Raw genomic sequence first — 144,179 nt, forward strand, 5'->3', positions numbered from 1 at the left:
CAGTTGGGGAGAATGCCTTTGCCACCTGGGACCCAAGAAGGGTCAATTGGGGCTGACCAGTGCTTCAGCCTGAGGCAAAGCAGCATGTCTCTGCCATGAGACTGGGCTGGAAGGAACATGTTTCTGCGAGGCACCAGTGGACGCACTGGTGCAAGAGAAGGCCTGTGTGTTGTTTCAGAACTCTGTGTTTTGGATTTTGTTCTGTATCTGCTCTGAAAAGGGAAGAGAGAAAGCCCACTGGCAGGCAACAAAGACCAGGGTTACAGGCACCTACAGTCCTCAGCCTAGCTGGCTTAGACCCAGACCAGACTGTCACAGAGCTTCAGAAACTCTCCCACTCCCCTCGGAGAGGCCCTGGCCAGAGATCTAAAATCATTCACCAAGAAGGAAACTGGACGACTTTGGACTAATTTGCTACCGCTGGCACTACTTAGAATTAGGAATGCCGCCAAAGTCTTTAGGAGACTCCCTCCCATCCCCAATAGATAAAGGGGGGAGATGTAGCAGGAGACCTGTTTAGACAAGCCCAGACAAGTCAGAGGGACTCAGTCCGTTTGCTGAGCCACTAAGATAAGGAGGGGTAAACAACTAAGTAACTAAGAAGTAAGAACAAAAGAACATTATATGACCCTATCAGCAGCCCTGCTTTCTTGCTTCTGTAAACCTGCTTAGCTGTATGCTGCTGCTGTGTGGACACTACAGCAGTCACGTTCTCTGTGTTACTGGTTCTGATAGGAATGGCTCTGGTTTTGAAGGTCATGAACTGAGGTCCAAGGCTGACCATCTGATTTATAGGGTGTTTGCAAGGTCTAAGCTTCAGAAAGGTGAAAAATGTCCCTGCGAATCTAGGGACATTTAGCTGCCAGATACTGAGTTTAAGTACAGTCCTTCCCAGTGTGGGAAAAGAACAGGGATTAAAAGAGAATTATGGATAAATCTGAATAAGTAAAAAGGCTATAGAAGGTTTGTGAATATTGCAGAAAGTCTGTGGGAAGTTAGAAAAATAAATGGAAATGTGAAAGTTTTGGAAAGAAATTATGTGGTGTTAGTAATAGAAGGTATAAGGCATGGAGATGCATCTTGATGGGCATTAGAAGGAGAAAGATTTTCCTTCAAGCTTTGTGTTTTTCTCCCTACCTGATCCCTCCAGAATTTGGCATTCTGAAGGAATGAATGATGATGCAAGGTTTCTTTGCATAAAACCAATAAGACCAGTCATTAATAGTGGTTTTGTTAACCAGGACTTCAATTGGAATGTCACGCCTGAAGGAGGCATGTATGGGTTCTGGTTGTAACCAGAAAGCTCAGAGGAACTGGGATTGACTTGCGAAGCTAGCAAAAGCCCACGAGGAAAACCTGGTACTTTGGTTGGTTGTGTGGTTCCAGCCAGCCTTTCCAGGGAAGGAACGAAGGTTGCTTTCCTGAAAGATGGCTAAAAGGAACCTGTAGGCACAATGGAGGCTCAAGGATTTGAGTGAAATGACTGGTACAGGCGAAGCCAGATGGCAGATGTGTGGCTCTGCTTCTGTGCACTGAGGGGCAGACTGAGAAGTCAATCTGAAGGTTCCCTGTGTGAGTTCCAGCAAAGCGCACTTAAAGATCATAAGCGATCCAGGCTGCTCTTAGTGTGTTTATGCAAATGAACAGTCAAAATCAAAAGTGGGACCCAAAGTAGTCCCTGTAATAACAGTAAGGGTGATCTTAAGGAGAAAAATTATAGTTCAAGGAAAATCACTATGCTCAGTATTGGATATCAGAATGGCACAGCTAACTGTCTTAAAACTGTCTTATTTTCATTTAAGAGTTGAAACCAGGTTCGTGATGTCACCAAAGATGTACAATTTACAGATGCAAAGGACCTGTCAAATTGCCACTGTTAAATGTCATTTCAGGAAGGACCTGGCAATGGAATGTCATCCCAAAAGACAGTCTCACAGGATAGCGACTGGTTTGGGGATTATCGTGTGAATTAACCTATGTGTTCTGTTTTCATAGGGTGTATGCCTATGACCTGCCTATGACTATAGATGATTAGTTGCAATATAGGCCTTACTTAAGGAGCCCATCTTCGTTATCACCCCCCTGAGACTCAACGGTTTGATTGAACTAAGTAGTTAGGTTGATAAACAGTTGGGGTGGTCTGTGGACTTCCCTTTAGAACTGATTTTCCCTTTTCTGTCTTGATAACTTGGAAAGAAAGGGCTCAGAAATCTGAAAGGAGGGAAATCTTAATGTATTCCCCTCAGTCCAAGTGAAGTATAACAGGCCACAAGAGTCTTGGATAGGTGTAGCATGCCTTGTACACCTTCCTCCAGATAAGCCATTCTTTACTGAAGTCCCTGCCTTTGTCATTTAATAGTTATAATTTAATTGTGCTTCCAATTTCTTGCCTAATCTTTCACCTCCAGAATATGACCTGACCAGAAGGCCAACAGTCCAGTAATACCAGCCTTTGGGCACCAAGCCTGCAACTTCCTGGTGACAGCCAACTGACCAGGACCCTGTAAGGTCCTTCCCCTTGCAGGAAGGACTCCCTCCGTGCTGCACCTCCCTCCTCCTCTTTCAGGGTACCTCTGACCCAAGGGTAGGTAAGACGATGTCCATGTCTAGCTGGAAGTAGTTATAAGAAGATGAGACCTTCGTCCATTGTCCTTTATGTGATTCCAGAAGGATAAAGGAATCTCAGAACCCCTCCCTAATAGTAAATCACAGGAGGAGAAAAATGATGAGGAAAGAAACCTCATTAATGCTCTGAATCCAGGAAAAGGGGGGGGACCTGTATATTCCTAGGAGAGAAATGTTGCTACTATGTAAACCAGTCAGGAATTATTGCAAAAAGGTTGGAGAAATCCAAGAGAACATAAACCGCCGTACTAAAGAAGCAGGTGGAGAGGGGTGGCAGAGCTGGGGAATAAACCCTCAAGCCTGGCTCCAGTGGTTGCTCCCCTTCCTGGGACCCCTAATCATCATTTTCTTAGGCCTGACTTTTGGCCCTTGTATACTATGGACCAGAGTCTAGAGGCCACAGTGACCTGCAGGACAACCACCAAGATCCTGTCCCTTTAGAGGCATCATTATCAGAAGATACCCCAAGATTTATAGGCCAGCCTTATACTGGCCTTATAGTGATGCTAGACCAGCTAATAGTGCTGTCAAGCATCAAAGGGAAGAATGATACGGAAAACCTTTGTTCACCCGACCCCCAAGCACCCCAGGGAAGAGCTAGCTGGGCGTTTGAGAAAGCAAATAACAGGATGTTCCCAAGGATTAAGATAAGCCCCGTAGCCAGAACTAACTTCTGCATTCCGCTTCTGTATCCTGCTTTGCCACGTAGACAGGAAGCTGCAGACTATATAAACCCCAAGAACCCTTTGTTCAGGGCTCAGAATTTGGAGACTGACTCCTCTGGGCCCGTGCACGTAATAAACTTATCGTGTTTTCTGCTATCTCCTCTCGGTGTGAGTTTCTTCCCTCAACAAACTTGGTATAGTCAGGCGGTTTTATTTTCTTACATATGGTATGCCTTTTTGTATTCTCTAATAAGATGTCATTAAACATAATTCACTGTGTTTCTGTTAACTGGAGAAATTTTTAAAAGTAATCTTTTTTATGTCAATAAAAACATAAATGAAAATAATGTTAAATATAAGTGTGTAAGAACCTAGAACAAACTTTTTTCCCATGCTCCCACACATACACTCATAGCAATATCAAAGTAGAATACTGACTTATGAACTAGCTGTAAAGAACGTCCTAGGGTTCAGAGCTATCTTAATGGGAGGAGCATTTATTTCAGAGTTTTAGTAGGTGGTAACTTAATTTCACTCCAGGGAAAAGGCCGTCAAACATAATCTTTTTGCCCAATTGCATTACATGATATATAAGTACGGTCTGAAGGAATGGAAATAATGTTCTGTCTTGTTGCTACATGATGAATTCTTGTGTCATTTTAGTGAAAGTGAATGATAGATGGAAGAATAGATTTTGTAAATTGCTGCAGCAGAAATGGCATTAGTACATCTGATTTTGGATGCAGCAGGGATCCTGAAGCAAGATTTAACAGTCTGGGAGCCCGTTGAATTGCCAGTGTTTTCCTTTGAGTTCTGTGTTATCGATCTCCCTTTCTCTCTCAAGAAGTAAAACTTAAGACAATTTTACTTCCCCACCACTCCTTCCCATCAGCAGCACCAAAGTACATATAAGGCTGTGGTCCACTCAAAATATGTCTGTTTTCAGAATTATTATTTATTTATGGAGGAGAGCTGGTTAGATTTCTGTGGTAATTATAAATTTTGCCTTTTCTTCTGTAAACTCCTTGAGGAAAAGAACTACATCTTATCTATTCTTGTTATTACTTTTTATCTACAAACATACATACACATTGATTTACACACAGCAGACAGTCAATAAATGAACAGCAAATGTGTGATTTCTAGGTTTTCTTCCTGGCTTGCGGCAGGCCTAGATACAGACAGAAGAGCCTTCAATGAGAATTGAAGTTGTGTCCTGGCTGGTGTGGCTCAGTGGATTGAATGCCAGCCTGCAAACCAAAGGATCATGGGTTCGATCCCCAGTCAGGGCATATGCCTGCGATGCAGGCCAGGTCCCCGGTAGGGTGCTCATGAGAGACAATCACACATTGATGTTTCTCTCCATCCTTCTCACTTCCTTCCCTCTGTCTAAAAACAAATAAATAAAATATTTTTTAAAAAAGAGTTGAACTTGTTTCATCAATAGCACCTTCTAACTTGGCTCATTATGACAGTACTAAAAATCCTAATTAGCTTCTTAGTTTCAGTGTATATTGAGACAGCTGGTAATGAAATATAAATTTAAAAGTGTGGTTATTTCTGTGACTTCACAAAACTCAGCATGTCTTACAGGAAAGCATTAGTTGAGCTAGTCAGATTTTTTTTGACTGCATTGTAATTTATGCCAAGCAAAAATTTGCATTAACACAGTGAGCTACTGCTAAGTTCTAAGGTCAGTTTTCACACTTCAGCTGCAATGAAAGAATTTTATTGCTTTTCATAGTCATGCTGTAGTGGAAAGGTTTCTTTATGATGCCACAGACAATTAATTGAGGTACATTGCCTAGAAATTTAAAAAGGTCATACATGGAAGATAATCGACACCTCATAACCCCTATTACTGATTACTAAAATGCAAATTAGTGCTCTTCAGTTTCCTTTGAGTAGCATAACTCTTTTGGATTTGAATTACATTTTTATTTGCTTACACTCTTAAAACTTAAATGCTTAATTTACTCTTTTTGAGTGATGTCAATCCAACTTTAAAAACTGCATCTGCATCTATAAAAGAATTCCTTTAGGTTGCAATTATATTTGTGTAATGCACAAAAATATTACAATTTGTAACAATATCTTCTTTCATGAATTTGTTCCCTTGTTTCGCTTACATGTAATCATGCATTTCAATATAGGTAGGACTCTCCTATAAAGGGAAGGAAAGTACACCAAAGGCCAAGTTTTGAAATAGGTGCAATGAGGTAAGGTCCAAGATACATATTATAAATAATGTTATTTTGAACCACAAGGTCACAGTTCGATTCCCAGTCAGGGCATATGCTTGGGTTGTGGGCCAGGTCCCCAGGCAACCACACATTGAAGTTTCTCTCCCTCTCTTTTTCCTTCCCTTACCCTCTGTCTAAAGATAAAGAAATAAAACCTGTAAAAGAAAAAATAACATTATTTGATATTGTCAACAAATCTCCTTATTGTAAATACATAATTTATAAATTTTTGAAATATCAGACCAATTATTTCACTTTCAAAATATGTGAGTTGCAGGGTGGAATTACTTATATCTCCTTTGCAAACATGCAATGGTAGCAAAGAGTGTAGAGCAACACTGTCACAGCATGTCACCTGAGAAAGGCAGAATTGCCTGATTCTGGCCCTACTCACTTTAGTAGGATTGCACACAAATGCACTTCTACCTGCATGGAATCCAAAGTGGCTCATCTGGGAATCCAAAGCTGTCGCAGTCGTGGAATACCACAATGCAGTTTGAAGAATTCTGCGAGTCTCTTTTCAAAGGTACTTAGAGGAAACTTTTGGCTGAAAAACAGAAAGTCATTTAAATGCATGCAGGAGATAAATAAGGTAGGCAGCCACCATTTAGAGATCTAGAGTTTGCATTCAGGAAGGATGGATTTTGCTTGTACAGTGAGGCATTAGGTTTGTTATCATTTCCTGGGAAACAAAGATTGACATTCTTTCTTAGTTGTAAATAGCAAAATCTTCTCAGTTTTTCAGTGTTTTCCAACATTTAAAGTGCTTATGAAACACCTGGAGTCTTGTATTTTTTTAATAACTAAATCTATTTCTACATAGTGCTTCTACAATGTTAAATTTTCTTATTTAAAAATTGATTATTTTGATTGATTTGTAACAACACTTATTTTACTGGTTTGAAATTATCTTTCAATTTTTTTTTCTTTTTTATTGAACTTATTGGGGTGACCCTGGTGAACAAAATTATACAGGTTTCAGGTGCACAATTCTACAACACACCCGCCGTACTGTGTGGTCAGCGCCCCAAGTCAAGTCTCCTTTCGACACCCTTTATCCCCTCTTTACCCTCTTTCACCTCCCCAAGTTTTTTCTTTTTCTTTTCTATTTTGCTCAATCTCCATATCCTGCCCAGCACCTCCCAACCCCAACAACATAGATGTCAGCCTGCTCTCCATCTATGAGTCTGTCCTCATTTTCCTTATTAGTTCAGTCTGTTCATTAGATTCCACATATGAGTGAGATCAGAGGGTACTGGTCTTTCTCTGAAGGACTTATTTCACTTAGTATAATGTTCTCCAGGTCCATCCATACTGTCACAAAGGGTAAGATTTCTTTGCTTTTTACAGCCAAGTAAATGTATGACATTTTTATCCACTCTTCTCCTGATGGGCACTTGGGCTGCTTGTACCTCTTGGCGATGGTAAGCACCACTGCCCTGAACATGGGGGCACTTATGTTCTTTCCGTTTAGTGTTTTGCTCTTACTGTGCCCACTTAGGTTCAGGCCTTCTTCATCCGAATTTCCACGGGCAGTGGCTGCACATCTCTATTGTAAAGAAGCTCCCCAATCAAGTTATTTTGTGGTTTCTAGGCCAGAGGTTGCCTATTATATATATTTTCATTAGAAATGTATATTAATAATTGACATATGTAATTTTATGCAACATGGCTCAACATGTATTGCTCAAAAATGACAATAATCGGAATGAAATAATCTTAGCACAATAGCCAAACTCCATGTATACCCAAGTTCTGTTCCCTTACAGATTCTGTGTACCTGTAGGGTGAGGAAGCATGGTCAGTGGAGGAGTGGGTAGTGCACATATTGAAACATTGATTCCTGCTCTAGGATATGACTGAAAAATCTTCTATAAGATGACACACTCTGAAAACAAGTAAGAGCACTTCTAAGCAATAAAGGCAACATCCCCTTTTTCTGTAAACTTGGCATTATAAAACTCTATCAAGGTTTTGAGTTGTGAGAATACCTTCCCAGTCAGAAACTCATCTTGAAGCATCAGCAAAACACTTGAAACATTTGAAATCCAATGATGAAAGGTTTGGGATGAAGAAAAGGTCATACCGCTATTTCTGAAAAGATTTTATTTGAAATGGCTAGGGACAGCGAGCAAAATATTCTGATAGCAAAGAGTGAGGTCTGTCATAAAAGCAACTGATAGCTGAGGTTGTGGTTCGGTATTATTGCTATATCAAATAAAGGTAACTCTGCACACCCAACTGCATGAGAAAAATATGAAGATGTTAAATGTGAAACAAATGACATGAAATACACATAGTCAGATGTTAACTGTTTACATTTTCAGGAAGAGTTCCAAAATATTCCTACACATGTATAAATTTATATTGAATTAGCAAATTAGATTAAAAAAAATCTACCATGTATCTGAAGGTATTTTTCAGCCTGGTACTTTGTATTTGCATTTTATATAATTTATGTGAGGTATCTGAATTGGGTTTCTGGCCAGGCTACTATTTGTCACATTCTTTATAAGTCAAAGCAAAACTGGTTCTCCTTTCAGGAATTATTGCTCCATTGCAGATCAAGACCTCAAATACATACCCTATGTTTTCCCAAATTCTCTACCACAAACACTGTTATAGTCAGTTCTACTTTGTTGCTGCACTAAAGTCTTGCTAGATTATTAGTCAACTGTTGGCTATAACAGTAGAAGGAATTGGAGTTATACATGCCTACTCCTCTTCAAATTCCAAATCACACCACGGCTGTAACTGTTACCAAACTTCTGATAAAATGCACTCAGAGGGCTAAATGCATACAAATGGCAATGTTTCATTCTTAATCCCATTTTCAGCAGTGATTGGACATCTTTAATAGCAGTGATGTCACGTGCTATCCGTAGTGCCCATCTAACTCTGTGCAGGAGCAAGCTTGCACTAGCCTCTGAGAGCTGATGGTGCACATCTCTTCCCAACTCTGCATTTAGAGACACAATCTTGATAACTTGAAATTGGCCATAGTGGGAATATTGAAGTATTTCCAAGCACAGCACCGAGCCCTCCTATGTATTAGGCACTGTGCTAGAGAATTTATTCAAATTCATTGTGTGATTTCATCTTAACAACTCTGTGAAGAGAATATTTTTTTCCATTTTACAAACATGTAAACTGAAGCTGAGAGATGTTAAATAACTTGTTCAATATCACACATAACTAGTAAGTGACAACCACGGATAGACACAAAATGCCTGCTTCCAAAACTCATCATTTTGTTCTGCTATATCACACATAGCAACTACTGTGGGTTGATCAACACTATAGTAAGCACCATGGATATTTTCACATAAGATGGTCCTTAACTAGGTCCTAGTAGCTCATAATATTTATTACAGATAAAATCCAGTTAATACTTACCAATATTTATAGTAACAAGAAAAACATCTGTCAATGTAACAGGCCATAAATTGAACAGTATTTTAAATAGCAGACTTCTCATTCATTTTTAAATGTCAGAAGATATTGTATCATATTTTATTGAGAAAACATAAGAATATACAAAACTTTCTTAACTTTTGAGGGGATAATTGAGATAATTTGTGCAAAATACCTAGTACAGTGCTTGGCATATAGTAGGCACTAGACAAATGGAATTATGGTGATTGCTCAACAGCTATTTTCCTTGACAGCATTGTTGGGTGAAAATATTCATTTGTTGAAAAAATATTCACCATGGCTGGGAAGAGGCTATAACTGTCATAGGTGGAAATTGGCCCTTCCATGGGATGACAAAAAAAGCATTTCAAGCTCCGGAGATCGTGGTGAGTCATGGTTTATTTGTATAGAGATTGAAGCTATCCCTGGGTTTCTAATGCTCCATCACACCATGGAAATGGTCCAACAGTGTCTTAAGCAAGACCAAGACAAAAGCCAGTGTCCAGAGCTTTTGTTTCATATTACAGTTCAGTCCTACGGAGGCAGCAGGTGGCTGCTCAGCGGTCTTGGTCCCCATCCATGTAGCAGAGCTTATTCCAACGATTGTTCCATCAGGCTCTTTCCTGGAGACTGTGTGTGGAGCCCACACGGCCCTGGGCCCTGCAGGTGCTAGAGCCACGTGGTCTGGTGAGTGCACCACGCCAGTGCACGTCACAAATGAGGGCGCCTCTTAGTTCTTTTGGAGCCCGTGCCATCTGTTGTGGGCTTGGTAAGTGCTAGACTGCATGTGCTTGGTCACGTGCCACCATGAATGATGCAGTGAGTGCAAGTCATCAAGGCAAGAGAGAGATCATCCCCTGGGATCACATGAGCTTGACTATGGGACAGAACAAGTGCTCTCTCAAAGTGACCAACCAACTTCCCAAACTTTTTTGTGCTTCAGGGGGGTCCAACTCCCAACCCATCCCTTCTTAACCTGACTGGACTGGCAAGCCTGTCTGGTCCAGCACCTCCCCCTGTGCCATTCTGACTTCTATGGCAGATGTGCCTGCCTCCCACCCCCCAACCCCCGTGGTGCTGGAGGAGCAGTTAATTTTGGCAGAGAAATGCTCTAATCCCCTGGAGTGTGAAGCTTGCAGCTTCCTCGGCTAGCAAACAAACTGGTTTAAGCTTCCCAGTTTATTAAGATTCATGTCTAGTTCTCTCTGCTGTCTTTCCTAGCTAAATACCATCAGCAACATTATCAATGGAATGAAATTGGGTGGACAATATCTAATGTCAGTGTAAATTTGCTGTCCATATTAAGATATACTTGCTTTATGGAATGAAATATTTTTCTTACTCCGCAAAGAGTTAAACTCAAACATTGTTTTGGGAAGCTTCTCAAGACCAAGTATAAATAACTACTGATGATTTCTTTGATAAGGGTAGAAATGCTAATTGTTTCTTTGTGATGTCTTTTAAAGAGAAACTTTTCATAGTGGATTGAAAGTGTAATTCTGAGCAAATACGAGGTAGCACTCAGTGTATAGGTAAGATGATCCTCTACTTTGCTGCTTTATTTTTTCCTAAATTGCTATAGGCTCTTGGTTATGGATCATCCATGTAATTGCCAACTTCAGCAAACTACTTCTGGCATAGTATGTTTTACAAGAAACACCTCACTTCTAAAAGGTGGGATTAGCTGATGTTAAAATATGCTAAAATGAGCATCTGTGCCTACCAATGCAATTCCTTTTACAGTGTAAGATTAACATCTTTATCAAAGAATACAAGAGGAAATTTGAAGGACTTTGGTTGGCATTTGATATTTTCAAAGATTTTATTCATTTATTTTTAGAGAGTGGAAAGGAGAAAGAGAGGGAGGAAGAGAAACATCAATGTGTGGTTGCCTTTCACAGGGCCCCCACTGGGGACCTGGCCTACAACTCAGGTGTGTGCGCTGATTGGGAGTCGAACTAGCGACCCCTTGGTTCACAGGCTGGCACTCAGTCACTGAGCCACACCAGCCAGGACAGCATTTGGTATTTTCAAATAGCATATATTGAGTCAGTGAAAATGACATTTTATTCTATTTAACATTAAAGTCATTTCTCAATGTTGGAAAAATATCTTCACCATAAACCTTCCTGCCTATACAATTGTCAGGAAACAAATCACCTAGATATATAATATTTTAATACATATTTTAAGAATTTGTTTATTCATAGAGAAAGGGGAGAGAAGGGAGAAAAAGTGGGAGAGAAATTTATATGTGCAAAAGACACGGTTGTCTCTCGTGCGCTTCAAGCCAGGGACCTGTCCCAGTACCCAGGCATGTGCCCTGACTGGGATTCAAATGGGTGACCATTTGGTTTGCAGGCTGGCGCTCCATCCAGTAAGCCACACCAGCCAGGGCTGTTTGAATATTTTTGATTCACCTTTTGCCTTTCAATTCTGAGGTTTGTTTTTCAGAAAGTATCTGGTGTAAAAAATTATGTATTTGTTAAGAACTGTCACTAGTATTTTTAAATCTAATTCTGAGTTACCATTTTGATGAAGTCCATCCAACACTAACAGAGTAGCTTAATGAACAACTTGCTCTATTTTAACTCCCTTTGCTACTTGATGATCATTAGTGCATCATCCTGACCTACTTGAGGAGTATTGCACCTAGGCTATCTATTCTATCTAGTAGAAAATTTACGATTGTGAAGTTCTGAAATGATTTGTGGATTTATGTACCTATCAAAGTAGACCTTCAAAGTCTGGGTTATTTAGAGTGTAAATCATCTTTGATTGGCCCAAACCATTCAGATACTCTATCATTCATCTTCAGGCCTGCAGCTACCCTTCCCTGAAACAGGCCAGAACAACCACAACATAGCATTTCAAATATCTAATACAATGCATGGGCTATTGATTTTTTCCTTTCTCATTCATTCTTTTGTTTACCTCACTGTTTTATTGATCAAGTGAAGAATGCTGTGTGAATTATAAAATTAACATTTTCTGTATGGAATGTAATTGATAATGGGATGGAAAATAGGTGTCTAGTGAAAAGACTAAATTACCATAATGTCATATTTTCTAATTCTATCAGTAGATGGCATAAGGAGCTAGAATTATACCTGAGAATAAATCCAATAAGATTTTGACTTGAGTCACCAAAATTAATTGCCTTGACACTAATAAAATCATATATTATTTTTGATGTACTATGCCTACTGTCTTCCAGGTAGAAATCAAGCCAAGAATGATATGTTAATGGATTTTAGAAAAAATTATAATCATATTTAATTTCCAATTATGGGATACCAAGGAGAAGACATATTTAATTTTGGTCTTAAATCATTAGGCTTGTTACCATTTAACTTGTCCCACTGATTTCAAATTAAGACTTCAAATGAAAATGAACCTTTTTTTTACCTTTAATGGAACAAAATGGAAACTTTTAATGAGGAAGGAATTAATAAATTAAAATAAGAACAAACTGACACTTGTTGTGCTAAGCAGATACAAAATTGTGTTTGCAGCCAGGACATCTAGTTATAACCTGCTATGCTGGTGAGAACTGTGATCCTGCTTGTTTTCCTGCATTAATGTGAGGAATTATCTCAGTTCCAATAAAAACTGGGATGGACATCAATTTCTAAAGTCTCTTAGAAAAGAGAAATGAAGACTCATTGGAAATATTAGATCCTCTGTAAAAGTGTAACTCCAAAAAATGGAAAACCAGATAGTGATTTTAGGTTAAAATAAACTTGAAGAAATGTCACCTTTGAAAAATCCAATTTGAACTGTGACCGTTCATTCTTTTACAAGGTCAATAACTTCATACCCTTAGCCTGATAGCCTTATTACTTGATTATCATTTTCTCTATTTTAAATCAATTTTATATATTTCAATTTTAAGAGATATGGGCATGTAATGTTTTGTACCTTGGTCAAAGTTATGTATATTGTGACACTTTTTCTCAGGTCTAACAATGTTCTTGAAGTCTATGAGACAGTCTTTATCAGAGTAATTATATATCGTAAGTAAATTTCTCTAAAAGGACCTAGTCTTTGAAAAAACAAGTGCCCGTGAAACATTTATTCTCAAAAGTACACTGAATTTACACGGTAGATTTGCTCTAAATTTTGACATTTTTCCAAAATATATGAAGTTAGATTAATTGCAAATATTTATTGAATTGTTGTTTTCAAAATAACCACAAGTTTATATCTGAATGTTTCAGAGCTTTACATAGCTATTTTTCAATTCTTTTTTATAAATCTATCTTCGTACCTGTTAGAAAAAATGACTTACTATGGTGCTGAATTTCTTATTATCCTTAGTTATTAGGTCAGATTAAAGTATCTGAGGAAGAAAGAGTTGTTTAATCTTTACAAGAGAAAGTAGCGATTTTTTTTATCACAATGCATTAACACATTCTGTTTAAAATGATATTCTGACATTTTAGTCCATCTGCTATGTCATTGTTTATCCACAGGGTATTTAGTGGGTTACTATCTTCAGTAATGCCATAGGCTTATGAGTTTGGGAGTGAATCCTAATGTTTGATGAATTTATGCGCATTTTCTAGCTTCAGTGAGAGGTATACTCTTCAGAGTGTCAATTAGCCAAAATCTATTTAATCCAACTACAAGTTTAAGAGGAGAACTATTTTCTTTATAAAAATCTTTATCAGGAAATCTGATTAAGAGTATCTACCATTTCACATGTAAGGGTCCAAAATTGCAAACTCCAGGATGATATGTTTGTTGAAGAAGGCACTTTTATAGTTCAATGGAGGAACAAAATTGAATACAGTTATGAAAGGGAATTTGATAGCTGATATAAAAAATGCCGGGACAGTAATTGGAAAATTGAATCCTTACCAGCACTCACTCTAAAGAGAGTAAAATTTGGCATGCATGAAATGAGATGCTACTTTACTCATAATTTATCACTCAAAGTTAGTCTGTTTCAGTCCATTTAATTTCACTTTATGGGGGCCTCCCCTTTCTCCTTTTCACTCACCCTAATCTTGAAGCTACAGACACACTCACTTATTTTTGCTTTATCCATTCTATTTTTCTTCAGTTTCTCGTACTTTAAATCAGTCTACTATTACCATCACTATTAACACATTTTTTTAAAGTTTGATAAAGTAAGATAGATTTGTTTCATAGCAAAAGGTAGAAAGAAAAGTTATCACCTGCCATCATTTTGCAAAGGATAACCATTGTTAATATTTTTTCATGTTTTCTTTGATGCACAAATATTTACAAAGCTGAGGTCATACTGTGTGTCTAATTCCAAGTCTTGATGGTTTCATTTCACATTATATGGCAAACATTTTCCATGCCATAGTCTTAATATTTTCATTTGAATTGCTGAATAATATTCTGCTGTATGAATGCAACCCAGTTTGTTCTATCAGTCACCTATTTAAATTATTTCCTTTTTTGTATTGTTAAAAATAACATTGCAGTGAATGTAATTATTTGCATACATCTGATTCTTTACTTAGAAATGGATTCTTTGAAGGCGATTGCTGAGCAAACATTTTGTAAAGGTTCTTGGTATTTTACTAGATTACCTTCCAGAAAAGAAGTACCAATTTACACTGTCTTCAGCAAAATGTAAGGCTTCTATTATCTTTTTGATAAATTAATTTACTTTAGGATGTTGGGTTGAACTAAATGTATAGCACCATGATATTAATGCTGGGTATGAGGAATTAATTATATGAAATATCCTTCTATCTTGTTTTTTGGTAAATATTAAATTACAGTATCTTAAAACCTTTTTTGCTTATATTTTCATTTTAATGCAAACATGAGTGTCTGCATAAACCTTAAAGAGCTCTTTCAATAAGTATAAAATTACTGTTATAAATTATAAAACGCCATGTTGTAGTTTATTTGGCAGTACTTCTTTATCAGAGGTACATAAAATCATGGTGCATCTTAAAGTCAATAGCTTCTTAGATGCCATGAAACATGGAGGCCACTTGTTTATCTGGTTAACCCACTAAATCTCAACTCTAATTAAGGTCCCTCTTTGTGTATTGCCCCAGCTGAGCTGAAAGTTTCTCCCACTGAGACTATAAGAAGGTTCCAGAATAGAAAGATGAGTATAATAGAAGAACTTCAATACTCAGCGCCCACCAGTGTTGACTTTCCCTTGAGCCCTTAGCTTGAAGCATATTCTTTTTGTCTGTTATGATGTTGCTTTTTGTGGTTAAAGTGAAATCTTGCCACATAGATATACAACCTGTACAAAACTCACTTACTTACAAGTAAGTGAGTAAGTAAGTAAGTAAGTAAGTAAGTAAGTACGTCTGTTGTTGCAAATTTCATAAATGAGCATTAATAGCTACCTAGGTAACCCAGGGTCTTTCTGCACTCTCCAAATCTGCCCTGGTTATGCTTGAAATCTGGAACCACTGCGGGGTGGTCGTCTACTCTGTTAATTTTTCAGCATTAATGAGATATAAAGGGCACATAACATAGTATAGGTTTCAGGTATACAATGAGATGACTCAATACACGTATATGTTGCATGGAATTGTTTGCCACAGCAGATTAAGTAATACATCAGTGACCTCACATAATTTTTTTGTGGTGAGATCATTTAAGATTTAATCTCTAAAGCAACTTTCAATGATATAAACACAGTATTGTTATCTATAGTCAACACACTATACTTTGAATCTCTAGAATTGATTGGTGTTATATCTGGAAGTTGTACCCTTTGAGATGTATCACCTCATTTACTCAACTTTCTAGTCTCTTTTCAACTCCACATGGAAGCGAGATCATACAGTATTTGCCTTCTGTATCTGGCTTATTTCACTCAGCATAATGCCCTCAAGATCCAACCATGTTATCACAAAGGACAAAATTTCTCTCCCCCCAAATTTCTTCCTTTCATATGGCTGAATAATATTTCATTTCATATACCTATGTACCACATTTTATTTATCCATCATCTGTTGCTGGACACTTAGGTTGGTTTTCATACCTCAGCTATTGTGAAAAAAGCTGCAGTAAACATGAGGGTGCAGATACTGCTTTTGAGATAGTGATTTTATTTGCTTCACATATATATCCATTAGCAGGATTGCTGGATCATAGCTAGTTCCATTTTTCATTTTCAGGAAACTTTATGGTGGGTATTTTTTTTATAGTGGCTGTATCACTATGCAGCACACCAGTAACACAGAAGAGTTGCCTTTTTCACAACCTCGACAATGCCTATTCTTGTCTCTTTTTTTGGTATGTTTATTTATTTATTTTACTTAATTATTGTCCAAGTACAGTTTTCTGTCTTCTACTCCCATCCCAACCATCCCACCCCCCAGGTCTACCCACCTACCTCCCATTTCCACCCCCCCACCTTAGTTATTGTCCATGTGTCCTTTATACTTGTTCCTCTGAATACTTCCCCTTTTCCTCTGTGATTCTCTCCACTCTCCCCTCTGGTCACTGTCAGCCTATACTGTATTTCAGTGTCTTTGATCATATTTTGCTTGGTTGTTTATTTTGTTGTTTAGGTTCCTGTTAAAGGTGAGATGATATGGTATTTGTCTTTCACTGCCTGGCTAATTTCACTCAGCATAATGCTTTCCAGTTCCATCCATGATGTTGCAAAGGGTAGGAGCTCCTTCTTCCTTTCTGCGGCATAGAATTCCATTGTGTAAGTGTACCATAGTGTTTTGATCCATTCATTTACCGATGGGCATCTAGGTTGCTTTCAACTCTTGGCTATCGTAAATTGTGCTGCTATGAACATTGGGGTGCATAGGTTCTTTTGCATAGGTGCTTCAGGGCTCTTAGGATATACTCCTAAGAGTGGAATTGCTGGGTCAAAAGGCACATTCACTTTTAGTTTTCATAGAAAATTCCATACTGTTTTCCATAGTGGTTGTACCAGTCTGCAATCCCACCAACAGTGAACTAGGATCCCCTTTTCCCCACAATCTCTCCAACACTTGTTGTTTGTTTCTTTGTTTATGATAGCTATTCTGACTGGTGTAAAGTGGTATCTCATTGTGGTTTTAATTTGCATCTCTCTGATAGCTACCGATACCGAAAATCTTTTCATGTGTTTCTGGATCCTCTATATGTCCTCCTTGGAGAAATGTCTGTTCAAGTCCTTTGCCCATTTTTTAATCAGGTTGCTCATCTTCTCTGAGTGGAGTCGTGTGAGTTCTTTGTATATTTTGGAGATTAAACTTTTGTCTGAGATATCATTGGCAAGTAAGTTTTCCCAAACTATTGCTTCTCTTTTTATCTTGATGCTGTTTTCCTTAGCCATGCAGAAGCTTTTAATTTTGATGAGATCCCATTTGTTTATTTTTTTCCTTTATTTTCCTTGCTCTAGGGGACGTATCAGTAAAAATCTTGCTGCATGGAATATCTGAGATTTTCCTGCCAATGCTCTTCTCTAGGGCTTTAATGGATTCACGACTTATATTTAAGTCTTTTATCCACCTTGAATTTATTTTGGTGTATGGTGCAAGTTGGTGCTCGAGTTTCATTTTTTTTGCATGTAGCTGTCCAGTTCTCCCAGCACCATTTGTTGAAGAGGCTATCTTTACTCCATTTTATGTTACTGCCACCTTTGTTGAATATTAATTGATGGTAGAGAGTTGGGTTTATTTCTGCGCTATCTGTTCTATTCCATTGGTCTATGTGCCTGTTTTTATGCCAGTACCAGGCTATTTTGATTACAGTGGCCTTGTAATACAGTTTGATATCAGGTATTGTGATCCCTCCTACTTTGTTCTTCTTTCTTAACATTGTGGCTGCTATTCAGGGTCTTTTATGATTCAATATAAATTTTTGAAGTGATTGTTCTATGTCTGTGATATATGCCATTGGTACTTTAATAGGTATTGCATTGAATCTGTAAATTGCTTTGGGTAGTATGGACATTTTAATGATGTTAATTCTTCTAATCCATGAACACGGTATATGTTTCCATTTGTTTGTGTCTTCCTTGATTTCTTTCTTCGGTGTTGTATAGTTTTCTGCATACAGGTCTTTTACCTTCTTGGTTAGGTTTATTCCCAGATACCTTATTTTTATATTTGCTATATTGAATGGGATTTTTTTCTTGATTTCTGCTTCTGCTGATTCATTGTTAGTATACAAAAATGCCTTTGATTTATGGATATCGACTTTGTAACCCGCTGTTTTGCCAGATTCATTTATTAGTTCGAGCAGTTTTTTGGTAGGATCTATAGGATTTTCCATCTACACTATCATGTCATCTGCAAACAATGCCAGTTTTGTTTCCTCCTTTCCAATTTGGATGCCTTTTATTTCCTTTTCTTGTCTGATCGCTGTGTCTAAAATTTCCAATACTATATTGAATAGAAGTGGTGAAAGTGGACAACCTTGTCTTGTTCCTGATCTTAGTGCAAAAGCTTTTAGTTTTTGCCCATTGAGTATGATGTTGGCTGTAGGTCTTTCATACATGGCCTTTATTATATTGAGGAATGTTCCCTGTATTCCCACTTTTCTGAGTGCCTTTATCATAAATGGGTATTGTACCTTATCAAAAGCTTTTTCCGCGTCTATTGATATGATCATGTGTTTTTTGTCTTTGATTTTGTTTATGAGATATATTACATTTACTGATTTGCCAATATTGAACCATTCTTGCATCCCTGGGATGAATCCCACTTGGTCATGGTGAATGATCTTTTTAATGCATTGTTGGATGCGATTTGCCAATATTTTATTGAGGATTTTAGTGTCTATGTTCATCAGCTATATTGGCCTGTAGTATTCTTTCTTTGTTTTGTCTCTATCTGGTTTTGGAATTAGGATGATGCTGGCTTCATAAAAAGAGTTTGGGAGTTTTCCCTCCTTTTGGATTTTTTGGAATAGTCTGTGAAGAACAGGGCTTAGCTCTTCCTTAAATGTTTTGTAGAATTCTCCTGAGAAACCATCTGTCCAGGGCTTTTTTGTGACGAGAGTTTTTTGATTACTGCTTCAATTTCACCTGCTGTTATTGGTCTGTTCAGGTTTTCTGGTTCTTTTTCATTGAGTTTTGGAAGATTATATTTTTCTAGAAATTTGTCCATTTCACCTAGGTTTTCAAATTTCTTGGCATACAGTTCTTCATAGTAGTTTTTCACTATCCTTTCTATTTCTGTGGTATGAGTTGTAATCTCTCCTCTTTCATTTCTGACTGTGTTTATTTGAGTCCTCTCTCTTTTTTTCTTGATGAGCCTACTTAAAGGCTTGTCTATTTTGTTTATATTTCCAAAAAACCAACTCCTGGATTCACTGATCCTTAGAATTGTGCTTTTAGTTTCTATGTCATTTAATTCTGCTCTGATCTTGGTTATTTCCTTCCTTCTACTTGCTGTGGGCTGTCTTTGTTGTTGATCCGAGAGTTATTGCAGGTGAAGGGTTAGGTTGTCTGTTTGAAATGTTTCTGTCTTCTTTAGGTAAGCCTATATTGCTATGAAGTTCCCTCTCAGGACTGCCTTTGCTGTGTCCCATAAGTTTTGGGTTATTGTAAGTTCATTTTCATTTGTTTCCAGAAAACTTTTGATTTCTTCCCTAATTTTAATCTTGACCCATTCTTTGTTTAATAGCATACCATTCAGTCTCCATGGTTTTGGGTTTTTTCCTGTGGGGTTCGCTTCCAATTTCAGTCCCTTGTTGGCAGAAAAAATGCTTGGTATGATTTCAATTTTCTTCAATTTGTTGAGACTAGTTTTGTGTCCTATCATGTGGTCTATCTTTGAAAATGTTCCATGTGCATTTGAAAAGATTGTGTATTTAGCTTCTTTGATATGAAGGGCTATATATATATATACCAGTAAGGTCTATTTCATCTACGGTGTTGTTTAGTGCCACAATATCTTTGTTGATATTTTGTTTGGAAGATCTGTCCATTTTTGACAGTGGGGTGTTAAAATGCCCTACTATAATTGTGTTGCTGTCAATATCTTTCTTTAGGTCCTCTAAGATTTTCTTTATATATTTGGGTGCTCCCATGTTGAGTATATATATATTTACAATGTTAATGTCTTCTTCGTGAATTCTTCCCTTGAGTATTATGAAGTGACCTTCTGGGTCTCTCTTTATGGCCCCTTTTTTGAAGTCTATTTTGTCTGATATTAGAATTGATACCCCGGCTTTTTTTTTTCTTGTCTGTTTGCTTGGAAAATTTGTTTTCATCCTTTCACTTTTAGTCTGTGATGGTTTTTTGACCTGAGGTGGGTCTTCTGTAGGCAGCATATGTGTGGGTCATGCTTTCTTATCCATTCAGCTATTCTATGTCTTTTGATTGGAGCATTTAATCCATTTACATTTAAAGTTATCATTGATAGGTACTTATTCATTGTCATGTATGTACCTGAGTTCCTCTCTGTCTCTCTCTTTTCCTTCCTTTCCTTAAAGCAGTCCTTTTAGTATTTCTTATAGAGCTGGTTTTGTGGAGGCGTATTCTTTTAGACTTCTTTTGTCTTGGAAGCTTTTTATTTGGCCTTCTATCTTGATTGAGAGCCTTGCTGGGTAAAGTAGCCTTGGTTGTAGGCCTCTGGTTTTCATTACTTGGAATATTTCTTGCCATTCTCTTCTTGTTTGGAGTGTTTCCATGGAGAAGTTGGTAGCCAACCTTAATTGGGACCCCCCTTGTATGTTACTTCCTTTTTCTCCCTTGCTGCCTTTAAGATGCTCTCTTTGTCTTGGAATTTTGCCATTTTAATGATGATGATATGTCTTGAAGTGGGACTCTTTGGGTTCCTCTTGAATGGGACTCTCTGTGATTCCTGGATTCGTGTGACTTTTTCTCTCATCAATAGGGAAATTTTCCATCATTACTCTTTCAAATAGGTTTTCTATCCCTTGTTTTTCTTCTTCTCCTACTGGTATTTCTATTATTCGGATATGATTACGTTTCATATTTTCTTGTATTTCTCTTAATCCCTCTTCATTCTTTCTGAGCTTCTTTTCCTTTTCTTGCTCTTTCTGGGAGTTTCTTTCTACTGTGTCCTCCAACTTGCTAATCCGATCTTCTGCCTCATTGATCCTGCTTTTCATTCCTTCTACTGTGTTCTTCAGTTCCGAAATTGTATTCTTCATTTCCTGTTGGCCTTTCCTTATAGTTTCTATTTCCTTTTTCATGTTTCTATAGTTTGTGGAGAGTTCATTGTTGCTCCCCTGTAGTTTCTGGTAGCTCATGTTGAGCTCTTTGAATTTCCTGATAACCAGTACTTTGAATTCAATATCTGATAGTTGACTTGCCTCTATTTCATCTAATATTCTTTCTGAGACTCTCACCTTTTCTTACTTTTGGGTATTGTTTCTTTGTCTTCATATTGTTTATGAGACTCTTCTTGTTAGCCTCAGCTTCTTAAATTGATCTGTTCTTACTCCCTGGGTTTATTGTGTGAACTTCTGTGGTTAGTCGGAGGGGGAGGCAAAATGGTTTATGACAGCAGAAGAGTATTTTATGTTATTTGCAGTCACAGTCGGTAGAGAAGAGATAGAAAATCTTTAGGCTATATATAGTGTTAACCGTAATCTTCAACCCAGCTTGCCACTCTTAAGAAAGAATGGACAAAAGATCAGTCTCTTGTTGGAGAGGGATGGCTTTTGAGTTGGATCTAGAAAGCAGTGAGGTTGCGGGTGGTCTGATTTTGAGGTAAGGTGAGAGTAAAGAATAGTAACTAGGTGTAGCGTGTGAGCAAATAGAGTTAATCACTACAGTAATAGAATTCAGGAACCTGTAATGTGGGCTAGGATCCGAGAGATGTGTTGTGAAGTATTTACAGTTGTATAGAACAGCTATTATTTACAATAATATTAGAGCAACAATCATATGATAGACTATATGTGATCTGTATGAATTGGGGGTATAGAGCTTTGGGTAGTATTCCAAAGTAAAACAAGTGGCGTGAAGTATAGAAAATAAGTAATACACTGTGGAGTAAAGAACAGGGGAAACCTCCCAAATAATACAATACAACCAACCAAGCCTAAGAAACCTATACAGAAAGAGGAGGAATACAAAGATAGTATTAAAATATAAAAGAAGTGCCCTAGCTGCCGTAGCTCAGTGGATTGAGCATGGGCCTGCGAACAAGAGGATCGCGGTTCGATTCCTAGTCAGGACACATGCCTGGGTTGCAGGCCAGTTCCTTGCAGGCCAACTCCCAGCAGGGGACACACAAAAGGCAACCATACATTGATGTTTCTCTCTCTCTCTCCTTCCCCTTTAAAGGTAAATATATAAATAAAATCTTTAAAAAAGTAAAATAAAATAAAATAAAATAAAATATAAAAGAAGTGAGAATAGTGAAAAATAATACATCTCTGCAGCAACTTGAGGCTTCTCTGCTAGAGCAAAGTGAAATTTTTCTGTCTGTCTCTATTGTTGATATGCCCCCTGTTTGGGTCCCACTCTGGTCCTTTCGCAGTTCACAGTTGTTTGTGTCTGTTTTGGGTAAAAGAAAACAATACAAGAAACAAACAAACCAACACACACAAAAAAAGGCAGGAGAAAGGAGGAATAAGTGATAGGTTTGGGAAGAAAGAAGAAGGACTAAAGCAGGAAAAAAGAAAGGAGAGAAAGAAAGTATAGAAAGATAAAGCAATAATAAAATAAAAAAATACAAGATTACTTTTAAACAGTTGCTAAAAAACAAAAACAAAACAAACAAACAAACAAAAAAACCTTCCCTTGTTGGTCTCAAACTGTCCAAACCAGTTTATGTGGTTGCAGCAGGACCTCTCTATGCGCATGCATGGGAGCCAGCCGGGCTACCAGACTGGGATGCAGGTGCCCGCACACCCAACAGGCTGCCTGGGTCTCACAGGATCTGGCACAGTCCTTCCCAGTCCTGTGGCGGGACTCAAGTGCTTCTGCCCCTCCTCTGGATGGCTGCCAGTCTGGGTGGGAAGCAAGGCAAGCTGCCGTCGCAGGAGAACACCTCAGTTCACTTTCCAATAAAAACTTCTCCACAAAGCCTGCCTCTCAGCTCTGCCCAATTCCCAGAAGACCAGTGACGACAATGCTGTTCTCAATTCTCCCGGGCTGGCGGGCTGGTGGGCTGGGGGGCTGGCAACCACAGAGTCTGCAGTTAACACAGCCCTCTGTTCTTGTTACTCTTTATGTAAACTTAAGCAGACAGGTCTCTGCCCGGTATTGCCCAGCCTTGCTTAGAGGGGGAAGGAAGGGGTCAGTTCTCTCCCACGGACCCTGTAGCAGGCCCAAGGCTCCCACAGAGTCTGCTGTAGAACTGCTAGGTGCCGGGCTTCCAAATCGCCTTTCGTAGCAGGCGCCCCCTGCGCTGGTCCCAGACTGAAGCCTCTGTACCCTTGCCTTGGCGCCGGCCCGGAGGCTGTTAGGCACTGGCCAAGGGCACCAGGCCCTGCTGCTGCCACCGCTTTTGTCTTTACTCACGTCCCGAAGTCCCCACTGACCTATAGCTGTCTGGTCCCTCTGTCACACTCTCTGGTCTCTTATTTTCATACATGCTGGGGAAGTGTTGGTTGATTGCGCAGTTCCTCAGTAGATCCCCCAGGACCCCCTCCCAGGGGTACGGGAACTGGAATCGCTTGGTCCTACTCCGTCGCCATCTTCCTGCTCCTTCTTGTCTTTTTTATATTAAGCATTCTAGCATGTGTGAAGTAGGGTCTCATTGTGGTTTTGATGTGCAATTTCCTGATAATTGGTGACATTAAGCATCCTTTTATGTACCTGTTGGCCATTTGTATGTCTTTTTTGGAAAAATATCTATCTAGGTCCCTTTCCCATTTTTCATGATTTTTACTATTTCTTGCTATTAAGTTATATTAATCCCTTATATGTATTTGATATTAACCCCTTATCAGACAGTTTGGAAATATTTTTTCCTGTTCTGTAGGTTGCCATTTTGTTTTGTTGTTTGTCTGTTTGTTTGGTTAGTTATTTATTGGCTCTGAAGAAGCTTTTATGAGGCAGTCCTGCTTGTTTATTTGTGCTTTTATCACTTGTGCTTTTAATATCACACCCAAAATGTCATCACCAAGGCCAGTGTCAGTGAGCTTCCCCTCTATGTTTTCTTCTAGGTGTTTTATAGTTTCTGGTGTTATGAAGTCCTTGACCCATTTAGAATTAATTGGTGAGTGGTCTAAGATGATGCTACTGTTTCATTCTGTTTCATGTGAATATCCAGTTTTCCTAGTACCATTTATTGAAGAAACTATCCCCATTTCCCCATTCAGTATCATTGGCTTCCTTATCCAATATGGTATTCCCACAAAAGTTGATATTAGATCATTCTTAACCCATAGAAGTTTCTAAAGAAATCTTCTGAAATTAATGCCCATCTTTATAAGTTTCCCAAATGCAAGACTGCTTCTAGTCCAGGAGGTGCATTTCCATGGGTTGGAAATAGGTGGTGTCCCCTTTGCAATTACCACTTGCTGAGGGGTCTGAGTGGACTTCAGTCCTCACTTGCACCTTCAAATGGGCCCCCTGGAAAGTCCACCCATGAATTTCTTGCCCGAATCTGCAAGATTAAAAATGGCATATAAATCTAGAACATCTTCAATCATTACATTTTTTATTTCTGTTTTTTTTTTAAGTAGCCCCGGGAATCACAAAATATAAAAATCTAGCCTTTCTGTTTTCTTTAGAACTGTGATTTCCAGTTTTTAATGGCTTTGAAAAGTTTGGTGGTGTTGAACACTGTGAAGTTTTATTCTGACCTATCTGCGTTTATGGAGCTTCTCTGCTCTACTGGGCTTCCCTAGTCCAAGGAATGCTAGCCCTCAGGGAATGGAAGTGAGCGTAAACCTGACAGATTTGGCTCATCACACTGAGAATTCAAATGGATTTTTAAAGTCTGTAACTATAAAATATTTGGAAGAACTGTAAGTTCATGAAACAATGGATGGGTTGTATTTTTACCCACAGAAATAAGCTTTTTCCCCATATCTGATAAAGGTTCTCATTTAATGCAAAACTGGAATTCCCTGCAATGCGAAGCTTTTAGAAGTGTTTTCCTCTCGTTTTATTCCAGTACAGTCCTTGATCAAAACCAGTGCACAGAAGACATTTTAAATTGGAGGGAATTTTGAAATAGGTGGCAATCAGATCAGAATCAAACACATTAGTAGTTTATATACATCTTAATGTATGCTTTACCAGACGGTATACTAAGTGCCAGACTAATGTTCTCTTTCAAGTTAAACTTCATTCAAGTACTTGCACATGACAATTTCTACATTGACAGATGAATAGTTATGGCCTATGGTACGGGTGCTGTTGAAAACCTTTGAGAATGCTCCCACAGACTAAATGTCAATTCTTCAGATGTCAATGGCTACTGAACTACAGCAAGGAAATAAATCAATTACACAAATAAATAAAGCCAAGCAATATCTGACTTCTCTTGGTGTCGATAAAATTAAAGTTAGCTTTCCCCAGCCCTTATGATAAATCCATCCTTGGATTATTGTCTTTCTGCTACATATTACTCACCTATGTTGGACTCTCTCCTACCAAACTGGTCTTCCCAGAGCATTATTTTTTTTGCCTGCTATGGCTGTTTTGTATGCCTATTATTTAAGAACCCTAATGCAAGATGTTTATTTTCCTTCTTCTTTTAAAAAATTCCCCACATTCTTCTGAATGCAGAGCAAGACAGAAAAGGATCTCAATGATTGAACATTGTAATTATGTGGATTCCAAGTGATTATTCTGCTGTCCTAGCTCTTTGTATGCTCTATTACCCTAATTCCACTTATTTGTTTCATACCTGTCAAAGCATTGCCATGCTATCAAAAATAGGTCTGGAAAGGATGCCGTTTCATTCCAGCTCTATCCTTAGGTATGTTCCAGAGACTTACAAGGAGCTGCCTAGTAGAGCATGATCAGGTCACCAGCAGAGGGGGATGAATGACTACATGCTCCCTCTGTCAACCTGGAAGCACGTTACTGCTCATCAAGTGAGTCAATGAAGTTTGAGAATTGGCTACTCACATCCACTTATAGCATCTGTCTGTGCCTACCCTAGCACTATTTTCTGTACCTGTCTAGTACTAGGACATGCCACTCTTATGGCAGTATAATCCTGAATAGAAGAATTTCAAAGACACAAGGGGTCCATTAGCATTACATTCTATAGAATTTCATTTGAATAGATCCAATTATAATTGTTAATGAGAATACTAAATTTTAATGTCCTCTTTAATGAGCAGTAAAACAGACTCCAAAACAAACTGAACAAGTCTTTCTGCCCCAGAGGTCTTTAGGGGATTAATGCGGTTAATTGACTGATGTAGAAAATAAGACCAGATGTGTATTATTCATCTATTTCTAGGTTACTTCTGAAGCAAGTTAATGTTGAGGAGAGAGTGGAAAGTATTGCCTATCATCTGGGAGGGCTAGAGGATATGAGGAAATAAGGATATTCATCATATCCATTTAGGATATGGCAGGCATGTGTGTGAGGGCACACTGTCAGATGGCAAACATATGAGTGTTTTTAAGTGGGCCTGGTTGGAGCATGGCACTACTATAGAGTGAATCATATGATTTCTTAACATTTTGATTTGTCATCAAGAGCCAAATACAAGCACTGGCTGGTGTGGCTCAGTGAACTGAGCGCAGGCTTGTGAACCAAAGGGTCTCTGGTTTCATTCCCAGTCAGGGCATAGGCCTGGTTTGCAGGCCAGCTCCCCAATAGGGGGCACGCAAGAGGCAACCACACATTGAAGTTTCTCTCCTTCCATTTTTCCCTCCCTTCCCCTCTCTCTAAAAGTAGATTCATAAAATCTTTTTTAAAAAAGACCCAAATATGCATTTTTGTTTTATTTAATGTTTTCTGGGAAAAGTGAAATGATAACAGATTAGTTATAAACTAAGTTATTTCTTTTTAGGGAAAAATGGAATTTAGTTATTTCAGTCAGCTCATACTTGAGCTGCCCATAGGGAAATGTCACCAAACAAAAAGATAATATCTTGAAAACATGTTTAAATAGCTATGCTATGAGGGTATTAGCTAGAGATTGGATTACTATATGAAGTAATTGAGATGGGTTTTTTTTTGGTGTATTATGGTATCATTGTAAATTTTTCATATATTGAAGTTATTGCTCATTTTAATCCTTAACAAGTGCCCTGGGTTTTAACAGCTTTGCTAGAGTTAATAAAAAAACTTTTAACTTTCTATTATATAATCTAATTTAGGAGTGTTTTTAAGGAAGTAACCCAAGTGAATTCATGTAACAATCATTTCTTCATTTTCTGTACTATATACCACATGGCAGTTAATAACAGTCTCTGTGTGCATGTATTCTATAAGACAAAAGGGTATTTAAATAACAATATGAACATGATTTAATTAGCTATCTGAACATGAGTGTTGTGATATACTGAGTCTACTCCTTTGGGATAGTTTGGAATGAATAACACAGCATTAGCTGTTAAAGTATATTGAGTTTATTTGAAATGCAATTTCTCAAAAAATCATAAATAAGTTAGAAGTTAATATAATATGTAGTTATCACAACTTTCCATTTCAAAAGTCAAACTTTACTGACTATTTTATAATTCCAGGAAGTCATGGTTTTTTATACAGTGTGATATGTGAGAATCTTGCCAGAGAAATTAGAATAAAATAGTGAGATTATGTTTCCTCTTCTATATTTAATGATATTAGTTTAAGTTGCTGTTTTAGTGGACCTTATTAGTGCTGATTGTGAGCTAGTATATCGTAATGTCATCAAAATGAGGCAGAAAAAAACAAAAAATTAGATACCATAGGTATTTTTTAAATTCTAAAACCAGTGTACATACAAGCCTTGTCCAGAAGAGCACCATTGATGTAATGGTTACCTGAAGGTGCCAACTGCTGGGATAGACTAGAAATAATTCATAAAGTTAGTTTGCCATCACTATGTTTGCTAATATCAAGTTGAGAGAGGGGGAAAGGGACAGCATACTATAAATTTGTTTGTAATTTCTCCACTGAGTTTATCTTTTTAACCCCACTTTTTAAACTAACTTATTGCAGATTAATTTTGCTTCACAAAGCGGGAGAATTGTTTTCTCTGACTCATCACATTGCAATGCATATAAATGTCAAATTAACATGTTGTACATCAGAGACTATAATATTGTATGCTAAATATACTGTGATGAAAATTATTGAAAAAGTAAATGGCAGACTGTGAACCAAAAGGTCACAGGTTCGATTCCCACTCAGGGCACATGCCTGGGTTGCCTCCAGGTCCCCAGTGTGGAGCACGTGACAGGCAACCACACATTGATGTTTCTCTCCCTCTCTTTCTCCTGCCCTTCCCCTCTCTGTAAAAATAAACAAATAACATCTTTAAAAAAAGTAAATGGCAGTGAAGAAAGTGATAGCAAGTGTCATTGCTCTTTGAATTTGGGGTTTTCCTTCAAGACTGGACTGTAGTCAAGTCTTTGGTTAGATTTCCCTTGATTCAAATGAGTCATTATTTGCACCACTTCATCATTAACATTCAGGGTAATTAACACTCAGTACAGCCTGAGGACCAACTACTGGGAACAGATTCTGTAAATAACCTACGCTGGTACCGGGGAGTTCTGAGGGAAAATCATGCTCACCAGACACTATTAAGAAGCCTTTTGGAGACAGTCTGATGGCAACACATTAAACCTTTCCCATTCTAGTCTCTCCTCTCTATAGACTCTTTGTCTTTTTGTGTTATCAATCGCTTATTTCCCTTCAAAATCCTGGCCCTCTGTTCATTCACATTACAAGTGTTTTGCCTCAGTCCAAATGCCTCTTGGGTAGACAGCCAATTGTGTCTAACACAGGAACTGTGAGAGAATGCGGACACACACACACACACACACACACACACTTTTATCCACTTGCTTTAGTATTTCCTTTCTATTCTGAGAAACTTTTCAAAGCCTTTGAATCATTAGGTATAGACAAAAATGGTGGCTAAGCAAATATCTGCTAAATGAGTTTAAGGGAAATTCATGAATTGTCATTCTACTCCCAGTTGTCTTTTCATTTCTTAGCATTCTCGAACAACTTATGCTAGATGTTGTTTCGGTAGTAACAAAGATAATGAGATATGTTTATGGTTTCTTTGGTACTATCTGCATAAATATAGTCTTTTAAAAAATTTGCTTAAAATATAAGTGTTACAGACTTTCTTCAAAAAGAATATTTCTCTTTCTCTAGAATGTGATACTTTTTTCAAAAGGTTGGAAGGGGTTTCAGTTGATGTTAGAAACCTCCCCTCCACTCCAGTATTTTTTAAAATTTATTTATTTACTTTTAGAGAGAGGGGAAGGGGGAGAGAAAGAGAGAGAAACATCAGTGTGTGGTCGCCTCTCACACACCCCCAACTGGGCACCTGGCCCTTAACCCATTGATGTGACTTGGCTGGGAATCGAACCAGCGACCCTTTGGTTCACAGGCCAGCACTCAATCCACTAAGCAACACCAGTCAGGGCTGTTTCTCGTATCTTGTATCTTCTTCAATAAATGTCTCTATTTTTCATATTACATGGCTGGACACTTTCAATATATGAGGCCAGACCTCATGTACCATCTAACCACTGGATTGTATGCCTGAAACTAAAATAATATTATCTTTTAACTGTAATTGAAAAGTAAAAATATTTAAAGTAAAAAATAAGAAATTCCAAAAATAATAAAAATAGAGTGGGAAGTGACATGTTGCTATAAGAATGATTATTACCTAGTGAATGAAAAATCTTAGTGTTACACACAAAATTTTTGTATAGGTATTTTAATTTTGTTTTGATATAAATATATATCTATCTGGATATTCAGATAGATATGTGCACAATGGAAAAAAATGTCTGACATGAGGCTGTAGAAGAACTGACTGATTTGCCTAGCCTTTGCAGGAGTACAATTTATTTATCAACAGTCAATCAGCTATATAATTTAAAAACAATGAGAATAAAATACTTGGTTATATAGCCCTGGCTGGTGTAGCTCAGTGGATTGAACGTGAGCCTGTGAACCACACGATCACGGTTTGATTCCCAGTTGGGGCACATGCCTGGGTTGCAGGCCAGTTCCCAGCAGGGGACTCAAGAGAGGCAACCACACATTGATATTTCTCTCCTTCTCTCCTTCCCTTCCCCTCTAAGGATAAATAAATAAAATATTTTAAAAAATAAAATAAAATAAAATACTTGGTTATATGAACAAAGATGACTGACTTCCATCACAGATGGATTTCCACAGTTGAAGTTTGCACACAGAGGAAAACGTATGAAAAACATCCTGCATGAAGGCTGTTAAAAGATTTTGGTTTTGTTTCCATAGAGAACTGCTTTTCTTTATGATTATTACGGCCCTTTAGACACATTTCACCACAGACATCACATTGCTTTTCATCAATCATCTTTGACTGCAATACTTGAGTCAACTAAAACTGTCACTAAGTCTGTCACTTGGAGAATGTATGAGTATTTTGTTGGTACTGTTGATGTTTTTATTTTTCAATCATGCTAGTTTTTACTCTTTACTTCCTGGAGCTTTTCCTAGCAGATCCAGAAGGACTGCTAGTGCGTGACCTTAAACGACAGATGTGAAATAACTCCCATGAGGTTGTGGTGTAAGTAGAGGGTTAAACAGTGTCAGAAGAGTTGAACAATTTGGAATATTTCATCAGCTTCTGTGAGCCAGCTATGCTTCTTCATTCACAAGGATTCAAATACATACTGACAAATCATGGTCATTTTTCTCCCTCTCTTTTGTGCAAACATAGCTTATACTTCAAAGTGGAATCATATGTCAGAGACTTGGTCTTTGTGTCTCCCTCTCTTTCTCCCTCCCGTCCACTCTCTCTAAAAATGAAAATACAGTCTTTAAAAAAAACAAAGAAAATTGCTATTTAAACATATATAATTTTTATGTTGTGAACTCAGTTATAGATGGCATACAATTCATCTGCTTTATAAAAGAGAAAAAGCTCATGGACATGGACAGCAGTGTGGTGATGGCTGGGGGAGAGTATGGAGGGAGGTGGAGAAGGGTAAGTGTGGAATGAACAGTGATGGTGGGAGACTTGGGGTGGTGAACACACCATGCAGTGCACAGAGGATGAACTGTAGAATTATGCACCTGAAACCTATATAGTTTTGTCAACCAGTGTCACCTCAATACAGTCAACCAAAGGAAAAATAAAAAGTTGTAGAAATTCAGAATTTATTTTTTTCCTGATTTGTTTTATTTTATTTTTTAATTGATGTTCAACTACAGTTGTCTCCATTTTCCTTCCACTGCAGCCCCCCACCTCACCCATCCCTGCCTCCCACCTTTAGTCCTACCCCCCTTTGGCTTTGTCCAAGGGTCCTTTATACATGTTCCTTGATGAACCTTCCCCTATTTTTCATTATCCCTCTCCCCACTTCCCTCTGGTTACTGTCAGTTTGTTCTTTACCTCCATGTCTCTGGTTCTATTTTGCGTGTTTTGTTGATTAGATTCGATGTATAGGTCATATGGTATTTGTCTTTCATTGCCTGGCTTATTTCACTTAGCATAATGCTCTCCATTACCATCCATGCTCCAAGGGTAGGGACTCCTTCTTTCTTTGTGCTGTGTAGCATTCCATTGTGTAAATGTAGCACAGTTTTTTTTTTTTTTTGATCCACTCATTTACTGACAGGTGCTTAGGTTGCTTCCAGCACTTGGCTATTGTAAATGGTGCTGCTATGAACATTGGGGTGCATAGGGTCTTGTGGATTGCTATTTCAGAATTCTTCGGGTATAATCCCAGCAGTGGAATTGCCAGGTCAAAAGCACATGAGTGTCCTTGTAGTCTGATATTTTAAATGTTTTCTGAGATAGTTTTTAAGGCACTGGAGTATTGCTGTTTATTAACTGTACCTTTGGAGAAAACATTGAGACAGCACTCAAGTAACCCTCTCTGACATCCATGGTTAGAAGGTGACCTCTCTGCCACGAACATATAGTCATCTACAAGTTGCCTATGAGGTTACATGGAAATGTTAGCTGCTGTGCAACAGAGGAATTGTATATTTGGGGGGTGGTGTACTAGAGAGGAATTCAGTTTTCAGTGCTGCCCTTGGGATCTGAAACATTTTAAGGTAGTCACAATTTTTGAAGACATTCCTCAAACCTAATGGCTACAAGAAATATATCATGTGTCCCTAGACACTGAATTTGTGATAGGTTGTCAGGGGAAGCACAGACACTACTGTGCAGACTTTCAGAGATGAAGAGTGGGACAATTTTTACAGGCTTTTAAACATTCTAGAAAGACAGGCTGTTAGAAAAGTACACACATGGATACAGAGGATTGACTGGAAATTAGACCTAACACACAGAAGAGAACTAATTCTCGAATTTCCTCTTTTTTGCTGTTTGGATACAGAATTTGATGTAAAAATGAAGTGAAACCGTACACTTGGTTCAATTTCCAAAGATGATAGGCACTTTTGAGCAAAAAACTATGTAATGCTTCCTTGTGCTGTCAAATATCCTTCATCAAACCACTTGCACACGTGGTGTTTTAATTGTTTGGAAAATAATAGGAAAGAGGGAAGAGAAAATAACAAATTCACTGAAGTTCATTATTTATACTTTTCTCATTAAGAATAACCCTGCATTTAATCAATATTAATTAACAAAAATGTAGACATGAGACAGCAGGTTTTCATGAGTAGTAAGGGGTGTTCAGTCTTATTAATGTCATTGTGGAATTTTCTTTGCTCACACCCCAAGTGGTGTGGTTCTAGGCAGTTCAAAGTTCCTATGAAGGAGCCTGCAACATATGCCAAATAGAAAAAATATACGTGTCATGAAGTTTAAGAGTAGGAATGAGGCTATTTGTAGAGTCTGTTGAATTTGTAATTGCTTCAGTAAAAAGGCATCATGAGTATTATTTAGCTGAGAATAGGTCCTTCCCAGGGCAAGTTCTATGAAAATCCGGTGGTGGTGGGAGTGGAAGTAGTGGGAGTACCTGTAAAAATAACTGTGTTTCAGCACTTGCTGTAACTTATGCATTGTGTGACACCCTTTGCTTTACATGCGAAGTCTCACTGAACCAGTACAACAAAATATTATAAGGGCCCTGGCTGGTGTAGCTCAGTGGGTTTAGCATGGGCCTGTGAACCAGAGGATCACGATTTGATTCCCAGTCAGGGCACTTGCCTCTGTTGTGACTCAGGTCCTCAGTTGAGGGCGTGCAAGAGGCAACCACACATTGATGTTTCTTTCTCGCTTTCTCCTTCCCTTCCCCTCTCTCTAAAAATAAATAAAATCTTAAAAAAAGAATACTATAAGGTAGGTTGGTGTTATTTTCAGTATCCATATTTTAAAGACACAGAAACCGAGGCTTCATGAGAGTTAGTGACTGGCGAAGTTGATAAAAGTGTTAAGTGACAGAACTAGAATTTGAAATCAGGTTTAACCCATACTTAACCTTCATAACTTTAATGCTTGTTTCTCAGGCTCTAACTCATTCATTTATTCATTTCATTCATTCTTTTGTTTCATAAATTGTGTAATGCCAGCTATGCACCAGTAATCAGTACAGGGAGAGCAGGATTAATCACCTGTTCCTGAGACACGGGCCATTTCCTCTCAAATCTGGAAGTTGTAGCAGCGGAGTAGTATCCTAGTTGTATCTGTAGAGCAGAGCCTTCTCCCGCGGATGCATTTGTACCACAGTCAGGCATGTCCCATTAGTCTTTCAGTCTCAGGTCTTTTCTTTTCTTTCCCTAAATTACTACCTGGAGGGCAGCTGTCTAGGACTTAGTGAAAGAAAACTATGCTTGGTGAAGCTTCACTTATGCCAAGATGGTTGTCTATTGGTTACCACAGGATCAGGCTGTCCTAAATAATACAGAAATGAGGAAGACCTCAAATCTGAGTTCTCCAGGGGTCTTTTAAACTGAGCAGCATAGCACACAGCATGGTCAGTGTGCTTTGTTAAGTTGCTGGTGGCCAGGTGGCCCTTTATCATTGTCACGCTGTCCAGTGCAATTGGGAAAACATCCTAAATTATGGACACAGCCACTCATGTCAGCAGCTACCGGCCTGCATATATCTGTCAAATAGATTAATCGTATTTGTGTTGTGTAATCTATCCAATATAGTCCCTCTTTCTAGTCTTTCAAGTTCACCCAGAAAGGCATGGAATTACATGGGCTTACAATAGCAATTCACATTTATTGAACATGTAGCATGTTTAGTGTTTGCACTGTGCCCATGATGTATGTTATTCCATGTAATGATACATACTCTTAGTTTGCAGACACTGCTATTACAGTTAATTAAATTGAAGCTTAATTGTATTAAATATGTTGTCCAAAGTCTCACACAGAAGAAGTGGTCTAGTTTGTTTAAAACCTCAGCCTTTGTTTGACTTTATGTAGAGACCTAGAACCCCCATATATTGAAAAAAGGGGAGCTTTATACCTATATATTTTATGGATGCTTATGTATGGTGCTAAAGATGATCTGGTGGTATGTTCTATGAAAATTATTATTATTGAGATACAATTCACATGGTAAGCATCCACCATTACAAACTCTGTATTCTTGAGTATTTAGTATAGTCACTAGATTGTAAAAACATCACCACTATTTAATTCCAGAACACCTTATCACTTCAAAAAGAAACTCCATACATGAGAGCAGACACTCCCAATTCCCTCCTCTCTCCTTACTTGGGCAAACATCTATTTTCTGTCTAAATGGATTTTCATATTCTGGACATTTAATATAGATGAAATCATACAGCATTTGGCTTCTCATACCTGGCTTATTTTAATTTACATAATGTTTTCAAGATTTGAATAGGCTTAGTGAATCCAGGCCCTTGACTGTCCCAGCAGCTGTCAGATCCCGTTGTCCCAAACAGCTCCCAAAGTCCCAGGTGGCATCCTGGGCATCGGCTACTGATGGAGTTCTGTCACCTCAGGCCCTTGTGTAGCCCTGGCACCTGACTGATCCATTTTGATCCCATGTGGTTCCCACAAAATGAAAGGCAATCTGCAGAATTGTAAAAAAGGTTAGCAAACTGTATGTCAGATAAGAGGTTCATATCCAAAATATATAAAGAACTTATTGTGGATGAAAAAGGTCCACATACCCAATCTGACAAGCTCAGGAGAGGCCTCTATGGTGGCCTTACAAACTCAGAGACCTAAAGTAGCCACATAGGATGGTCAGAAATTAGAATTTATTAACTAAAAGTAAGTCATGACAGGTAGTCATGTCCTAGGCTGGTATTTTTCTCCTAACAAAGGTCAACATTCACCTTAACTGAGCCTGCCTGTTGACTTTTCACATCTACCATGACATGCCTTTGGGGTGTCAAATTTCCTTTTTCAGACCCCTCAAGGCACAGGCACCTCACCAGGGGGAGACCACTAATCCACTCATTGTTATTGTCTTTGTGTTAATTCTTGTCTGTTAACTCTCCTGTGCCCACCAATCCCTGTTTTGCTTCCTCCCACCTCCCTAATCTATCACCGAGGGGTTGCCTGTAACCCCATCATGTCTTATCTTTTGATTATGACAAGTAAAATAAGGTGCAAAACTGCTATTTTTCAGAGCATTTTCTCAATCCTTTGAGATTTTACTTCCCGGCAGTTGCTACCAGTCTGGCTCGAAGAAACTTGAAAAGTCTTGCAGGTTTGGATGTTTCTTACATTCACATTATAAAACTCAGTAACATAAAAATGCAAATTGTGTGATTTAAAGTGGGTAGAGGAACTCAATAGACATTTTTCCAAAGAAGATATCCAAATGGCCAACAGGTATGCGGGAAAAAAATACAACAACACTAATGATAAGGGAAGTTGAAACCACAATGCAGTACCACCACACCCCTGGCAGAATGGCCATCACCAATATGACAAATAATAACAAGTGCTGTTGAGGATGTGGAGATAAGACAACCCTTGTGCACAGTTGGTGGGAATGCAGACTGTTGCAACCATTGAAAAAAACAGCATGCAGATTCCTCAAAAAATGAGAAACAGAACTACCATGTAATCCAGCAATGCCACTTCTGGGTATTTATCCAAAGAAAGGAAAACACTAATTGAAAAGATATATGAATTTTCATGTTTATTGCAACATTATCCATATACCCAAGATATAGAAACAACCTAAATGTTCATCGGTGGGTGGGTGGATAAAGAAGATGTGGTATGTATGTGTATATATATAAGAATATTATTTGGCCATAGACAAGAAAAAAGTTGCCATTTATAACAACATGGATGGATCTTGAGGACATCATGTATAGTAAAATTAGTCAGAAAAAGAAAGGACAATATCATATGATCTCAGTTATATGTAGAATCTAAAAACTAAACAAACAAACAAACAAATAACATATAACCTGAGCTTTTAGATGCAGAGAACACATTGGTGGTTGTCAGAGGTGTTGAGTTGAGGGTGAGCAAAAAGAGGGAAGGGAATCAAAAGGTACAAACTTCCAGTTAAAAAATCAGTATCTTGCTGGGGCTAGTGTGGCTCAGTGGATTGAGTGCCAGCTTGTGAACCAGAGGGTCACTGGTTTGATTCCCAGTCAGGGCACATGCCCAGTGGGGGCTGTGCAAGAGGCAGCAACACATTGATGTTTCTCTCCCTTTTTCCTGTCTCTCTAAAAATAAATAAAATATTTTAAAAATTGATATGTTATGGGTATGTAATGTACACCATGGCAACAATTGTTAACGGTACTGTATTGCATATTTGAAAGTTTGTAAGAGAGAATATAAACTCATCAAAAGAGATACAACATTTTTGTTACTATGTAAGATGGTGGATGTTAACTAAATTTGCATGATGATCATTTTGCAATGTATACACATGTCAACATTATGTTGTACATCTAAAAGTAATATTATATAATATGTCACTTGTACCTCAATTTTAAATAAGTTTTAAAAAAATGAATAAACAAGCCACGGGCTGAAAAGGTATTGCAAAATATATATCTGACAAAGAATTTATTCCAAATATGTAAGGAATCCATGCAGCTTGATAATAACAACAACAAAAAAGATGGTTAAAAGTCTGAATAGAAGTTCTAAAAATAAGATATCAAACTGTCATCAAATACACAAAAATGTGCACAATATTATTATTAGGCAGCTAAATGCAAATTAAAACCAATGTGGGAGATGTCGTATGTACTAAAATGTCTAAAGTTAAAAGGTGAGCAAATGCCAAATATTTTATGAAGATGTCGATGAAATGTATTGCTGGTAGGTGTGGAAAATTTCATTCAGCCCTGGCTGGTGTAGCTCAGTGGATTGAGCGTGAGCCTGCGAAACCAGATGATCGCGGTTTGATTCCCAGTCAGGGCACATGTCTGGGTTGCAGGCCAGTTCCCGGCAGGGGACACACCAGAGGCAACCATTCGTTGATATTTCTCTCCTTCTCTCCTTCCCTTCCCCTCTAAAGATAAATAAATAAAATATTTTTTAAAAAAGAAAATTTCATTCACTTTGAAAAAGGTTTTAGTAATTATTTTTAAATTTAAGCATGTGCCTACCCTGTGGCCTGTCATTCTAATCCTAGATGATTTACTCAGGACAATGTATAAACAGATCATCAATTTTCATACAATGGATTACTTCCCCTCAAAAAAGAGTAAAATGAGAAGGATAGATATCAAAACATGGATGAGTATAAAGCATTATGCTGAATGAAAGAAACCATAGACAAAATTGCATGTATGTGGTATAATTTCCCTCTTGTGAAGCTGGAATCTGTAAAACCTACCCTTGCTCTTAAAAGCAAAGTGATTGCCTGTGGTTTTGTGATGGACCAGAAGCTCCTGGGGAGATGGAAATGTCCCAGTTTGACTAGGGTCACTTTAGCATTTGAGAAAAAAACTAACCAACTTCTACATTTAAACATGCATTTCCATGTGTTCAAATCCTAAGAGAGAAAAAGATAAATTTTTTTATCAGTGATGGAAGCAACAGTTTAGCCTCGATAGGCTCTTTCCTTCTTAAATGTACTCCTATATCACTTGTTCTGTAAACTCCATGACTGTAGGAAACGCATTGGATTAGGTTCAGATAATGGGCGTTTCATCCTACGTTCATCGCTTACTAGCTTGGTGATCTTGGGGAAACTTCAAAGTATTAATATCATAGATCTACAGACTATTGAACTGAGGAAAAGTGTAAAGTGCATGAGAAGTAGTGAACTGAATGAGAAAATTCCTGTATAAAGTGTCCTTTCTGAAGTGGAATTGAAACATTTTAAATCCCTTAATAGTGCAAATTGGAAGTTTAAACTCACTTTGAATGTCAGCGGAACTTAGAGCAAATTACCCGGAGTCTTAGGAAAGCTTTCCTTTCTCTTGGGTTATACCGAAGGCTAATTGACTGGGACTTTTGGATTGGTGCATCCTTTAGAGATACAATCTAACTCACTTTCCCCTTTCCTCTTGATAAAAACACTCAATCTGTAAGAAAAGATTGGATGATAATATTAGAAGAAGAAAAACATCATTCACATTTGGAGGTTTGATTCTTTCATGGGTAAAATGATATCACTCTATAGAAACATCTGCTCCTTCCTTAAAGTAGTATAGTTAGCAATAGCCCTGAATAGGATTCGACAGTAAACAAAATCTTCTTGGGAAATTGCACTGAAGTAACAAACAAGTTCATGTGACTATAGCCATTCATTTTTGAAGAAGGAAACTTTTCCCTCTTCAATGTCCCTTTCATAGAGTCTTTGGAAAACCTATTTTATTCAATCACATTCAAGAACACCTCTGGCTGTTGATAAATTTTTGAGCATCTTCTGGATATAAGAAGGCCTTTGTGAACTGATGCAGCATAATATTCAGACAGACTAGTAGTTTTCCACATGGAAAGAAATGTCTTTATCGTCAGTTCCCTTGTTAAATCAAACACAATAACTGTGCTTGAGTCTTGCCATTCCACCTGCTCAGCACTTAAATCATTTATAGAGATATTAACACTTTGGCTATATATTGTTACGATTGTCTATCCTGCATTTATTGGATTTATAAAATTGTGTTATAAAGGACATGGAGATCCTCATATGAGAGAACGAGGAATGACATGCAAAAACACTTTTTACCTGAAGATAGTCAGGTAAGAAATTCTAAGGAGAAGGGGAAAAAAAAGCCCCACAATCAATCTCAGCATTAGAACTTCTCCTCTTTGAAATAATCCAGATAATCTCAGATTACTTTCTTTTGGGGGTCCTTTGAACCCTTCCACATTACTTTGTTTAACACATTTTAATATTTCTATTTCCATATTTCTTTTTATCTCACCTCTAATTTCCCTTGACCATCATTTAGACTGGCATCTGCATCTCAAATGGATACTTGTCAGAAGCACTTTGATCATCAATAGTCTCACACGTGGTCCCAGGTCCGCTGTCCAACAGTATTATTATCTGTAGAACAGTTTGCTTTTAAAGTGGCATCACAATTTAACTCAATAAAAAGGAAGGACAGTGTATTTTGAGAATGCTTTCTTAGGCATCTTCTTTATAATTATTTTTCTTTAGTCAACTTTCAGTTTTGTTACTCTTTCCCTCAATAATTCTTTCCAATTAAAGTAAAATCTAGCAGTGAAAAAATACCCACTTCCTGATTAAACTATTTTCTCCTCACTTGTTCCTTAGAGCTAAGGTTCACTACTATTATATTCTCCACTTATCTTTAGCACTGTTAACACACACACAGAGACTTGAAGATACACACCTAAAAAAATCCAATAATAGTCATGGCAATATTTACTATTTATCATAACAGTGAACACTTATTGAGAGCTCTCTATGTGTCAGGAATCTCATGAGGTTAAAATTTTGTAGTGAATGTGATTCATTTCAACAGTTAGTGGTAGCAAAATTCAAATCCAGGCTCATCTCACTCCAGCACATGTCTGTTTCATTTACTACTGTATCTCAGTGTTTCACAGGCACCATGCCTGGTGAATAGTGGGTATTTGGTATTGATGAATGAATGAATGATATATAATTTTATTAACCATTAGCACCCTGATGAGTCTAATTCAAAATCATATATTTTATTGGGAGAGAGATGTCATGCTTAATATATAATCAATGAAAAGTTGTATAAGAAATCAGTTAAATAACATACTTTATTTGGAAATTATATTTTAAGAGATTCTTAAAATTTAAATTTTTGTGAAGCGTTCCACTGTGTTTATTTGGTAGGAAAAAAGAGCAGTTGATAAATGAAGTTTTCCACGGGCTTGAAATAACTCTAGTCCTCATTAGAAGATGATAGCCAAATAGGGAGGAAAGAAACATGGAAATAGAACAGGTCTGCATAAGAGCTCTTCTAAGAGATATAAACAAAATGAAAAGCAAGGAATCTAATACCCTTCATCATGCTATTTTTTCTTTCTTTTTATTTATATATTTGAGAGAGAGAGAAACATCAGTTTGCTGTCCCACTTATTTATGCATTCATTGCTTGATTCTTCCAGATGCCTTGATCAGGGATCGAACCTGCAACATTGGTGTATTCGGACAATGCTCTAACCAACTGAGCTACCCAGCCAGTGCCACTTTCGTCATTTTAAAGTTTTTCTAGTATTGTGTCTAATTCAGTAAGTGGAATTATATTTGGTGTATATTGTACTGTTAATTCTAGTTTTGTTTATACTAGAGCTACACTGTTCACTCTTTCCAAGCCTTAGAAGTGTTCCTAAAGCTTGCTTTTCTGAGTCATAAACCAATCATTGAGATATTAGGTTTCTGAAATATATTTCCTCTCTGTATAATACATAATGCCTCTCAGACAACCTGTGCACAGTTTTAACCTGAGATTTGGTCTAAGTTGTTTCCAATTCTGTTAAAATATTTGATGATTAAACAAGAGATTTCTGTGCATAAGAGTTAGTGTGACTACAAAATTTGGTGCAGGAAAATTATTTTTAGTAATTTTCTTTTACTTAAATTCATAATGGAAAAATCAGCTATAGAGGAAAAGGGCTTTTTATTTTAAATATTTTATTTATTTATTTTTAGGGAGAGAAGAAGGGAGGGAGAAAGAGAAGGGTTGAAACATGAATGTGTGGTTGCCCCTCACGTGTCCCCCACTGGGAACTGGCCTACAACCCAGGCATGTGTCCTGACTGGGAATTGAACTAACGACCCTTTGGTTCACAGGCCAGCACTCAGTCCACTGAACTACACCAGCCAGAGCAAGGTGAAGGGCTTTTTAAAGCAAAAATGTACAAGAAAATTTTTTACAATTTTTTTTCTAAATTGAGGCCAGTGTCCTTATCGTTTATGCTTTATAGCTTTTTGCATGACAGTCAAACTTTGATGATTATAATTACAATTGAATAAGTGAAAATAATACAAACCATATAAAGACAAAGGTCATGATGAAGGGATATCAATATACAACATGTTACAGAAAAAATATTATTTTAAAAAAGAAAAGTCCTGGATGATATGATTAGTTGGTTGGAGTGTCATCCCATAAACCAAAAAGTCATGGATTTAATTCCCTATCAGGGCACATGCCTTGGTTGTGAGTTTGGTCTCTGGTTGGAGCACATGCTAGAGGCAACTGATCAATGTTTCCTCAAGGGTGTTTCTCTCCTTCTCTCTCCCACTCCCTCCCCTTCTCTCTAAAATCAATAAGGATGTCCTTTGGTAAGGGTGAAAAAACAGAAAGGAAAAATAAAGAATGAAATACCCAGGCCATGTAAATTGATGAAGACAGACTAATTGGTTGAAGAACTGATTTCATGAGGTATGTGTTTGTTTTAATTTTTTTTAGTGTAAGAACAATAAAAATTTAAATGATAGCTTTGCTGGATAGAGCAATCTTGGATGTAGGTTCTTGCCTTTTATTACTTCCAACACTTTTTTCCAGCCCCTTCTTGCCTGTAAGGTCTCTTTTGAGAAATCCATGACAGTCTGATGGGAACTCCTTTGTAGGTGACTGTCCCTTTATCTCTTGCTGCTTCTAGGATTCTCTCCTTCATTTTAATCTTGGCTAGTGTAATTATGATGTGCCTTGGTGTGTTCCTTCTTGGGTCCAACTTCTTTGGGACTCTCTGAGCTTCCTGGATTTCCTGGAAGTCTATTTCCTTTGCCAGATTGGGGAAGTTCTCCTTTATTATTTGGTCAAATAAGTTTTCCACTTGTTGTTCTTCCTCTTCCCCCCTCTGGTACTCCTATAATTCAGATGTTGGAATGTTTAAAGATGTCCTGGAGGTTCCTAAGCCTCTCCTCATGATTTTGAATTCTTGTTTCTTCATTCTGTTCTGGTTGAATATTTATTTCTTGTTTTCAAGTTTTGTTTCTAGTTGTTATAATTTGTTCAAAGCTCGAAAAGCTAAATGTGTTTGGTCTTTCCTTTATTGTACATTAAACAATTTCAAAAACTTTGGATAAAATTCAACCAAATTTAAATAACTCATGTACGAAATGTAATTAATTACAATTATAAGACAGGTTAATTTCTAAAATAGTTATCCAAAGGCTTAAACATTTCTAAACTCTAATTGATGATGGGCAGCAAAACAGGAAAGCAGATAATTAGAAGTGAAGGAAAATTTTTTTCAACACAAACTTTACACAAAAAATATAGTTCTATCAATATTCTTGTCTATACAAATATTGATAACTATGGTTTCTACATTTATTGGTATACTATTAAGGCATTTTAGGATGCAATTATGAATTATATGTGTACCCCAAATAATCCCAAGTAAAATTCTTGGAAGGTTTTTTAATTTTAATAAGAAAATGTTTAATATGAAGCTTTGCTTCAGTAATATTTGGATTCATACGAAGATTATGAAAATAATCTTATCTCCAGATTAAACTTTTAAACTGAATTTAAAATAGCTTTCCCAATAATTTCACATGTTTGGCAGAATACTCTTCTAAAGGCTTTATATTGATTCTATCAATTGCATGAAAAAAATTTACAAAACTGCAAAAATAACATTTTTTATTTGAAGCATTTGATGTCATTGATCTAAACTTGCCTTCGCATAACTGTGACTTTATTCTGTTAATGGAGCCAGCTCATTAACTTGTCACTTCACTTTTTGTTTATGCATGTGAAAGGCTAGAGCCAAATATGAGAAATTAATTTACAATAAGTCATTTGATCTAAATGAACAACACATTTTGTACAAGTTCCATATTTGTCATGAAGTTCTTGAGAAATGAAGTTATATTACTTATTTTTCATTAAACACACTTTTTAACATTTATTCCCGAATATGCTTTTTACAAACATAAGTTCTGTCAAACAATAGAGTTCATAAATAGTTACAAGACATATAGCAAAACCACTGTAGGAAGAATGCTAGGCTATGACAGAATACAGAAAACAGATCTGTGGTACAACTGTTCCTCCTGGGCCGGCATGTATTTCATTCCCATTTAACCCCTGATTTTTCACATTTCCAACTAGTTGGGAGACTGGTGGCTTTGTACATGTGGCAGGCTACCACATGTCCTTAAGGACAGAAGTGGTAGCAGTCCCTAGCTGCTTATGTCCCAATTTACATTCTTTTTATGACTAAGAATTCCTCATGTTGATTTTAAAAGGGAGATGTTGATAATGTTATGTCTGGTTAAGGCCTTTCAGATTTACCCAAATGATAAAGTGAGACTTTGCTCACTACACATATTTGTATGTGTCATACACTATTAAGCAAGAAAGTGGCAGAAGCTGCAAGTACAAACGGAAGGCTAACTGAACCTCCAAGCTAATTTTAATATACCTGTTAATAATACAATTATTACAATGAAGCATCTGAGAAAAAAACTAAACCAGACAAGGACCACTTTTTCAGTGGACGGCTATAAGGCCTGCCACAGTCCCTTGTCCTCAGTTAGTGTTAACGTGCGTATTTTTTTTTTAGGTAAAATGTGAGTCATTGTCCCTCTTCCTGTTTCCACCCTTGGAAAAGTTCCAAGTTCTATGAGCCTCTTTAGGGTCTCACAAATCATGTCAAACGTAAAAGTGATACAAAAATAAAAATAGCCTAACTCCCCTCCCACTGTATTTTCTGAAAGGGATACAATACACCCTTTAGTCACCAAATTACTATTTGCCGGCTTAATTTGACTATTTCTGAACTGAAGATGTAAAACACGGAAATTTTCTACCTCAGATCTGTACACAATATATTTCTCATTTCAGTTGGGTTCTCTGGAATGAATTTGTTTACATTCCAGTGCCTGTATTGTTATGGGAATCTGTTTTGGTTGTCTTCATGCCACTGGTAGGTAATGTCTAGATTCAGTTTAGAATATCAAAGTTTAAAAAAAAATTCTTCAGCGTCAACTGTGTTAGCTTTTGAAAATCAAGTACCATCACCAAAATCATAAAACAGCCTTTAAAGCTTCAAAGTGTTCATCTGCTTTGACTTTCATCTGCACCTGAGAGCAATCAACCTCTGACTGTTTGTAGAAGTACTTCTTTGGTCGACTATAGAAAAAATACCATTTAGTATTTTCAAAGTTTTTCTGAATTTCTCTCAAAATCTGAGGTTTGTGTGATGACAGGTTAGTGCTTGTTCCATTTCTGAAACAAATATCAGCAACCACAGTACGCTGGTGGCGATGATAATGTCTTATTCTCATATTTGTAAACATTAATACAAATATTACAAAATTGGACAGTGTTTACAAATTCAGAATAAGAAGTATTTTAAAGATTATCACAACCACAACATTCACTCTGGCCCCTGGATCACTTTAGGAGTTAGCTATTTCTAGATTTCTTTTTATGAGATACATTGAAAATTCCTACTTAAGCCATTTATTGAATTTTTCTATTGCTTGCAGCTGACATTTTCCCGACCTACACACACATAAACTTACCTTTTAAATGTATCTTTTAAGTTAATATAAAATTATCTTTTGGTTTATATATTTGAAGATTTGTCATTTAACATTGTTGTCCCTTTTCCGTTTGCTTCATGGAAAACATTTTCCTAACCGAACAGGCTGCTTTGTAGAAATTTTCATGATGCCAGACCACTGAGAACATTGTCCAGAGTTGAAGATACTGTGCCTGTCCAAAAGTGCCTGCCCGCCAACCAGTCACCACTAGCTTCCCTGGGAGGCGGCAGCAGCACTCTACCTGGTCTGAGTAAGTGTCCCCTTCTCTTCCAAGTCATGCTGTAATGGCCACGTAGAATGAGAAGTCAGTCCCAACTAGAACCTTGGAGGCTTAGCGATCTTATCATTAACAAGTGTATTCATACCCTCAAACTCATTTTTTCTTCATCTAAACTTTCTTAACTTAGGTATCCAAAGGAAAGGAGAAAATGAACTTTAGCCCTTTAAAAGACCATCTGAACTTGGCCTCACTGCTTAGTAAAAGTGAAAAAGTTAACTTATTTTGTCTACACAGTGTCAGTCTGTTCTTCTTTGTTTATCAGCTACTCATCTTGAGGTCTCAGATCATTATTTTTAGGGTAGCCTTCGCTTTAATCGGATCAGACTGCATGCTTATGTACTCTCATAACACTACCTGATTTCCTTCATTGCACTTATACTTTGCTATAGGACATTTATTTGTGTTAAATTTTCATTCACTGTATCTTTTTTTAACTATGCTGTGAGGTCCATAATATATTTTGCTTCCCTAGCTACCCTAGTACATTGCACTGTGCTTGGAACTTACTGGGATCTGCAATACCCAGAGTCTGTCAGACTGTGATTTTATTTGGGGCCACACTCCCCTGCTCACCATGTTCCCTGAGTGGTTTCTACTGATTTCTGTTGCTTGAAATTTGTTGTGTTTAGATATTTCCCATCATTCAGCTGTAAGCTTAAATATTACCTCCTCAGAGAGGCCCTCCTCACCAATCCTAAGAATCTTCTCTCTATTACAAGTCACATTATACAGTTTTATTTTTTGTGTGTGTGTTTGTTTTTCAGGGTAATCATTGCCTTCTGAAATGTGTTTATTTCCTTTAAAACATTTATCTCCCAAATAGCATGTAGCTTCATGGGGGCAAAGGAGCTCACTTTGCCTCATTTCTCAGAATACTACCTAGCACATGCTAGCTTTCAATACATTTTGAATGGATTACTTGTGTCCCACAAATATGTGTATGAGTTGAGTGAAGTTATCAGTTGTCTATGTAATGGGGAGCCCCCATCTGAGCAAAAAGCACCTTACCCTGAGATCGGGGTACATCTTAGCAATGTTTAGAGAAGTAATGATAGGTGTCCATTGAGAATTAGAGAAAGGGATTTAAGCTGCTATTGGGAAAGATTTCATTCTAATAACAGAGCAGATTAGGAACCTAATGTGATTCTAGGAAAATAGGCAGTTCAAAATCAAGAGCGACTCGGAGTAGTCCTGTATGGCATGTGTCCCTCAGATTGTTTCCTGAGTCTCAAGAGGAGAGTGCAGTGACAAATGGCAGCTAAACATGAGAAGAGTAGAAAAATTGGCAGTCCAAAAGCCCTAGTATTGGCAGTGCAGTTTCTAGCAATTTTGGCAATGAGAGATGACGTCCTCAACACTGACGTCAGGACCCTAGATATTAGGCATTTGGCACCTCATACTGGGTATCAATGGGCATTGGCAACAGAACCTCTACCCTCGACGAATACCAGCACTGCTGTTGAAGAATTCTTGGGAAATGATGGTGTAGCTACTATTTTGAGCACTAGCAGCAACAATGAAGTCAAAGTGGATACATGGAGAAACAGAGGGCTACAGATGACTTAGTGTGGGAAACCACTCCTCTCTGCTTCCACCTGGTGACTCCAGACAATTTAAGGGTTTTTTTTGTTGTCGTTTTTTAATTTTCAGAGAGAAGGGAAGAGAGGAAGAGAGTGAGAGAAGCATCGATGTGTGGTTGCCTCTTGCACGCCCACTACTGGGGACCTGGCCCACAACCCAGGCATGTGCCCTGCCTGACTGCGAGTTGAACCAGCAACCCTTTGGTTCACAGGCCAGCACTCAACCCACTGAGACACACCAGCCAAGGCAAACGATTTTAAAACAGACTATATTTCTGTACAGTAGATTTTTTTTAACTTTGGCACTATGACATTTTTGGATGTATAGTCCTTCGTTATGGGGATACATACTGAGTAATTGTAGGATCTTTAGCAGCATCCCCGATTTCTACCTCCTACTTTCTAGTTGTACTCATCAGCTGTGACAAACAGAAATGTCTCCAGACATTACCCAGTGGTCCCTGGGTAGACAAAATTGGTCCCAGATAAGAAATTCTGCTGGAAGTGAGAAAGCAAAGTCAGAGAAACCTTGCTTGTGATTGTTACTGTCATTTAAGTTTTCCCTCCAAGAGAAAAAACCCTGGCTACATAGGCAAATGAAGATATACCTAGATGTTTTCTGAAGTGTAATCTGTGTGTTGCACCTCTCCAGAAGATCAGAATCAGGGCTGTGTCTGTACTCTTTGGCTAATACCTTCACCTTCTTTTATCCAATCCCCGTCCCTTCCCCTCTGATGAGTAATTCCTTAAGACAGAAATTTTAGCTCTGCGAAACAAAGGGCTTCCTTCAGTTCTAACCTTTATCCATAGCATTACACAAATAAACTGAAGGCAAATCAGCACAGTGGCAAAAGCACAAGCACTAGAGTGAGACAGACCTGGGATTGACTCCAGCTCCAGGTCCTTGACTCCAGCTTCCGTCCATTGACTTTGTAAGCTTGCTGCAAAGCCTTTACCTCTCCAAGATAGGACTTAGCCTACAATAGTTATCTCTTACTGGCTGCTTCCTTTTTGTTCTTTATTTTTTTACATTTGTTATTGTTGTTTAATTACAGTTGTCCCCCCTTTTCCCCATTACTCTTCCCTGCCTGCTCCCCCCCACCCCCACATTCAATCCTCTGCCCTGCTGTGTTATCCGTGTCCCTGGGTCTTTTATACATGTTTCTTGATTTGCCCCTTCCCCTTCTTTCCCCTGTTATCCCTCACCCCTCCCCTCTGCTTACTGTCAATTTGTTCTTTATTTCCATGTCTCTGGTTCTATTTTTCTTGCTTGTTTATTATGTTGATTAGGTTCCAGTTAAAGGTGAGATCATATGGTATTTGTCCCTCATAGCCTGGATTATTTCACTTAGCATAATGCTCTCCAGTTCCATCCATGCTGTAGCAAAGGGTAGGAGCTCCTTCTTTCTTCCCGCTGTGTAGTATTTCATTGTTTAAATGTAGCAGGTTTTTGATGCATTAATTTACTGATGGACACTTAGGCTGTTTCTAGCACTTGGCTATTGTGCCTACTGTGGGAGATTTAAATACCAGAAAGTAAGGAGTGCTACTGAAACTCACAAGACAGACATCTAACCCAGGCACAGAGGACATCTAGCCCAGGGAAAGACTGGAGTTAGTGCTTTCTTTTTGTTCTTTTCACCAATCATTTTCTACAATCTTCAAGTAATGTTCAGAGGCCTTCACTATCACCGTTTCTATTTTATACATAAAGAAATTAGCACTTGGAAACATTATGAAAAATTTTAAGCCATCATTTGCACCCAGACTGCTTGATATCAGAACCCAAACTCTTAACTGCTATGCCTTTGGCTAGAACAAGTATGTAGATGTGAGACTGGCAGCTGATAGGCAGCAGGCAGCAGCCCAAATACAGTTCACTCTCTTTTTGCATGGCCCAAGAGCCACAAATGTCCTTTTTTACATTTTAAGATGTGAAAGACAATCAAAAGAAGACTACCATTTTGTGACATGTAAAAACTGTTGAAATTGAAATGTCAGTGTCCACAGATAAAATCATATTGGGACAGAGCCACACATTTATTGACCTGTTGTCTGTGGTTGCTTTCCTGTCACAACAGTGTAGTTGTACAGTTACTGCAGTGAAAGTATGGCCAGTTCAACGTAAAATATTTGCCATCTAGCCCTTTATAGAAAATATATGCCAACTCCTGATCTAGCTATCTGTTCTCCTCGCTTTGGACAAAATCTCCATTTTATTTATGCATCTTGAGTACCTCTTGAGAAAGTAGCATCTGTGAGACTGAGAAAATGGAAATTTATCCAACAGTGAGAAGAGTATGGAGCGACAGAATTTTCCACTTCTCTTGATACTGAGACTGTTAAGGTGCCGACAGAGAAAAATGGTGACATACTGCCATCTAGTGAGAAACTCTGAAATTACAGGAGATTTAACCAAACTAGATATCCTCAATTTTTGCCTGCATCAGCATCACCTGGATTCCTGGTTTGAAAGACAGATTTCTGGATCACTCTCCTTGCACATCTCGATGCAGTGTAACTGGACACAGCACAGGAGAGTGGCCCGGGAACGTGCATTTTAAGTAAACAGTCCAAATCATCCCGATGCATGTGATCCTTGAACCCTCTTTGAGAAGCACCAATCTGAACCAAAGCTCATACCTGGGAGAGACAAAAGGCACATTATTTAACTCACACGCATCAGTACTGTTGTGTCTTGAGTGATGGACTGAGTGGAGAAGTAGTGCAGTGACATGCTGGTGGGAATCTGGGAGACCTCCGGCTCCCCTGCTGTCAAGTCCCAGTGAGAGAGGACATTTTGAAACAATTGTCTGCAGGGGGAGAGGTCACTGCTGTTGAAAGTTAGGAGCCAGAAGCCCGGCACCCGTTCCCAACTAGGAATGAGGTGGGAAATACCTAAGCCTGGTGCTGTGGGTGGGAGGAGGAAATCTGGCAAGTTTATTGGGTCAGGAGTATAGAACTGTGGTCTGAACCAAAGGCTAGATGTACCTGCACCATGAAGTTCCTTAGAAGAATCATCCACTGTAACTATTTGTTCTCCAGCTCCCAGTGTATACTTGTGGTACTGTGAGGCTCTGTATGTGTGTACATGTGTGTGTGCACATCTATGTCTCAGGATTGCCATGCACTGGAGAGGAGAAGCGGTTAGGAAAGGTGAGAGAAGGTCATAGCAGCAAGTTGTGTAGGCAATACTAGTAGTGTTTCTGCTGAGTTTTCTTTTCAACATGGTGGAAGTTAGGATGTAAGACACCTTTAAAGTAGATACTACTGTGAAAGTCATAAATACAGGTAAAGAAACTGAAGCTTAGAGGAGCTAAAAGAAAACTAAAGATTGCAAATGTTTGTCATCCCAATATCCATACATTGAAAATACCAATGTCCAAAGTGGGGGTATAAGGAAGAGGGGCTTATGGGAGGTGGTGAGATCATCAGAGTGGATCCTTCCTGAGTGTGGTTAGAGTCTCTCTGAAAGAGGCCCCACAGCCCTGGCTGGTGTGGCTCAGTGGATTGGGTGTCAACCTGGGCACCACAAGGTAGCCGGTTCAATTCCAGGTCAGGGCACATGCCTGAGCTGCAGGCCAGGTCCCCAGTAGGGGGCATGCAAGAGGCAACCACACATTGATCTTTCTCTCCCTCCCTTTCTCCTTTCCCTTCTCTCTAAAACTAAAGAAATAAAATCTTTTAAAAAGAGAAAGTATTGCTCCATATCCTTACCATCATTTCGTGTTGTCATGATTCCAGCTTCTGACCATTCCTATAGGTGTACAATAGTGTCTCGTGATTGCTTTATATAATTTGCATTCCCTGATGACATATTATCTGTAACATTTCTCCTTATGCTTGTTTGGCATATATCTTCTTTTTGGAGGGTGTGTTTGGCTCACTTTTAAGTTGGGGTATTTGTTTACTTATCATTGAGTTGTAAGTGTTCTTTTCAAATTTTGTAGAACACTTCTTTATCATATGTATCTCATTTGATATTTTCTCCCAGTCTCTCCCATGTCTTCTCTTTCTCTTGATATTGGCTTTCACAGGGCACAATATTTAAATTTTAGTGAAGTCCATCTTATTGATTTTTTCTTCCATGCCTTGTGCCTTTGGTAGTGTGTATAAACAGTCATCGCTGTATCTACATAGAGGTTGAAAGATGTCTTGGAGAATTCACCCCTTTATCATTCTGTAATGCCTTTATTTATCCCTGGCACATTTGTTTGCTTTGAAAAAAGGTTTGTGAGAAGTTAGTATAGTTATTTCTGCTTCTCTTTTGTTATTTTTAGCATAGCCAATTTCTCTCCATCCACTTACTTTTATTCTATGTGTCCATACATTTGACATTTTGGGGGGTAACATATAGTTAAGTTTTTCTCTTTGATCCATTCTGATAATCTGATCATCAGAGACTTTGATAATTCTCTGTCTTGTAATCGGCTGCATTCAGACTATTAATAGTCAAAATGATTAGTGATATAGTTGGATTAATATGTACTGTATTTGTTTCTATTTTTGATTTGTTGCCCTTGTTATTTGTGTCTAGTTTTGTCTTCAATATTTTTCTATATTTTGTGGTTTTCATTAAGCTTTTTGTATGATTCAATGTTTTGTCCTTCTTACCATATCAGTTTTATATTCTCTGCTCCAATAAGCTGTGACTCTATGTCACCTCTGTGTCTCTCCAATCTTGGTGGCAATTCTTCTCCCTGTGTCTTTATCCACCATATGGATCCTAAAAGTTCCTTTTTTAGTCTCTTAAACTTTTTACTTGCTTTTAGGATGGGGTGGGGACTTCAAGCCTCTTTCCAAACATGCAGAACCCAGAAATGGTGTTTTTTATAGTAGAGGAAAACTGTAGGAATGGATTCATCTTGGATCATCATGTCATGTGTGAAAGGAGGGATAGAGGAATCTAGAAAAAAATATATTTTAAGACATAGCCATCATTAACACAATATTATGGACTATATTCCCTATGCTGTACTTTATATCCTCTATTTTGTAACTGCCAATCTGTAATGTTTTTTGCCATATATGTTGTTGTTTAGATTCTACATATAACAGAAACCACATAGTATTTGTATTTCTCTGTCTGACTTATTTTACTCAGCATAATACCCTCTAGGTCCATCCATGCTTTTGCAAATGATTAGATTACATTCCTGTTTATGGCTCAGTCATATTCCATATGGCGTCAGGTCGGAAGGCAATATTAGGAGGACCACTTTATAAAGTATGTGACTGTCGGAATGCTATGCTGTACACCTGAAACAAATACAAAATTATACTAAATGTCAATGTAATTGGGAAAAAAAAGTAACAAAGACACAGCCCGGATATCAGTAACATTTTTCTGTGAAGGCCAGATAGTAAATATTTCAACTCTGTAGACTAACTAGTATCTATTAAACCAGATACTTAAAGCCCTATTTCCTAATTATTAAACCAGATATTAAAAGCCCTATTTCCTAATTATATGGTACATTAGTGTTTTCTCTTTCAAATTAATTATTACTTTTTATTATGTATTAGTATTGGGTATATAGCTTAGTGATTAGACAGTCATATACTTTATGCAGTGTTCCCTGTGATATTTCCAGCACCCATCCTGTACCACACAGAGTTATCACACTATTATTCACCATATTCTCTGTGCTTTTCTTTTTATTTTAAGATTTTTATTTATTTTTAGAGAGAGGGGAAGGGTGGGGAGAGAAACATCAATGTGTGGTTGCTTCTCACCCGCCCCCTACTGGGGACCTGACCTACGACCTTGGCATATGCCCTGACTGGGAATCGATCCAGCGACCCTTTGGTTCACAGGCTGGTGCTCAGTCCACTGAACCACATCAGTGAGGGCTGCCCTGTACCTTTCTTACTATTTTGTAGCTACCAATTTGTCCTTGTTCCCTTCGCTTTCAGTGTTTTTGCTTCAAAAAGTGTTTTCTTTCATCCCTGTAGCATCTCTCAAAATCCCCCAGTTAAGAAAACTAGCTTTTTGTCCCGAGAGTCCTTTTTGACCCCTATTACTATACAACTGTGTAACATGAAATGTTATGTTTCATCCATCACTGAGGATAATGACCAATAAAATTTAATGAGACTCACACAGCAGCAACTCATTTGACCCAGAAATGACAACAATAAAAGAATGGAAATTTTTCAAAACTTGAAAAATTTTAAATGCCTAAATAAACATGTAGCCAGGGAGCCATCTAGTGTATCTTTATTTACGCTTTCTGTTTGTCTTCAAAAAAGAGAAATACTCGTTGACAAGTTGTCAATTCTTCTAGTCTAGAAAGTGTAAAAGGCCACATATATGTATGGGTTTCAAAAATTTCTAGATCCTGGTGGCATTCAGCCAATGTGATTGTTCTGTCTTCTCTCCCTTTCCCCCAGCTGCTGATCCTAGAAAGTTAATTGTGGATTTAATCCCATTTTGTTCCTCTTCTCCTGCAGTGCGGTAGGTGGCCCATCAGCTGGCCTTGTGGCTAGGTCTTTGCTCCTTGGTACAATAGACCTTGGGAGAGAAACTTCTTCAACTGAGGCAGCTGTGTAACCTGTTGGAATCTCTCTGTGGACAATGGCTGTGAAAGGGGCAATGGGCCTAGGAGACTGACTATAATGTGAGCTTTCATTCTTGCATTTTCTCTGTGTTAGGTATTCAGGAAAGATGAGAGGGTCCCCTAGGGGATGGATGGATGGATACATAGATCAATAGATAGATAGAATCAGAGTTGCCAAAAAATATAGGAGACCCAATTAAAGTTCAGATAAGCAATGAAAATATTTTCAGTGTAATTATGCCCTTAGTACTGTACAGATCATCCTTGCACTGACCTCACCTGCTGTTTATCTGCAATGAAAATATAGCTGGTGACCCCATATCTTTGCTGGATAAATTTGATAACTCTAGTTTCAGCATAGATATCTCTCTTGGCATTCATAGTGTAGGACAAGGTGTATGGAGCCTGGGCAATAAGCTTACTATGTCAGCATCAGAAACTTAAGACTTTGTCGGGCATTTTGGTTGTAGATCTGTGGTTATGTCTATGTGATAAAATATACTGTGTGTCTTCCACAGTGTTTGGTATATTCCAGCTCGGGGTAGTTGGTTCTATGAATGATATAGAGGCAATGCTTAAACAAATATTTAAGTGGAACTAAATCTCATCTTTGTAGGCCAGCACAGTGATGGTGAAAATAGTCACCTAAGTAGAAGAGTGACAAGAGTGTGGGACAGGCTGGACATTGTCGGGTCAGACGTTTTCTCCATACCTGGGGATTCTCCTTCTAGAGCTAATCTGGGCCCAGTGTACCATTGGAGTGGTGGATACTGTTTCACTCACAAGGCTGTTGGTAGGTGCCTGGGAAGCCATGGTACATCACACTAAGGATGCAAACTAGAGACAATCAAAGCAGGCAGACCATGGAATGGCATGGGGTACTTTGTGAGAACTAGGGACAGTCAGGTTGGCCCCAAACAATAGAATGCAAAATCACAGACTGACCGGATAAGTAAAAACCCTAGAAATCACACAGCATGGTGCTGGAAGACTGAGGCCATCTGTAAAAAGCCTCAAATGAGGTCTCACTGCTTTTAAGCACAACACTTCTGTCTCAGGAGGTCAGTAGTAAACCTTCAAGTCTACCTTAGATATGGCAACATAGAAAAACAAGAACTACATCTAATAGCTCATTTGAAAGTTGCCATCTTCTTCAGGAATATGAATTTGGCCCCAATATAGAACATGATGCTCTTGCAAGATGTATACTCTTGGGAGAAAATATACTGTAGTGGAAAGCATGTCTCCTTGTCATGGTACTTTGTAGCATCCATGTTGTATGATTTTTTCTTTTCTTTTATTATTTTTTAAATATTTTATTTATTTATCTTTCGAGGTGAAGGGAAGGAGAGAGGGAGAGAAACATCAATGTATGGTTGCCTTTCGTGCGTCCCCTGCTGGGAGTTGGCCTGCAGGGAACTGGCCTGCAACCCAGGCATGTGCCCTGACTGGGAATCGAACCGCGATCGTCTGGTTCGCAGGTCCGCACTCAATCCACTGAGCTACACCAGCCAGGGCGATTTTTTCTTTTATATTATGTAGTGAAATTAAGCTGGTCCATGCCTGATCTCCTCTTTACCCAGAATTCTGGCACTAGCTGAAATCACAAAGAATACTCATGCCACAGTTATAGTAATAAAAAAATTAGTAGAACAGTATCCCTTACTCGGATGCCTGAAGATCTTTCCCAATAAATCCCCCTGGACCAATCTATCAAATATCTGACCATGGAGATATGTAACATTTTTTGTAGGGCTTTAATTGTAATAGTATAATCTTGGCTTCTTCAAAATTGCAGCATACATAATACATTAATTTTTTATTAAAGTATAGCCAGCATATGACATTATATTGGTTTCCTTATTAGGTTCAGATGTACAACATCAACATTTATATTATTTTATGATGCTGTCATTATAATAAGTTTAATAACGTCTATCACCGTCTTTTCAGGCCTATTTAAAAATAAAACTAGTTGTTCTCTGGTGGCCAGAACCTCTATGTGACCCAGAACCTCTATGTGACCAGTTCTGTTAAGTTCTGATAAGTTATGATCCAGATAAAAGTATTTAACAACTCAGATGGATACTTAATTTAGTACATGCAACTGGGCTATTTGTATGAAGGTTTCTGACCTTAGATAAAATGTGCATTTAGCAAATTCAGTTGGACTTTGTGGAAGAGACACCATCAGATTCTGATTCTCTGTCACTTGGAACATAAATTACATAGACCTGGATTTAGTAGACATTTCGTAAATTTAGCTTTGATGAATAAATTCATATATTTATATGGATGTCACTAGGGACTAAGACACAATAGATTCTTGATAAGTGTTCATGATATAGGGATAATGTTTTTGAAGAATATTCATGTATTTTCATTTTCTAACATATACTCATGTATGAGAGTTCCCATGTTTTGCTAGATGTGCCTATTTCCGCCACTGTCTATGTTTACCTTCTCTCTGTGCATGCATAAGGGAAGTGTTAGGATCATAACAGAAGGGCCAAAAAAGATGTCAATGTTAAACTGTTAGCATGTAGAAGAGGATTTTCCCCTAGTGTGCAGCATGCAATAACCTTAGAAAACAACTATTGTCAAGAGAGTGGGGAAGAAAAGCTATAAACACTTTGTGAAAGTTTCCTTTGACATACAGAGAGGCAGGGTGGTAAAACTGGAAGTTCGTGTAATCTCATCTACAGACTAAATTTAGTCTTTGAGTTGATGGATGGCATAGGTGAAAGGAGGAAGCAAGTTTAGTCCCCCAGAGTCTCCTGTGACTCCTGTGTGGTACAGAAGTCACTTTGAAGTTCCTTAGTGCCCCGTGGAAATACAGAAAAAGTGGATGGTGGTGTTGTTGGGCCACTCATCATCATAGAGCCAGAGGGGAGCAGATGGGGGATCCTGAGAAAGATGATAGTGATTACCAAACAAAAAATGAAATACTGTATTATACCTATTGGGACAATCCATGTAAAAAGATCAATTCAAGCTGCATTTGACAATATAAAGCCACACACTTTATAACCAGAAGAAATAGATTTTATTTAAATTCAATCTGTCAAAGTACAAATGTTTTTGTACAACTTATGTTGCTCTTTTTTGAAAACTTAGCATGTAATAATACATTTTATAAGCATCTCTCTGCATTTTTCTTGTTGGTTTCACATACTACAATACAAAGCCTGTTTAAAAGAACATATAGCAGAAATTCTGAAATTGTACATTTATTTGAAAAGTTACTTTCATGAAGAAGTTTTTTTCAGCATTTTATCTTACATATTTTTATAATGGGATAAATGCAAATAAAAATTTAAAGGTAATGGACTATCCGACTAAACTTTTTTGTTATTTTTTTATTTAAAAATGTTTGTTGTACTGTGCACATCCCTAATATTTTCTACATTGACAGAAAAGCATGTATTGTTACATAAAAGGTAAATACAGAAATAATCATGGATGTCAAATGTTTTGGTGTTTCTACGTGTTGATACTGTAGAACACGTTCTCAATTTTACCACTTTAAAAACTGATTTTGAAAATGTTAAACATAATGATAGGTGTTGACAGAGGTTACAAAACTGTTTGAGGAGAGTATTATTTTCTATACAACTGAGGCCCTGACACTCTCAGCAGAGGTCACAGTTTGTATCAATGTGATAAATATTCACCATATTATTGTACAGATTGTGCAGATGAAAGTACAGCCACATTTTACTTGTCACACATCTAACAAGACAACATGTTAAGGGATACCACATTTATCTGTGTGCTTTGGAAGATGGAACTGTAAAAGAGTAAATCTGTGAACACTTTAACATTCTGTGATCATCATAAAAAATTATACCAGTGAGTTTTTCATGTGTTTTTTTCCTTCACCAACATAGTGAAAGGTTTCCTATTAATAGATGTGAGGTATTACAAAGTCATTTGGGATATTGTTTGAATAAGAGAATGAAATTAGACCTTATATTTTAAGCTTTAGAGGCTTTCTTTTATTTTAGTTATGTTTTGAATAATATAGTACCTGTTATCTGGAAATAGAAACTACTTTTAGTTTCTCAGACCCTTAACTTAAAATTTTATAATGCTTCTATAACCTTTCATAGCTTGGCCACTGTTAATTCCCTTCAAATACTTTTAAGTAAAGAAGCTAAACTTAGGGAAGTAGATTTCCATGTATACTACCAGTCGTAACAACACGTATGCTTAACTTCCTATATGTAATTCATGTTTCAAGTTTGTTTCACCTTCACAAATGAGAGCAATCATAACTACACATTAAAATGACATAAGTATTTCCATGTTTGATTACAAATTGAAGCAAATAACATGTTTTTTCCTCTTCTCTTCTTTCTACTCTATTTCTTAAAGTTATCCAGTTTTCCTCCCTTTGATGAGATGGCTCTATGGTAGCTTTACCACCACGACACAAGCACCAGCTCTTCCGATGTTAACAGGAACTTCCTAACACAAAAAACAAATACAGAAGAGAAATGATATAATTCTGTGATTGGCATAATAGAGCATATTGGAGTTGATCAAGCCTTCGGTTACTCTAGTGTGACCTTCACTTTGCAGAAAAACAAGGGAAAACATAACCCAGATAACAGTCCAGTGTGGTAGAAAAAAAAACATAGTATTTACAAAATGTGATATTAAGTTTCACCTCTCCAGTAATTTTTTCACTTGGAAAATTACAGCTTACAATAGTTATCCTTCAAGGTTTTGTTAGAGTTCAGTTCAAGGTGAAGAGATAATAAATGAAAATAATTTGGCATATAGTGTTTATAATTCCATTATTTGATAGTTCGTTTTCACTCTTTCCGACATCACACAATGAAACAGCAAAAAGCCAGGAATAGAATCTAAGACTCATAGGTCCTGGTCTACAATTTTCAGAAAAGTAATTTGCACCAGCTTAACAGTCATTTTGATTATTGTATTTGACCTAACTTCTTCTTTGCTAAAATGTTTTCTTCCATTTCTACCTGGTCCTAAGCAGTGATACTACCAATATGGCAGAATTTGAATGATTCCAAGGGTTCTAATGAATCACATTGTTGAAAGAAAGAAGATATAGAAACCCATTATCAGCTCTAATTGCATGAATGTATATTTATTTAGAATAGTAACCAGCTCACTATGTAGAATATAGAACATTATGAAGTCAATATAAGGTAAGTTAGATATGAAATACCAAGTTTGCCTCTTTATGGAAATGGTGAAGAATTCATTGTATTTTCATTTTTATTAACCCATAATTGAATTTAAAAAAACACCATTATGTATTTTGCAATAAATTTACAGCTGTCATTGAAAAACCCACCAAAAGCATCTATTTTGCATTTAGCATCCTGAAGAAGTCCTTTCAGTGCTCCATCTCATACTGTCCTTATCATTTCTTCTGTGAGATGCCCAATATTCTGGGGAGGATTCAATTCCAATCTCTTAACTGTGCACTGAATTCCTTGAATGACTGATTAAAAGTTACAACTATGGAAGTTCATACAACGTGTATAAGGAAAAGATAGAATGATTTCTCGCCTTGGGTACCTGCTTATAAGAAGGGGTAGATATTGCAGATGGATATTGCTATTTGGTTCTCAAGTCATTAATACATACATAGGATGCTGACCAGATAGAAAAGCTCGAGTTACCGAATCTGATTCACTACTCTGTGACATAACTGATAACACAAAGTCAAGGGATTGCTCTGCCCCCGTTCATATACGTTAACGATGGATCTCGCTAATGCTCAATTAGATCGACTAATGATATTCCATAGCATAGATAAAGCATATACTACAAATTTCATGAAAATGTTAGACCCTAAAGAGGAAAAGAATGGAATTCATTCCAAACATAGATAAATGTACTTTAGTCAAACCAGAAATGTTCCAATTTGAATACTTTTAATAAGAGTACCTGTTTCCATTCATCTTTCTGTGCATCATATGACTCAACAGTATTCAGATAAGAATGCCCATCATACCCTCCAACCACAAAGAGTTGGTCTCCCAGGGCGCACACGGCAACAGCGTCTCGCGGAACACTCAGAGGAGCCACAGTTGACCAGGAGTCATGTTTGGGATCATATCTGGGGGTTAGGAATACAATTGAGAGGAGAAGTCCATTAGTGTTAAAATAAAAAATAATAGGTTTTTGTAACGTGTATACATATCTAATATAAAGGATTAAAATACCTTATAAATAACAAGTGTAATCTGACTAATAAATGTAAAAGATAAGTACATGACAAAATTGTCTTTAGCTACCAGAGGTCACTCAAAGCATAGCAAAAATGCATTTTTTTTGCAAAAATACCATGCATTAGTTTGGTCAGTACTCAGATTCCCTATGAGAAAATTTCACTTATTAGCATCTTAACATTATGTGAAAAATGCCCCCTCTCTCATTATGCTTTTGGGAGAGCTTACATTTTTCTCTTTTTCTCTGTAGATCAACATTATACATTGAGATGTTTGATTGTGTTTTTATGAGAGCTCATATTGTAAGTATATCTCAATATAATTGCTTTTTAGTTTTATAGAATGTTGCATTCTGGTTTTAATACTATTTGTGGTTAGAGTGACCATAGTCTGTATTTTTCTCCTATGAGAGTTCCTATTTATCTTCATGGGAGCCTAGGATTTTTTCCATTTTAATCTGGAGATAACTCTTTGTACTCAAACATTTCTCTAAGCAAAATGAAAGATAATTCAGTAAATAATATTAATTAAAATATTATCCAGGAATTCTGTCCTACAATTTAAAGCCTATTTTAAAAAATACATAACTAAAATCTAAATGAAATGAACAATGAAAGAAAAGTCATATAATTGTACATGGAAATACTCTCACTTTATATTGACTTATTTGTAAAATCCAGTGATAAAGAATTATTTTACAAAAGAGACATCAATTTATTAGCCTGTACTGATTTCCTTCTATTTCTATTACTTCTCTTATTTATGATTTTTTAAAATAGTTTATTTATTTATTTTTAGAGAGAGGGAAAGGAAGGGAGAGAACTATTAATATGTAGTTGGCTCTCATGTGCCTCCTACTGGGGACCTGGCCTGCATCCCAGGCATGTGCCCTGACTGGGAGTCAAACTGGTGATTCTTTGGTTCACAGGCCAGCACTCAATCCACTGAGCCACACCAGCCAGCCAGGGCTGTTATTTACGTTTTTAATCTTTTAAATCATATTCTAAATCATCTGATCCCAGCTTCTATTTGAACTTGGCCTCATACCCAGTAATATTTTTAATCATGTCTGAGATCATCAATAATTAAGATAATGTCAATATCCAGTGCATATTGTTGAATGTCACATGGCATATAGCCTTAAATTTTGATGTTCTAATAAATCCCAGAACCAGAAAATCCATAGCTATATGCTTAGCTAAGCTGAACCTTCAACATAATTGCCATTGTACTCTGAGGCTACAGTCAGCATAAGAGCACACACATGTTTGAATAGTGAACCAGGCCTCATAAAAAAAGATATCCTGAGAAATTTGCACCCAAAACCCAAGACTGTCATGCTTGGGCATGATAATTAATACAAAAATACCACTAATGTTAATTTGATCCTGATACTGCTTGATTAAAAAGAGGGGAATGTTGAGTCTTTTGCAGAAAAAACAATTTATAATGTGGTTACCATCTATAAAGAAACAAAGGAGAAGTTATTAAAGAAAAAATTAATCACTGTGTCACTTTCAAATTAAAATAGCATCATGTCTCTCTCTTGTTGTTTCTCCTTTGCTTGTCTATCTCTCCTTACTTTGGAGATTTTACACACAAACACACACACACAGACACACACACACAGACACACAGACACACACACACATCTTTTGCCAATGTATAATATAGTGGAACTGAAATGGAGCCTGAAGTTAAAGAATGAGTTATAGACTTATTTCTCCACTAAGAGAAATTAAGGATGATTTGCTTGACTTCTTTGCTTTAGTTTTTTCATCCACATTTTAGAAATAGTAATCCTTGACCTAACCAAGATAGGTTTATGTAATGATTTAAGAAACAGTTCCATTTGAATGGTTATCTTAATTGGATAAGACTCTTAAGCTACTGGGAAGTACAACAATATGGTTCTACACCTTCGATTGACTTTCTACCAACAAGCATATCTTATGTCTCTACAGGTATAGAAGTTAAGTTGTGGAAAACTGAGTTTTCTTGTGATTCTTCTACATAACAATACAAATGAATTTTGCTTTATAGAGGGAGAATTAATCTTTACCATGTAGAAATGATGACCCTCAAAGATTACATTATATTCCTAATAGGATGTTCACTACATTTGCAACCATTAACAATTTTTCAGTCTACCTAATTGTCTATATGTTGTTTCTTGTAAGACTCTTTTGAACTGGTTGTAACATCTTTTGAGTTACTTCCTTAATGAATGATTCACATAAAATCTTTGCCGTATTAATTTTATATTTGTATGAAGGATAGACCACATGTTAAACCCCAAAACAAGTCTTTAATACATTTAAAAAGGTTGAAAACATGCTATGGCTCTTCAAAATGTAATTAAACTGTAAATCAAGAGCAGAAGGAAAACTAGAATATCTTCAAATATATGGAAAGGAAAAAACACATGTTTAAACAATCAATGATTTGGGTTATGTTTTTCCCAGACCTGATATCCCCTCCATCTATTTGTATGTTTACAAACTACAAATTCTACTTGTTCCATGACTCTCTTCTGAAGACACCATCACAATGCTGATCACTGTCTTCTGAATCCTAATAACCATACTGACTGTAAGTTTGTCATTTGGTCTCACGATAATATTATTTGACTATTATGTTTGCATGCACATTTTCTATGTAAATGAAATTTAGGGGAATGTAAATGATATAACTACAAAGTCATATGACTGACATATTTTTAACAAACTTAGCATACTTTATTCATTTAAATGAATATTTCCCATTAAAAGAAATTACCTTTGGGAAATTAAATAATGCAATGGACTCATTGCTCACATTACTAACACCTCCCTTAGGAAATTAGTTCTTTGTAATGTGGTGGTGGCTTTATCTTTTGATGATTGATTTGAATTTTCAAGCAGTAAAGTTATTTTGATTTGAGCTGGTGAATGGGTTGAGAGATATTGCTTGGCATAACATTTCTTTATTCTTATATCCCTTTGTCTGATTATTTTTTAAAGATTTTACTTATTTATTTTTAGAGAGAGGAGAAGGGGAGGAGAAAGAGAGGGAGAGAAACATTGATGTGTGGTTGCCTGTCATGTGCTCCCTAGGGGGGACCTGGCCTGCAACCCAAACATGTGCCCTGACCAGGTATCAAACCAGCAATCCCTCAGTTTGCAAGACAGTGCTCAATCCACTGAGCCACACCAGCCAGGGCTATCTTATTATTTCATAGGGTGACTATCAAACAATAAAACATCATATTCTTTCTCATATGTTTCTTTTGATGAACCTGAAACACATAAGGTGGAGGATTTCCTTAGAATATTGTGAGACTAAAGGTAAATGTGCAATTTTTACAAAGGATTGATTCTCTGAAAGGATTAAAACTTATTTGGAGAACTACTTCTGGCAGTCTAAACATATTTCTCATTTCTGAAATAAATAACCAAATAAATACATACATAAATAAAATAAAATCTCTTTTACCGTTCCACACAGTCAGAAAGCCTGGAGCAATGGTTAGAAGCAGGGGCATCATGACCGCCGATAACATATAAGAATCCATTGTACGTTGCAACTCCCACACCCCCACGTCTTTTGGACATTGGAGCACATAGACTCCACTTGTTAGTGTGTGGGTCAAAGTATTCCATTGATTTGAGACAGGAACTTCCGTCGCGTCCACCAATAGCATACAGCCTAGAAAAAAAGACACACACACACATAATTTCCAATTCATGCATAGAATGAAAGTGAAAGAACCTTGTACAAAGCATTTTAGGTTCTTGACTATACAGGGTGGGACACAGAAATAAACCCTCCCCTTTATGGTCAATTAGTATTTGACAAAGGAAGCAAGAGCATACAATGGAGCAAAGATAGTCTCTTCAATAAATGTTTTTGGGACAATTGAATAGTACATTAAAAATTATGAAACTAGACTGATATCTTATACTATATATGAGAATAAACTCAAAAGGGATAAAAAACTTAAGGCTTTGCAAAACTATAAAAATCATAGAAGAAAACACAAGCACTAAAATCTCAGACATCCCGAGCAACAATATGTTTGCCAATATATCCCCTAGGGCAAGGGAAACAAAGGAAAAAATAAACAAATGGGACCATATCACATTAAAAAGCTCCACAGCAAAGAAAACCATCACCAAAATGAAAAGGGAACCCAATCATTGTGTGGGAGAATATATATGCCAATGACACATCTGATAAGGGTTTACTGTCCAAAATAAAAAAAGAACTTATGTAACTCAACACAAGAAAGACAAACAACCAATTAAATAATGGGCAAACCGTGTGAATAGACACTTCTCCAAAGAGGACATACCAATGGCCAATAGACACATGAAAAGGTGTGCAATGTCACTAATCAGAGAGATGCAAATTAAAACCACAATGAGATACTGCTTCACACTGGTCAGAATGTTTGTTGGTTAACAAACCAACAAACGAGTGCTGGTGAGGTTGTGGAAATAAGAAAACCCTAGTGCACTGTTGGTGGGAAAGCAGACTGGTACAGCCACTGTGGAAAACAATATGGATGTGCCTCAAAAAATTAAAAATAGAACTTGTTGTGGACTGCCTGCCTGGTTTCAGGAATTGTAACTCTCTACCCACTGTGGCTAAGGATGAGTCAGTGAGCTCTGGAATGTGAACCACAGGAGACAAAGCTTGCCTCTGGTAGCAAATGCTGCCTCAGTTTCCTCTCCCTTCCCCCAAAGCTTGGTCGGAAGTCAATGATGGGTAAGACCCCTCACATTGGGGGGCAACCTAAGCCAGACTTGATCACTTGGGAGGCCTTCATGGAAGGACTCAGGGCGGGACTGCAACAAAGAGCAATGGACTCTCACTCCCTTGCTTTGACAAAGCCCGAGTCCCCTTGTTCTCTGGGAGAAGCACTTCCTGGCTCTAATCCCCTTAAGCCTGAATATCTGATGGGGAGGGGTGCAGCTCCTTGCCTTGCTAGAGGGTGTCCTGGGGAAAAATCTGGCATCACAAAGACTTCCTGATAAACCTGTGAAATCTGCTCTTCTAAGAGTTCTTTTATTCATCTGTTGGGGGTTAGAGCAGGAAATTCTAAAACTCTCTGCCTGACAGACTCTGACTCAGACTATATACTGTTTGATCCTTGCAGCCCTGTATTCCTGACTATAAATTCCTGACTACTGTTTGATCCTTCAGCCCTGTAAATGGTAATTTGTATTCCTTTGTATTACAACCCAATAAAAGCCCCTGGAGGAGGGGGCTCAACGCCTTTTTCCCCTGAGAAACTGGACACTTCTCAAAGCCTTTTTCCTCTGGGAAACTGGCCACCTCTCCTCCCCAAGCAGATCATGTCTCAGTCATGTTTACTCTCATCTGTGGCACATGGGGGGACTTGCAAGGAAAGTCACCCCCACAAGAACTTACTACCTTTTGACTCAGCGATCCCACTTCTGGAAATATATCCTAAGAGTCCTGAAACACCACTTCCAAGCAATGTGTGCACCCCTATGTTCACTGCAGTGTTATTTACAATTTCCAAGATCTGGAAACAGCTCAAGTGCCCATTGGTAGGTAAGTGGATAAAAAGCTGTGCTATATTTACATTATGGGGTGCTACTCAACCATAAAAAGAAGGAAATCTTACCTTTTGCGACCTTATGAATGTACCTGGAGACTATTATGCTATATAAAATAAGCAAGTCAGAGAAAGACAAATACCATATGATTCCACTTATATTTAGTATCAAATGAACAAAATAAAGTGCAAACAAAATAGAAACACAGCTGTTGGCACATGGAACAGACTGACAGCTGTTGGAGGCGTGGGTGGGAGAGAGGGGGTACTGGATGAAAGGAGGTGAACAGATCAGCCAGGGAACACACATGCATAACCCGTAGACACAGGTGGCAGTGTGGTGACGGCCAGAGGGAAGGGGGCTAGGGGTGGGGTGGAGGCAGGCAAATGGGGACGTCCCATGGAAAATTACATACAGATAAGAGGCATTGAAAACATTAGCAGTATTTGTCAATTATACCTTATTAAAAACTGAAAATGAGGGGAAAAAAGCTAGGATGTTTTCAAGGACCAACTCTAGCAACCTTACAATGTATCTATATAGGTTTAATTACCTAGCGTTAGAATTGATGTTGTTTTTATGTGCTACTTTATTTAGTAAAAATATACATTTGTCAGTAGGAACATGTTAACTTGATAAATAAATAAGGGAATAGAATCAAACCTAGAAACCAATTTTTTCCTGAGAAGTATATATTAGCTGTGACATTTCTCCCGTAGACTTAAAAATGTCAATTCTCTTGATGAGCCATATTTTTAACCTAATTTGCATTTAATTCTGCATCAGTAAAGAGGATAAACATTTACTCAGCTATGTGTCTACAGCTGCCATTCATATTCAGTGTGAACAACAGCAAATCAGCAAAACAAAATTAAAATAATCAAATTGGATTATTTCAGCCTGTTCTGTAATGGTGATAATAGGTAGCAGATTGTTACTGAGTCACCTGATAACCTTCAGGTGAGGGCAGAGATAATCAGACTTGAGTATTTTAAACTCTAAGATACAGTAACTCTAGGTCTCCTCTTAACTATAGACATTTCCTACTTTCCTTGCATAAGGTGATAAAATCGATCTGAGCCTATTGATGTAAAGAGGCATTGGCTTGATGCATGGTCACTACATACATACAAGGGTGCTGTCTGGCACTGACCCACCCTGGTGTCTGAATTTATTATCATTCAAGCCTTTCCTATATGCTGGTCATTGTCTCCAGAGGTCTCTTGCCAGAAAGCACATATAGTTAAGAAGTCAAGTTCTTAATAACCTCTAACTTCATTGGGTTTTAAGATCTTAGCTCCTTTGGGTTTCAAGATCTTAGTTCCTTCTTATAGGGAAGTGAGCAGGAAGAGGGAAAGATCCAGAATGATGGGACAAGATGTCATCCTGGAGTTGGGGATGCTAAATACTCAAGAGAGTATGTGATAAAGAATCCAAACTAAAATGTACCCTATTACAAAGACAGGCCAAAGTTTTGATAAGTCAAGAATAAGTTAAGTAAGTAACAAGTGGAAGCTTCTTGAGGGGAAAACTGGGACTGGTTTGAAGCCAGAAGTGCTTCTCAAATTTAATGTGCACTCGGATCACTCGAGGACCTTGTTGAAATGCCCATTCTGATTCACTAAGTGTAGGATTCAGCTTTTCTATGTAGATCTGCAGTAATACTGATGCTCCTAGTTGCAGGACCCCACTTGAATAGCATGGGACTATGGAATATTTAATTCAATGTTCATTTCAGACACGTATTGGGTTGTCCAAAAATCTGTGGTTTTTTCCATAAAAGACACATTTTTCATTTTTACCAATAGCTTTGTTGATTTGGATATTTTGGGTATGTCAGCTCTCTCCTGCTATTGGCTTTTAGTGGGTAGAGGCCAAGGGTGCTGCCAAACACCTTACAAAAAGCATAAGACAGCCCCACAGCAGAAAAGTATTTAGCCAAAATGTCAATAGTAACATGAAACTTGGAAAATCACTTCTGATTCATTTGATCAGTCACAACATCTTCTCCATACACTACACAAATCTTTTTCTGGGTTTCAGTTGCATGTTCCCTTTCTTGAAATAATAAAGCATAATATGCCAAAAATATTGCATATCTTCCATCTTCAGTATTAAAATGACTACACAAAAATCCACCAATTTGGTAAGTTTTTAGATTTTATTTATTGATTTACCTTTGGAGGGGAAGGAGAGAAGGAGAGAAACATCAATGTATGGTTGCCTTTCATGCGTCCCCTACTGGGAACTGGCCTGCGACCCAGGCATGTGCCCTGACTGGGAATCAAACCATGATCCTCTGGTTCGCAGGCCTGTGCTCAATCCACTGAGCTACACCAGCCAAGGCTAATTTGGTAAGTTTTTAAATGCATGCTGGTATGATAGCTGTCACAATACAATCTAACAAAATTGTTTCAATTGAAGTTAAAGACAACTAAGCACTACTAGTACTATTGTATGGAAAAAGTGTAACAGACTTTCTGGCCAAGCTAATATTTCCATCATAACAAAGGGAGGATTCCCACAAAGGCCTTATTGATACCGAGGATACTGTGCTCACTGGGAATGCTTACTGATTGATTGGTCACATCACTTAAGTGCTATAGCACATGAGCTACGAGCCAAGCCCACGCATGTGTTGGTTTACTTACTTGTTGTTTAATGCAACAACGCCCACTGTGCTCCTAGGAGTTGACATACTGGCCACATAATTCCACTGACGGCCTTCAGGGTCCCATCTTTCTACAGTGTTTAGGTAGCTCCATCCATCATGACCACCAACAGCGTACATTGGTCCTTCCAGTGTGGCTACACCTAAAGGGTAAAAAACAACATGAGGGAGCACATAGGTATGACACATATAATGGCTATTCTTTCATTATGCACGCAACTAAGTACTTAAGAATTGGTTTTTGCTTTTTAAAAAAGATTTTATTTATTTTTAGAGAGGGGAAGGGATGGAGCAAGAGAGGGAAAGAAACATCAATGTTTGGTTGCCTCTCTTGTGCTCCCTACTGGGGACCTTGCCTGCAACCCAGGCATTTGCCATGACTGGGAATTGAACCAGTGACTCTTTGGTTCTCAGGTCAGCACTCAATCCATGGAGCTAAACCAGCCAGGACTGTTTTTTTTTTCTTTTTAATTAAATGCTTTTGTATACTCATGGATAATTTACTGATCTTGATATGAAACTAAATACAGTCTTTTATCCCCAGGAAATTTTGAGGCATAGTTACTATTATTATAGGAGGGTATCATTTTTGTAAAATTGAAGTCAAAGGAGGCAATTGAACACAGCTTTTCAGGGGATGTGATAGAAAAAGGGAAGCTGATATTTTTCTGACATCATCTCAATGGCGTTTTTTAATGTAAGAGGAAGATGAGCTATGACATGTACTCTTAGATAAATCTTAGTCAGCTAACTATGGTAGGCCTTTTTAATCTTTGCTCTTTATTAGAATGATAAAAAAGGTTCTCCTGAGATAACTAAATAGACAGGGTTTTTGAGTCATTAGACGTTTGTTCTGTTAGAGACTATAAATATCCCCTTTCTGTTTGTAGTCTGCTCCAGGAATGCATGGAATTTTTGCTCCACCCTCTTCCACATCTCGGCAAGCCTCTCAGGTATATCCTCATCACCTATCCAACCTCTTTAGTAACATCAATAGATTGAAAAACTTGCTCTGATTTCTCTGGGAGATAACTTTCTAGTCTGTGTCTAGGAATGACTGACACAAGGGAGCTGAAGGTATAGGTAATATAGTCTGCCATTTACCACTTGACATAAATCATTCATCCAATAATTTGACACAAATGATACCAGACCTGGATCAGCTACTTTTTAGCAGTAGAATACTTAATTCTCAAAATAGGGCAATTATTCTGTTTTTTAAAACCATGATATTGAAAACATATGAAGAATAGCATGAATAACACATAAGTAACCTGAGAGATATTGAGGAGAATCAAATTTACCCACTGTTCCATACCCCATATTTCTTAAAGTTCTTTGGAACCTCCTCCTTACATGTAACTCAGAGTTGTGCTCAACCAAAGTGGTTTCTTTGGTATACTTTTAAAATGTATACTTTTTAAAAAAGGTTTTATTTACTTACAGTTAAAGAGAGGGGAAGGGAGAGAGAAACATCAATGGGTGGTTGCCTCTCACACACCCCCTACTGGGGACCTGGCCGGCAGCCCAGGCATGTGCCCTGACTGGGAATCAAATCTGTGACCCTTTGGTTCGCAGGCCAGTGCTCAATCCACTGAGCCACACCAGCCAGAGCTAGATTTACTTTTTCAAAAGCTCTATTAACTATACATTTCTCAGATACCATATAACACAGGTGACAAATACAATGCTTGCAGGCCGAATCCGGCCCTCCACCTTGTTTTATCTGGCCGGCACCTTATTTCTACCCGGTGGCACTGAGCTCCTTGCTCCTATTTAAGGAGCAGTTACATTTACACAGTCCTAAAACTACATTCAGCCCTTTGAAGGCAACCCTGGTGAAAATGAGTTTGACACCCCAGCCCTATAACATTAAGCTCTTACCTAAGCCGTGCCTATGGGTTGACATGGGAGGCATCACAGTCCAGATTTTTCCAACTGGATTAAAACATTCCACAGTATTCAAAGTTTTTAAACCATCTCTGCCTCCCACGACGTAGAGCTTATTATCAATAACTGCAACTCCAAACTGAAGCCTGCGGCTACTCATGGTGCCAATATGTAGCCAACTATTGGTCCTGAGGTCATATTTTTCTATCGTAGTGGTACCTGTGAGAGAAATATTGAACAATGGTAAAAACCGAATGTATAAAATTAATTGTCATCATTTACATCCTATTTGTACACCTATAATTTAGCATGGAATCTGTTATTGCAATAAAAATTAAGGTGATTCTCCAACCTGGCAGGCAATGGGAGGGTGATATTTTACCACTCCCAGATCCAAATGGAAGACTCAGAAAGAAATAGTTTATTTAATATCTATGCTTTATACATTCATAATGGCTTCTTTGGCTACCAGAGGCACTAATACAGGTGTCAAACATCCCATTTGACACAAGAAAATTCCCTTAGAAGCTATTACTGTCTACCCACCCATTATGATTTTCATTACCTCTGGCTATTCAATATATTAATTAATGCCTTTTCATTTTATTCATTTTGGTGTATGTGTATCTCCATGTTGACTTAAAATAGAAATGACTGAAGAAAGAGGAAGAAAAGTTGCTTTTAAATGGGCCTTTGTTGTTCATTCACAATATTTCGTGATGGCAACACAAAGGATTATAATTAAGAATATGTATTATTTATGAGAATTAAAAATATAATTCGAAGGTACCATCTCCTTCATTTGTTAATCAGTGTTCCTTTTCTACTCAATTACTAGAGTACCAAGTTTACTACTATAGTATATTGTCACTGCTATTATAGTAAATTGTCACTACTTCATTAATACATCATCACTTTTTTTAAATTTTATTTTATTTATCTTTAGAGGGGAAGGGAAGAAGTATCAATATATGGTTGCCTCTCATGAGTCCCCTACTGGGAACCGGGCCGCAACCCAGGCTTGTGCCCTGAGTGGGAATCGAACCGCGATGGTGTGGTTCACAGGCCCGCGCTCAATCCACTGAGCTACGCCAGCCATGGCACATCGTCACTTTTGTCGACAATGCATTTTACCAGTCGTTCATAAGTAGCTGCTGCTATTTTCTTTAGGAAAAGTTGATTTTGCACAGCAGGGAAGTTTCTGTATAAAAACTAAGATGGAAAATAAAAAATTATTATTTACATGTGTAAAGTACCTAAGATAGCGTGTAACAGGTGTAGATAACTTCATCCCAATTTTACAAAGTCAGCCATAAGAATTAAAAAAAAAACAACACTTCAGTTTTGTTCTTCTGAAACATTTACCTTCTGAAACATATTTACTGGCTATAATTGTATGGTATGGGGTCATAGTAAGTCAAAATATAAGCAGAGTCTATGTTCTATCTATGGTTTCTTCTGAGAGTTTTTCTGTGTATTTTGCATTAGTGGAAACAGGGTTTGTTTCTTTTCTCTAATTCTAAATATTTTATGATGAATAATGCACTTTATGTATTTCTGTCTCAAGAAATAAAATTTATTTCTTTTATTTAGAAATAAATAAAAACTTTTATTTATTTACAATAAAAACTTATGAATACACAGGTACTGATTCACTCTTTGTCTTTAATCCCTGCATTTTTTACTGATAACACGTATTTGGCTGACTTACAGATCAGCGATTGATCTGTTGACTACACAGACCGGTGAGAAGTCCCAAAACACCATCTAGCAGAGTATCTTTTTCACACTAAATATCACCGGATTATACTGTTAACATGAGAACAACTACAAACAAACTCACGGCTTCTTTCTCTCTATCAACCAGTTTTCTTTGAGTGTTTTCCTATCTTTCCACGTCCTCATTCCAATCTTCTGAAATCTGTCTTCCTATCCTCTCCTTCCTATTTTAACTTTAAAAAAAATTTTTTTAAAGATTTTATTTATTTATCTTTAGAGGGGAAGGGAAGGAGAGAGGGAGAGAAACATCAATGTATGGCTGCCTTTCCTGCGTCCCCTGCTGGGAGTTGGCCTACAGGAAACTGGCCTGCAACCCAGGCATGTGCCCTGACTGAAAATGGAACCGCGATCGCCTGAGTTGCAGGCCCATGCTCAATCCACTGAGCTACACCAGCCAGGACTATTTTAACTTTTTATTTCAAACTTTTCATCAGTGGAATTTGCCAAAGACCCAATTTAAATTAGAAAATGAAGGCTAGGATTCACTGATTATTAAGATTATAGACATGAGATTAATAGTGAGGTAAATCAGGTAGGACATTGTATATAGAAGATTTAAACTGAGAAGTTATAGAAGTCTGTTTTGTGCCAGGATAATTTTTGTCTTGGCATTAGATTATGTATAGCAGATATATTTACCCCACATACCTTATTTGCATCTGTGAGCATATGTGACTTGTAATTCTGAACTTTGAATTCTGAAGATTCCTTCAGCCCACTTGCTCACCTCCACTATTGCTTCAAGTAATCAAAATGTAAATTCTGTAGCTCGCTTAGTATGGCAGCTTTATATTTAATGGGATATTAAATTTGTTTCACTGATCTTTCTCCTAAATACCCATTGTATAATTTTTTTTCTGTGTACATTCTGCTTCTGACACAAAATATTACAAATATTTTTCTCAATGCATTTCTGAGCTCCTAGTCAACCCTTATTTATGACTCATTCAAGAAGGAACAAAACCAACCAAATTTTGTAATATTTCTGGGAACAGAACGGTTCCTGTAGTTGTAAATATATCTGATTTAGTGTTTTCCTCCATCTATTTTTAAAATAATTTGAAAAAAACTGTAGTAGACTGTAATGTGTCCCTTGTTATATTGTCTCTCAGAAGTCATTGCTTTTAATAAACAAAATGTTACTGAGCACCTTGTATGTACCATAGCCCAAAGTTTACCATTTGACATTTTTTAAAAATTTTTACTCTGTACTCTTACAATTTTCTGATGATTGTTTTAATATTTGAACTAGAAGTTATAGTTAACCAAAGCCACTTGTGTGATATCAATTTTTAACAAATAATTCTAAGTCAATTGTGTGAGTCAGAGAGGAAATTAAAGACTGGGGAAGTATTGTATTTCCTAAATATAAAAGGTGAAAGTTCAGAAAGTATCTTTAGAAAAAGATAAATGAAACATGACACTATAAGAAAAGACATATAATATAAATTATAGTTTTGTGAATTACTGTGAACTGGTACATTTTTAATGTGTAATACTGATTAATATAAGTGATTGCTATCCCCTTAATGTTTTTGTTGTACTTAGTTTTTTTCCTTTTCTTTCTTTTTTATTGTTAATGACCCTAATTTTTTAATAGGCTGACGCCTGCAAAGAGAGGGGACAATTTCATTGTTGTCATCCCTCTTTCTTCTAAAATAGTGGAAGTATAGCAAAAAGAGACATAGAATTTGAGTAGGAATTCCATTTCCAGTATTTATATATATTTGTCCTTGAGTAGGCTATCTAACCTTAAAGAACCTTAGTTTCTTCATCTGCAAAACTGGAGCAATAGAAACTACCTTTTAACTTGATTGTGAGAAGTAGAAATGATACTTGCAAAATTCCAATAAGGATCAGATACTCAAAAACAGCAGTTTTTACTATTATCGTTGTTGTCTGCAACTTTCAATGAAACTATTGTCTCTTTCGGCTAGATAGTCAGACAATCTCAAAATGGTGGCCCTACTTCCTTTCATGTCAAACCATGGTAATGGAGCCATGGGAATATAGGTATGTATTTCACTCATTTCTAGGAGCTACTACCCTGTACGTTTTAAATTTAGGTATAGTTGGTATATTCTACTACATTAGTTATATTAGTTTCAGGTGTATGATATAGAGATTAGACATTTTTGACCTTTACAGTGTGATCACCACACTAATTCTAGTGATCATCTGTCACCCTGTACACTTCTCACAGTACATAGACTATATTCTCCTTTACCTTTTTTGCCAATCACTCTACCCACCCTTCTCTGGTAACTATCCCTTCGGTCTCTGTTTTACTGAGCATTTTGTTTTGTTTGATCATTTGTTTGGTTTTTATGTCTACATTCCACATATAAGTGAAACCATGTAGTATTTGTCTTTTCCTGTCTGATTGATTACCGTTTTTGTAACACATTCACCTATTCGATGTTAACTTAAACAGGAACCTATAAAAGTAACAAAAACAAAAATATAAAAACCAAACAGATAAAGAGAAAATGTTCCATTTCTCACTTTGCAGGTTAGGTTTTTTTAAAAAACCAGGAACTAAGGATAACTATGCTTGCATGTTGTATTTAGTCCTTTTCTAATGTCAATATGAAACAAGACGCATGTTAAATGGCTGTTATTATTCATTTTATTCAACAAAATGCAATAACATATCAAGTTTCCAGACTTGAAATTAATTATAGGACCTCACTACATTTGTTATTTTCTGAAGAACATTAGTTCTGCAAAGATACTCTAGTACTTTGGAAATAACTGCATTTATAAACTCATGTTTTATAGTTTTATGATTATTGGCATATATCATATAATTTCCAATTTCCAGTTGTATAACCCCCCGAAAATTTCAGTTTTTGTAACAAAACATTGACTCTTGCATCGTTTTCTACTGGTGTCAAATGACATTTATATGTGTAATTTGGCAAATTTTAAGTGGACTGGTTTTATTTCCTACACGGTCAACTCTTAATTACAAACTCCTTGCCTCATTGTTTTGGCAACATGGGACTATAGACTGAGAAATAGTGTAAAAAAAGGTAGAAATATAGAAACATTTATTCTAGAAAGGGTTCAGGGTAGATATGTTGGCTTCAGAAGCTGTTCCCCACTCCATTTGATAAAATTCTTATGTAAAACCACTACTTTATTCCAGGTTTGTATTTCTGATCTTGTTATCAATAATTCAATGTTCTTTTTAACTGGCGTTTGAGCATCTAACAGGAAGTTGACAGCAGTGAGTTAGGGGCCCATATTCTATTACCTTTCATAGAATCCATGCCTCCCACAGCATAAAGTGCCCCCACAGTTGATTTTCTGGGCTTCGTCCGAGGGCTTTGCATCATGGGTCTTCTTTCGGGTAAGAGGTGATACTTCATAGCTTCTATCAGGAGTTTCTGACATTCAAGATCACCAGTAAACATGGAGCTATTTTCAAGATCTGCCAGTAACTGAAAAGTAATGATACACAGTGTATGAAGTGAAGAGCTCACCATTAGAAAGAACGTATTCGTGCTTATATAATTTTGGAGAAAATTCATGCAAATTCAAATGTAGAAATGTTATTATCTGATATTGTAACTTATTAGTTACATTTTATGTTCAGTTATGGCATGTAGTTAGAGAAGCAGTCATGTTTTTGGTGGATTTAGAGGAGATAGGACCTACATGCCCAGTTAAAATAAAATAACATCACCCACAATAGGCTACATCTTTAGTATCAAATCACTTCTGGGAAATATTCTGAAAGTAGGTCTTTTTTCCCCCCATCTTTGCATGTATCTGTGCGCATCAGTAAAGTACTTGTGTTAGTAATGCCAATATATCAGCACAAATAGATGAGTGATCCTTTCTAACCATTACTCCCCAGCAGTCAATAAGATGTAATTAAATGGGGAAGGAACTAGGTAAAGTCTTTTCCTTGAGATGAGTCGACAAGCTAAAGGTTTGTTTTGGAACTTTGTCAAAGGTCATTCAGATTAATTTCTTTGAGTGTGCGGTCCACGTTGTCATAGGGAGAAAGAGCCAGCAAGTGGTTGGAATGGAGGCGCTAGTCTCGGCCCATGAAACTTCACCAGGGTTTCCTGCTCTGTGTGGGTTCGCCCCAGCTCCGTTCACACTCCACCTGCCACCTCCAAGGGGTCACTGTTTTGAGTTGGCTGGTGAGACCCCAGCCATTTTCTTAATTCATACACTTCTGAAAATTGGGTTATGTAATTGTTGTGTGTTTTTTCCCCAAAAAAAGATTCTTCAGAAATTCATGACCATTTAAAAATATATATTTAATTTCTAGAATATTTATTGACGGTCACTTTTAAAATTGTTTTGGAAGTTTATATTCTGTGTGCCATCATCACCACTACTCAGGAGTGGGAGGCCGAGGAACCATGGGCTATGTGTTTGAGCTGGAAATTTCCCCTCATTCCAGTGAAGTCAGAGACGTTCAAACTAAGAATGTTCCTGAAACAATGCCGTATAGACTTCAGGCATCACAAAGTTATAGCTACCTGATCTTTTGTAACAGTGCATCTAAATTTTTGCATATCTTATAATCATCTGGAGAACTTGCTGAAACAGAGATTCCTTGGTGTCACCCCCAGAAATTATCTTGCTGGCTCTGTCATAGAGATCGAGTTCCTCACAGGTTCCCAGACACATCTTGAGCAGCACTGCCTTAGAGAATCTGATAAATCAAATAGACCATCTCACAAGTATACATGCATTCACACAAATACATAAAATTGCTACAGTTTTTGAAGCTTGGCTCTGAAATGACAAATGGACTTGAATGTTTCTCTTCTTGATGTCACTATTGTCTTGCCCTTGGGTTGGACACCCTCGCTGAACAGACTGCAGTCTAACCTCACTAAATTTCACACACTAACATTCAGTGAGTTGGCTCAATCCTGCATTTCATTTAAGGGTGTTTGTTTTCAGAATCATTTTTACTATAATCCTTCAGCATCTGTGATGGGGATGCCATTGAAATGGTGCTTTAGCCCGCAGGGGTGTCCAAATGCGGCCCAACACAAAATCATAAATTGACTTAGAACATAATGAGATGTTTTTGTGATGATGTGTCACAATGTATTTAATGTGTTGCCCAAGACAGCTCTTCTTCCAGTGTGGCCCAGAGAGGCCAAAAGGTTGGGCACCCCTGCTTTAGTGCATCTAAAACTATTATAGTATTCTTTCAATCACAATAGCTAATTACCCAGGTTAGTAGCTATTATCCAGAATCTAACTCCCTTCTAGAGTCTCCTCTTTCACTGATTATTATTGCCTTGCCTATGAAGGGGGCAGGGAAAGACAAAGTTAGCCTTCTCATTTTTCCTGCTTGTTACATGCGATGTTTGGTGAGAGGAAACTGAAACTAATGAGTACGCTGCCCTTGGGGACTATCTGAAGTTTTTTCACCTGTTTCCTCTCTCTCCATCATTAACATTTCTAATTGAAGGCTGCATATATTCTTCTGCAAAACAAATCCTGTACACTTCAGTTACCAGAAATCCTCTGAATGAAAGAAATGGAGAAAACTCAGGAATGGATTAATGTGTTGTGGTTTGAATTATAATCATGTCCCCAAGGAATTTCCATACCTGTGGAGGAAGTAAGGGCAGTCGGATGTAAGAAAGCAGCATGGCGAGGTCTTGCTGCCTAGCCTGGACATCGTGCCCCACCCACTGCATCAGAGCATGGAAAATGGTTTCTTCATCAGGCACGTTAATATCATCACTGCACAGAAGTTTGGATATTTCATTAGCTGGAAGCAGGAGGAATTCTTGGTTCTTTATCACCTCGATGAAGTGTTCCTAGAAAAAAACATCATCTACTGAAACCTGGTTACTGTAGAAACTTCTCAACAATATAAATATATCAAAGAATTCACCCATGTATAATGCACATCCTTATTTTTCCCTGAAAAATTTGGGCAAAACTTACACGTTATACATGGCAAAATACGGTAGGTTTGCTAGTGGAGGGTTTTGCCTCTATATTACTGGCTGCTGACTGGTGGTGGCTGTTAAAGGTGAAATGGTTAAAATTAGGTTAATCTTCAAATAAGAAAACAGCAGCTTCATCAAGAGGAGATTCTGTGTTAAGAAACCCCTTTCTTTCTCATGCATAAGAAGCAGGTACAAATTTGATATTTTGATTTCTTCCCATGAATCAGCCCATGTGGAAACCTACTCAGTGGCTCATGTGGGTCCCATACGGCCAATCAAATTGTAGTATGCATTTGAGAAAGTTAAGAAATGATTAAAGTGGTTTATATGATGGTCATATTTAAATATAGCCAGAAATTAGAATTTTTGATAGACTTTCTTATAGGCTGCTTGATGAGACTATTGAAAATTAGTAAATTAGTGTAAATAAAAAATGTAGTGGGTAAAATTATCTAGAATAAGGCATTGCAGTATCCAGTACTATACAGAAATATTTACTTAAGCTTTCAGGTTAATTTTAAATTGTTTTACTTCACAATTATTTTCCTCCTAATTTCAAGGTAAACACTTTCTTTCATGCACCTGCTCAAGAGTATTTTTGTACCTTTCCTTTTGGTATGCTTTTAAAAAAATCTACACTTACATTGTTGTAAAACTTATCAAATAAATGTATCATACTTGCTGAATTTTTTATCAATGCAGACTACTACTTATATGATTTTGGTGGTTAATGTTATACATTAGCTTGACTGAGTTATGGAATGTCTCGACTTTTGGCCAAACATTCCTGTGTATGTGTCTGTGAGGGTATTTCTGTGTGAGGTTCACACACATTATGGAGAGTTTAGGGAATTGCTTCACATGGCATGAAATTGTAGCTCAGCTTCCATGTGGAAAACCAGTGGGGAGTGAATAGCATGCCCACAGATTGGTTCTCCCCTGGGGAATCAGGCCTGCATTGTACCTAGACTGCTATGAGACTTGCTTTTTCTAAAACTTCCTCACCCTGAATTGAGGCACAAGTGCTTACTGCAACTTCTTAAAGTATGTGCTAAATCTCCCAAGTATGGAGTGTAACCAGTTCAACCGCTTTTTCCCTTGATCTGCAACATCCTTCTCTTTGAAGTAATTTAGCAACATTCTTTCCTTTGTTATCTGTAAAGGGCAATCACCTGCAATGAACCTGTGCATAGTAAATAAGGACTACCCTCCATATAATGTACCTAGGGAAGCAATAAGTGCCTGTCCAGGCCAGGATGGGGCTCTCTCTGACCCTCTCATCCTCTGTCTCTCAGAGAGTGGCCATGCTGTCCCTTTTTCTCCACAGGACTCCTATTGTCCATGTGAATTTGTTCTCCAGCAGCCACAACACACACGGATCCTGCAGGCCAGAATCTTCCACAGGAGAGTAGTCTGTTTCATATAATCTATGATTCAAACAACTGTAACTAACTTGCTAAGATGATTTGCATTTTATGCTATTGATACAGTATTACAAAAGCATCATTAGATCAAGAACTTTACCTATTTTACTGCATGTATAACAGATACTAAAATAACTAAAGAAGAGGGATGCACATCCTGCTTTACAACTGAGTTTCAGTCACATCATAGGAAAAGGAAGAGAAGTTGATTTTGAGCAACAACCACAAAAAATTCAGGCTCTTTATCAGCATGTGTTTTGTCTGCGAAAGTAAGATACCAGAGAGGAAACTATTAATACTTAGTTCAAGAATTTAAGTAATTTAATGGGAAGTTTTCATGGTAAAATTAATGTTTAAACTATGTAACTGCTGCTGTTATGGATTCTATGGCATTTTGCTTAGGGTATAGTAATATAAATAGCATAACTAAATGGCACATGTTAAAATTCCAATCCATTATAATGTGATTCTCCACATAATGGCATAGTTTCAGGAATATGTTTGAAACTTCAAATTTTCAACATTGACCAAGGATGGAAAGAAGAGGGAAGAACTTTTACAATAAATTTTTAGAGAATTCAAATATTGAAACCTCAGAAATTTTAAGCTATGTATAAAACTCTAGAAAAATAATCTTTATATACATCTCAAATATAAAATTTTAATGTTAATTTTGGTATTTTGAAGCATGTTTTTCTCTGCTGCTCACTTTTATATATCATACTTATATTTTAATATTGAATCTTAAATAACTATAGCAATTTCCTAAGCTTGAAATATTTATCTTTTGATTGGGTTTCACAGAAAGATCCATTTCTTGTGCTGTTCACTGCTTTAGGGGTTCAAAAGTGGATTTTGTTCTTTGCATCTGGAATTTATTAGCATTAATGATAAGGCTATGTTTAATATCCTTTTTCTACTTTTTCTTGCCTCACTACAGATGATCTATGTTTCCTGTCACTGTTAGTTGTCTGACTAAACAGTTCTATTCCATGCAACTTTCAAAGAACACATATGAGCTCTGGCTGGTGTGGCTCAGTGGATTGAGTGCTGGCCTTCGAATGAAAGGGTTGCACGTTTGATTCCCAGTCAGGGCACATTTTTGGCTTGCTAACAGGCCAGGCCCCCAGTAGGGGGTGCACAAGAGGCAACCACATATTTATGCTTCTCTCCCTCTCTCCCTCCCTTATCTCCCTCTCTCCCTCCCTCCTCTCTCTAAAAATAAATAGATAAAATGTTTAAAGAAATTAAAAAAAACTTTTTAGTTTCAAAAATGAGAAACTTGCTTGAGTACAGCTCACTCAAATGTCTTAATCCAATATGTATTATGTGCATGTCGTTTGTTGTTGACATTCTAAAAATTAAAAAAAATAGAACTACAGTATCATCCAGAAGCCCCATAATTTGTTAGTTTATATCTCTTTTAAATTTTATCCCAACATTATAATATTTACTTGGAAAAATTTTATATACACACACATATACACACGTACAGAAACATATATATGCACATATGAGTAGAACAAATCAGTAAGTTAGATACTGGGTTCATATACTATTACTGCAAATCAATTAGAATCAGTTGCTTTTACCATTGTGTACTTATGTGCCACACTCAGGAGCTCTGTGCAACCCTGGGCATCTCCAAATGATCGGATCCCTAAGCAGTTTGAAGGATGGAGCTGCTTTATGAGAAAATTGGAGCAGACTTCAATGACTTGAGTCAGCTGCAGGAGACAGGCTGCAGCCAGCAAATTTTCAATTGTATCTTCCTTCAGTTGGAGGACACCTAGATGGTTTGGAAAAGTAGAGAATGATTACATGTCCATGAAGTAAGATACAGTATGCTAGTTAGTTGAAATGTACAGTTTCTGTCATTAGTGAACCTGTGTTTTCTCAGGTACAGTAATGGTCATTCGAAGGCACCATATGTGAGAGAGTCTGTATAAACACCAGTAAGACGGCTGGTGGCAGTGAGACTAGGCTATCAAAAACAACTCTATCAAATGAACATTGAGTACTATCATTGCAAAAAGAGCAACTTGTTATTTATCATCTTAGACTTGCATCTAAATCTTGTATCAAAAATTGTCTACATTATGGCTCAAGAACATTATGTGATATTGTGTAAGACTAATGTAATCAGCCATACAGGTACCTGTCATTTGTGTGGGAAAATATCTTGCTGAATAAGAACATTGAGCTTCTATGTTTATTTATTTTTTAAATATTTTTAAAAATATTTTATTTATTTATCTTTAGAGGGGAAGGGAAGGAGAGGGAGAGAAATATCAATGTATGGTTGCCTCTGCTGAGGACACACAATGTATCGTGTGTCCCCTGCCAGGAACTGGCCTGCAACCCAGGCATGTGCCCTGACTGGGAATCGAACCATGATCCTCTGGTTCACAGGCCCGTGCTCAATCCACTGAGCTACATCAGTCAGGGCTGTTTATTTTGTCATCTGTATTTATTAGCTGAGAAGGATAACTTTGCCCAAATGTTGTGGCTAGAATCGATGCCTGACACTATTTCAAAAGAAAGAAATTGTTGTCAAGAGTCTTCAGAGACAAAATTGCTCATATGGTTACTTTGGTTTAGAAAATATCTATAAAGAATTTTTAAAAATGAGATTGTGGCAATTAAACTGTTTCCTTTATATTGCAATATTTATATTACTTTAGAGGAAATGCTATTGATTGTTTATTGCAAATGTTATGCATTTTGATAAGTTATTGTTACTTTTTAAAAAAATTTATTTATTTATCTTTAGAGGGGAAGGGAAGGAGAGAGGGAGAGTTATGAAGAATGATATTGCATATGGATTTTATAAATTATGTTACCCGGCCTCATAAAATACCTGACTATGGATTCAATATGTTGCAAGAACATAAAGAAAAAAGTAATACATACTGTGAGATGTTCTATATTTAGTTTACTCTCTAAAATATGTTGCAAAGGGGTCCAGTCCAAAGGGGCCAAGTCTTTCATGTCCTGAATTTCGAAAGAAGAACCCTGCCTGTATCTTATGAGACCCAGAGATGTATGAACTATTCTCAGATTCAGATATAAAGATCCACTTGCAGACATTGAAATTTGGCCTGGTTATTAAAAAGAATATTAATTTCTAAATAAATGAAACTTCTAGAAGAAAACATAACCAAAAACTCCTTGACATTGGCCTTGGCAATGATTCCTTGTATAAGACACCAAAGCATAAGAAACAAAAGCTAAAATAAAGAGCTTCTGCACAGCAAAGAAAACAAACATAAACTTAAAAAGGAATCAACAGAAGGAGATGCAGTATTTGCAAACCATATACATTACCAGGGGTTAATATCCAAATATACATAAAGGACTTATACAACTTAATCATGCAAAATCAATCCAATTAAAAAATGGGCAAAGGGCATGAATTGACATTTTTCCAAAGAAGACACACAAAAGGCCAACAGGTACACGAAAAGGTGCTCAACAGCACTAATCATCAGGGAAATGCAAATCAAAACTACAATGACATACCACCTTACACCTATTGGAATGGCTAATATTAAAAAGAGAAGGGGTAAGCAATGTAGGTGAGGCTTTGCATAAAAGGGAACCCTTGTGCACAGTTGGTGAGAATGTAAACTGATACAGCTATTATAGAAAACAGTATGAAGCTTTGAAAAATTTTGAAAAATAGAACTACAGTATGATCCAAAACCCCCACTCCTGGGGAAATATCTACAGGAAATGCAATTGGAATCCTGAAGAAAGCATATGTAAATGGGGAGATATATCTACACACACACACATTTATATGTATATATAATGGAATATTATTTAGCCATGAGAAAGATGGAAATCCTGCCATTTGTGACAACATGGATGAACCTGGAGGTCATTAGTGAAATAAGCCAGACACAGAAAGTATAGTGTATAGCATCACTTTTAAGTGGAATCAAAAACAAATCCTGAGTTCATAGGAACAGCAAGTAAATTGATGGTTGTCAGGGGCCAGGAGGTGAAAATAATAATGCAGGTTAAATGGCACAAACTTTCAGTAATAAGAAGTTCTGTCTGGGGTGTCTGGAATGGTGACTGTGGATAATTCAGTACTGTGCACTTTGGGGTTGCTGAGAGTAGATCTTAGGTGTTCTCACCACACAGAGAAGAGTTAACTATTCGAGATGATGTTGCATTAATTATCTTGACCTGCATTATCACTCCACTATATATATATATATATATATATATATATATATATATATATATATATATATATGATCCTCACACTATATACTTTAAATGCACACAATTATGTTTGTCAGTTATTCCTCAATAAGTTAGAATGAATGAATACATAATATGTACATCAACACAGACACACACACATACACACTACTTGCCTCTCAAACTCATCCTGTTATCTTTGTTTTACAATTTCAGTAAATATAACTTAAATATTTCAAAGGAAGAGACAAACTAAATCTTTAATATTGAGTTAAAATATCCCATTTCTAGTTTCATTTTTATGAATGAGAATTTACCCACATTGTTCAAGAGAAACAGAGAGACACATTCATATATACTTGTGTTCAAATAGCTCTGTTCTCTCATGGTTATAATTTTTATAGTGTACTATTTACCTCTTGGTATTTTATAGTATTGATTTGAAATTCTGATTCTGCTCCTTATCACTTTAGGAAAATTCCTTAACTGGTCTAATCTCATTTTTTTTTACTTATAGAAGAGGAATGAATGATGATAATAATGTGGGTTATATGATACTGGATTATTGTGAGAATTCAATGAGTTAATATATGCCAAGCAGTTACCTGTGTAAGCATACTGCACCAAGGAATTAAGTGCATTAGGGTCAACTCCTTCCATTTTGATCTCTTCTTGTTTGGCTTCAAGCACATCATTAGTAAACATTGCAGCAAAATAGTCAGAGACTGCACTGAGAACCAACCTGGAAATAAACACATTTCACAGAAGCTTAAATCAGCCCCCAATTTTATTGAAAAGCTGAAATGCAGTCAATCATTTTGTAACACTGGTGAGACTGTCTTTTGAATCAAACTTTCACAGTTTAGTAAAGTATAGTTAAATCAAAAGGCAAATAATAGATCGCTTTTCTTTTAGAGGATTTGTGCTGGTTTTCTTCATTGATTTCTCAAAAGTTTGGATCTTCTAAATATCCTACAGGGAAGTGAATCATACACAGTGATGCTTTTTAATACAGAATGATAAAAATCTATTCTCAATATTCCAATTTCTTTTTGTAAGTTTTTTTTAAATTTTATTTTTGTTCAAGTACAGTTCTCTCCATTTCTTCCCCACCACTCCCTCCCTCCCTGCTCGCCCCCACCTCCCACCTCAATCCTTCTCCCCTTTGGTTTTGTCCATGGGTCCTTTATACATGTTCTTTGACTTGACCCTACCTCTTTCCCCCTTTATTTCTCTTCCCCCTCCCCTCTGGTCATTATCAGTTTGTTCTTTATTTCAGTGTCTCTGGTTCTATTTTGCTGGCTTGTTTGTTTTGTTGGTTAGGCTCCACTTCACATTCCAGTTTCTAATCACTGGACTGATTCTTTCTCATTCACACTTGCTACCCTTTCTCAATGTTCTGTCTTCCTAAGGCCACTTACCGATGAGCTGGGATTCGGAGGTGTCCGGCAATGAGGAGCACATCACACAGCTGTTTCTCTTTTAGGTAGTTCTCCATTTTATGAAGAGTTTGCTCTGCATGGTTGGCAGCCTGGAAGTGCTCCTCGCAGATGCTAGCATTCATTTCTTCAGGATGCTGTGTACGTAATCTGAAAGGGGAATAGGAGTGAGAACATGGTTTAGCAATTGAAATTTAGGCATATTTACTTTGGAAAAAAATACAGTCTCATTTTCAATATTTCCCTGTGATGGCTGCTTAATGCTCCACTGAAGTCAAGTGTCATGGTTAGTATTTATATCTGGAGTGGAACCATACTAGGCAGTCTTCAGCTGCAGGAGGAGCACTAATTGTCTGAACACAGAAACATTCATTAATAAAGCTGGAAGAAAATATATGTTGTAATGATCAACATCACAGTCTACCTTTTAAGTGACATTTCTGTAATTCCGTGATATTGGGAACTAAATTGAACCTTTTGTTTTCCACAGAAACAGTGACAACTGGGAGGTAACCTCTACAATGAAGTTGGTGATCACTCGCACAATTTTACCCCTGAGGGAGTAAAGGAGAGACTCTATGGTGTTCCTTGGTGGGATTTTGGAGATTTGAGGCAAGAAGTGAAAACTGTAAGGAAATGTTTTGTGTATCTGTATCTTAAATAAAAGAGAAGAAAACAAAACACAGGGAATGCTAGGTAGGTTTTTATTAAAACAAACAAATAACATCAGTGACAAATGCATTTCACTTTACTTTTCATATAATATTCAAAATAAAATAAATTGATTTATGGGGAGTTATTTCATTTTTAAATTATTGTCTTAGTTGTAGTTTTAAAGAGCATAAAACTACTTTTTGTGACATGGCTATCATCTATCATAAAATTGTAATGGGGTACAGAGTGAAGGGTCCCCTGAAATCAGAAGACCAACCCCCACAATCCTTGACTGAGGGAAGGAGGAAGTGGATGGTAGAGTTTAAGGTGTATTGCATAACAAAGCCAAGTTAATAACCCTGCCTTCCTGTGGGGAAGAGTGCTTTGACCCAGGGCGAATTGTGTACGTGACTCTGAGAACTTTCAAGGACTCCAGACTTAGCCAGAGGAGCTCACAAGAGGCAGGGGCAGATGCCCACCCCGATGTCCGTGCATGGTCGGGAACTCTTGCCCTGACTAAAGAGGGCAGCCAAAGAAGGTAAAAGATGGGGAGGCTGGCAAAGATGGCAGATGCTAACACACCATAGGAGGGGTCAGATAGGAGGTAACAGGAAGTTCCAGGCCGACCATTTAAATGAATTAAAATGAATTAAAAGAGAAGAAGGGGAAGCCACGTGCTCTGGAGTAAGAGGAGGTCCACGTGGGAGGTCTGAAAGAAAACCACCTGGTCTGGAATCGGTGAGGGAGGAGGTCTAAAACCAAATGCCTAGTGAGTCACCAGAGCTGGTGGTACAGTGGGGGGAACCTGCCCAGCCTGAGTTTGTGAGAGATGCTTGGGGCTGAACTATGATGGGGGAATGCTGAGCCGTGAACTTCTGCTTTTCTGAAAGAGGATACCTCTGACTGGTAAATTCTGAAACCAGCCTGGTTTGGCAGAGAGAGGCCAGACTATGTGTTTTGGGGTGATTTTTAAAGGGCGTGGTGATACAGGGTGCAGCCAAGGGGGGGAGGGCAGAAAAGATTTGGAGTCGTGTCCAGAACTCAAAGTGTACAGGAATATTGGAGGAAATATTAAGATGTCCTCCCCCCACCCCAGGTGTCAGTTGGGGGAAGGGACAAATGGAGCAGGGCCATTGAGAGCTGTTTTGCATAGCAACAGTTTTGCAGCTAACCTCTGGAATGGTCATTTAACATATCTATAACCTTTAACTGGTTTCATAGATATGTTAAATAGCTGTGGCCAAGTTTGGGGCCAGGGAGAAGTGAGTGGCTGCTACCCAGGCTATAAGTGGGGGCTGATGGTCAGAGAGAGTGCCTGTGGGAGAGGCATGTGGCTTTAGCAGAGTGAGGATCCCCTCTTAGCCAGGTGAGGGGGAGAGCCACGCTGTTTTGGAAAGATGTAGACCCCTGTAGCCATTAGGAGAGAGAGCCAAGGGGTTTCAACAGAGTTAAGACCTCCTGTTGGCCAGGTGAAAGGGAAGACCACGCAGCTTTGCCAGAATGGAGATCCCTGCGGCCAGGTGAAGAAGAAAGACGCGCTTTTGGTGGAGTGCGGCTTGGGTAGAAGAGGCCCACACGGCTTTGGGGCGCTCCCTTTGGCAGAGTGGCCTGGAAAGCGGGAGAGACTTTGACTGGAACTTGGTACAAAGAACTCTTGCCAGTGGAAGGTGCCGCACGACTTTGGATTAGTTGGAGATCCTGCCTGGACAGGCGACACAGCTCACAGTGCCAGCAACCTGAAAAACAGACGTGTGCTCTTTTCCTGATTTACGGTACCCGGAGTTGGGACAGTGGGAGAAGGGAGCGCTGTGTGTGTGTGTGTGTGTAGGTGTATACCCTTAAAGACTTTAATATTTTAATGAAGGCATTAGGCATAATAGCATTAAATAAACATTTTGTTTCCTTTTCACAAATCTCTGGCATTGAGAGATGTCTTTCCAATTGGCGGGGACAGAAGAGCCCAGTAGATATTAGTATACCATCGTTGGGAGGGGCCTCTGTTTTCTGAAGCAGTTTTTGGCATCCCTGGGTGGGCCAAGTATTGCCCCCCCCTTGGACCCTTGTTCGGTAACAGTGGGACTTAATGGCAGGAATCTGCCATTATTCTAAATCTGTATAAACTTTAAATAGATAACCCCTTTCCTTTTTCATCAAACTCTTGCACTGGGAGTCGCGCTTCTTGGTGGCAGGCAATGGGACCCACAGCTGGTGCAGAATGGCACTGGTGGGGTTCCGTGACAAAATCGTGACAGTTGAGATAGACTGCCATGGTGATCACATTCAGGACCTCTTGAGAGGTAAATATTTTCTATGTAGATCGTCTCTTTCTCCCCAATATGTAGAGACTGAATAGTTTGACAGTGCAATTTAAAACAACTTCATTTGCGAATAAAGTTTTTTCAAAATAACAAAATAATGAATCCAGTTCTTGAAAAAACAATGATAGCTGGCCTTTAAATATAATTTTGACTTAATCCTTGTGAGAAATGGAACGCTTTTTCAATGCCGTCTCCTTAATTAGGACACTTCCCATTTTGAAATACTGTTAGCAAGTTACACTGTAGGGACCAAACACGCTATGCTGCATTAGAGTGCCACCTGCAGATAGGTGTATGCTCACATGGTAAGATGTATAATTTTTGCTAAAACATTAAATATATTTAGCATTCTTTGTTCACCTTTACTGAAGAATAATTACAAAAATAAAACACCAGATTATGTAAAGTGCCCAATGTGATGATTTGATATACACATAAACTGAGTCCCCCATCTAGTTAATTAGCATATCCATCACTCCAATATTAATGAATTAATGAATTAATGTGGGTTATAATAAATTTTACTCTCTGAGTAAATTTTGTTTACATAAACAATGTTTCCCACTATATTCACCATGTTAAATTGCATCCTTAGAACATATTCATCTTTTAACTGAAAATTTGTACCTTTTATTAATCTCTCTTTCTCCCTCATGCTGTAGACCTTGGAAACTACTTTTCAAACTTCTGTCTAAATTTCTTTTTCTGTAAACAGTAAACTCAATAACTCCAGCTACTTTCAGAAAATAGTCTCATGCCTTGCTTCATTTTACAACTTCCTTCCTAATTCTACCTTATATTTTTATACTTTCTTCTATGTTGCATTTTCCAGCTATGTTTAGATATAACTGACATATAACATTGTATAGGTTTAAGGTGTACAACATGATGGTTTGATACATGTATATATTGTAAAGTGATTTCCATAATAAAGTTAACACTTCCATCACCACATATAATTATAATTTATTTTTTTGTAATGAGAACAAGTAAGATCTCTCTTAGTTACTTTCAAGTATATGATGCAGTGTTATTTTTTAAAAAGATTGTATGTATTTATTTTTAGACAGAGGGAAAGGGAAAGAGAAAGAGGGAGAGAAACATTAGTGTGTGGTTACCTCTTGTATGCCCCCTACTGGGCACCTGGCCCTCAACCCAGGCACATGCCCTAACTGGGAATCGAACCAGCAACCCTTTGGTTCATGGGCCCGCAGTCAATCCACTGAACTTCACCAGCCACAGCCAGTGTTATTAATTATGGTCACCATGGTGTATGTTAGATCTCCTGAACTTATTCAATTTATAAGGGGAAATTTGTACCCTTTGACCAACATCTCCCCATTATTTCTACCTGCTGCAACAGCAACCATTAACCAACCAATCTGAATCTATGAGTTTGACCTTTAGATTCCACATTAAAGTGAGACCGTATAGTATTTCACTATAAGTCTGACTTATTTCACTTAGCATAGTGCCCTCCAGGTTCACTAATGTTTGCAAGTGGCAGGTTTCTTTTTATGGCTAAACAACATTCCATCATATGTGTGTGCATATATATCACATTTTCTTTAATGTTCATCTGTCAATGGACACTGAGGTTCTTACCATGCTTTGGCTGCTGTGAATAATGTCGCAATGAACACGGGAGTGCAGACAGCTCTTTGAGATATTAACTTCATTCTCTTAGTATATATACCCAAAGGGAAGATTGCTAGATGATATGGTAGTTATATATTTAATTTTTTGAGGAAGTTCGAAACCAAACTCCACAGCAGTTGCATAATTTTACATTCCCACCAGCATTGCACAAGGGTTTCCATTTCTCAACACCCTTGCCAACACTTGATAACTCTTGTATTTTTTATAATAGCTATTCTATCAAGTGTGAGGTCATGTCATCATGATATTGTTTTATTTCCCTGATCATTAGTGATGCTGAGTATCTTTTTTCATACTTGTCAGCCATTTAGATGTTTTCTTTAGAAAAATGTCTAAGTCTTCTGCCCATTTTTCCTCTGGTTATTATTTTCTGCTATTGAGTTGTACTTTTCATATATTTTATATGAACCTCTCATTAGCAAAATGGTTTGCAAATATTTTTCCCATTCTATAGGTTGTGTTTTCATTTTGTTGATTGTTTTTTTCTTTTTTCCTATACCTTTTAAATGTAAATAGGGCTTTCTTTAAACAAGTAAAACTACATTAACAGGAGTATAAGATTTACATGGCTTTTTAAAAACAGATTTTATTTATTTATTTATTTTTAGATGGTTGGGGGGAGGGAGGAAGAAAGAGAGGTAGAGAAACATCAATGTGTGGTTGCTTCTTACATTCCCCCTACTAGGGACCTAGCCAGCAACCCAGGCATGTGCCCTGTCTGGGAGTCAAACCAGTGACCCTTTGGTTCACAGGCCCACACTCAGTCAGTCCACTGAGCCACACCAGTCAGGGGAGATTTACATCTGTTTTGATCAGAAATCCAAGTGGTCTTGCTTTGATGCTGTGACCATAAGTAAACTGCATTAGAAAAGTCCTACAAAAGTATGTATAGTCATTTCTGTGTAATTTGGTAGTGTATAAATTACAACTAAATAAATTTGATAAGATATTCTAGTGATTTAGGCAGTAGATGGAATATGATAATTTTAAGAATCTATTTTGGTACATCATAACCTTATTTGCATTATGGCAAAATTAACATAACAACATGTAACAATAGACTCAGAGGCCTGCAAATAAACATCATCCTTATTGATACCAAAAGCCTGGAAGCTAGGGCTATTTACAGTTTAACAGAGGACAAAGAAATGATTTCCAAAAACAAATGTGGAAATTAGCTAGATGGATCTGACGGGATATCTGGGCCATGAGGTGTTTTTCTAGTATTCTTCAAATTATCCTTTCATACTTTAGAGGCTCCTACGAAAAGTCTAGAAATAAGAATGAAATAATATTGTCACTAGGCTCTAAGAGCAAATGCTGGTCTACAATACTCCCTTTAGGTATCTGAACTTTAACATAAATATTACCCTGGTATAGAGAACAGCTAGCTTTTTATAAAACTAAGAGGCACATAATTATTGTCCAAAGGAAAAACTTGTTCTACATACACAAATAAATATATCAGTAGTAGACATACTGGGACTTAGGGTGCAGGGATTTTTTTTAAAAAATGAAGGGTACAGTTTTTATAAACAGTTTTTTCTAATTCACAAAATACTAACATTATTTAAGGCTTATTTGATATACTACAATTATATCTCTTATCACATTCCATCTTGCATTATAGTTATTCATATACATATTTTATGTCCTATACTAGAATGTAAGCAATGGGGAAGCAGTTTTATATAGCATTCTCTCTGTAAAGCTACTTTGGATATATTAAGCATTCTAAATGTTTATTAAATGTATGACTGAAGGAATAGTTTTGAGGGGATTTTTACTTTCATGTGATTTTTGTTTTCCAGACGTGAAAATCTACAGTAATGCTTTTTCTTGATTTTCATTCACTATTGTAGTCAGTGTAAAACACATGCAGTCTGAATTATTTTACCTACTTTAACAGTAGTGAGATCATTTTGATGTGCAAAATTGATTTTAAATTGACTGTCAAATCAAAGCACCTTTGAAAAATGAGCAAGCCTCAGCTAGTGGGAAGGTCAAAAGCTCAAAGCATCTCAGCTAAGGCTATCAACATGACAGAATTTTTATAGTTGTCTGTTGGAGAAAATATTCTTTTTGTGCCTCGAAAAGTGCTTCTAAGACAAGGTTTGAGAGGCTATGGCCCATGGGCCAAATCCAGCCAGCCATCTGTTTGTATGGTTCATGACCTCAAAGTGGATTTTGCCTTTTTAAATGCCTAACACCATCAAAATGCAAAAGTAACATTATCTGAAATTCCCAAAATCAATGTCCATGAACATGGTCTTATTGGAATACTGAAACACTCATTCATTTCCATATTATCTGTGTCTGCCTTTGCACTGAAGTCAGAGTTGAGTAGTTACTACAGAGACTGGATAGCCTGAAAAGCCCAAAATATTTACTCTCTCTTCTTTTAAAGAGGAGATAAACCTACCCCTGTTCTAAAACATTCACTGCATTTATGTCCCACAGTGTGCTTGTAGAACATCCAACAAGGACCTAAACGTTTTTATTATTTTAGCTGCTATATTTTCTTAGTTTGATTTTACCACAATCCAAATAACACAATTAAGTATTAAAATGGGACGTCAAAATATCTTACATTAAATTCCCTGCTTGAATTACTAGAAAATGATACCTACATAACATTACCATTTCAGGTATCCACTTTAGTGAATGAAGGAAGGATATTTGTAATTAACTAGATTATGAAGATATGTGGGAATCTCCTCAGATGAGAAATTAAATGAATGAATTGGTAAAATACCAATGACATACGTATTACAAAATAATTGACTCAATGATTAAGCAATAGTTAATTAGGAGGCAGTTTTATCATCTACCTCTATGAAACTCTAGTATGCTTATCCCAAATGATGAATCAGTTATGATGAAAATTGTTCATAAATGTTAACATTTATTGAACATGTACATGAGACACTGCCCAAATATTTATTGTTACAATCAATCTTTCACACAACCATATGAGATATAGGTGCACACACTTTCCTCATTTTAAAAACTAGAGAAAAAGACCTATTGCACACCATAATGGAGTGAGGTGGCTTCTTTATATTTCCCCATTGTACTTCCCTGTTCGTCAAAACTATTTGGACATCTATAACCCAACAAAGGTTCCTCAGCTCAACACCCTAGGATGCCTGAGAGATCTGAACATCAATACCAATGAAGGTAGACATCCTGAAACACGAGGAGGATGCAGCGCAGGGTGAAGAACAAGGATGGTACCCACAGACGTGGTTCCCCATATACTATAGCTGAGTCTGCAGCCCTAGAAAATCCATTAGCAGCGGAGGAGTTGGAGTGTGGCCCCACACCATGGGAACTGGAGGATCTGGCTTTCTCCTTCAATTGCTGTGAAGCCTGGTAACAACAACAGAGACACATCTATGGTCTCCCAGGGCAGCCATAGAAAAACAAGTAGCAGTGATGCAAGCTTGCAAACAGCTCTCTCCCCAAACTGTCATACTCCCTCACCACAGTGGCTGTGCCCCAACCCAGGGGACTCAGACACAGATGGAGCACTCACCACCCTAGTCAACCAGGTGGCAACTTGAATGACCAAAGTGATGCTTCCCTGCCATGACCCTGGAGACATAATTAGTGCAGATAAGAGAAAACAAAAGTTGGTGCTATAGCACTGTATACCAGAAGACAAAAGACCTCTATTTATCAACCTGCTAAAATTTTAACATCGAAATGGTACCAGAATAAAAAAGGTGTTCATCACTTCCAATTGCCAGAAGAGCCACCCATCTAGCACCATGAACAGCCAAAGTAATGGGAAACACATTGGCAAATAACAATTCTCTTGAAACCAAACTCAAAGCAATGGAAGGTTGTGGCCTGAGTAATAAGGAATTCAATGTAGCAATTATGAAGAAACTCAATAAAATACAAGAGAACTTTGAAAGGCATTTCAATGAGCTCAAGAGGAAAGTTAATGAACAGAAGGAATACTTTACCTAAGAGACGGAAATTATAAAAAAACAAATTTTAAAACTGAGCAATTCAATGAATGAGATGAAGAATGCATTAGAAAGCATTGAATATAGAGCAGACGATATGGGAGAGAATTAGTAAACTTTGTGATAGAAATCTAGAAATAATTCAAGTGGAATAATAGGGCAATGAGATTTTAAAAAAAGATTTTTATTTATTTTTAGAGAGAGGGGAGGGAAAGGAAGGGAGAAAGAATAGGAGAGAAACATCAATTGTGGTTGCCTCTTGCACACCTCGCACTCGGGGCTTGGCCCGCAACCCAGGCATGTGTCCTGACTGGGAATTGAACCAGTGACCCTTTGTTCATAGGCCTGAGCTCAATCCACTGAGCCACACCAGCCAGGGCCAGATCTTTTAAAAAAGAAAAGAACATGTTGAGAACTGTCTGACTTAAATAGAAAGAGCAACATAAGGAGAGTAAGTATCCCAGGAGAAAAATAAATGAAAAGAAACATTGGAGATACAGAGCAACCAAAAAACAAAAGAGAAAATGGCACTAGTAAAATATTCAAACACCAGTTATAATTCTATATGTAAATGGAGTTAATTCCCAGAGCAAAAGGCACAGTGTAGCTGAATGGGTCAAAAACAAGATGTACTATATGTTGCCTTCAGGAGATTCATCTCAGCTCCAAAGACAAACATAGACTCAGAGTGAAGGGTGGAAGATGCTACTCCAAGCAAATGCTATCCAGATAAAGTGTGTGTAGCCATACTTAATATCAAACAAGATAGACTGCAAGACAAAATTGTAACAAGAGACAAAGTTAGACATTTTATGATTATAAAGGAGATAATCCATGATGAAGACATAACATTTATTAATATATTCACACCCAGTTCAAGAGCGCCAATATATGTAAAGCAATGATAAATAAACCTAAAGACATAAATAGAAAATAAAACAATCATAGTAGGAGACTTTGACAGCCTGCTTGAATCAATGGATAGATCTTCCAGACAGCCAAAAAAAGAAAACATTGGCCTCAAATTACTCTTTAGAGCAGATGGACTTAACAGATATTTGCAGAGCTTTCCAGCCAAGTGACAGAATACATATCACTGTCAAGTGCACACGGAACATTCTCAAGAATAGGCCAGACCATGTGTTGGAGCACAAAATACATCTTAAAATTTTAAGAAGTTTGAAATCACATCAAGCATTTGTTCCTCCCACAACAGTATAAAGCTAAGTACCAACCATAAAAAAAAGCTGGAAAGAATCAAATACATGCAGTTATGGAAACAATTTAAGTGTCCACCAATTGATGGATGGATAAAGAAAAAGTGGTATGTGTATATATTTATACACACGATGGAATACTACTCAGCCATATAAAACACTGCCATTTGTGATAATATGCATGCATGTCGAGGCTATTATGCTAAGTGAAATAAGTCAGATGGAAGATGATGAAAACTATATGATTTCACTCACACGTGAAATATAAAACAAAGAAACAAACTGACAAATCAAAACAAAAGCCAACTGAAATAAAAACAACATATTAATTTCCAGATCCACCCATGCTGTCACAAAAGGTAAGATTTTCCTCTTTTTTATGGTTGGGTAGTATTCCATTATGTGTATACTAAAAAACAAACAAAAAACCATGAGTGATAAGGCAGTTCCTGTCAGGATGGGTGGGGTAGGACAAAATGGCGGCTGAACTACGACCTGGAAAAGACGACTGAGGTCAAACCAGGGAGCTGAAAGAGCGATGGGCTTTGCCAAAACGCATATCCGCATAGCAACCTGAGCCCGAGGAGAACCACCAATGATATATTGCCGCTTTGTTCAAAGGGGACCAGTCCCCAGCTCCCACGAAGAGAGCCAACCAAACGAAAACCCTGCCACATTCCCTGCTTGGGTGTGACTTCCCCGGCCCCACTCCGTGGACTGGAGAACTTCACCCGGGTGTGCAAACCCCAATAAAGCTCTGTACTGCCTAACTTTGTGGCTGATTGGCATTTCTTCCTTGGTGGAACCTAAGAAAATTGTTCAGTTCCATTTTTAGTTTTCTGAGGTAACTCTAGACTGCTTTCCACAGTGGTTGCACCAGTCTGCATTCCCATGCACAGTGAAGGAGGGTTTCCTGTTCACCACCCCCTCACCAGCACTCATTTGTTGATTTATTGTTGATGGCCATTCTGACCACTGTGAGGTGATACCTCATTGTGGTTTTAATTTGCATCTCTGAGTATTAGTGATATTGAGCACCTTTTCATGTGTCTGTTGGCCATCTGTGTGTCCTCTTTGGAAAAGTGTCTATTCAGGTCCTTTTGCCCATTTTATCATTGATTTTTTTTTGGTTGTTGAGTTTTAGAAGTTCTTTATAAATGTTGGACGTTAACCCCTCATCAGATGAATCATTGGTGAATATGTTCTCCTATGCAGTGTGTTGTGTTCTCATTATGTTGGTGGATTCTGGGGTGGGAAGGGGGGAAGATGGTAGAGGGGGATATGGTGATGGAGACTTGACTTGGGGTGGTGAGCACACAGTACAGTGTAGATGATGTGCTGTGGAACTATGTACCTGAAACCTGTATAACTGTTAACCAGTGTCACTCCAATAAAGTCAATAAAAGGAATTAAAGAAACCCATGAGTGATATACTATGGCAGAATCTGGAGCTTTCCCTTACATTTTTGTCATGAGTCTCCAGCAAGTTACCACAAAATAAACTTGCTTAAAAAATTAAGTGAGTTCCAAGTTTGACTTTCAAGGTGATGAGTATGAGTTGAATTTACTATGTAGAAAGTTCTAAAAACCATTTTCTCTTTTAATTGGATGTTCTACTCTGTAACTATAGTAATAGTTCTCCAAAAAAATCAGTTGCCACATTTGTCCAGGGGAATTCTGTCACCTTAGCTTAAATTTTTTTTGTAATTAAATCACCATACCTAGCAATAAATATATTATTTCCAGAAATGAATATCAGTAATCCTCATAGTTCATACCTAGTAATATAGGCATAATCTTCATGACATAGTGGGTTCCTGACACAAGTCTAACCTTATAATATAGTCAACCAGTACACATTTGGGGCCAAGATTAGAATCTTATTTTAACCCTCGCTGGTGTAGCTCAGTGATTGAGTGCCAGTCTGTGAATCAAAGGTTCACTGGTTCAATTCCCAGTCAGGGCACATGCCTGGGTTGTGGGCCAGGTCCCCAGTAGGGGGGTGTGTGAGAGGCGACCACACATTGATGTTTCTCCCCCTCTCTTCTCCCTCCCTTCCCCTCTCTAAAAAAATAAATAAATGAAATCTTTTTAAAAAAGAATCTTATTTTAATTCATGGTGACTTCCAGAGCACCCCAGAATCACTTCTTTGAAGCAAAAATGCAGCAGATTCCTCACCCTACATCTACTCCTACTTCTGTTTATCCACTCTTAGGAGAAGAATCCAAATGGTAATGAAAGGGAAAAAAGACAGAAAAGGAATAAAGAGGAAAGCTCAGACATTAGAAAAGCACAGGAGTTTAGATATTGTCTGTACCTGGCATAGAATGAAGAACTGCAGTGAAACTCTGCACTTTTTACTTCCTGCATTATTTTTGGTGCCAAGCCCAGGACTGTGACTTTCCAGCACACCAGACTCACCTACAGTGAAGTGCGTTCCCCAGTGAACATTTCCAAATGAACTATCAAATAACTGATGTGGGATGATCTCCATTCAGTTCTTAGAATACATGACACCGACTATAAGAACCAAATCAGTATGAGGTTTCCCCATTTCACCCCTTTTATGACCATACACTCTTAGTTTTCATTAAATGACAAGAATGATATAGTTATTGATAAAAGTAATTAAAAATTGAATAATTGAAAAAAATCTTAAATTGTTGTTCAATTACAGTTGTCCTCATTTTTCCCCTATTACTTTCCTGGCCCTACCCACCCCACTCCCTCCCATTGTCCATGTCCATGGGTCCTATATACATGTCCCTTAACTTGACCCTTCCCCTTCTTTCCCCCATTATCCCCTCCCCCCCACAATTTTTAAAATGTTAAGTGAAGTCTGAAGGATATACATGATATTAAAGTTAGTTAAATTTTATTTAAGTTTTTCATCACTAAGAAAATTATATTCACTTAAGAGGGCATGGCTTTTGAAAGCTTGACCTTTTCTTATCTAGAAAGTATTTGTGTGTTTGTAGGTCTATAGCATTATGGAACCTCCAAGTTGAAAGTCATAGTCACACCTTTAATTTTCCTAAAGTTGAAAAGCTAGTGGAGGGATTGAGAAAAAATTGAAAAGCTAGAAAATCATGAAAATAAAACATTTTTTAGAATCCTAATGAATATCATTAGCAAAAATCATCTTGCATCTTATGTCTCTTTGATATAGTCAAAGGCATGTGTTTTAAAAAGACAAGTTACTTCAAGTGAATGATCTATTGGTTCCCATATATCCACCAAAATAGAAAGGTTAGGAAAATATCTAGATATCTGTATTTACCATTCTAGCCATACATTCCCTTGACTATATTGTTTTATTTTTTTAATCACACACAGTTGTCAAAAGCATGCTTCCTGCAAGATAGCACTGTAATACAGTGGTCACGAAGATGAGTGATGAAGATAGTTTTCAACACAAATAAATTTTATAGATGAAATACACTAAATAACAGGTTTGAATGAAACAAATTGAGTGTGTTCTGATGTCATAATGTACTCCATTCTCACTACTCTTAATCATTAACAAATGTAATAGTCCACTAGCTTACAAGTGCCTCTTAGATACACTCTCAGATTTAAGCAGTCATTATTCAACAAGCAAGAGTAATTCTATTCTTTTGCTTTACTAACAAATTAATATTTTGATTTAGTGTAATGTTTAAAAATAGACATACATATTTAAATTCTAACTTTAACAAACACCTGTATATTATGTTTTAAAACTCAGACACAGACAACAGTGTGGTGATGGCCAGAGGGAAAGGGCAAAGAGTAAAGGGGCCAAATCTATGGTGACAGATGTTGATTTCAATTTGGGTGGTGGGCAAACCATACAATATACAGATTATGTACCTTTGAAATGTGCTCTTGAAACTTGTATGATCCTATTAACCAATGCCACCCCAATAACCATAATTAAAAATAGAGAGAGTGAAATATTTTGTCCTGCAATATTAGAGAACTGAAGATGATGAATATTTTTTAAAGTATGTGATCGCTAACAAACAGAATGAATTTTGTTTGGATACGTCCTTAGAAAGACTGTTGTTATATTTTATTCATTCAAAAATGAGACGATAATCTCATGTTATGTATTAGTTTTGCCAAGTATATTGCCCACTGGGGTCATCTCTACTTTTGACAGATTAATGTTTTAGCTAAATAATGACTAAAATTACCATGCACCTGTGAAAACTTCTGCTATGCTGAAAGGATAAAAGAAAATAATTTTATGCAAGGGGGAACACCTATTATTTGAGCTTGACTGGAAGCAACACCAGGTGTTTCATAAATTTTTATGACTTTGCCAGTATTTTCCTCTCCTTTAATGACATAGGGCTTTGAGCAAAAGCAAAATTTTGTATTAACTTATTTTTGCCAGCCACTTTCAACACAAAATAAAAAAATCTGTGCTAAGCCCTTGCTGTCAACAGAAAACTAACAAAATTAAGGCACTTTTAAAAATTCGGCCTGAAGAAAAGAAAATTGCAAGATCACTTTAAAAGTTACCTTAGAGGTTTTACATAGATATATTTATCATCAGTTCTATATTCTTTAAGAGAGAATAAGCAAATAGGGCCTGAATTATTTTAATGTATTTGTTGGTTAGCTCTCAAAGAAACTGTAAATGGTATTTGAGCAATGGCCTTATTTCTTGAATAAAGTTGTAAAGTAGATCTACTCAAGAATAACAGCATAGATATGAACTCAGTTGCTGACTGTACATACTACTAACGGTGAAGGCCAGAGGAGCAGGTAATTCCCTGTCTAGAGACCGCTCTTGACATTGGTGGGTATATGGGGAAGCCCCAGAGTGTTCTTAGACAATGTACACGAAATAACATGTACTCCTGATTTCACTGGATGTTTGAGGCATTTTCTGAAAACAGTGAAATGAACGAGGTGATTTAACTATTTCTATGATACAGGAGTTTGTAAAATGTCCTAATTTATATCCCTGACATGACAGTTCTCTGACAATGTCATGATTCTTTCAAATATTTCATTTGTAGTCAGCTTCATCTAAGCACTTTTTAACATCAGCTATAATGATGATTAGACACTCATAATTTATCAGAAGAAAGGAGTTGAATGTGCTGCTAGGAGATCAGTGTGGTTGAAAGTCTAGCAGTTAGAAAGTCTGATTTATAGGCCCAGTTTTGCTACTAATAAGCTGTAATCACTTTAGGCTTCGGTTTAGGCTTCGGTTTCTACAGTTGTGCAGTTGTTTAAAAGTACTTTCTAATGAAAATCCTAAGATGCAATTTAATCAAAGTAAGAAGGATGGAAAAAACTTAGAGCAGAAAGTTCCTTTTTTCTTCAGATATACAGTAGATATGAAAATAACTATAGCATATAAGTATTGCTCTGATCCTCTGTGGCAAGTTCAAGTGTATGCATAATGCTTTGTGTAGACATAAAAATCCTCTTGTTTAGAAGCAACATGTATGCCAATTACTCTCAAACTTACTTCATTAAGCAAGTCATTAAGAGCAGTCAATTGCTCCTGAAAGGTGATTACTTAAATATTAAATTAAATATCATAGTCAGATTCCTCATTTACAGAGAAATGTTTAACTTTTCATCTATTATTCTGTTTTGCTTAAAAATGGCAATAAGGTATTTCTTTATTCTTTTAGTTTGGGTTTATACTTTTAGAGTTACATACGTGTGATGTGTTACCCCATGTAGGGAGCTAAGAACACATATGTTGAAAAGAGCAACTCTGAAGTACCAAAACAGAAAACAAACAAACAAAAAACCCAGAAAGGATAAAGTAATTTATAAAGTTATATAAGGGAACTGAAGGGGGAAGGTAGGTCTGTAGGCAGTGTGCCAGAATATGATCAGTGTATTGGGTTTTTTTTCTGTTTATCAAACATTTTATTTTGCAAATACAGTCTAACCTCCATTCTCAAAGTTTCCCATCTTAAATAGTTCAGTTCTCGAACAACCTTCTGGGATGAATTAAGTTTGCGAACCAAGGTTCCACTGTATAAGTAAATAGGTAAATATTCAGATTTCATTAATTTTAAATTGTTGACACTATTACAGATGTCCTTTATTTTCCCCTCTTTGTCCCCATCCAGCCAGCCCCACCCCCTGCCTTTACCTCATTGTCTGTGTCCATGGGCTTTGCATATATGCATATATGTTCTTTGGCTGATCTCTTCCATCCCCCCAACCCCTCTCCTATGATAGCTGTCAGTATGTTCCATGTGTCCATGCCTCTGCAGCCACTGTGGAAAACAATATAGAGTTTCCTCAAAAAAACTAAAGTTGGAACTGTCTTTTGACCCAGCAATTCCAATTGTAGGAATATAGCCTAAGAACCCTGAAACACCAATCAGAATATATGCACCCCTGTGTTCATAGCAGTGCTATTTACAACAGCCAGGTGCAGGGAGCAACCTACCTGCCCATCAGTAGAAGAGTGGATAAAAAAGCAGTGGTACATTTACACAATGGAATAGTAAGGAACAGCAAAAAAAAAAAAAAAAAGGAGCTCTTACCCTTAGTGACAGCATGGATGGAACTGGAGAACATTATGGTAATGAAATAAGCCAGTCAAACAAAGACAGACAAGTACCATATGATTGCACTGATATGTGGAATCTAATGAGCGAGATAAGCTGATGAACAAAATAGAAACAGACGCATAGATACAGAGAACAGACTGACAGCTCTCAGATGGCAAATGGTGGGAGATTGGGGGGAAAAAGATGCTGACATTAAGCAAAAAAATAAAAGGAAAACCTCAGACACAGACAACTGTAGGGTGATTACCAGAGGGAAACTGGGGCGGGGGAAGGTAGAAGATGGTACCCTTTTAAGGAGGGTACATGTTTTGGGTTGCGAACACACAATTCAAGATATAGATGATGTGTCATAAATTGTACACCCCAAACCTATATAATTTTATTAATGAATGTCACCCCAACATATATTCAGTAAAAACATGTGAAATAGGAAAAAAAGTTAAAAAGTTAGAAATTATTGCATGATATTTAAATTATTTGTTAAAATGCTCTAAATTTAGTAAAGCAGTTGAATTGTGTATTTTTGTATGGTATGTCTTAAACCAGGTGAAGGGATTTAATGTTAAACTGCTATAGACAACAGTAAAATTGTAGATTCTTCATTTTTTCTTCCCTTGAACTAATAGTTTCTACTTAATAATGCTGTGTAAAACTGAATAAAGTTGGTTTAGCAATGAACTTCAGAAAAGCACATTATTTCTGTACTCTAAGAAGATAAGGAACAACAACAACACATATCTTACAATGTAATACCCAGAGCACTTTCATTTGCAGATGAAGGCACAATATTCACACTCAAGTATTTTCCTTGCAAAACACCCCAAAATATAGTTAAGGTGCTTAGGAAGCACATAGTAAGTGTCTACAAAGGAACTTACCATTTTTAATGTTGTATGACTATTGTTTTACTGTTGTTGCCTTTCTAAAATCATCTCCTACCACTCTCCCCTCATTGAGAACTCTACTCCCACTGCACTGGCTTTTTTGTATTGAACATGTAACACACTCCCATCTAAGGACTCTTCGGAAAGCTCTCCCTGTAAATACGCACACAGGTTACTTCTTACTCTGTGAGGAAGACTGTTTACAGTAAGTGTCACTGTTTAAGATCCAGGATTTCCCTTATGCATAAATATTTCTGAAGAATATTCCACATCATAGACGGATTTGTGTGGAGGATGAAGAGGCACAATACATGTGGCCCTATGTAGATAGTTCTGCTAAGAAAGCAATGACACCCAAGTGCTTGGGCCTCAGTACCTGAGGCCAATGGTCTGCTTGCTGAAGAGCCAGGTCCTCCTAGGACACAATGGCACCGTGGTTACTGAATGGCTGCAAGGTCATTTCTGTGGCCCTAGAACAGACATGTGACCTTGAAATCACTGTAGTGAACAGGTCAAGGTGCATTTCTGAATTCACCAGTTAAGGAGCTTTTGGACATCAATCAATGGATTCTGTGGGGGTATGCGACACTGATTTGAAAAGAAAAAGATGGATGGCGGTAATGACTTCTCACTTGTTTCCAATTCTTGAATCAGACTTGCTTCAGGGCTTTTTCCCTCACTTCACTTAGATCTGTGCTCAAATGTTATCTTGTTCGAAAGACCTTCGCTATCTGAAGGAGTGTCCCTCCTTAACTCCCTTCTGTTTTTTTCCTTAATATTGCTACTTATAACTACTTAACTGTAATAGTTTGGTTTATTTATCTACTTAAATTTTTACTCATTTAAGAGAGAGAGAGAAACACCAATTTACTGCCCCACTTAGTTATGCATTCATTGGTTGATTCTTGTATGTGCCCTGACCAGGGATTGAACCCACAACCTTGGCGTATTGGGACCATGCTTTAACTAATTGAGCTATCTGGCTGGAGCTGCTTTATTTTTCATGCCTCCTCCTCAATGAAAGCATATTCTGTTTTGACTCCATTTTATTCCCAGAATCTAGGAGTCTGCTTGACACACAACTGGTGCTCAATATTTGTGGAATGAATTATTAATAAATCCTAAATTTTATTCATCCATTTCCTCCTTCTTTGGCATATCAAAATATATAATGATAGCTACCCTATTTTTTTCTGGGCAAGCCTCACTTGAAAACAGGAAAAAACTTAAGTGAAGAGGGAATTTAAATTATTATCTGACAGTGCAACACTGGCAAAGATATGCAAACTTGCATATCGTACAATTGGTAGGCTATGCAGAAACTTGAAGCCCCAACAATTAGGATGAAGGTTTGGCCCCTAATCCTATCAATTTCTTAAAACTAAAAGCCCAAAGAACCAGCAGCTTTGTCCTGAAGCACATTGCCTCAGCCCATACAGACCTTATCATCATTCTATATAATGTTCTCAAGCACAATAAGGGGATAACTACATTTGCCTTAACACACACAGCGTAACAGTTTGGCATGCTCCTGGGTAGTTATGTAATCATTTCTTTATAAGCAGTTGAAAAATACTTAATGTGTAAAATGTCATACTTAAATGTTCTGTCATACAAGAAGTATGACCATAATACACTGTTAAAATCTTTGTTCTGTTTTTTGGAATGCTAGGGCTGAAATAAAGAAATGAAAGGACACTGAGCAGGGGGAGTTATGGGGAAGTAAAGATGCAGAGTGAGTAGATGAAAAAGACACAAAGAAAATGATCATTGAGCCCAGGTCCCTGATGACAGACGTACTGATAAAAGCATACCCACAATGTGGGGTCATAATACAGATGTGTTCTTACATGAAGTACATATACTTACATTAAGTTACTGAAGAATGTATTTGGGTTTGTAAATCCCCAAACTGATATATTAATATAACTTTAATAACCTGTCTTCACTATCTATTTTAGGAATAACTGCAGGCTATTCAGTTATATCGAATGTTAGTAATTTAGTCCCTTCTATATTCATTCTGTACACTATTTCTAGAAACCACGGTGGCTTAAAGATCACCCCTTTGCCTTGATCGCCATTTTTGTTTGCTTGGTTTTAACTACAAGATTTCTATTGAGGGGATGGAAGGCTGCTGCCAACGCACCAGGATCCTTTCCTCCTGTACCTCTATCTTGTTGAAGAAGAGAGGGGGTAGAGAAGCTGGGTGTTAGAAGGCTGTTTTTGAACTCTCCTTAACCAAGATAGCATTCCCAATGGCCAATGATAAAGGAATGTCATCCTATTTCAATTAATATGATCGTTAACTTACCCCTTCTCTTCTGCCTAAAATATCTTTGGCACAACTATAAAACCACTTCCTTTTTATTTAAAAAAATGTCAATTTTCCACTTTAGCCATAGGATCATTAACAGAACATTTCTTTAGAACAGGAAAAGTATCAGAAATCAAAAAAAATTTAAGTATTATTTGGTAATATTTTATTTATATTTGACATTTTAGCCAGCATTTAATGTTAGCAATTAATTTGTTATAAATATGTTCTCATGCTGCAAAATCAAATTGGAGACCTTCGAAGACTTTTGTTAGGAGGTCAGAGTATGTAATTCTCATTTCTCTACAAGAGAGTCAAATGTGTTTAATCTCAACCTCCAAATTCAGCAGTTTTAAAAATTGAGGTTCATGGTGAGAAGAGATCATTCGAAGGCCTGTTAAATCTGAAAGTGTGGATTATATATTGCTTTGAAAGTCCAATTAGTGGTACTAAATAAACAACCTGCAATCCCAACAGTTCTATAGTATTTTTTGGATAATCACAAAAATATTTAGGAAGATCCATGCATGCACACATTGTCATTTCTCAAACTCCTTTGCATGTTTACATTTCAACAAGAAGACTGAGGTCCTATAAAGGCATCATTTTGCACAGTCCGTTTGTCTTTTGCTGTAAGGTTGTCATGTTTTTTTTACTGGTATTATGTTCTAGATTTATGGAAGAAAGGTACTGTCAGGCAGATATATTGGGAAAACTTCGATCTAGAAGCAGATGTGCCAGCCCTTTTCCTCTAAACTTCTGCACAGAGACACAATAATCAAAAATCCAGATTTCCAAATAAACATAGCTTCATGACAAACTGTTATACAATTTCAAACATACTAAAGCTCTTTTACTGTTTAATTATGTTGCCAAAATCATTGCTTGGGCCTATAACATGTTGGAGAAACAAAATCTTACAATAAAACACTTTAAAAATGAAGGTATCTAGGTTAAGTTATATTGGACTATATTAGGGGAGGGAACATAATTTTCTGCCACCCAAACAATAAACACGAAGTCAAATATTTTGTAAACTATACTGAAATTGTACTTTTTCAAATTATTTCTTGTTTCATTTAATGTCCTGAAATAGCTGAATATTCTCTTTCCTGCTTTCAGATCTCTCTGCTGTGAACGGCACATTATTACCTGTTTTATGTAAGATATTTTTAGAACTGCAAACTAGCTCTGAAACTAATGCAACTTGAGATGAATGTGAAATGTCAAAGGAGGCTGTTGCATGTTCTCACAGGAAGATAGCATTTATCAATCGTCAGTGCAACAACGATGTGCTACGGGAATCAATAGGGATGTGCTGAACAAGCAGAGCTTTTATTTTTGTCAGAGTTGGCGTAACTCACAAAGTATAAAGAGTTCCATGTGATTCATCACACTTGGGGAGAGAATCACAACTATTTGGATATCCAGGCTACCGAGGATATTTTCAAAAAAATTATATTTCTAACAAATGTCTCTTAGAACTGAAACAGGCTTCTTCATGGAATCAGAAGGCAATAGGAGAAGTAAAACTAAAACCCTAAAACATATTGCCCGTTAATTATGGAAACGTAGTGCCACTGTTTTCTTTATAGACTTAGAGGAGGGGGTTTTGTGAAGCCCCTGATTGGCTGCATACAGATTAGAAGAACACGTTTGCCGAAGCACTAAATGAGAGTTTTCCAGCACGAGCTAACCTAGACTGCGACTTTGAGTTATGCCAAGGAAAATTCCTACCTTGCTGGGGAATCTTCTGGACTGTCATCAGCCATCATGTCCAAATCTTGTGAGGGCCTCTCACAAGCCCTTTGGAAAAAATTCTCCTCTGGAACAGCTTTAGGAGTATCTTCATTGGCTCCAAGATGTTCTACTAGGTTCTGTGGATGCCAATTCTGAAGAGGGCTCTGGTGGGCAGGGGCCGGTCCTGGCACGGGTGCCAGTGAGTTGTGGTGGACCGGACTGTTGCTTTTCTTCAGTCCGTTCCTGTCCCGAGAGTGGTTCTTCAACCTGCCCTGAACCGGGGTCCCTCTATGCTCATATCCTTCCTGCTGAAGGCAGTTTCCAGAGTTGGGAGAGCCCGGAGAAGGATGACTAAACCACCTCCAGCGCAGCCGTAGGATCTGTTTCACATCAAACTCTTTCTTGCCAGACATTGACATCGTTGCGGGAGGAAAGACAAAAGCCTTCTCTCACAGAAAGGAAACGGAGCCTTTGTTATCTCTTGTTGCTCTGCCTCTTCTGTTGAACTAACAAAAGCACAGGGGCGTTAGAGCAGCCTTTCTCGTTTCCCCCCCCTCCCCCGCCGCCTGCTGCCCGCGCTCCACAGTGAATAAATACTTCCAGCTTTCTAGCTGTAAAGCTGCAGCGAACAGTGTAGGTGGGAACCCATACCGACAGGATGATGAGGTCAGACCTTAAACAAGTAAATCAGCTTACACAGGAAAGCAGCTACCACCACACGCTCCAGCTGCTAGACGGGCTCTCGGCCTTCCCTCCAGGAGTTGCAAATATCTAACCCCGCTTCTTCCTTCCCCGGGTACAGTAGCTGAGCCTTAAACGCCGGGCGTGCGAGCAGAAGCAGTGTTTAAACTCACTTCCTTCCAGACTCCCTGCACTCCCCCCACCCCCTGCCAGATTCTTTTTCCAGTAGCTCACTTGTAAAACTGTGCCACTTTGTCCTGGGAGAATTTGTAACAACGAATTCATTATGATCTATTTTTGAGGACTTGTGGAAATTTTGAAGGTGTTTCATTAAGGCAAAGCATCTTGCCACCAGTCCCTTCAAGCAGGTTTGGCATTACTTTTACAAAACATCTGAAAATGTGAATGTCTTCATATAAGTATTTGCTTGAATTCTTCAACAGTTTTAGAAATATGAGAAAGTATTGATGACCCAAGACTGCACCTCCACAAACACACTAGAGGATGTAGCAAAGGTATTTGACATCTGCAGATGAAGGGAGAAATCGGTGCTTTTCTAAGCTCAGTAACCTAGAAGAGATGTCTCAATGACCCAAGCTTGAAAAGGAATAGTCCATTCTGGCTCCACACCTGTACACACATCTCCTTATCACACTCTACACTTTGACAGGCAGTGTTAAAGGTCTATTTTTGTTTTGTTCAGAATTTCATATGAGAGGATACAGAGCAACCTGTTTTTGAATTAACTCCAAATGACACATAGCTCAGTCACTCTGTGCAAAGTGCTTTGGGATCTCAATGAGAAGAATTACCAGCACAGACGTAAATGTGCCCACAACACTCACACATCACGAATGCATCTACCGATGTGTTCTCAAAACTTTGTTTGAACTTCATCCAGCTTCCATGTCATGCACACAGTTGACAAGGGAGCCATTGTATCAGTGTACCATTTGAAAGAATACTGAAACTGTAAGGTTTTGGGTTGAATTCTGGCTTTAGGGTTAAGGAGATATATGATCGTGGACATGTCATTTCTGTGAATCGCAATTTCTTCATACATAGTATCAAGAGGCTGAACAGATTTCCAAAACTTCCACTTGCAACACATTTTAAAAACTTGGAAGCAGAGAAGGAAATGAATACTTTTCCTTAGTTTTGGTAGATGTTTTGCATGCAGCTTGCTATAAATTGAACTATACTTTTCCCTTATACACCTTCTTGTTTCATAGGTGTAATGGATAATTAATATCTCAACATGACTGGGCTATAAGGTGTGTAGATATTTGGTCAAACATTACTTTGGGTATTCCTGAGAGACTGTTTTTGGATGAGTTGAACTTTTCAGTTGATAGACTGAGTCAAATAGACAGTCTCCCCTAATGTGAGTGGGTCTCATCCACCAACTGAAGGCCTCCGGAAACAGAAGACTGGTGCTTCCCTCAGTAAAAGAGAATTCCTCCAGTCTGGGTGTCTTCAATCTAGGACACAGGTGGCAAACACAAGGCCCTCCACCTTGTTTTGTTGGGTCCAGCATCTTGTTTGTACCCAGCGGCAGCACCGAGTTCCTTGCCCCTAGTTAAGGAGTCATTACATTTATATGGTCCTAAAGTTACATTCGGCCCTGTGAAGGCAACCTCGAGGCTGATGTGGCCCCTTGGTGATAATGAGTTTGACACCTCTGATCTAGGAAATAATTTTTTTTCTGTCTTCAGACTGAAATAGATGTAGTGGCTCTTCCTGGGTCTCCAGCCTGCTGGCCTTGGGATTGAATCTATACCATCCACTCTTCAAGGTTTCCTACTTTCTGACAGCGCAGCTTGGGACTTGTCAGCCTTCTGAATCTTGTGATCCAATTCCTTACTCTAAAACAATTTCTCTTCCTCTTGTTGCTCTCTCTCTATTGGATCACTCGCCCTATAGACAATCGTGACTGATACACTAGTTTTTTTTCTAATACTAAAAATTTAATAAATGTATGCTGATAGATATATAGTTGATTATTATACCAGTTGCAAACAAGTTATTTCCATCTCCAGCTTTTCAAGCCATTCTCCAACAAGCTTCTTAATCCTTCATGTTAGCATCTATTATCATCTCTTCTTGGTAAGGGTGTTTTCCATTTCCATGTACACAATTGGAGAGGATCTCAAATAGTTCTCCTGATAAGCCCCAGGCAGATCATTAAGTACTGGCAACAAAACTGCAATTGACTTTCTGTTATCTGGGTAGGTAACATCCCAAGTAAACTCCCTGAAGTCAGGATGTGTGTGTTTAGACCTTTGTTCTGCACTGTGCTCCAAACACAATGTTGGACATTGAGCAAGCATACTGTTAATAGCAGTTGTGAGTCAGGGTAGTGGGAGGCTAGGAAAGTTCCTAGGCAAGAGGAATAGGGAAACTGAGACGGAGGGCTGAACACAGTGGCGGAGCAATGACAGCCTGGTGCAGAGAGGGTCCCCAGAGCCAAGAAGCCCCTAGTGCCTGCCAGAGAGCAAAACTGGGAAAATAGTCTGTGTGATTTTACTCAGAATGTGCTTTTTAAAAGTTTGCAGACTATGGACATTTTTCTGGATGTTGAACACAGAATTGCAGAATGACTAAGAAAGGATACAGGTCTAGAAAACTGAAGGTAATAATATTTTATGAAGTGTATGAAACTCTTAAGTTTCTGACTATAAAAGAAAGATGCAAACATAGTCGAACAGAAATAATGAAGAGGTCAGTGAGGATAGAAGCAATGTCTTATTTATCTTTTCTTTCCTAGTGCCTTATTACCTACTTGAAATCAAATAACATTTTAGTATGTATAGAATTAATAATAACAAATTCTAAATGAATTTATCACATGAATTAATTGTCCCATTAACTGCTAGTATATATTCTCACATTTATCTTTTATTTAAGCATAGTTGACATACAATATTAGTTTCAGCTGTACAATATAATGATTTGATGTTTATATTCCTTACTATGTTATCACCACAAGAAGTATAGTAACCAACCATCTGTCACCATACAGAGTCTTACGATATTATTGACTGTTTCCTATGCTGTGCATTGCATTCCCGTGACTAATAACTGAAAATTTGAACATTTTATACCTCTTTACATTTTCACCCATCCTCTAATCTCCTTTTCGTCTGGTAACCATTAGTTCTCTGTACCTATGAGTCTATTTCTACTTTAAAATCAAACTGCAAAATGGTTATGGGCTGAAATACCCTCCTAAATGTGAATGGTTATATGGGTGGGGAGCAAACCTCTAAACCAGTTGCAAAAATCCTGGCAACTGAGCAACCGTGTTCTCTTTCAATGTTGTATTCTGAGTAAAACTTCACCACAAAATGAAAATGCTCAGTTACTAGGACACCTCAGAATGTAATGTTATTCAAATGTACGTGGCAATGCTTTTTTCCCTATAATTATCTGATTACATGACTTGAAGAAAAAGGATGTAATCATAGACATCTGTATATTAAAAATCACACATCAACAACTTATCACGTTCCTGAGGTGGGACTTCAGTGGATAAAAGCTACATTGAGCAACATTAAAACATTAAAAAAAAAAAAAGCAGCACAGGTGCATCTCAGAGAGAGCACCTATTTGATTCTTCTCATTACCATGAGGCAGCTTCTCCATTGGCACTTGGTGCCTCACTTTGCACTTTTATGATTTTATAAAAGCAGCTTCTTTGCTAAAACCTCATGAACCCATTGGTTCTAGCTTGCAACTTGCCTTCTGCGGCTTCCTCATTCCTCTCAATTTCACAGAATCGAAGAGTAAGTGCCTGGCTCCACATTAGGCTTCAGTTTAAGGGAAGGTTGTGGCGGGTTTATCCAGACCAGTAAAATGTTCTCCCTATCAGCAATAAGGCTGTTTCACTTTCTTTTCATTTGTGTGTGCTTTTAATTTCATTCAAAAACTTCCCTCTGCATTCACAACTTGGCTAACTGATTGGCACGAGAAGCCTAGCTTTTGGCCTTTCTCAACTTCTGACTAAACCATTTAGCCTTCCTCACTAAATCATTTCTAGCTTTTAACTTCAATTCAGATACATGCAACTCTTTCTTTTAATTGAATACTTAGAGGCCATTGTAAGGTTATTCATTGGCCTAATTTCAATATTGTTTTATCCCAGGGAATAAGGAGGCCCGAGGAGAGGGAGGGAGATGGGTGAATGGCCTGTTAGTGGAGCAGTGAGAACACACATAGCATTTATGGATTAAGTCCACTGTCATAAGGTTCTTGGCAGCCAGAAATAAGTACAATAGTGACGTCAAAGATCACTAATCACAGATAGCCATGATAAGTATAATAATAGTGAAAAAGTTCCAAAATGGTGACAATTACCAACACATGACATAGAGACTCAAAGTGAGCAAAAACTGTTAGAAAAATGCTGTCAGTAGCCTTGTTCAATGCAGGGTTGCCACAAACCTTCAATTTGTAAAATCCACACTATCTGTGAAGCACAGTAAAGCAAAGTGCAATAAATGAGGTGTGCCTGTATCCTTTTTCCCTTTTTAAAAAAATTGTTGTTCAAGTTTAGTTTTCTGTCTTTTACTCCCATCCCAGCCCATCCCCCCATTCCTGTATCTTATTTAGATTTTTTTTGGGGGGGGACTGCCAGACTGATTATTTTAAACCAACCCTGTCTTAAGCAACTGCATCCCAAATCACTACAGAATGAAGGAGATTTAAAAACATGAACTTTGAGCCCTAGCTGGTGTGGCTCAACGGAATGAGTGCAGGCCTACAAACCAAAGAGTTTCGGGTTTGATGTCCAGTGAGGACACATGTCTGGGTTGCGGGCCAGATTCCCCAGTAGGGGGCGCTCTAGAGGAAACCATACATTGATGTTTCCCTCTCTCCCTCCCTTCACCTCTGTCTAAAAATAAATAAACAAAAAAATTAAAAAAAACTCCTCCAAAGGAGTTTGGGACTCCTTTCTTTTATATCCACTTATTTAGATCAACAGATTTTCTTTCTGTTGGTCACATCTGCAAAAACAAATGGTGAAAAATAAATGATTCTGCCTCTTGTCTCATTCTATCAAAAAGTAATATTCATTGTTAACACATGAATTATCAAAATAGACCGGTGTGTCTTGACTAGTAATGCATTCTCAATATAATTTTAGTATTTGTTTGATATTCTTTACAAATAAAAATGCAACTATGTTATTTTGTTTAATTAATATACTAATAATCATAAAGATCACTCATTGAAAAATATTACTAAAAGTCAAAAGAAATTAAAAAAAATAAAACTCAAGTATATAGGTATTTTTGTAGCAATTATGATCAAGCAATCAAAATATTTTACATAAAAATATAGTACATTAAGAAATTGGAATGAAAATAGAGTTTCAAAGAGAAATGAACTATTTAAAGTTTCTGCTGTTAAAAGTTTTTTTATGTATTACTAAAAAATGACAGTTATCAAATTACCATGGTATTTCCAATTCATTAAATATATTTGAAAGAATGATTTTAAATATTTATTTTGAACTACTTAGATTGACAGATATGTTGGAGCTTGCATCTTTTGAAACTATTTATATTTGTGGTATTTTACATGTGAGCTTTGTATCAATCTGTACATCAATTTTCAGTCTTTTTGTAGGGGATATGTGGAGCAAATATGTTTGAAGACTACTGCTGTCGGCTTATTCAATTTTGACAGATCATCCCTTAATTTTAATTCCCTTTTCATTCCACTGTACAGGTAAATTCATTAAGGATGGTCTACAAATCCTCTCCATTTGTTTCCCTCTTATTTCCCTCGAAATTTGATTGCTGTACCTGTCTCCGTATTCAAACTCTTCCTTCTAATAAAACTATCCTCATGTGCTACTTAGTAAAACTTCAGATTGTCATTCAGCAAGTTTGAGGTAAGGTCCAGAAATCTGCCATTTGAACAATCACTGTAGGTGATTCCCTTCTTAAGTAGCCTGCAGACCACAATTGAAGAAAGACTGATTTAAGGGACTCAGGGGGAATTGAAGGCAAACACAATTATCCTCGTTAGCTAATGTTCAAAGGAAGAGTGGGAGGTAAAAATAGAATTGCGCTTTAATAATCCTCCATGTATCGCCTGTGCTCAACAGACCAACTCAAAATTGAAATGTTTTTGTATTTATTTGGAGACTAACTTTTCTATCCAAAGATTGTATATCAAACAATGTACAAATACTCTACCTTTTTAATATTACGTACTGGAAGCTAAAACCACTCACAGCTGCGTTAAGGAATCAACAGTAATCAGGTTGTCATCTATAAATAACAGTATTTACACATCTAGAGGAATATACACGTGGCAATTTTCCCAGCACATAACTAGGATGGACTTTGCCACAGATAGGTAATAGTGGAGACAGAACTTACATATTTCACGTTATTCTCTGTGCCCTGCAGTGAGCAGCGGAGTGATGAACAAAGAACAAGTGGGTTCTGCCCACTTGGTAGTAGTGCTACTACTACTACTTGGTAGTAGTGCTGTAACCATGAGCAAATGTTTTAGCCTCCTTCATCAGATATTAATTGACATGAAGTAGTGGGTGTATTTCTGGGTTTTCTGTTCTGTTTCATTGATCTGTATGTCTGTTTTTACGCCATTACCATGTTACTCTGGTCTTGTAGTATAGTTTGATAGCAGGTATCATGATTCCTCCAACTTTATTCTTCCTTCCAAGATTGCTGTGGTTATTTAGGGTGGTTTGTGTTTTCATATACATTTTGTTAATATTTTTTCTATTTCTTTGCCATACGCCATTGGTGTCTTGATAAGAATTGCATTGAATCTGTAGATTGCTTTAGGTATTATGGACATTTTAATGATGTTAGTTTGTCCTATCCATGAACATGGTGGTATATGCTTCCACTTATTTCTATCTTCTTCAGTTTCTTTTTTCAGGTGTCATAATTTTCTGAGTAAAAGTTTTTACATCCTTAGTTTAAATTTATTCCTAGGTTTTATTCTTTTTAAAGAAATTGTGAATGAGATTGTTTTTCTGATACTTTATTATTAGTGTTTATTTTTTAATTTTTTTAAAATATATTTTATTGATTATACCATTACAGTTGTTCTATTCCCCCCTTCATTCCCCTCCACCCGCACACTCCCTCCCCCACTATTCTCCCCCCCTTAGTTTATAACCATGTGTCTCAAGTTCTTTAGGTTCTATATTTCCCCCACTATTCTCACCCTCCCCCCTATCTATTTTCTACCTACCATCTATGCTATTTTCTGTGCCTTCTCCCCCCTTCTCCTCCTCCCACCCCCCTGTTTCTAACCCTCCATGTGTTCTTCATTTCTATGGTTCCACTCCTGATCTAGCTGTCCTCTTGGTTTGCTTTTGTTTTAGGTGTGGTTGTTAATAACTGTGTGTTTGCTGTCCTTTCACTGTTCATATTTTTCATCTTCTTTTTCTTATATAAGTCCCTTTAGCATTTCATATAATAAGGGCTTGGTGATGATGAACTCCTTGAACTTGACCTTATCTGAGAAGCACTTTATCTGTCCTTCCATTCTAAATGAAAGTTTTGCTGGATAAAGCAATCTTGGCTGTAGGTCTTTGGATTTCATGACTTGGAATACTTCTTTCCAGCCCCTTCTTGCCTGTAAGGTCTCTTTTGAGAAATCCGCTGACAGTCTGATGGGTACTCCTTTGTAGGTGACTGTCCCCTTATCCCTTGCTGCTTCTAGGATTCTCTCCTTCATTTTAGTCTTGGCTAATGTAATTATGATGTGCCTTGGTGTGTTCCTTCTTGGGTCCAACTTCTTTGGGACTCTCTGAGCTTCCTGGATTTCCTGGAAGTCTATTTCCTTTGCCAGACTGGGGAAGTTCTCCTTTATTATTTGTTCAAATACGTTTTCCACTCGTGGCTGTTTCTTTCCCCCTTCTGGTACCCCTATAATCTGGATGTTGGAACGTTTAAAGATGTCCTGGAGGTTCCTAAGCCTCTCCTCATTTTTTTGAATTCTCATTTCTTCATTCCTTTCTGGTCGGATGTTTCGTTCTTCCTTCTGGTCCATTCCATTGATTTGAGTCCCAGTTTCCTTTCCATCGATATTGGTTTCCTGGACATCTCCCTTCATTTCAACTAGTTTAGCCTTCATATGTTCCTCTAATTTGTGACTGTACTCTACCAATTCTGTGAGCATCCTGATAAATAGTGTCTTAAATTGGGCTTCTGAGAGGCTGGCAATCTGTTGGTCGCTTAGAGTTATTGGCTCTGGGACTTTGAGTTCTTGCACCATCTTTTGGGCTGTTCGTGTCTGTTAAGTAGCCGGATCGGAGCCCTAGGTTTTCACCAGAGCAGGGCAACTCAGTCGCTGGGTTGTGACGTTGTATGTGGGGGCGGGGTCAAAGAGGGACAATGGCTTCCCTCTGCCGCCTGCTGCCGCGACCCCCACCAGCACCGCAGCCACCACCGTCACCAGGCCCACGCGCCTCACTCCACGGCACGAGAGTGTGCCACCGCTGTCAGCCCTCCACCACTGGGCTCGCCCCCTGGGGCCTGCATGGTCCGTCTCACTGCGTGCAAATGTGTGACCTTGGTCAGTCTGTTCCGCACCCCGACTAGTTCTGGGCTGCCTGCGCTCCTAGGTCATGCCAGACCCAGCTCCGCTGCTGGCTCCACCTCTCTTACCGTCCTCGTTGAACGGTTCGTAGCTGTCAGACTTCCGTATAATTCCGTTTTCTGGTCTCTGGGTGTGTGTTAGTTCTCCAAAACTTTTGTTGTATCCAGACTTGGTTGTGGGAGAAGGCACAGTGTTTCCACCTATGCCTCCATCTTGGCGGAAGTCCTATTATTAGTGTTTAAAATGCACTGGTTTCTGGATAGTTATCTCATATCTTGTTAACTTACTAAATTACCTTACTCCCAGACTCTGCTGGCTGGAGTCCACCACAATTTATCAGTTCTAGTAGGTTTTTGGTGAGCTCTTTAGGGTTTTGTAAGCACATTGTCATGTCATCTGCAAATAATGACAGTTTTACTTGTTCCTTTCCATATGCCATCTTTTACTTCTTCTTGTCTGATTCCTGTGGCTAGGACTTCAAATACTCTGTTGAATAAAAGTTATGAAAGCAGACATCTTTGGATTTTTCCTGATCTTAAGGAAAAAGTTTTTAGTTTTTGCCCTTCAGTATGATTGTAGGTATGGATTTGTCATATATGGTCTTTATTATGTTGAGGAATGTTCCCTCTATTCCCACTCTGCCGAGAGTTGTTATTATAAATGGGTGCTGGATTTTATAAAATGTTTTTTCTGTATCTATTAATATGATCATGTGATTTTTGTACTAATGTTTATCTGGTGTATCACATTTACTGATTTTTCAGATACTATATCAACCTTACATCCCCAGAATAAATTGCACTTGATAATGATATATGATTTTTTAATGTATTATTGGATCGGGTTTGCTAAGGTTCTTTTGATCATTTTAGCACTCATGTTCCTCAGTGTTATTGATGTATAATTTTTTTCTTTGCAGTGTCTTTATCTAGTTTTGGAACTAGGATAATGCTGACCTCATAAAATGATCTTAGGCCTCGACTGGTGTAGGTTAGTGGATTGAGAATGGGCTTGTGAGGCAAAGGTTCACTGGTTCAATTCCCAGTCAGGGCACATGCCTGGGTTGCAGGTCAGGTCCCCAGTAGGGGACACATGAGAGGCAACCACACATTGATGTTTCTCTCTCACTCTTTCTCCTTCCCTTCCCCTCTCTCTAAAAATAAATAAATAAAATATTTAAAAAATGATCTTAGGATATTCTTTCATCTTCTTGAATTTTTTGGAATAGTTTGAGGACAGATGTTAGTTCTTTGTTGAATGTTTGGCAAGCCATCTGGTCCAGCACTTCTGTGTTTTGGGAATTTTTCTGTTATTGATTCAATTTCATTAGTTGTAGTCTGTCTATTCAGATTTTTTATTCTTCCTGATTCAGTTTTGGAAGATTGTATGTCTCTAGAAATTTATCCATCTTTCCAGGTTGTCCAATTTGTTGGCATATAGTTGTTCATAATTTCATATAATCCTTTGGCATTTTTTGTTGTCAGTTGTTACTTCTCTGTTTTCCTTTCTGATTTTATTTGTTTGGGTCCCTATGCTTATTTTGTAATGAATGTAGTTAAAGGTATTTCAGTCCTGTTTATCTTTACAAAGAACCAGGTCATGGTTTCACTTATCTTTTGTATTGTTTTTTAGACTCTATTTCATTTATTTCTGCTCTGACTTTTATTATTTCCTTTATTCTGCTTACTTTGGGTTTTGTTTGTTTTTCTTTTTTTCTATTCCTTTGAGGGTTAACTAAGATGTTTTATTTAAAATTTTTCTTATTTCTTGATGTATAAGCCTGTAATACTATGAGTTTCCATCTTAGAACTGCCCTTGTTATGTGCCATCGGTTTGGGGTTGCTGTGTTCTCGTTTTCATGTGTTTCAAGGTATCTTTTGACTTTTTCCCCTTGATCTCATTGTTGACCCATTCATTGTTTAGTAACATGCTATTTAGTTTCCATGCCTTTGTGTGTTTTTCAGTTTTTCCCTTGTGTATGATTTCTCATGCCACACCATTGTGGTCAGAAAAGATGCTTGATATGATTTAAATCCTCTTAAATTTACTGAAACTTATTTTCTGTCTTAACATGGGTCTTTCCCAGAGAATGTTTCATGTGCACTTGAAAAGAGTATATATTCTGCTTTCAGGAGGGTGAAATGCTCTGAAGATATCAATTAAATATATCAGATCTGGTGTGTCATTTAAGGTTATTGTCTCCTTCTTGATTTTTCTGTGTAGAATATGTATCCACTGATGTCCATGGGATATTGAAATCCATTACTATGACTGTCTTACTATTCAATCTCTCCATTTAGTCCATAAGGATTTGCTTTATATGTTTAGATTCTCATATGTCTGGTGCATACATGTTTATGAGGGTTATATCCTCTTTTTGGGTTGCTCCCTTTATCATTATGTAGTATTCTTCTTTGTATCTTAATATATCCTTGGTTTTAAAGTCTATTCTGTCAGATAGAGGTATTGATACCCCTGCTTTTTCTTCTTTTCCATTTGCATGAAATATCTTTTTCTACTTCTTTACTTTTAGTCTGTATGGGTCTCTTGGAGACAGCTTATGTTTGCGTCATGTTTTCTTATCCATTCATTTACCCTATGTCTTTTAGTTGGAACATTTGAATCATTTACATTTAAAGTGATTATTGATAGTTACATATTTATTGCCATTTTTAAAACTATGTTTCTCTGTTTGTTTCTTATTTTCATGTCATTCTTCTTAAAGAAAAATTTTACTTTTTCCTTAAAAGATTGAGAATAGACATAAAAAAATCAACCCTAGCTTTCATTAAAAGGGCAGTGGCTGAATTTGTTACAATTTTTTTTTATTTTCTACCCCTCATTGTCTTCTTGTCATCCATGTAAAATGCCCAATCTGTTTTGGCTTTCAGTATTTTCTAATGGTTGGTAAACACAATGCAATATATTGATGATGCATCAGAGAATGGTGCACTTGCAAACTTTGTAATTTAAATAACATTAATATGTTCTTCAAAGACAATAGAATGCAATAAGATATCAACAGCAAAAAAGAGAGAAATCTGGGAAACTCATAAATATGTGGAAATAATATATGAATAAATAACCAAGAGAAATTAAAAAAAGAAACTTAGAAATACATTGAGATAAATGAAAAAGACAGAACATACAAATGCATATGATGAAGCTAAAGCAATGTTTAAATGGCAGTGTAGAGCTGTAAATGCTTATATTCAGAGAGAGGACAGCCTTCAAACAATAATCCAAACTTCTAACTGAAGACACTGGAAAAAAAAGAAAAGCAAGTTGAAACCCAACAAAGAAAAAATACCCCCCAAATTAAAACATAATTTAATGAGAGGGGACTAGAAAATAACAGAAAATCAGTAAAACCACAAACCAGCCTTTAAACTTGTCAACACATTTAAAAATCCCTTAGCTAGATAATGCTTTAAAATCAAATTTGACTGAAGACAAATACCATGTGATTTCACTTATGCGTAGCATGAAGAACAAAGTAAATGAAAAAACAAAATAGAAACAAGACTCATAAGCACAGAGAACAGACTGATGGTTGCCAGAGGGAAGGGGATTCGGGGACTGGATAAAAAAGGTGAAGGGATTGAGACATACAGATTGGTGGTTACAGAACAGTCAAGAGGATGTAAATTGAAGCATAAGGAATATAGTCAATGATATTGTAATAACCATGTATGGTGTCAGGTGGGTACTAGAAATATTGGGGGAGCCACTATGAAAAATATATGATTGTGTAACCTCTATGTCGGACACCTGAAACCAATACAAAGTAATGCTGAGATTAAATGGTAATTGAAAAATTAAAATTGGAATTTAACTACTCAAAAAAATCAAATCAAATTTGGTTAGCCTGAATACACATGTAAAAGCATTATAGTCCTAGCAATTTGTAAGCTTCATATATTCATTTAAATTTGAAACCAGAAACAAAGTCTACTTTCAATTAAACTTTATTAAGATTAATTTAGCTATGGCTTAAGTCACCAGGGTTCTTGGTGATGTTTGCTAAAATGAAAAGGCACATAAAAGCTTTTTGTTTCTGGTGTTTGTTCTTTTCAAAAACCATTTACTTATTCATAAATGCAATATTAAAATGCCTTTTTACAATCAAAAGCATTTGCAGGTTAAATAAAAATGAAACAGTGGGAGACATCTAAATGTCAAACATTTCCAGCTTTTGTGGGTTTTTTTAGAATCAGAGAAATTGCAGTTTTGGAGCTGTGGTTTAAAAGGGGCTGTTCCGGCCCTGTGTGCTCCCCACCTCAGCCCTCTGACCTCTGCTCTGTGTTATCTTGAGAGATTTCAGCTACAGTCTCTTGAGCCTTGGGTAACTCATCCTCTTTGCAGAAGTCTTATAATCACAGTGTCTGTCCTAAATGTCCACGTATGCTAACATGCTACTTTTCACCAGATATTCACAAGTTAGCAAGTGAACAGTCTGTTTCTACCTTTTCATCCACCATTCCCTGCCCTGTTTCTTCCTCCCCAGAGACTGTAGTCACAGTAAATTGTCACCTCTGCATCTACTGCTAAAATGGAAATTGGTTCTGAGTGGTGTAAAGACCGTGTACAGCTCAGATTCTTGTATGTGTGAAATGGACAATGGAGCTCCTTTATTTACAGAAAGATTCTTGGACTTCAGTGGTATCTGACTGAATGTTTACCAAATACATGTTACATGTTACTAAAATTATTTCTTTTAGCCCTGGCTGGTGTAGCTCAGTGGAATGAGCATGGGTCCGCAAAACAGAGTTGCCAGTTTGATTCCCAGTAAGGGCTCGTGCCTGGGTTGCGAGCCAGGTCCCCAAGTAGGGGGCACATGAGAGGCAACCACACATTGATGCTTCTCTCCCTCTCTTTCTCCCTCCTTTCCCCTCTTTCTAAAAATAAATAGATAAAATAAAATAAATAAAATAAAATTATTTCTTTTACATTGATAAAATGGTGAACGTTAACAATTAACCTGCATATTCAACAGGGAAATTGATGCTTATGAGAAAATGAATTTATTTCAGACCAGAAAATGGTGTTTTAAAATTTTCTGCATTTCATACAAATAAGACCAGAAAATAATGACAGTGTCTAGGCACTTTGATCTGGTATTTCTGTTAACGTTATTCCAGCATGTTAATATCTTTTGTGGTGAAAATATGTTCATAAATACATACAATAATATAAAATGCAATGCATAACATGGCATACATATCATATGTATATAAGGGTTGTATGTATATGCATGCATGCATGTATATGGATTAAAGCATATATAGAATTATATATAATTTTATGTGTATGTATACATATATGTATGTATATAGTAAGTATCAACGCTATATATGTCATTTGACCTATATGCAGGCAATCATCATTTTTTGTGAGCTCTGTGTTGACCTACTTGCTAAAATGGGTTTGTAATCCTAAAGCCAACATTCATAATGTCTTCGTGGTTATGTGACAAGTTGTGCGGAGCTGCAGAGGTTTGAGTTCCTCTCTGCGAGTGCATGTTTCCAGCCGAGGTCACAGCAGGCAAAGCTCTGCCTTCTTGCTTTGGCTCTTCTACTGTAAATGAGGCTCTCTCTTGCAGTGTATTTAGTGCCATCTTTCTTGCATGTTTGTGCTTTTTATTGGTGATTTTGCTGTTTAAAATGGCCCCTAAGCATCAGCTGAATGGTTGTCTGGTTTTGCCTGGCATCAGAGGGCTGTGGCATGCATTAGGAAAATAGAAGCTTTTGGATGAGCTTATTTTATGCATGAGTTGTGGCACTGTTGGCCATGAATTCAATACTCATGATTCAACAATAGCATCTTTAAAACGACATTATGTATTTGATAAGTTGATGTCAGTGTTACCAGAGGCTTGACAGACCTAGTCCTAAATTTTACAAAAACGCTGTTTCCATTTTCACTAATTCACTGTTCAAGGTGACTTGGTAGAATATAATTAATCATGAATAATGAGACTTGACTGTGTGCATGTGCGTGTCTTTTCTGTAAAACAAAATGGTGGCTTGACACTGATACCACCCCAGCTGGGTAGCTCACTTGGTTTGGTTAGAGCACCATGCTAATATGCTGAAGTTGTGGGTTTGATATCCAGTCAGGGCACATACATGAATCAACCAATGAATTCATATAAGTGCAACAACAAATGGATGTCTCTCTCTTTCCCTCAAATCAATAAATAAAAATTTAAAAAAGAATATGATACCAGTAATGCAAATTTGAGCAAACAACAGGAAAAAAAGAGTTGAAAATATTATAGGTCAGCAAATTAGAAGGTTAAGGGAAAGAAGATTAATACATATATAACCCAATATAGCAGAGAGTCGCCAGAAATTCTAAGTTGTGACGACTAGTTGATGTATGGATGTATATTCACTGTCGTTAACAAAATGCTTACCTTAATTTTACATCGTACCCTAACATATACTGTGCACTACACTCAAAACCTGTCTTTTTCCCTTCACTTCCTATATTACCATATTCATCGGACCATAAGACGCACCTAGGTTTTAGAGGAGGAAAATAGGCAAAAAAATTTGAAGCAAAAAACATAGTAAAATATTTAATAACATAAATAACATAATATTTCCCCAATGTAAATGTAAACAGAACTCAACAGCAGCATTAAGAACTATTATTCCCCCCAAATTGGGGGGAGGGGGTGCATCTTATTGTCCGAAAAATATGGTAATTGTCTTCAGCTAGTTTTTACTACTCTAAATGTAGTTGCATCTGAATAAAGGATGATATTGAAATAAAATGAATGATGAAAGGAGGGTCTGTTGGGCAAATGTGTAGGTGTGTACATAAGTGAGGGAAGTCTTCCAGGTACCATTAAAATTTTCACACATATAGATACTCTAACAGGGAAAGCTGCTCTTGTAATTAACCCATAACAGTATGAAAAAAATGTATCTTTAAAGAAGACTCCAGAATTATTTTAAAAACTTCGAGGCTGACATAACATAGAATTCAGTAATATTAGTAGACAGTAATCTTAGCTTAATTTAAGCCCTCATGTTATAGTTGAGTCTCATTTACTTATCTTCATCCCATTAGAAACATGAATGTACCTTTTACATACATGTGACTCTTACTAAATATTCCTCTAATCAACTAATCTATATGGCATGGTGTGTGGTTTCATAATACATGGAAATAAAATGAGGACAATTTAAAATTTTTTTCTTTAGTATAATAAGGTTACCAATTCTTCCCATTATAAAAATATATCATAGCAGTACAATCTCTTTATGTATCCTACATCCCTAACCTGGACTACTAAATCATACTTTCAAATAAATTTCATTTTCCAGTCTTTGTTATTTTATTGCATTCTTCAACCTGTCATCAGATCTACCTTCCTAAAACACAGAACAAATTATGCATCATCTTCCTCTAAAACCTGCGATAAATTTCCACTACCTTTGTTATTACTGACCATACCCATTAGCATGGTGTTCATGATGTAGTTTTCAAACTCATTTGAATATTTTACATTAAACTTATTGATGTGACATTGGTTAATAACATTATATAAATTTCAGGTATATAACTCTATAATACTCTAATATGTGGTCATGACCCAAAATTTCATCTCCTTTTATCATCTTATATAATTCATAATGTACTGGGGAGAGAAATCACATGTACAAATCAGTATAGTACGAGATTATAAGTTTACATACCAAAAATAAGTAAAATTTAATTTATTTTCCTAAATATATATTTAGGATCTTGTCCTTGTCTCCTTGACAATCCTATAATCTAAATGTAGCTTAATCAAAGGGAAGCACACCAAGCTATAATGTGAAACAGAATATGAGAAGTACAAAGTTGTGTAAGGTCTTTCAAATCACTGTTAATAAAAATAGTAACAGAGTAATCTTGGAAAATAAAGCATTTGAACTAGGCCTTAAGAAATGACAAGGGTTTTATGTGATGACATAAGAAATGACATGAGCCTGAACTAAGGCAGTGGCAGTACCAACAATAGAAAAGTGAAGACATATGGGTGTCATATAGCTGAGGTAGCATCATTGAGACTTTAAACTGATATGAGAGATGAGAAAGAGGAGATGCCAAATCTGACAGAGAATCCTGCCCTAGCTAACTTGGCTGCTTTCAAGTTGGGGTCATGAGAGAAAGAAAGGGTTGGATGAAAAAATTGAGTTGTGTCCTGGCTGGTGTGGCTCAGCAGATTGAGCGCTGCCTGAGAACCAAAGGGTCACCAGTTCCATTCCCAGTCAGGGCACATGCCTGGGTTGTGGGCCAGGTCCCCAGTAGGGGGCGCATGAGAGGCAACCACACATTGATGTTTCTCCCCCCTCTTTTTTCCCTCCTTTCCCCTCTGTCTAAAAATAAATAAATAAAATCTTTTAAAAAAATAAAAAAATGAGTTTGTGGTGTCTGTAAGGTACACAAGTGGTGTCCAGGAGGCAGATGTAATTATGTGGTTTCTGGTAGCCACTAGGGAAAACAGGTATTGGTAAAAGGCTAAAGATTTATACAATCTGAAGAGAAACCAGAGTATGGAAAACAGGTATTGTGATGTCTGTGCTTTTCATGTTGCCTGAGGGCTGTGAAAAGCCTGAGGCTGGGTGGTGAGAATCAGGAGCAGAAAAGACATACCTGTCTGGAGAGGAGTAGACACAACTCAAAGACTGGCTCATCTAAGCTGTGAAATCCTCTCACCCTCACCTACCCTGCATCTTTGGGGCAGAGGACGAGAGAAATTCCATGAAAATGTGCCTCTCTTTCTGACTGTAGCCCAAGCAAAATGAAAGTGATTTCAGAAATTATCTAGTTTGTGTTTTTCCCCTACCTCTCCTGTCCATTAATATAGAAAATTGTGATTTAGTTCTGCTATAATTTTTTGATGCAGTGTAATAGGTATTACTCTAATTTCTGGATGTTAGAGTGACTGAGCCCATTTACAGCTCTCATTTCTGCCAGGGAACAAACATTTGCAAACACCCTAAAATATGAATCACCAGGACCAATCCAAAACAGAGTTAATCAAGAGAGACATTCTGATATGAGTAAAAGCTGTGGGTAATTTGCTGTGCCTTTGAGACAGTAATTTATGTCAATGTCCTGTCTATTATCACACGTGTCTTTTGCAGCACACTGTGCGCAGAAGCATAATGCCTCTGGCCCTACTCTTAAAAAGCTAGACCTGGACTAAGTTGAAAAAGTGGGCAAAAAGCTTTGTTTGTAATAAAAGTAGAAACAGCATCCAGTTGCAACAGTGCTGCTCCCAATCCTAAAGTTTATGACACTAGCTGTGCTTCCAAAGTGACCATGATCAATAAGAGGAGTGATAGTTCTAACACAATTGGTGGCAGAAGGGCTTGAGCAGACTGTCTATGAGTAGAGGTGAAAGTCATTTTGGTTACTTCCCTCCATGGTCTATAAGGCCATCTATACTGTAACTTCAGTGATCCCACCTATATATTTTTCCACAACATGCCAGCTGAGATCCTCTATTTTAAACCTATTTGTTGAAATATAAGTTTATTCATTATGCTTTTGTTCACATCATTCTCTGTGCTAAGAATAACCACTTCTTTTTCTCTGATTATTGAAATCCTACTTATCTGTTGAGGCTCACACCACATCTTACCTGCTCCAGATTCATTCACCCTTTTTATATCTTGATTTCTTACTCTCAGGAGGTTTCATAAATGGGTTTCATGAAGTTCTTGAATGATCCAAAATGTTGTTGACATTCTTATTAGTAAGACAGTCCATAGCTTTTATCCCATTTTTACTAATGCGAATGAACTAAAATGGTCAAGAACTAGTGTCTTAAAGATTTTGTTGAGCGCATTTGAGGTCTCTTTCACTACTAGTTTCCTTTTCAAGTTTATTCTCCTCATCATTTCCACTAGGTCATAAGCGATATATGTCTGTTTCTTTCTGTCTTCCACAGCACCAACTTCCTTACACCTAGAGCTACTTAGTATGTAACAGCTAGTTGATCTTTGGACTCCTTTGCATTACATAGTGGCACTACCCCTATGTATCATGAACTTAAATATCCCACATTAAGCCCGTATCCCATGGTAAATAATATGATCACTGAAACTACATCATACTTTATAGTAATGAGACAATGCGCCCCCAAATCATGCAAATTTTGGCCTTGGAAACATTCTCTAGTGACGCATTAGAATTGGGTCAGTCATGCAATCATCATTACAGCTAAAAGTAGAATTTTTAGAGACTTTGATTATTATGACTCATGTCATAAAAATGACATGGCTTCTTAGTAGATAGTTTTATTTATTTTGTTTCTTCTAAATATTTTCTACAACTGGTATCGCTCAAAATATTTCTACCTAGCATTTTTGAAGGAACTCCACAGATGGATTCAACATATCCCAGAATAATTACATGGTCTAAACTTTGAAAGGAAACATCCCAATTACAAAATTATTTCATTAGCATAAGAAATCGATAGAAAATTAGAGGAATTTTACATAAATATAGAAATGTGGTAGAAAATACATTTGCAGATTAATATTAAGAGACTAATCAGAATGAAATGGAGTGATCAGGTATGGTTATAGTAAATTTAGTGAATGTTTCACCTAAATGCTGAGGAATATATCACACAGAAGGTATGAGGGAGGAAATTATATATCCAAAGACTAAAGCAAGTGCATTATGCTCAGAGATAAAAGAGCAAAGTAAGGTAAGTTATGAGATAAGTTTAAAAAAGTAAAGAAAGGGCATAAGATTAGTAAATTTGGGGCCTAGGGTACAATTAGAGAAGGCCTTGGGTAAGAAGTTTGAATTTCACATGGTGCTGATATGCAGGAAGGTATAGTGTGCAAGTAAAGGAAAACAATGTAAATGTATGTTAACACCCACATTTTAAAAGGTAATTAAAAACCTATCAACCCTGGATGGTGTAGCTCAGTAGACTGAGTGTGGTCTGTGAACCAAAGGGTTGCCAGTTTTATTCCCAGTCAGGACAAATGCCTGGGTTGCAAGCCAGATCCTCAGTATGGGGTGTGCAAGAAGCAACCAAACATTGATGTTTTTCTCCCTCTCTTTCTCCCCTTTCCCCACTCTCTAAAAGTAAATTAAAATCTTTAAAAAACCTATCAGATAATCACTAGCCAAAGCAAAGCTAAAATATCACAATTAATATAGGAAAAAATAGGCTTAAAGACAAAGGTATTATTGTGGATCCAGAGGCTTATTGAATAGTAAGAAATGAACCATAAATCATGCATGCACCTAACAAAAATAGCCTTAAAATTATTAATCCACTGTCATCAGGAAAAATTCAACATGTCTTTATTAATCATTGATGGGTTAAACAGACAAAAGTGTAATTTATGGACACATATAGACTCATGCCACCCACAATTTTTGGATAGACTTTTTGTCAAGCACCCATGGAATATTAACAAAAACTGATCACTTACTAGGCGATAAGGAAAGTTCCAACAAACGTTAGAGAAGAGGTATCAGAAATATTAATTCTTGACCACAAGACAATTAGGTTAGAAATTAGTAAAAAATATAAAGTTTACAACAGTCCCACCATCTGATAATTTTTTAAAACACTCTATGCTGCTAAAAAAAAAAAACTTATGAGGAAAAAAATCATAATGAAAACAAAACAAAACAAAACAAAAAACCCACCTGGCTGGTGTAGCTCAGTGGATTGAGCACGGGCCTGCGAACCACACGATCGCGGTTCGATTCCCAGTCAGGGCACATATCTGGGTTGCAGGCCAGTTCCCTGCAGGCCAACTCCCAGCAGGGGATGCACAAAAGGCAACCATACATTGATATTTCTCTCCTTCTCTCCTTCCCTTCCCCTCTAAAGATAAATAAATAAAATATTTTTTAAAAACCCATGGAAGGGAATGCTACTAAAATATCATTTATAACATCTTGTAAAATACAGCACATTTGGTTTGAGAAAAACTTGTGGCCTTAAAAATATTAGAAAAAATAAATGCTTAAAGTTTCAGTGCAAAATGCTCATCTTAAGAGGTCAGAAAAAGAGTAACATGGTAAACCCAAATGAAGTGGACAGAAAGGGGACAATGGAGACATGAGCAGACATGCAGAAGGCAGCCACCGCAATTTCGTGATTTAATGTTGAAACTATGGGCACAGGGATGGGCCTGGTGGAGGAGGGCAATGGGCAAAATTGGTACAACCATAGTAGAATAACAATAAAATATAGAAAAAAGTTTGTAAAAGTATAGGAGGGAATATAAATCAGGAACATCAGTGAGGAGACCAGTATGAAAAATCAGATATAAAATGCTGATTGCCCTGACTTCTCTCTTATCTTCCAGTCCCGGCTGTCATCCAACTCGATAGCATTCGCTTCCAAAAACTTAGCCCAATGTCACTGGTCTATGAAGTCATCCCAGTATGAGCTCCCTACCTCTGTACTATTGTTACTTCCAATGCATAGTGTAGCTATTGTTTATTTCTCTTTCTCCTCTACAACACTGTGGATTCCTTCAGGTCAAAGACTGGGATTTTATATCTCCGAAATTTGGAACAATTCCTGATAGACTGGCACTCAGTAATGCTTCTTGAATTAATAAGTACATGAACAAATGAATTGATGAGATCCCTGTATTATTGCAATGCTATTTATTGACTGCTGAGAATGTGCAAGGTGTTGTGAAAACTACTGTTATTATCTAATTTTGGCTACATAGAAATCCTAAAGTAGGTAGCATTTTTATTATTCCTGAACAGATGAAGAAAATGAGGCAAGGGGGTATTAAGAAACATTTCCAAGGTTACATTGATAAAGTCAGAGATCTGGTGCTCAGAATAGATTTTTTTATGTTAAAATGCATGTTCTGAACCACTTTGCTACAGTGTATCCTGCTCTGTTGCTAGACACCTTCATTGATTCATCTAGTATTTATTGAGTCAATCAAGTATCTTCTATTTGTGTGTGTATGTGTGTTAGTGTGTCATGCTTACGGATGTGTTTTAGGGAGCACTTTTTGAAAATATGGGCAATATATAACATTGGGTCTCACCTTCAAAACACTAAACGAGTGATCGCTAAAAGGAAAACTTGGGAATTACCTTGGAGGTTGGGCTGGGTTCAGACCTACCATCTCCCCCAAATTCAATGAAGAGCGCATTCAGAACTTACATAAATATATTGACTGTTTATGTTTTCATGGTCAAGTACATTTTCCTTAAAATCACATATTACATGGTTGCTCGATTCCCAAATTGGCAACAGAAGCATGATCTACACATTTGAACTGATTTTTTACATGTATGTTCCCAGTTGCCTCAGTTACTCTTTCTTTAATTTATTTTTTATTATTTAAATTATTGCTTCCACCCCATCCAGCCAAGATGGAGGCGTAGGTGGAAACACTGTGCCCCCTCCCACAACTAAATTTAAAGACAGCTAAGTTTGAGAAACAAAGACGCAGCCAAAACAGTGAAAATTGAACTGTACGGAAGTCCGACAACAATGATCCACTCAGCCAGACCAGTAAGAGGGGCGGAGGCAGCGGCAGAGCAAGGTTGGGCTCGAAAGATCTTTCTGTCCAACTGACCCAGGAGCGGAAGCAGAGGTGGAGGTGGTTGGTGGATCCCAGGAGTGGGGTGGTGATGGGCAGACCCAGTGAGGGCACAGGGTGGCTGACTGACAGCAGCCACACATTCATGCACAGATAAACCAAGCGAAGGAGTGAACAGTGAGACAGACCGCTCAGGCTAGGGCCCCAGCAATGGGAATTAGAGCCTGAAAGTACCAAGTGGAAAGACTTTCTCAGGGTCGAGGGGCCGGAAGAGGCTCCCAGGCCCACAGAGAGTTCGTTGGAGAGACCCACAGTGTCCTGGAGAGTACATGGGCCCACACACCCGGGAACCAGCACCAGAGGGGCCCAATTTGCTTGCGGGAAGCCATAGAGGGAACAGAAATCTGAGAGAGAGCAGAGCGAAGCAAAGCGCCATTTCTTCCCCTCTCTGACCCCACCCCCACATACAGCGTCACAACCCTGCGACTGGGGCGCCCGGCCCTGGTGAACACCTAAGGCTCCACCGCTCAAACATAACAGGTGCAAACAGACCAAACATCATGACGCAAGAACAGCTCAAAGTCCCAGAGCCTATAATTCTAAGTGACCAAGAAATAGCCAGCCTTTCAGATGCACAGCTCAAAACACTGGTTATCAGGATGCTTCCAGAATTGGCTGATTTGAGTCACAAATTAGAGGAACGTATGAAGGCTAAACTGATTGAAATGAAGGGAAATGAACAGGAAACCAGTAGTGATGGAAAGGAAACTGGGACTCAAATCAAGGGAGTGGACCAGAAGGAAGAAAGAAACAACCAAACAGAACAGAAGGAAGAAACAAGAATTTAAAAAAATGAGGAGAGGCTTAGAAACCTCCAGGACATCTTTAAATGTTCCAACATCCGAATTATAGGGGTACCAGAAGGGGAAGAGGAACAGCCACTAGTGGAAAACTTATTTGAACAAATAATAAAGGAGAACTTCCCCAGTCTGGCAAAGGAAATAGACTTCCAGGAAATCCAGGAAGCTCAGAGAGTGCCAAAGAAGTTGGACCCAAGAAGGAACACACCAAGGCACATCATAATTACATTAGCCAAGATCAAAATGAAGGAGAGAATCCTAGAAGCAGCAAGAGCTAAGGGGACAGTCACCTACAAAGGAGTACCCATCAGACTGTCAGAGGATTTCTCAAAAGAGACTTTACAGACAAGAAGGGGCTGGAAAGAAGTATTCCAAGTCATGAAATCCAAAGACCTACAGCCAAGATTGCTCTATCCTGCAAAGCTTTCATTTAGAATGGAAGGGCCAATAAAGTGCTTCTCAGATAAGGTCAAATTCAAAGAGTTCATCATCACCAAGCCCTTATTCTATGAAATGTTAAAGGGACTTATCTAAGAAAAAGAAGATAAAAAATATGAACAGTGAAAGGACAGTAAGCTCACAGTTATTAACAACCACACCTAAAACAAAAGCAAACTAAGAGGACAGCTGGATCGGGAGCAGAACCATAGAAATGGAGATCACATGGAAGGTTAGCAACAGGGGAGTGGGAGGAGGAGAAGGGGGGAGAAGGTACAGAGAGAATAAGTAGCATGGACAATAGGTAGAAAATAGACAGGGGGAGGGCAGGAATACTATGGGAAATATAGAATCTAAAGAACTTGTGACACATGGACATGAACAAGGGGGGAATGGTGGGGGAGGGGTGTGCAGGGTGGAGGGGAGTGAAGTGGGGAAATGGGACAACTGTAATGGCATAATCAATAAAATATGTTTTAAAAAAAGATTTGATGGGTCTTACAAACCAAGCAAAAAAAGAAAGAAAGTTTCTATAGATACATAAATAAATCAATCAATAAATAAACAAATTATTGCTTCCATTTAATATTAATTTGTATTAGTTTCAGCTGTATAGCGCAGTGGTTAGACAATCACATACTTTACAAGGTGCTCCCCCTGATATTTCCAGTACCCACCTGGCACCACACAGTTATTACGGTATTACTAACTGTATTCCCTATGCTGCATTTTGTATCCCAGTGATTATAATGTAACTACTAGTCTATAGTTCTCAATCCCTTCAGCTTTTTCACCCAGACCCCCATCTCCTCTGCTCTGTTCTCTGGATCTCTGTGCCTAAACTACTCTTAATCTTTTAATTTTCATTTTACAAAAATACAGACATCTCCAGTTTTTTTCCCCATCGTTGCTTTTAGTGCTGACTAGGTCCTGGGACGTGCTTGTAGTCCAAGGAAGCATTATTACAGCTAAAAAAAGCACTTGGAGGAAAGTATCTTCATCTCCTTCCCCGAGCAAATGGATTGAGTTGCCATATGAATTTAAAAAGAAACAGGAACAACAGAGGGAGTTTGTATTTTACACTAATTGCAACGGAAAGAACCCATTGAGAGAAGGAAGTAACTGGGTCTTATTTATAGTTTTAAAAAAAACTCTACCACTTAGAGAATGGGTCAGAGAAGCTTACTAGTGGAAGCATGTAAGCAGGAAATCATGTAGAGATTGGTGGGTTAGCTCAGGTGAGAGATGGCCGTGGCTTGGCCTATGTTGGTGGCAATAGAGATGAAAACTAGTGGCCAGAGTTAAGTAATATACATGTTTCAAGATGAAACACACAAGAATTAGTGATGAATTAGTTGTGGGCCACAGAGGGAAGGAACCAAATGGATCAAGGAACCCTTCCAAGTTTCTGTCTCAATCAGTAGTGTGGATGGTGTTCCCATTTACTATAATGGGAAAGAAGGGTCGGGATAGGGCAGAAACCAGGTACCTTTCTGGACAAATTTGAGGTGCCTACAGGTCATTGTACTAGATCGGTTAAGCAGGCAACTGGACATGAAAACCATGCTCAAGTATTTTTACAGCTAAAAAGAGCACTTGGAGGAAAGTATCTTCATCTCCTTCCCAGGTGAATGGATTGAATTGCCATATGAATTTAAAAAGAAACAGGAACGACAGACAGTTCGGATTTTATGCTAAATGCAATAGAAAAAAACCATCTAGACAAAGCCTGGCCCTACAGATATTTGAAACTGAGGGAATGAAGCCACTAACTTGAGTTGGGTTTCTTAGCAGTGAAAACCACTGATGGATTCCGTCAAATAAGAAAGCAGTGTTGAGAAAAACATAGAAACAAAGCAAAAACAAAAGGAAACCGAGAAAAGCTTCCCTTAACTGGTTTCATCGATTCAATGCAAATAAGCAGTTTTCATTGGCTTTTGTTTTGTTTCAAATTTTTTAAAAATAAACACTTAATTTACTAAATCAGTTGGTGGTTGTGATGTCCTACAGTTACACAAACATATATATTTTGCTGTTTATTTGAGCTTAGACCTCCCTCAGAAGCTAGGCTTCAGTAGGTGGGTAGATCAAGTGTTACTTGAAACAGAAGTTTACTCTCTTTAACTTAATTTACTTTCTTTGCAGCTCCGACTGTAATCCACGAAGACTCACATGATTTAAACCTGGGTACTTGTGGGGCCTCATGATAACTAAGATAGGCTCCTGTCCTTCCTACAGAAGTTCCCAGGTTCCACTGCCAACAACGGAAGTCACATGTTTCCAGGGGAAGGTCAACATCTTTGGCATTTCCTGCCTGCTATGGTTTGACAGATATTCACTTTTGTTTTTTGTTTTGAGACATGTTTAAAAAAAGATCTCTTGAAATAGCTGGCTTACCTCAATGAGGTGGCAAGATGAGTATTTTGTAATGCTGCTTCATTTTTATTTATTCCTTCTTTTGATCACTGCATTTATTCTCAGGCTGTAGTTTTTTATAATGATTACTTTGTCCATCACTGTGAGTTTTCACATCAGTTATCCCAGCAGGGTATGATGGAAAAAGCAGTGGGTTTGGACACAGCAGGCCGGGCCCCCTGTGCTGTACTAACAGCTCCATTGTACAATACAAATGAGGAAACTGAAGGCCACACAAGTAATGCTTTCTAATATTACACCTCATGTGAGTGGCTGAGCTGGGATTTTAAGTGAGGCGGTCCAACTTCAGGGTCAATAGTATTAATAGGTATGCTCTACTGCCTCCAATTGAATGCTATGATTATTTCTGTTAGACCCCAAAGTAGGTAACTATTGTCCAAAGTCACATAGTGTCTCAGAAGACTGAAACATGACTTAATCCTGTTTTCAGAGGATGCACTGTCCCTGGTCTCATTTCACCATATTAATCTGCTTCCCATGGGCATGGATGCAAACTATATGTAAAATAGCATTGTTTAAACTCTTAGGATAAAAAAATAGGTTACATGAAATAACCTAATACCTGGAACATAACAGAAGACTCTTAGGTCCTTACAACTGAACAGTTTGGCCTATTTAATTGCTCTAGTGAAATTGCCTCAGACCAAACCCACCAAATTTAATTGCAAGATCAATAGCACTAATGAAAGTCAGGTTGCCATAATGACGCCAGAAATATAGATATCAAGGTGATAATGGAATAGGGTCAAGAGGCAAACAGGAAATAAGATCTGGATATAAACTTCTAGTGGGGATACAGCCCTTCAGGGTTCAGATACTTGAGTTTATCAGAGTTCTCCAACACTTCTGGAAACACAGGTATATTTCTTCATTTCCTAACAGAGCAAGACAGACAACTGAATAACCATTATTATCTTTACCCCAAAAGCCTTTTACACACACACACACACACACACACACACACACACACACACACTACCATTTAAAGATATTGAAACTGGCCCTGGCTGGTGTGGCTCAGTGGATTGAGTGCCTACCTGTGAACCAAAGGGTTCAATTCCCAGTCAGGGCACATGCCTGGGTTTTGAGCCAGTCCCCAGTAGGGGGCACATGAGAGGCAACCACACACTGATGTTTCTCTCCCTCCCTTTCCCTCTGTCTAGAAATAAATAAGTAAAATCTTAAAAAAATAAATGAAGATGTTGAAACTATATATTCCTATTTAAAATCTGCTCTGAAAAAAATCCCAACCACTTAAACAGAACTTATTAAGAGTCTCAGTGGTTATTTTCAAACCTGTATTTTGAAGAGTTTTAAAGCTTTTCAGACTTTTTCTAATCAGTCTGAACATTTTTCTACGTAGCTTCATTAATGAAGCTAAAATGTTAGCTCCTGATAAAATAAACTCCAAAAATAGAATGCTGCACATGCCAAAATCAAAAGCATTGAACAAGAAAATCAAATAATGAAGTTTCCATGAGCCTCATATCACTTGGTACTCACAGATCAGTAAGTACTGGCTGAATCTCTAATTCTTTATGTAACTGTTGGATAATTTGTGTGAGAAGAAAGCATTTTAATGTCTAAAAATATTATTTATCCCTGGCTGGTGTAGCTCAATGGATTGAGCATGGGCCTGTGAAGCAAAGGGTCGCCAGTTCAATTCCCAGTCAGGGCATATGCCTGGGTTGCAGGCCAGGTCCCCAGTAGGGGACACATGAGAGGGAACCACACACTAATGTTTCTCTTCCACCCTTTCTCCTCCCCTTCCCCTCTCTCTAAAAATAAATAAATAAATATTTTTAAAAATTAAAAAAATAAAAATATTATTTACTGTGACCAATATACCTCAACTATTAGTCCTAGCCATGGCAGTATTACCATTTGTTTTTTTTTTTTCAGTTAATCACACTATTCTTTTTCTTTTCTTTGTTCTAAACTGAATTATAATACTAATATTTTTCATTTCAAAAACACTAAGCCCCACCCCTATAGTGAAATATAATTCTCAATTTTCCTCTGTCTATACCGATGTGTGTGTTTCCAGGACCTAAATAGTGGTTTCCATTTTAAATGCCAACATTTAAGTATTTATGAATATTCATTAAAATACATCACTTCTCCATGCTGTGGGGAGTCATCATCCTGAAAAAGAAGGCAGGTTTGGTTGGGAATGGGGCTTATGAGAGACTGGAAGTTGGTGTCCAGTTGCTATGTGCACTATTCAGGTATTGTGATATTGCCATGAAGTAAAGAAAAGAAGCTTCTTTCAGACTTCTATTTGTCTAAAGCAAGAAAGGCAAAACTTATTAATAAGGACAAATGGTAACCTATACAAAAGAAAAGGTGACAATGTATGGGAATCCCAGTGTATAGAGACTATTGTTATTTTCTGCTTTCTTCAAGAAGGTGCATAAGTGGAGGTGTCTATTGTGCCATCTGGACTATGTGAATGGCTACAACCCATATATGTATGTATATATGTATATATATATATATATATATATATATATATATATATACACACACACACACATACACACATATCACAAAGTATATATCCCACAGAATTTGGTATGTAATATAGAAAACAGGCCTTTCATGAAAATATACAGGGGTCCCGCACATATAACGCCCCCTTTTATTACAAATTATTTTATTACAAAATCATAAGCATGCCATTCTGAAAGATAACAATATCACACTCAAGCACACCACATGACATTTTAGATGAAATGTTCAAATTAAAACTATAAATTATCACGCCCATGTTATTACCCTGCCAACTACACTCAGGCAGGCCTTACTTCTGCTGGACCCTGTACTGTGAATTCCATTAAATGTGGTTACAACATGTAAAACTGCGAGTGGAAAAATTTGATATTACAGTATCGTCTCTGGTTGAAAGTTGTATTTTATATATGTTATCTGTGAATGATAAGTATGAAATATGCACCACACCATATCATATCAACTCGCTTCAAATGTTTAAATTGCTATATTAGGGCCCTGGCTGGCGTAGCTCAGTGGATTGAGCGCGGGCCTGTGAACCAGACGATCGCGGTTCGATTCCCAGTCAGGGCACATATCTGGGTTGCAGGCTGATTCCTTGCAGGCTAACTACCAGCAGGGGACACAAGAAAGGCAACCATACATTGATGTTTCTCTCCCTCTCTCCTTCCCCTCTAAAGATAAATAAATAAAAATCTTTAAAAAAAATAAAATAAATTGCTATATTATATTAGAGGCACATTGGTTTGATTGAAGAGAGGAGAAAGTCAAAAAGCACTGTTAAGATATATGGCATTGCAAACCACAGACCACTTCTAAAACTTGTGAGGAGACGATGTGCGTGAGGAGTTTCATTGATAACTTTGCAACTTATATTTTTGGGAGTACTTTCCAGAATAGCTATTACCTCTGAGGCTTTGAGCAAAATACTTTTCAGAATTTCAGTTCGTCCTTTTATAAAGTGGGGTAGAAGACAAAATTTGTATAGGCCCAAGTGGGAGCATGCATACAAAAACACTGGACACTTCTAAAGGGCCAAATACATGGATCATAAGCTCTTTATAAAGATAAGGCCCTACCTTGGTGGATCTGGTGGGGCCCACAGTAAAATCAACAGGCACCCTTTCATCCTATCACCTCATCCACAAATAATAATAATTGTCTGAAACTCGATGCCTCTGTTTTCATGTGTTTTTTTCCCTGGACAAACATATATATACATGTAGATGCTAGGTTTTGTTTTGTACTATACCTGTTATTATACTGTGTGCTGATTTCAGTCACTTAGCAAAAACATTGTGGATATTCCTTGAAGTATTTACACACAAATTTACCGCATTTTTAAAAAAAAAATTAAATCAATTTTATTAACAACACAAGAATGAGAATCAGGTAATTCTTTTTTAAAAAAAGATTTTATTTATTTACTTATCTTTAGAGGGGAAGGGAAGGAGAGAGAGAGAGAAATATCAATGTATGGTTGCCTCTCGTGAGTCCCCTGCTGGGAACTGGCCTGCAACCCAGGCATGTGCCCTGACTGGGAATCGAAAAGTGATCCTTTGGTTCACAGGCCCGCACTCAATCCACTGAGCTATGCCAGCCAGGGCTTCTTATGTTTTTTAGTAGCTCGATCATATTCCATTGCCACTATGCCCTATTTTATCACCTCATTTCCTTGTTCACAGATTTTAAAGGCACTTAAAGTTCTAATATTGCAACAAACAACATGGAAATACTTTGTTCATATCTCTTTCATAAAGATAAAGTTTATTTAGATAAATTCTTCATATGGGACTCAAAAGAATGTGAATTTGTAATTTTAAAAAATACTGATGAGACTTTGTTCTAGGACTTCCGCCAAGATGGAGGCATAGGTGGAAACACTGTGCCTTCTCCCACAACCAAGTTTGAATACAACAAAGGTTTGGAGAAACAAAGACACAACCAAAGGACAGAAAATTGAATTATACGGAAGTCCGACTACATCTAACTGTTCAACGGGGACGGTAAGAGGGGCGGAGCCAGCAGCGAGCAGGGTCGGGCAGGACAGGTCCCCCGACCCAGGCGCGCAGGCAGACGGGAACCAGTTGGGGTGCGGGGCAGACCGCAGGCGCATATTCGCGCACAGTGAGACAGACCACGCAGGCCCCAGGGGGCGAGGGCTGACGGCGGTGGCACACTCGCGAGCAGTGGGACGAAACACGTGGGCCCGGTGACGGCAGCAACTGCGGCACCGGTGAGGGCCATGGCGGCAGGCGGCGGACAGGACGCCATAGTCCCTCTTTGACCCCGCCCCCACATACAGCGTCACAACCCAGCGACTTAGTTGCCCTGCAAGACCAGTGAGAGCCATTGTCCCTCTTTGACCCCGCCCCCACCTACAACGTCACAACCCAGCGACTTAGTTGCCCTGCAAGACCAGTGAGAGCCATTGTCCCTCTTTGACCCCGCCCCCACATACAACGTCACAACCCAGCGACTTAGTTGCCCTGCTCTAGTGAACACTTTAGGGCTCTGATCCTGCTATGGAACAGGCACGAACAACCCGAAAGATGGCACAAGAAGAACTCAAAGTCCCAGAGCCAATAACTCTAAGCGACCGAGAAATTGCCAGCCTCTCAGAAGCACAATTCAGGACACTATTTATCAGGATGCTCACAGAACTGGTAGATTATAGTCACAAATTAGAGGAACAAAGTCACAAATTAGAGGAACATATGAAGGCTAAACTAATTGAAATGAAGGGAGATGCACAGGAAACCAATAGTGATGGAAAGGAAACTGGGACTCAAATCAATGGAATGGACCAGAAGGAAGAACAAAACATCCCACCAGAAAGGAATGAAGAAATGAGAATTCAAAAAAATGAGGAGAGGCTTAGGAACCTCCAGGACATCTTTAAACGTTCCAACATCCGAATTATAGGGGTACCAGAAGGGGGAAAGAAACAGCCACGAGTGGAAAACGTATTTGAACAAATAATAAAGGAGAACTTCCCCAGTCTGGCAAAGGAAATAGACTTCCAGGAAATCCAGGAAGCTCAGAGAGTGCCAAAGAAGTTGGACCCAAGAAGGAACACACCAAGGCACATCATAATTACATTAGCCAAGACCAAAATGAAGGAGAGAATCCTAGAAGCAGCAAGGGATAAGGGGACAGTCACCTACAAAGGAGTACCCATCAGACTGTCAGCGGATTTCTCAAAAGAGACCTTACAGGCAAGAAGGGGCTGGAAAGAAGTATTCCAAGTCATGAAATCCAAAGACCTACAGCCAAGATTGCTTTATCCAGCAAAACTTTCATTTAGAATGGAAGGACAGATAAAGTGCTTCTCAGATAAGGTCAAGTTCAAGGAGTTCATCATCACCAAGCCCTTATTATATGAAATGCTAAAGGGACTTATATAAGAAAAAGAAGATGAAAAAGATGAACAGTGAAAGGACAGCAAACACACAGTTATTAACAACCACACCTAAAACAAAAGCAAACCAAGAGGACAGCCAGATCAGGAGTGGAACCATAGAAATGAAGAACACATGGAGGGTTAGAAACAGGGGGGTGGGAGGGGGAGAAGAGGGGAGAAGGCACAGAAAATAGCATAGATGGTAGGCAGAAAATAGATAGGGGGGAGGGCGAGAATAGTGGGGGAAATATAGAATCCAAAGAACTTGAGACATGTGGTTATAAACTAAGGGGGGGGGATGGTGGGGGAGGGAGGGTGTGGGTGGAGGGGATTGAAGGGGGGAATAGAACAACTGTAATGGTATAATCAATAAAATATATTAAAAAAATACTGATGAATTACATTTCAAAAATGTTGTAAGGGCATAATCAGTACCAAATGGTTATATAATAGGGCAATCATTATTACCTTCACTTTTGTAGATAAAGAAAGTGAACTAGAGATAAGCTTGTTAACTGGCATGGAATTATACAGCAAGCAAGGAATTAGATTATTATTTAAACCCGTGCAATTCTGCTAATGTATATCCTCTTTTATTCAGCCATTTAACATTTTTACCAGCCTGATGAAGAAAAATGTTCCTTTATTGCTGCTTTCATTTTTTGCCTCTTATTACTGAAGCCATTTAACATTTTAGGTATGTTTATTATCTTTATCCACTGTACTATGAACAGTATACTTATATTTCCCATTTTATATCTGATTGGTTGGTTTATTTATAGATTTTATAGGTGCCTTTTATTTATTTATTGTGACAAATGTTTATAATAAGAATACTTTTTTCTGTTGCAATAATTTTTCAGACTTGGCTTTTGATTTCAATGACTTTTTTGGCTATACAAAAAAATTTATCAAATCATTGCTTTTTAAAATTTATGCCTTTTGAGATTCTTGTATTGCTCAAGGAGGCCTTCTGTATCTAAAGATTATATAAATGATGATCTTTATTTCTTTGTAATCTTTATATGGTTTTAGAAATTGTCTTTAATTAACTTGTAGTCAATGTGTAAATAATGTATAGTTAGGGCTACTTTTACTTTCTGCCAATAGATATACAATCATCCCCAAATAATATTTTTATACTCTGCCATTTTCTATATGCTTTTCTCTTTTTCTCCTGTTCTATAACATTTGATATGATATTGTTCATCCGCTCTTATCCTGGGTCTTATAAAATATTATTATTTTAATGCAAATGAAAGATAGCACTATAATGCTTGTAATCTCAGGTGCCATTGCCGATAGGAGAAGAAAAATATATTTAGGTCCCTGGTTTATGGGTCCTCTTTTTCGATCAGAAAGGGGTGCTTTTTTTCACCTACTTGTTAAATGGCCAGTTTTAGGATTAAGTGGGTTCATTTAGAAGTTCATTCTAGTGATACTCTAATGCTAACAGAGGAATACAGAAAATACGTTTTAGGAATCACCCTGGCTGGTATAACTCAGTGGATTGAGCGCAGGCCTGCAAACCAAAATGCCTCCCCTTGGATTCCCAGTTAGGCCAGATGCTTGGGTTGCAGGCCAGGCCCCCAGTAGGGGGTGTGCAAAAGGTGACCACACATTGATGTTTCTCTGCTTCTCTTCCTTCCTTCCTCTCTCTCTAAAATAAATAAATAAAATCTTAAAAATATATAGAAACATAAAATGTTTCTCTCAATTTCTTAAATCTCCTACAACTTCTAAATTTATGTCATAAAAATGGAAAAATACACGTTTTCTAACTAGAAAGATTTGCTTAGCAAGACTTACTAAAATAGAAAATATTTCACTTTTGTTGGTAAGTTTCTCACATTGTGTAGACAAAAACAGTGGTGAAAGTTTTCTTCACACTATGATGTCTGCAAAGCATCTACATTTGTTTTAAATTCTACTCTCTAGCACTTCTCTTCATCAACCACATAAAAATTAGCAATTGTTGGCACTTCCGCTTCTTATGGTATAGAATATAATGCCTCAGGAGAAATCACATGCATTATAAAAAGCTTCTGGTCAAAATATATTTTATAGATACCATTAAAGACAGACCAAACAAACCACAACATCTAACAGAAAAAAGCTTTGCCAAGCAGAATGTCACAATTGAGGAGCAGAATCTTACATTTGCATTTGGGGATAAGTACTTCGAACTGATTTTGAGGAAACCTTTAGACAAACTATTACAAAGTTTACAATTTAACTCATGAATATGCTTCATCTTATATAGAGTTTAGAATATATTTAATTTTCTACAATTAGGAGAACAATATACAAAAATGTAAATGCATGTATTTCACTTGAACCCACTTATAACTACCACGTTTCAAAATATTTCTAAGAATTCTGTTTCTTGACCTAGAATGTTTTAGTATAGCAATATCATACTATATACAGAAAGATTCAGGGATGGGCAAAGCAATTTTTTTCACAGAATTCTCAATTTTTTGCAGGAATTGTTACATGCAGTTTTAAAAATTACCCTTAGAGGAAATTTTATGAAATTCCAAAGGCTAATATTGTTCAGAGTAAGTTTTTTAAGACACCATAGGGAAATTGTTTTTCCCTATGAAAATTAAGCCATAGGGAAATGATTTCCCAAAAGGTGAAAAAAGTCAAAATCAAGTTAGAAATTCAGGGCATCTTTATTTAAAATTTTCATGCTAGATACCATTATCAAGAACAGTAAGCCCTGGCTGGTGTAGCTCAGTGGATTGAGCGCGGACCTGCGAACCAGGCGATCGCGGTTCAATTCCCAGTCAGGGCACATGCCTGGGTTGCAGGCCAGTTCCCTGCAGGCCAACTCCCAGCAGGGGACGCACGAAAGGCAACCATACATTGATGTTTCTCTCCCTCTCTCCTTCCCTTCCCCTCTAAAGATAAATAAATAAAATATTTAAAAAAAAGAACAGTAAGTTTTTAGGCATTGCAAAATTCAGATTTTATTTATAACCCATCATCTCACCTCCCAGGTTTCATTTCCAGAAAATTCTCCTCAAGTATTTCCATCTGTCTTTTCCTGTTCTCCGGGGCTCAGGTGAATTTTGTTTGTTAATTTGATTCTAAGACTCCTGCAAACCCCACATAAAAGATTTGTGTGCATTGCTTTAACCCTCTTTAAAATATTTTTTCTTTTCTTTTCTTTTTATTTCTTTATTTACAGCAGTCCCACCTTTTTCCCATTGCTCTCTCCAGCCCTGCCCCACCCCCACAGTCAATAAAATCTTTATGCCCCATCAATCTCTTCAGTGACTTAATCTCATTCCTGCCATTTTCTTTCCTTGTTCTCTTAGGATTTATAGTAAGCAAGTGGTAAATAATTGCCTCACGTCTTCCTTAAATATCAATTCATTCACCTAGTATCATCCATTGTTGTCAAGATAGGAAGGATTATATCTCAGTTCAACCTGTAGATTATAATATTTTCTCTCTCCTTCTCTTGCCAAATGATGGGATCCTCTTTCAACTGCCACCACCCTACAAGTAATGGCCTCTTCAGCATATTTCCTGATCTAACCATATTCTCATTGGTCAATAAATATTTTTGGCATATGCTAGACCCAGTGAGGCTTGATTCTGGTTTTTTAACATTGCCTTCTTCTGAAAAATTCTTTACTTGGCCAACATAGGTAAGGCTACCAGATTAAATATAGGCCAGAGGATTACAATTTCACTCCTGATAAATAATTAATAAGTTTTTAGTCATGAGTACATCTAATGAACTATTTTAGATATGCTTAGACTAAAATGTTTTTGCTTATCTGAGATTCAAAGCACCCTCTATTATTATTCACTAAATGTGACAATAATATTTGCAAAGGATCTGTCTTTAGAAAATCTATATTTAATTTTACCATTTTCTAGTGCTCCAACAATGAGTATATATAATTGCAGAATATTCAGGAAGAGGGAATTTTCTTTCTCAGGGTTGGTTTACCTGTCTTTGAAATTACCCTTCCCACTACCTCCTTTCCATCCTAGCAACTATGTTTATCACAGGTAAGATAAAGTAGGGAATTAGAGATAAGGGATGGATAAAAACTTGTACTGAAATCACCTTCACTAAATGTAGACAATGGCAAAATACTATATGTGAACATGTCTCTTTTTAAAGATTCTATTTATTTATTTTTAGAGAGGGGAAGGAAAGGAGAAAGAGAAGGAGAGAAACATCAGTGTGTGGTTGCCTCTCGTGCACCCCCTAATGGGGACCTGGCCCACAACCCAGGCACGTGCGCTGACTGGGAATGGAACCGGCGACCCTGTGGTTTGCATGCAGTGCTCAATCCACTGAGCCACACCAGTCAGGGTTATATTTGAAGATGTCTTGAAACTATTGTGAGATGTCTTGTTCTATTCTAACAACAAAGACGCAAAACCCCATGGTGTGGAGAAGGAATCTATGGCCACATTACAAGATAAAATCTGCACAGCGTCAAGCAAATAGTTAAATTTAATTTTGTGATTTTAGGTGATCTAGTAATATATAAAAAAGAAATATTCAGTTTCTGTATCTTTTTCAAAGTAATTTCTCACTCTAGTCTAATTAATTAAAGTACTTACATTTATATAGACAAATTTTAATTACAAATTTGTTAGGTATATATCATTTGACAATAACGTTATAAAGTAGGCAATGGCTCATACATCAGTTTTACAGATTCGGCAAACTAAGGAGTAGGTTAATTCATCAACTTTCAACCTTTTTCATCTCATGGCACACATAAACTGGTCTCTAAAATTCTGTGGCACACAAAAACATGTATTATTTGCCAATCTGACCAAAAAAGGCTATCATTTTGATTCATCCACAGTGGATAACTATTGTGCTGGCTGTTGTCATATTTTTATTTGACAATTGAAGGGAGGAGAGGTCAGTGCCTCAGACTAAATAGGCAGGTATTGCATGCCTTAAAAATTCTTGAGGCACACCGGTTGAATATCACAGGGGTCATTGATGTAACGTAGGTCACATCTCAAACAGATGGCTGCATTAGAGTGACAAATCAGGTGCTCGTTTTAATGTACTATTCTTATATTGGTAATAAATAGGGGTTCCTCACTGTATCTCTTATTCAGTTGCGTTTTTGAGGACTGGCTTGGGGAGCTCTCTGCATAATTCTAGCAGCCCCTTCATAGATCTTCTGACTAAAGAATCTCAATAGAAACAGTTTGCTTGCCCTCCAAATACAGTGTTAAGAAAAATGTCTTAGTCCCCTTCTTTATAGAGTGTTTCATAACTACCTACCTAAGCACTTCCTGCACAGACAGTATTTAATAGCTAATTAGCCTGAAGTTTTTTTTGTTTTGTTTTCTATTCGAATATAACATAGATAGGTCAAAATACAATTGGTGACAATTTTGTGGTACATTCTGAACATGAAGTGATTGTAGACTGAAATTTTGAAAATATTCTGTGATTAATATAAAAGTCCTTAAGCAAAGTCATGCTTATTTTAACATTTTGGAACTTGGAATGTATTGGGAAAGAGAAGATGACAAGTGAACCCCACAGAGTCAGGGACTCAAGAGAAGAATGAATAGAGGGTTGGTACAAAACCACTTCCTGTAACCATACCTAAAGACTAGATGTGAGTGGTTTATTTGAAAGTAGTGCTATGTATACAGTTTGATAAGTAAATTAACTATAAGTATATTCGATACATTTTCTTTTCCTGTGCCATGGTCCCAGACATTATTTTACAATTTGTTTGGCATTTTATATAAACAAAAAATAAAATAATCACTTCAGTCATTAAAAAAATAGTACCACTGAAGAGACACAGCTAGCAATTATGCTGATCATCTTTATGAAAAAACAAGTCATGCCATGGTTGGTGTGGCTCAGTGGATTGAGCGCTGGCCTGAGAACCAAAGGGTTGGTGGTTTGATTCCCAGTCGGGGCACATGCCTGGGCTGTGCACCAGGTCCCCAGTAGGGGGCACATGAGAAGCAACCACACATTGATGCTTGTATCCCT

The 144,179-nt window shown here is 37.6% G+C and overlaps 1 protein-coding gene across 2 annotated transcripts; it reads right to left on the reverse strand.

The window, feature by feature from the left end:
* Positions 1–57,278: 57,278 nt before the first annotated feature.
* KLHL4 (kelch like family member 4) lies at positions 57,279–106,452 on the reverse strand. Of its 2 annotated transcripts, XM_037061874.1 has the most exons (12): positions 106,383–106,452; positions 105,684–106,192; positions 84,363–84,530; positions 83,547–83,683; positions 80,319–80,515; positions 76,955–77,167; positions 74,620–74,806; positions 69,576–69,800; positions 67,672–67,834; positions 62,928–63,140; positions 59,170–59,341; positions 57,279–57,708 (listed from the first exon to the last, which is right to left on the reverse strand). In XM_037061874.1, the coding sequence occupies exons 2-12, from the start codon at positions 106,103–106,105 to the stop codon at positions 57,649–57,651; spliced, it is 2,157 nt and encodes a 718-aa protein (XP_036917769.1). In that variant the 5' UTR covers positions 106,106–106,192; positions 106,383–106,452; the 3' UTR covers positions 57,279–57,648. The 2 variants fall into 2 exon arrangements, with proteins under 2 accessions (XP_036917769.1, XP_036917768.1); XM_037061873.1 differs by lacking the exon at positions 106,383–106,452 and having other exon boundaries at positions 105,684–106,230.
* Between the last annotated feature and the right edge of the window lie 37,727 nt (positions 106,453–144,179).

Source organism: Sturnira hondurensis, unplaced genomic scaffold (assembly GCF_014824575.4).
Source record: "Sturnira hondurensis isolate 20B ecotype Veracruz unplaced genomic scaffold, ASM1482457v3 Scaffold0013541, whole genome shotgun sequence".
Taxonomy (NCBI): domain Eukaryota; kingdom Metazoa; phylum Chordata; class Mammalia; order Chiroptera; family Phyllostomidae; genus Sturnira; species Sturnira hondurensis.

Excerpts from the sequence above, each read along its gene's own strand:
- KLHL4 (XM_037061874.1), bottom strand. The coding sequence starts at position 106,105 with ATGTCAATGTCTGGCAAGAAAGAGTTTGATGTGAAACAGATCCTACGG. Across the intron at positions 84,531-105,683 it reads CCAGAAGATTCCCCAGCAAG|ATTACGTACACAGCATCCTG; the intron begins GTAGGAATTTTC and ends TTCCCCTTTCAG. Across the intron at positions 67,835-69,575 it reads AACCCATAGGCACGGCTTAG|GTGTAGCCACACTGGAAGGA; the intron begins GTAAGAGCTTAA and ends TTTACCCTTTAG.